Here is a 143,675-nt window from a genome sequence, read left to right on the forward strand (position 1 = left end):
CAACTTCATGGATTGTAGCCTGCCAGGCTCCTCTGTTCACACGATTCTCCAGGCAAGAACACTGGAGTGGGTAGCCATTCCCTTCTCCAGGGGGTCATCCCAAACCCAGGAATCAAACCCAGTTTCCTACACTGAGGCAGATTCTTTACCATCTGAGCCACCGGGGAAGACCCTTAAAAATCCAAGAAACAAACAGCATGATGACGTAACTATTTTAAAGTCCTTACTAAGTTCCTGCTACTGTGCAAAGCAGGTTAGGTGGATTATCTCACTCATCCCCAAATCATTATAAAAGGTGGGCACTGCTCTCTCCAGACGAGGAACCTGAGGTGCCAAGATCCTAATACCATGGTCCCAGTGGTCCCAGTGGTTCCATTGTCATTTCCCTCTCACACCAACCTCTGCTCAGCAGAGTGGATGCTTTCCGATTCTCTCTTCCTTTACTTTCACCTCTCTTTGAACCAAGGGAGGATAGACTGTTACAAAGTCACAAAGATTAGTTGCACCTTAAGGCAAAGTGAGTAAAGTCGCTCAGTTGCTCTTTGCGACCCCATGGACTGCAGCTTACCATGCTCCTCCATCCATGGGATTTTCCAGGCAAGAGTACTGGAGTGGGGTGCCACTATTCTCCAGAGGATCTTCCCAACCCAGGGATCGAACCCGGCTCTCCCGCATTGCAGGCAGACGCTTTACAGTCTGAGCCACCAGAGAAGTCTGCTGCTGCTGCTAAGTCACTTCAGTCGTGTCCAACTCTGTGCGACCCCATAGACGGCAGCCCGTCAGCCTCCCCGGGTCCCTGGGATTCTCCAGGCAAGAACACTGGAGTGGGTTGCCATTTCCTTCTCCAATGCATGAAAGTGAAAAGTGAAAGTGAAGTCGCTCAGTCGTGTCCGACCCTCAGCGACCCCATGGACTGCAGCCTACCAGGCTTCTCCATCCATGGGATTCTCCAGGCAAGAGTACTGGAGTGGGGTGCCATTGCCTTCTACCTTACAGCAAAGCCTCAAGCAAATGCAAGCCACCCCCAAGGCTGCATCACTGCCCTACCAGCTCCTTTTTCTCTATTCCTGCTCATCTCTTGGGTCCCTGAGACATGAGTGATGAGGGAGAGGGATGTGCCACTGCCAGCAAAACGTCTCCAACCCATACCATTGCAGAAAAAGAGCTAATAAACGAGTGAAAACCTTGATTTCAGCATACTTTTAAAATAATGCAATTGTACTATGCACGAAATAACTCGTAATATACTTGGTTTATTAGGATCAAGCAATATTTGATAGTGGAACTTAGACGATATTTGTTAAGAGTGGTTTTTTGTTCGGGGGTATTTTTTTTTGGCCACACCCTGTGGCTTGTGGGATCTTAGTTCCACAACCAGGGATCAAACTCATGCCACCTGCAGTGTAAGTGCAGAGTCTTCACCACTGGATCACTGGGAAAGTCCCCTGATAAGAGCATCTTGAATTCATGGCAGTTCTTTGTGAAACTGCACACAAGTAGTTAAGTCACGGAGAAGGCAATGGCACCCCACTGCAGTACTCCTGCCTGGAAAATCCCATGGACGGAGGAGCCTGGTAGGCTGCAGTCCATGGGGTCGCTAAGAGTCGGATATGACTGAGCGACTTCCCTTTCACTTTTCACTTTCATGCATTGGAGAAGGAAATGGCAACCCAATCCAGTGTTCTTGCCTGGAGAATCCCAGGGACGGGGGAACCTGGTAGGCTGCGTCTATGGGGTCGCACAGAGTCGGACACGACTGAAGCGACTTAGCAGCAGCAGCAGTTTAAGTCAATGATTTCCCTACTTCTGCACTTGCACTCCAACATAGGAATCAAGGGAATTCTTTTTAAATGATAAATCATGTCTTTCCTGTGCTCAGATCCATCCAATGACCCCCACCTCACTCAAATAAAAGTCAGAGAAGGAAATTTAAGTCTTTACCCATAGATGAATGGATAAAGAAAATGTATACATGCACACAGTTCAACTATAAGAAAGGAATTCTTGCCATTTATTAAAAAATGGATGGACCTTGAGACCATAATGCTAAGTGAAATAAGTCAGACAGGGAAAGACAAATACTGCATGATCTCATTCATAGGATCTGAAAAAAACTGAACTCAGAAACAGAACAGATGAGTGGTTGCCAGAGGCTGGGGTTGAGGGGAAATGGATGAAGGTGGTCAAAAAATAGAAACTTCCAATTACAAGTAAGTCTTAGAGATATAATGATTATTATAGTTAACAATACTGTATTGTCTACTTGAAAGTTGTTGAGAGAGTGATCTTAAAAGTTCTCATCACAAGAAAAACTGACTTATAACTATGTACTCTTGCCTGGAAAATCCCATGAACGGAGGAGCCTGGTAGGCTGTAGTCCATGGGGTCACAAAGACTCGGACACTTACTGAGCGACTTCACTTTCACTTTCATGCATTGGAGAAGGAAATGGCAACCCACTCCAGTGTTCTTGCCTGGAGAATCCCAGGGATGGCGGAGCATGGTGGGCTGCCATCTGTGGGGTCGCACAGAGTCGGACACTACTGAAGCGACTTAGCAGCAGCAGCAGCAGCAGCAAGGTGATGGATGTTAACTTGACTTACCGTGGTGATCATTTTACAAAATATACTTATATTGAATCATTAGGCTGTACACTGAAAACTAATATAGTGTTGTATGTCAATTACATCTCAATAAAACTGGAAAAATGTGAAAATAAAAGCAAAACCCCAAGTTCTCATCATGGCCTTCAGTGGATCAGCTGAGGAGCTTTGAAACCCATAGTTTCATATATACACTACTTTGTGTAAAGTAGATAGCTAGTGGGAAGCTCTGTGATGACCTAGAGGAGTGGGAAAGTTGCAGAGGCAGAGGAGGCCGGTGGTAGGGAAGCTCGAGCCGGGGGGTATGTGTGTATACATATAGCTGATTCACTTTGTTGCATAGCAGAAATTAACACAACATTGTAAGGCAATTATAAGTTGGACCATAACGACGGCTGAGCACCGAAGAAATGATGCTTTCAAACTGTGGTGCTGGAGGAGACTCTTGAGAGTCCCTTGAACTACAAAGAGATCCAACCAGTCAATCTTAAAGGAAATCAGCCCTGAATATTCTTTGGAAGGACTGATACTGAAGCTGAAGCTCCAATACTTTGGCCACCTGATGCGAAGAGCTGAGTCATTGGAAAAGACCCTGATGCTGGGAAAGATTGAGAGCAGGAGGAGAAGGGGACGACAGAGGATGAGATGGTTGGATAGCATCACCAACTCAATGGATGTGAATTTGAGTAAACTCTGGGAGATAATGGAGAACAGAGGAGCTTGGCGTGCTATAGTCCGTGGGGTCACAAGGAGACACAACTTAGCGACTGAACAACAAAATAAAAATTTCAGTTCAGTTCAGTCACTCAGTTGTGTCTGACTCTGCGACCCCATGGACCGCAGCATGCTAGGCCTCCCTGTCCATCACCAACTCCCGGAGTCCACCCAGAACCATGTCCATTGAGTTGGTGATGTCATACAACCATCTCATCTTCTGTCCCCTCCCCCCACCCCGTTCTGTGACGCGCCCGCCACCCTGGCCGCTTCCCCAGACTCGTGCCTCTGGAGCACCTGGGTTGCAGTACCTCTGCCTCCACGCACCTCTAGCTGCTGTGTTTGAGCTCTGGCCCCATGATGAAGGTCAGGGGCGGCAGCCAAGAGGCGCTACCCCACGTCCAAGGACAGGGGCGGTGGCTGCACTTTGCTGGAGCAGCCATGAAGAGATACCCCACGTCCAAGGTAACAGAAACCCAAGTAAGACAGTAGGCACTAAGAGAGGGCATCAGAGGGCAGACAGACGGAAACCACAATCACAGACAACTAGTCAATCTGATCACACAGACCACAGCCTTGTCTAACTCAGTGAAACCAAGCCATGCCGTGTGGGACGACCCAAGACGGACAGGTCATGGTGGAGAGGTCTGATAGAATGCAGTCCACTGGAGAAGGGAATGACAAACGACTTCAGTATTCTTGTCTTGAGAACCCCATGAACACCATGAAATAAAATTTTGAAATTAATATAAAAAATTTTTTAATGAAACCCATAGTGTCTGGTTTGGGGCCTGAATCCCAGCTCCACAGGTGATTCGCATATGCAGGCAGTGTGGAGAACCAGTTCTGCAGGATCCAACCTCATTTTTCACCACCCTCCCACTCTAGGCCACTGGGTTGCTCGCTGGTGCCTGTGCCTGGTTTTTGCAGGTTCACCCATGGCTCAGCCATCACTCTTTGTTCAAATAAAAGGTACTTACCTAACCACCCTGTGTCCTCTCCCCTCAGCCTCTCTCTTCTCTATCTTCCCTCCTTGCTTTTTTTGCCTCTATAGCAATTGTCAATATCCCATATATTTACTAGTTTTTCATTGCATTTCCTGCCCTAATGCTCTCCATTAGAATGTAAACTCCATCAAGGCAGGACTACTTGCCTGTTTTGCTTTCTTATATGTCCCATGAATCTATAAGCGCATATGACACTTAGTAGGTGCTAAATAAATAGCTGTTGAACGAAGGAATGATTTACAATTGCCTCATCTTCTTGATAATTTACTAGATAAACCCAGTTCTTGTAGCTAAAAACAAATATGCTTCAGCCTGAACCTTGTTTGACAATTTATCACAAAATCTAAAATAATAGGATTTGAATTAAAGGAGACCATTTCTACTTGTGCGGGGGGCAGGGGGGTGGGACAGAGCTGTTCCGTTTTGTTAAAATCAAACCTAGTCCCTGAACTCCTGCTGTATGCAGGACACCACAGAGTAAACTTCCTGTTTCTTCAGAATGAGTGGGGAATGGGTGTTTTGTGAACTGAAAGTGATGGTGTACGTTGACCATTCAGGGATTGTCAAATTTCAAAAAATTTAGAGTCCAGAATGAAGCTCGGTTTAAATTTCCTTTGATTATTCAGAAAACACTGCAGAATTTTACTGTGACTGGATGTCATCATTAAGAATATTATTAGAGTTTTCTAGGAATACATGAATACATGCTATCTCAGGGATGCTGCGGATCATACGAGCAATAGAATACAGTGCCTGCCTTAAGAGTTTACAGTCTAACTATAAAGACGCATCGTAAAAACTAAATCATTAGAAAACAAGTTATGAGGCAATATATCAATGAATGGTCATTTAAGTGACACAAATTAGGAACATAAATGAGGAACATAAACATAACCTTAGCAGCCTTCCAGGAGGAAATGATTGACAACTGGATTTTGCAGAATTTAAGAGCGAGAACAGCAAGCAGGTTAACTTACTCAACAGAAGTACGGTGCTTTGATTTTAGCACTTCACTCTGTAAAGAGTGAATGAGTAAATTTTTAACCACATGGACTGATGAAGCTCGTTTCCCTGTGCCTTGATTCACAGATTGAACTCCATCCACATTGGCATTAGAAAATGTGTTTCTTAATCAGGAGTCCATAAGTCCTGAACAAGTCCAGATAAAAAGCACAGTTTTAGACTGAGTGAGTGATGCAATTAAAGTTATTAGTAAGTATGGGCTTAGCTATAAATACAGAGCTGCAAGTTCAAACAATGAGACTATGCCTGGTAGCATTTCTAGAAGTTTTTGCTTACTTTAAAAAAGAGCATTAAAATGAACTAAATAGACTTCTTGAAGTAGAGGAAGAACTAATCGTTAACTTTATATCTGAAAGAACTAAAGTCTGTTATTAGCAATGTTCCCATAGGTAAATTAAGAAGCATAAAACGTATATATTAAGAAATCCAACATATTTCAAACTTGGAACAAAAGCACCCCTGCAGTTTCTATAAATCCATATACCTTAATTAAGCAACAATGAGCTTATTCAAAAGTTAAGGTTATTTCATAGTTAATCATATGACCTATTTCCTTGACAATCTTAATTAAATTCCTTTGTTTTTCTTTAATAAAAATATATAACTCAACCTAATTATGAAAGTTTTCATTGTTACTCAATATATGAGGATTGAATTAAAATTTTTTGACTAGATGAATAAATTAATTTTTCCAGGCACGTATCTTTACTAGTTTCCCTTATTGAAAGCTGACAAGTTGGAAGTTTTCAGCTGAGTTTTCCTTCCCAGTGAAAACAGCTCTGGGAACTCCAGAAACTGCTTTCTTGGGCCAGGCTTCGTGCCCACAAGCCTCCAGTTAGGGAACTTACTAATTACAATAAGACAGTAGAAAACTTTTGAACTGTCTCTCTTCTTCATTAGAATTAGGGACAGGGAATGCAGGCATGGAGAGAGGAAAAATTTTTAATGAAGTATAAATGGAATTATTTTATTTCAAAAATCATTGAATGTAAAATGTTCTGAAATATTTTCTAATATTAATGTAGAATCAATTTGTTTTATATAACCCACTATCTTGTTCACCTAACTCACCTTGTTTAATTCTAGAGAGAAATCTGAGAATGACTATTGAGACTTCTTTTGTTGTTATGTTCTCCAGTAAGCTGTCATTAATTCACTTCTTATGTGTGTTGCTATTGTTTATTTGCATGGGTTTTCTGGTTTCAAAACAAGACTGGTCTCAGATGCAGCTGTCCTGGCTTGTTGTTTGAATCTTTGCACATTCCAATAGCATCTTCCACTGGAATGTTGAATTTAATGAATGAAAGACCAGATGCTCCAGGTACATCAGCCTGGGTGAGAACGGCATATGTGACAGGGCCCCCATGCGTTTTAAAAAGCGTTAATAAATTACAATTCATTTCAACTCTTCAAAATTACCATACTCTAAATATAAGCATAACATGATCTGTTAAGGAGCAATTTATGATATCTTCCAAAACGCTAGTAAGACAACTTCACAGACAATACGACTTCATTTACATCACCTGATAATATTAGATGACTCATCATAGAAGTGCTTATTCTGCTGTGACAATTTAATTGATGAAAAACCTCAACAATTCAATACAATGTTTTAAAAGCAATCATTTCAGTGGTAAAAAGGCAGAGACTAGAGAAAATCAGACACTCAATAACAAAGTTTTTTTCCCTGAAAAAAAGCTTAACTAAGAGAAAGTTTTTAAAGCTATAGATAAATGAACAGATAAAATATCACTGTACAAATCCAGCATCACTTTCGCTCAAGAGTAATGGCATGTATGTCCCTAGCAGTGCTAGTTTGCTAGGGCTGTAACAGTTGACTACAACAGACTGGGGTAGCTAAAGCAGTAGAAATTATTTTTCCACAATTCTGGAGGCTGTCTGTAGGACTGATTCTTAAGGCCATGAGAGAAGGATGTATGCCACCTCTCTCACTGTGGCTTATAGACGATCATCTTCTCCTTATGTCTTCACTTAGTCTTCCCTCTGTACCCATATGTGCCCAAATTTCCTCTTCTCATAAGTCGTAGTTGATTAGGGCCCACCCTAATGGCCTCGTTTTAATTTGATCTCTTTAAAGGTCCTATCTCCAAATCCAGGTTTCCCAGGTAGCTCAGTGGTAAAGAATCTGCCTGCCAATGGAGCAGACACGGGTTCAATCCCTGGGTCAGGAAGATCCCTTGGAGAGGGAAATGGCAACCCACTCCAGTATTCTTGCCTGGGAAATCCCATGGAGAGAGAAGCCTGGCGGGGTTGCAAAAGACTAGAACACGACTAGCGACTAAACAACAACCTCCAAGTACAAACATATAAGTTAGTAGGCGGAGGGCTGGAGTGCACAACCAAACTATAACATTAGTTTTACCAATGGTTTCTAACATAATTTTTCCACCTGCAGGTTTGATAAGCCAAGACACTCAGCTAAAGCAGCTGCATTGATCGTATTATAGCCTCTTTCTCCTACCTAATGCCAAGGACACATATCCATTGGCATTGCTTTATAACAAATAGTACCACATATGATATAAATTATGTGATTTATATAGATTAATAGATAGATTGCTTTATGGAAAACTGTTATTGCAATGTATGCCATAGTAAAAATACTTGTTAACTAGAAAGACTCTTGAAGAGTCAGTAGACCTGGGTTCTAGTGCCTCTTCTAACTGACCAGCTCTGTGACCTGACCTCTCTGAACCTGAGCTTCCTCACAGAAGTGTGATGATCAAATACAACCATTAGGTAAAAGCACACTGAAAGCCATTAAGTGCTATGCAAATATAAGTAATTTTTTAAATGTTTTTAAAATGAAAAGTAATTCAGGTATAGAAAAGCATATAATCATACCATTTAAATTACTGCTTTGTTTCCTTTCCAGACATTATACTTTTGTTTTTCCTTCTCGTCTTACTATACCTCCAAAGCCCCCAGTACAGTGTTGACTAATTTTCATCATGAGTGGATGTTACAGTGGACTTTTAAGATAGACTCAAAATCCTCTGGAAGAATTTGTGGAAGATCTGATTTATTTCTTTTATAAATGGGTAGTAGAGCTGCCAGTGAAGCCATCGAAGCCTTTATTCAACCCAACCATCTCTCCTTTGAAGACAATATGTCTTTCTCTTCCCTGATTGCTTTTAAGACTTTGTGTTTGTCACTAGTTTCGTTCGGTTTCATTAAAATGAGTTTAAGTGAGGGTTTTGGTTTGTTTATTTTTTGTGTGACTTACCTCGCTTGAGAATTTATAATGTGTGGATTAGTATCTTTCATCAGTTCTGGAAAAGTCTCAAGCACATGTCTTCAAACATTACTCTGTCCCATTGTCTCTCTCCTCTCCTTCTGGAACTTCAATTAAACATGCTAGATTTTCTCTCAATAGCTCTGTGTTTTCTAACTCTCTTCTTATTTCTCTGCTCTCAGGATAATTTCTTCTGACCTATTACATAGTTCACAGATTCTATTTTTAGCTGCCTCTGATCTTGGGCTAAAACCATCTACTAAACTAAATTATTTCACATATATGTTCACCTACGTCTGGTTTTTATATCTGACGTTTTTATATCTGCTGGCTTCAAATCCAGCACAATCTCCCTTCTCGGTTATCTTTGTGCCTGGTTATCTTTAACCATGCACTGCATATTTGTAAAAGGAATAATTTCTAGGAATAATTTGAGGCTTACAGTATAGGCACTTTCCTCCAGAGATGATTGGTGTTTACTTCTGCCAAATCTGGCATTACCAACCCCAGACCACCTTATACCAAATTCAAGGTTTGACATTCCCAAAGATCTGAAGGAAATCAAACTGACTAGGAGATTTGAGTGGAGCTCAATATCTCTGAAAATATGTGTGATATTCCTTGAGAATGCAGTTTTGTTGGAGAAAGTTACATAGTTTTAAAGTCAAAAAACATCATTTTAAATCAAGACTGTGTCACTTTCTACATGAATAAACTTGAACCAGCCATTTAACCTCTTTGAAATTCAGTTTTGTCATCTATGAATTGGAGAGTGTAGTATTTACTCTTCAAGATATTCTAAGGAAGAATTCAAATATGGAAGACATTTTATAAAGCCTAGGACACACACAGAGAAACATTATTTGTCTTTATTTCAAGGCAAATCCCATAAAACAATGTTACATTCTCTCACTTGATAGAACCTGTTTGAGAATTTTGCAGATTATCTCAGCTAAAAGGATTAACTCCATAACTAGCCAAGTACATTCTTTCTACTCAAAATTGTTTTTGAATTAAAATGTACGCCTAGCCCCATTATTATTATTAATCATAGCTTTTCATTGGGGATTTACTTAAAGAATCTTTTCATGCTGAATAAATAGAGAGATTTAATTTTTTTCCTTGACTGGACAGCTAATTCTGAAATTTTTGTATATTTTGAATACAACAGAAAATGAAAAGTGTTACTGTGGAAGAGAAAAACTATGTTAAGAATCTGTCTAATTTTAGTGGAAATGTTCATCTGTGAATATAGCATCAGTTTGAAATATTTAATTCTGGTCAAGAGACTATAGGGAACTTCCCTCGTGGTTCAGAGGTTAAGACTTCATTTTCCAATGTAGGGGGTGTGGGTTCAATTCCTGATCAGGGAGCTAAGAAAAGCAAAACCGGAACAGACACAATATTGAAACAAATTCAATAATGATTTTAAAGCGGTCCACATCCAAAAAAAAAAAATCTTTTAAGGAAAAAGAGACTATGATAATTGCCTTAGTGTCTATTGTCAGCTGCTGTTGTAAATTGCAACAGAAAGTTAACAGTGCAATACAAGTAGGGGTAAACTTTGCTTTTCTTACATCCAGGATTTTGCTAGATATAAATGAAGCTAGATAAACTAGATGATATTTTTACTAGAAAAAGAGAGAGCTTCTGGATGAAGACAGAGGAATTTTTTCTTTTTATTGTTATCAAAGAATGTTGGTCTCAAAGTATTAACAATACAGGAACATTCACTTATATAGGACTAGAAAGATGGTAAACTGAGGATAGACCCAGCGATCCTGATCGTTTGTGAGTGAGGCCATGTAAAGGGATTCATAGGTATAAATATGGCTGATTCACTTTGCTATACAGCAGAAAATAATGCAATATTGTAAAGCAACTGTACTTTAATAAATAAAAAAAGCTTTTCTTTAAAGTCTATGCATTGTTAAGTTACTCTGATTAAATTTTAAGCCCCCATTGGTATATTTGGCTCTAGATCTCAACTATCTTATGTCCTTCATATAAAAGGAAAATCAGACAGAATGATTTTGACCAACAAGACATGTTTGCTGAATACTGGGTTTAAAATCAACTGGAGTCAAATGATCTTGATTCTAGAACTAATTCTACCAATAACTCTGATCTTGGGCAAACATTTCCTTCCTACACAGGTCAAGTGAAACTGCATGAAATGGTCTTTAAAATCCCTTCCAGTTGTAAAATTATGTAGTTCTGTGGGTTATTTTAAAATTCAGTGTAAGACTGAAAGTGACTCTTTAGAATCATTCTCTTTCCTTCAAACTTTTCCTGGTTGAACATTAGTCCTAGAGAATAGTGTAGTGTTATGCAACAGAACTTTATGTCATCATGTGTCTAAAACAATCTCTCCCACCCCTTACCTCACCCTATTCTACCTCCCCACCCTACCCCCCCCACTGCCCCCCACACACACATATACTCCACTGTGGTTAAAAGACAGACCCAATGTCAAACTGAGGAAAGGACCAGGGGTTTCAGCAAGAAATTAAAGAGTCAAAGATAGGGAGAGTTGGGCTGAAGGTTGAGAGAAGGTGCGGGAGTCTATCCCAGTGAGCCTTAGCTTTAAGGCCTAAGTCACTGGCATGGAATGTTCTGGACTCCGCATCTGGCTGCAACGAAAGGAAGGAGCCTGACTCAGTTACCCAAGTTCATAGGATACACCTCAGCTAAAATGAACCCATGTGTAGACTGAAACACTGTATCATGTACTCTACCACTCAGGACTTAGGGATTTTTGCTAAGAGATAACTGGGGTAGAGACTGAGTGATGACGGGAAGCTACCTTCCCTCTCAGCCTTGGAATCATCATGAACTGGGATAATTGGCAGAGGTCCATAGTGGGGTTGGTCAGATGTCCCCAGATACATCTCTGTGGGACAGCAGGGGCTCTTGACATGGTGGTCAGCAATCATAAAACATCAAGAGCAGATCTCTGGCATGTGAGGCAACCAGCACCAGATGGCATGGCAAGGAGCCAATAGCTACAGAATTTAGCCCCAACAGACACTTGAGTTCTCTCTCCTCTCCTGCTGCTGCTGCTGCCGCTAAGTCGCTTCAATCGTGTCCGACTCTGTGCAACCCCATAAACGGCAGCCCACCAGGCTCCCCCGTCCCTGGGATTCTCCAGGCAAGAACACTGGAGTGGGTTGCCATTTCCTTCTCCAATGCATGAAAGTGAAAAGTGAAAGTGAAGTCGCTCAGTCGTGTCGGACCCTCAGCGACCCCATGGACTGCAGCCTTCCAGGCTCCTCCGCCCATGGGATTTTCCAGGCAAGAGTACTGGAGTGGGGTGCCATTGTCTCTCCTCTAATGAATATTAAAAGAGGAATTACAATAACCCTGAAAAAAAAAATGGAAATCATGCTAATCAAATTATATAATCTCTGGGGCCGTTGTAATGTAGAGCAGTAAGGTAACAGTTGAGGTTGTTGAAGCCAGCAATACACAGATTATCTTTTCAACCATTAAAATTTCTTAAAATGAAGTCCAGTGGAGAGTTAATATGAGGATGGAATGGTGATTTCTGCATATTATATTTAGACATTCATCAAGAAAATATAATTAGGAGTAACAAGAAGCCATGTTTATAAATCTGGATTCTATGAATGTCAGTTCACTTTAAAATTTCTTTTTGTTTATTTATTTGATCCAAGTGACAGTCATTTTGTGTCACAGAGCTATAGTGCCTTCATCTATTGTTTCCATGTAATATTTTGTCTTCAGGCTTGTGCATTGTGACTGAGAAGAGTGCTATATATTCAAAAAATGCTTGTCAGAAAACACTATACTGAACATGTCAACATCCTTTAAAATCTTATTTTTATGATTCCAAAATAAATCACTTTTATAAAGCTATGAACTCAGTAGTCACTGAGCCACCATTTTGCAGGACAGAATGAAACTTACAGGATTAAGGTATATTTACTCATTACATTCTTATTTTATTTGATACAAACCTGTATATGCCATTTGTAAAACAGTTTTGACTAAAGTATAAAATTAAATCTACTTTCAAATCCAAGAAAGAAATCATTTTGGCATATATAAAGTCTTAAAGTCCTGCACGTTGAAATCAATCCACTTCTATGGACTTCCAGCCTGTTCTGTTTCATGTCGTCATTCAAAAATATGCCCAAGAAAGGCTCAGGAACAGATCCCACCACGCTCATAAATGCTAGAAAACGATGACAGTATATGCGTGTGCATATTTTTTGTGTGTATATTTGTACTTTATACACATAAATATGCATGTGTTTTATACATAAATAAATTAGAACTATTACTAAGTTTTGTGTTCTGTTTATTTTCCAGTTTTTCTAAAGTGGCCAACGTATTACTTGTGAAAAAGAAGCATTTATCAGAACACTATAGGTGAATATGATTTCGAAAGATGTTCAAAGTAAAATGTAGCTGAGTTCCAACTTCAAAGAATCTAACTGGCTTCTGAGACTGTGCCCTGAAATCCGTCCACAGCATTGATTACAAGGCCACACCTCCCACGGCAGCTCCCAACCAATGGTAGCCTGACAAGGTTAGTAAGGCGGGCCTCTTCCAGTGGGACTTGTGACCCCTCTGATGGTGGAGTCTTACTCCAGGACTCCCCCAGAGGCTTGCTGAACTTTCCCTAGAGGACGTGACAGTGCAGCCTGCCACCACTCAACCTGCTGTCTCTCTCTCCTTCATTTGGGGTCAGACCTAGGTCATAGGCCGATGCCCCTCCAGCTTCTCTGAGCTCCCTCCCTGTTTTCTCTCACAGGTGCTTTCCTAATGAAATTCATGTACATTTGGTCCTATCTTGGAATCTGCTTCTTAGAGAACCTGAAATAACACAGGCTACAAAGCATTATAGCATATTATTATACTTTGATTTTTAGCCATAAAGTCGTGTCCGATGCTTTATGACCCCATGGACTGTAGCCCTTCAGGCCCTTCTGTCCATGGGATTCCCCAGGCCAGAATACTGGAGTGGGTTGCCATTTCCTTCTCCAGGGGATCTTCCCAACCCAAGGATCAAACCCACATCGCCTGCACTAACAGGCAGATTCTTTACCACTGAGACACCATGTAAGCCCTAAGTATGTGTTACTGTGTAATAAATTAAAAGCAAATTTCTACGTTATTGATTTAATTTGATCTGTGACAGATATATTTATGCCTAATTTTACATTTTACCAGATTGGTGGAAGATACATCCATTCATTCATTTCTGCACAGAAACATGTATTATGCCTGTTATGGGCAAGCCCTGTGCTAAGAACCATGACAGAGGCAAAGGTAAAGGTGAATCAGGACATCAAGGAAGCTGGAATCTGAGTGGAGGTGAGTGGCCGTGGTAAGTGCTTTGAGAGGCACAAAGCAAGTGCTGTGAAAGCCCAGAAGTTGGAAAGAGACCAGGGTCTCACTTTTCAGCTAGACTCAGGAGGAATAGGTAATTTTTAAATTATTTTTGAATTTTATTGAAACCACCTCAGCAGTTTGTATCACAGTTTAAAAGGGCTTCAGGTTTGAGGAGGTGTGTTTATACTTTCTCATGCATCCCAGTGCAAGTAACGTTATTGATGGCACTTTGCACTTCCCGTGGCCGTTTTCCTATCCACCAGCTTTCTCCTTCTGGGGGTCTCCCAGCCAGCCCAGTCCTGAAGCTGAATCAAGGAGTCATTATCATTACTGTTAGTTTTCTAGCCGACTAATATGGTTTCCTCGAATTCTTCTCTCAAGCAGAAACAGAGACACAGACATAAAGTACAGATGTATGGACACCAAGCGGGAAGTAGGGGTGGGATGAACTGGGAGACTGGGATTGACGTATATACACTACTATGTATAAAATAGGTTACTAGTGAGAACCTACAAAAAAATTCTTCTCTCAGCTTAAAGGAGTTCTCATTAATTCAAAAGATGCTCTTGGTTTTCATACTGATCTCACCTTCATATGTACTGATGGGCACAGTGGGTTTTGCCAGACAGCTCAGTACCCTGCTGACTCCTCCTACTCCTTCAGTAACAGAAGTCTGGGAGTTCAGTCTTCAAGTGTCTGTTTTAGTCAGATAAACTCTCTTTTGGGAGCTTCAGAAAGCTGGGTTATGTCCCTCACCAGAGACAGACACGTTATAAAACAGTCACCCTTTGATGAGTAGAGATGGAAAAAATGACAGGTGCAACAGCAAGAGGTTAGGTCCCAATGCTGTACTTTCAGTTCACAAAGCAGTTGATTTTACAAATAACACGTACCTGGATTATCTATGGAATAATAATGGCACAGGTAAGCCCCGACTAGCATCTCCCGGGATCTCCCGTCATTTCACCTTTAGGACTAAACTCACTTGTTTAAAAGGGGCTTAATGCTGCAGTTTTTTCAAATGTGGGAGCCATTGCTTGAAAATTATCTTGTCATGATTAGAACATCTTTCTTCTTGTTCAAATATCTTACTGAAATGTCAAGTATTAATATAGGTGGGGTAGAGTTGGAGTGGGAGCGTGCATTATTAAGATAACCTAAAGTCAAATTTTGCCACATGAGCCTGTCTTGTTATTAATACTCGACTCACCACAAGCTTGAAATTCAAATGTTGCAATAGCTTGTCTCTCTGAACACGTTTCCTTTTTCCAAGAGCCCTATCCAAATCTCACAGGACTGTTCAGATTCAGGAACCATTAAACATATAAAAGCACCTCCAAGTCATTTTCTTATCTCCAAAGTCCTGCCTGTTCTTTGCCATTCATAGATGAGCTGTTAGAAATGAAAAATCCTGACATTATCTTGTGGAAAGAAAAGTGGTTTGAAGAAAAAAACAACAGAACACAAAGTTCTTCAGTGAAATGCTGACTTTGAGTGTAACATAGACAAAGCAGTTATTCATAAATCTGAGGTAACATTTTTTTGAATTTTATTTAACCAAATGCTATAGTAGCTGAAACTAGAGTCTAAGGTGTTTCCTTAACATGTCATTTTTTCCTCCAATTCAGATACATAGACTTATTATTATAAATTTCTTCAGAATTCATAAGGTTTTCCATTTTGCAATAGTAAGCATTTCAGCATTTATTTTGGAAAAAAATTGTTTAGAAAAATCTGTGAATTTTTCTAGTAAGTAGACCAATAATTAGATCTAGGATCATGAAGATTACTCAGTGTTCCTCCTCACCCCTGCCTCTGAACAATCGAAGTTAGTTTTCATTTTTTACTTTTTGTTCTTGTATTTGTATAGGAATTTTGCTCTAAGAGAAGTAAGAGGAAGAGTAAGAGAGGGTGCTGTTTGAAATGTCTACAGAATTTGGACTAAATCATCTTACTGAAGACTAACTTCATACTCCATGCTCCTGCTGGGTTCACCAGGGCAGGAAAGCAGAGTGGGGTGGGGGTGACCGCATATACGGAGATATGAGAGACCATACAAAGTTTATTATATCAATTTTGTAGTTTGTAAACTTCTTTGAGAATAAGAACTCTTTTTTAATCTAAGTATCCTAGTAAGGTGGCTCTCTCCATACAACAGCAGTTGTGCTTTGGTCAGTTCAGTGTTCAGACTGTGCTTGGGAATTATATGAAATTACTGACTCCTTACAATAGCCCCTCGATCTATGGAGTTGGGCTCCCTTCGCCATCTCCAAGGCCTGAGGTTGAGACACAGTTCTTTTCTGTTCAGAGATGGGCAGCAAGTGTTGTGAGTCACAGGATGATTCTGTTAAGCATGAGGCCCCTGAGTCCCACAACAATGTAGGTTGAACTAAGGATTTTCAACCTTTTTTTGTGCAATAATGGCCGAAGAGCCAAGAGGACTTAACATCCAGATAACAGTGCAAATAAGATCAGGTTCAGCAAGGATAAGAGAAGAGGGACAGGAACCAGGAAAAGAGTTCTCCTGTACCCTAAAGCCTTACATACATGGAAATTTACACAGATTGGGGAAGAGTAAGGCAGGATGAAAACCAAAATAGGATCAAACTACCTGTCTCTCCTCCAGTCCACCTTCCCCACACCCCCACTCCTGGTTCCGGCCAGAGAACGTGCTGCAAACTTCAGGCAGCCAGTGCTGCTGAGATTTCCTGTCCACTGCCCTGTCAAGGTTTCTTTCTCTTCGATTCTTTTAACCACCGTGGAAACGAGGTCAGTACTCTGTGATTGTCATTCAATCCAAATTCTTGAAATATTTTATTATTTACAAAAGATTTCCCTACTGACTTAGGACAAGAAGACTATGAATGTACAAAACCTGAGAGTCCTAATCATAAAAATTTCAATCTTCATGGCTTTAGTTAAGCAAAGATTATTCCTAAAGGAATTTTGAAAGAAAATATTTAAGAAACGGCTTTATTTTGTTTATTTTTATTAAAGAGTTTTATTTTGTCTGTGGATGTATAAGTAACACATTCATTGGTAAGAATTCAGAAAATACCACTCTCCCCCAAAAGTATAAAACATACAATAAAGATGATCTCTCTCTTTTTTAAATTAATTAATTTTTCTATTGAAGGATAATTGCTTTACAGAAGGATGATCTCTCTTGTCATCACTCGATGTCATGTTTTGGAGCATATCTTTCGAGAATTTTTTCTATACATATACATGCACTGTTTTCAATGTGACCAGCTTTTTATTTTTTTTTATTATCTGTCAGGCAATCTGCCTTCTTCACTTAATATAATATTGTGCCATCTTTTCCTGTCAATGTTTGTAGTATGCCACCCCTTTAAATCACTGCATCATGTTCTTTATCAATGCACCATAATTTAACCCTTTACTTATTAAGATATATTGCAGTTGTTTTCTATTTGTTTTACTGTCGAAAAGATGACTGAAGTAGAAATCCTTGAACACACGCCTTCAAATATATGCTTCTTCTTAGGAGTGTAATGGCTAGGTCAAACAGTTTGCACATTTAAAATACCAATACATGTTATTAAACAGCCTTTGTGGGAAGCTTACACTATTCTACTCACACTCCCAGGATATAAGAATGCCTCTGTCTCCACCACACCAATATTGGGCTTTCGTTTGTTTTAAATTTTCACCATTAATAAACAAAAAAGTCATGCTTTTGAGTGAAATTGACTAATGAGGATGACTTTACTTTTCTATGTTTATTGACCAGTAACAATTTTTAAAATAACCTCTTGATGGCCTTTGTCTTCTGTTGGCCTGTAGGTTTCCAACCTTATGATCTTTAGTAAGTTTTTGTGTAATATTACTCTATATAGACTATATAGTAATATTACTATAGGGATAGTAATATTACTCTATATAGACTATAAGCTCCATGAGGGTGAAGACCATTTTCATCACCACATAGCCTGCCTTTAGTATAATGCCACACTCAAGGGCAGAAACTCAAAAAATATCTGTGCAGTGACTGACCTTGTCCCTCTATACAGTATACAGTATAAGTATAAGTATACAGTTTTTTCAGTTTATGTTCTTAACCTCTTTTCCCCCATCCAAAAATTTTTAAACTTCAGGCAGTAAAAATTTATCAACACATTCCTTTACATATTTGAGTCTTATAGTTCCCATCTAAAGGTTATACAAAACAATATCAGCAAGCATTTGTGTGTACATCAAATGTGCCAAAACTGTTGCAACCACTTTACCTATGTTTCTTCATTTAATTCTTGTAACGAGCCTTTGTCTGATTATCACAATCCCATCCTACTCCCACCTCAATTATTTTTCTTTAAAAAAAATCATCCTAGCTCTTCCTCTCAATCAATTTCATTAATTTTAATATACAATACTTCCATATTTTCTAAATCAGGAGGAAAAGGAGTAAAGTGAGATGCCCATATATATCATATGATATCACTTACACGTGGAATCTTAAAAAGAATTGGTACAAATGAACTTGTCTACAGACAGGAACAGAGTCACAGACGTAGAAAACAAACTTCAGGTTAACAAGGGGGAAGCAGGAGGAGGGATAAATTGGGAGATTGGGATTGACATATATGCATTACTATAAATAAAACAGGTAACTAATAAAAACCTACTGCCTAGCACAGGGAACTCTACTCAATACTCTGTAATGGCCTATGTGGGAAAAAAGTACGTGCAACTAATTCCCTTTGCTGTACAGTTGAAATTAACATAACACTGTAAATTAACTATACTCTAATAAAAATTAATCTTTTAAAAGTGAGATGTCTCCCTCTCTCCCCCTCATCTCAGCTGCCCCTGTTTTCCTCCCCAGTGTGTGTATATGTATGTGTGTGTATTTCCCCCTTTTTTTTACACAAACTGCAGCATGCTATACACACTGTTCTGCAATTTTTATTTAATAAAATATCCAGATGTTCTCCAAAATCACTTTGTCAACATTTGATTGTGGTTGAGTTAAATTTATAATCTTGGAAAAAATTTTGCTCCTAAAATATTATCTTGCAACTCAAGAATATGTTATTTCTTTTTTTTTTTAGTTTTCTTTTGTTTTCTTCAGTAAAGCTTTTCATTTTCTTATAAATCCTAAGTATTTGTTAAGTTTTTTCCTGAGTAGTTAGTCTTTTCAATTTTTCTGTATCTGATAGACTGGAAGAAAAAAAATACCTCCTTTTTTAAGCAATGTCATTTGCCTTATTACCAATGAGGTAACACATTTTCATACATTTATTGGCCAATCATATTCTTTGTAAATTCAATCTCTCATTTTTAAACATCTGAATGACAGAGGCTTGAAAAGGTGCAGAGGTCAATTAAAACCATTGTTCAACACACTAAAAATCTAATTTACTATTCCCACCAAAAGCACTTCTGTTTCTGTTAATTAGGATAACAGTTCTCCATTCTTCAGTCTTTTCTGATATGTTTTTTTCTTCCTCACACATTACTTTCTTTCATTTGCCTAAAATGACTTTTCATAAAATCTGCTGTTGAAATCTTGCTCCTGACTCTTCCTTTTTACTGCCACAAGTTTGTTCAGGTTGTCCTTACCTTTGCCTAGAAATGATTGGCTTTGTGGTCTTCCCACTCACTCTTTCTTCTCCACCCAAAGAAAGAATAGATGAACTGCAGATTCTGGGCTTCCCTGGTGGTTCAGAGGGGAAAGAATCTGCCTGCAAAGCAGGAGAGATAGCTTCAATTCCTGAGTCAAGAAGATCCCCTGGAAAAGGCCATGGCAACCCACTCCAGTATTCTTGCCTAGAGAATCTCATGGACAGAGGAGGCTGGTGGGCTAGGATGGAATGAGAAACTAAACACACATGAAGCATGGATTCCAAGGTATACTGCATTGCTTATAAGACCTGAATGGTATGCCACTGCCCACTAAACTTAGTTTATAGTCCTACTTTTTCTGTCTTGTCTCCTACCATCATTTTGCATTTTTCCTACACTTCAACAAAACCAAACTACTTAATATTCCCCAAATGCACTGTATGCTTTTCTGACTCTATGGCTCTGCTCCTGCTATTACAGGGACCTGGAATGCCTTCCCTTTTTTGTTGTTTGCTTTTTTGTTTGGTTTTGGGTTTGTTTGGGTTTGTTTGTTTGTTTTTCCCTGATCTTTTGCAATTCTATCACTTCTTCAAGGCCCATCTGGAATATCACCCCCAGGAAACGTTTCCTGTGATCTCCTCCTCTTTTGAATTCCCAGAGTAACTTTGTTTCTCTTAAACTGCCCACCCTATTATTACCCTCATTATAAATTGTTTCAGCAAAGAGAAGATGTCTTGCAAGATGGTAGGGTGAAAAGGACCTGGGCTATGTGATCAGAGAATCTGTTCAAAGCCCCACTGTTCATTTAATAATTGTTTTAGACTACTCAATCTAAAGTAAGTCCTTTAACCTCTTGAACCTTCAAAATCTTTAGTTGTGAATTGGTGGTTGTAGTAAGGTATAAAACAAAAGAAATTGTGATGAACAGAGAAAATATATATTAAAAAAACCTTGTAAATTGTAAAGTACTGTATAGTAGTGGTTTATAACTAGTAAAGTTTGTATGGTTCCTGTCACATTTGTGTTTCACACTAGTGTATCAGCCTGTTATATTCTACATCAGACAGTAGCAACATTTTTCTGATAGGGTCTTGCATCATGATCTAGTCTCAGAAATGGAAAACAGTATGACTGGTTGGTTGGGAAGATAACAGACTTTTTAAATAATGGTTTAGTAGTTCTCCAAAGGTGAAGACAAGCCTTAAAAGTACTGAGCACCCAGGTCTAGTCTAAAGATAGATTATGGATTGTAAACACTTGCTAATTATGCTGACATAAGCTATAATGAATGAAACAGATTTTTATTAAAGAGTTTATGATCTAGGGTGAAAGGAAAGGGAGACACAAGGTGAGGAGACTAGCCATTCTAGTTCCTTTAGTTTTCAAGTCTAGTCCGGAGGCAAAGGGTAGTTGAGTCAGTGAAAAGGACTGTTGATTTCTCATGGATCCATCTATTATTGTTATTCTTGTGGAATAAGTTTTCAAATTATTCATTACAACTTCTGGTGCTTCCACCCACCGTGGCATCACACAACACACACATACCATATTTTGTATACGTGAGAGCCCATGACATAATCACATTACTGCATTTACCCTAAAGAGAAAGGCAGCAATGAGTGACCTCCATCCTTCGTATCTCTGTCTCCTTCCCGTAAGTTTTTAATCCCATTCCCCACACTCTAAGTAAAATTCTTGCTTTCTATGTGTATGAAAACTTAAAGGCCCCACCACCTCTTTCTTGTCTCTCTTTCTAAGATTAAATTTCTCTACAATGTTACCCATTGTCCTCCTCCTTCAATAAATGTTTTTATTGAAGTACAAAATATACTCAGTAAAGTACCTAAAGCATGTTTAACTTTAGTGTATATATAGCTCGATGGGTTTATGCATGTGTTTAAATCCAAACAACCACCACCCAGATCAAGATGTAGAATATTCTAGTACCTCGGTAGGCTCCTTCATGAATCCTAATCAAAACTCCTCATCCTATAGCCCCCATGGGCAACCTGCATGCTCAGTCGTGTCTGATTCTTTGCGACCCCAACATGGATGTTCCCAGACAAGAATACTGGAGGGGGTTGCCATTTCCTTCTCCAGGGGATCTTCCCAACCCAGGGATCAAACCTGCGTCTCCAGCATCTCCCGTATCTGCTGCAGTGGCAGGCAGATTCTTTACTGCTGTGCCACCTGGGAAGCCCATCAGCAATTGATTCTTTTTAAATATGCAACATTTTATTAAGATAAAATTCACATACCATGTAATAGTGCAAACTTCAGTGAATTTTAGTATACTCAGCATTATTAAACCATCACCAATATATAATTTTAGAACATTCTCATCACCCCCAAAAGAAAGTCTGTACCAATTAAAAATCACTCCACATTCCACCCTTTCCTCCAGCCCCTGGCAGCCATTAATCTACTCTCTCTCTCTCTCTAGAAAGATGAATTTACCTATTCTGGACAGTTCTATAAATGAAAATATACAATATGTGGTCCTTTGTGACTAGCTTCTTTCTGTCAGCATAAGGTATTCAAGGTTCATTGCTGTTGCAGCATATTTCAGTATTTCATTCCTTTTTATTGGTGAATAATATTCCACTGGTGGATATATCACACTTTGTTTATCCCTCTATCAGTTAATGAACATTTGGGTTGTTTTTACTTTTTGGCTATTATGAATAATGATGCTATAAATGTTCATCTACAAGTTTTTGTGTGAACACATGCTCTTACTTCTCTTGGTTATGTAAGTTTTTAATTCTGATGAAATCCAATTAATTTATTTTTTCTTGTCATTTATGCTTTTGATGTCATATCAAAGAAACCACTGCCCAACTCAAGGTCATGAAGGGTTATTCCTATATTTTCTTCTAAGACTTTTAAAGTTTTAGCTCTCATATTTAGGCTTATGATCTATTTTGAGTTCATTTTTAGGTAATGGTGTAAGGTATAATTTGAACTTCATACTTTTGCATATGGATATCCAGTTGTCCCAGTACCGTTTGTTGAAATAATTCTTTCCCCTCTTAAATTGTCTTGCAGAAAATCAATTGACTATAAATAAAAGGACTAGTTTATTCTTTTTACTGCTAAGTAATATTCCATTGTATGAAAATACTACAATCTATTCATCCTTCTCTTGACAGTCATTTGGGCTGTGGCCAGTTTGGAATTATTAAGAGTAAAGCTGCTATGAACATTCATTATTGGGCTATTATGAGTAAATATGCTATGTATACTCATGTATGTGTTTTCTGATGGACACATATATTTATTTCTTCTGAGTATATATACAGGAGTGAAATTGTTGGTGTATGAGAGTTCTCTGGAGTAAGAGAAACAATAGAATACTTAGAGAGAATGAGGGAGAAATTATAAGGAATTGGCTCATATGATTATGGATGCCAGCAAGTCCCAAATCTACAGGATGAACAGGCAGCCTGGGTACCCAGGGGTAGTCAGTGCTGTAGTTTCAGTTCAAAAGCCAGCAGGCTGGAGAACCAGAGCCTATGTTGCACTTCAAGTCAGAAAGCCATCCACTGGACAATTTCTCCTATTTGGGGAAAAGTTGTTCTTTTGTCCTATACAAGCCTTCAATGGTTGGATGAAGCTCATCCATATTGTACTCAGAGTCCACCAATTTAAATGTTTATCTCATACAAGAACACCTCATGGAAACACCCAGAAAAATGTTCCGTCAGCTGTTTGGCCACCAGACCCAGCCAAGTTGACTTATAAAATAAATCAACATACTGTATTTAGGTCAGAAAGTAGACAAATGTTTAGCTTCAGTAGACACTGTCTAAGAGTTTTCCAATGTGGCTGAATCATTTTACACTCCTGTCTGCAGTCTGGGTTTCCCTGATGGCTCAGACTGTAAAGAATCTGCCTGCAACACAGGAGATCCAGGTTGATCTCCTGGGTTGAGAAGATCCCCTGGAGAAGGTAATAGTTACTCACTCTAGTATTCTTACCTGGAGGATTCTATGGACAGAGGAGCCTGGCAGGCCATAGTCCATGGGGTTGCAAAGCATCAGATGTGACCGAGTGACTAACACTTTGTTTCTGCAGTGTATGAAAGTTCAGGTTGCTCTACGCTTTTCTTTGCTAATACTTGGTATTGTCAGACTTATTAATGTTAGCCATTCTGGTGAATATTACTAATATGTCATTGTGTTTTTAATTTGCATTTCCCTTATAGGAAATTACGTTGAACACTTTTCAGTGGACTTACTGGCCATTTAGAAATCGCCTTGCAGGGATACTTTTTCAAGAGTTTTCCCTTATTTTAAAATTGGGCTGATTAATTTTTCTTACTGATTTATGGAAATTTCTTTCATATATTTTGAATGTGAGTCCATTATCAGATATATGTATTGAAATATATTCTCTTCCATACTCACTTTTCTTATAGTGTTTTTTGATTAGCAGAAGCTTTTTTAAACTTCCCATTTATGTCTGTGATCCATCTTGAGTTTTTAATAATTGTTGTATATGGTGTGAGGTAGGAGTGAATTATCCTTTTTTTCCATATGAATATCCAGTTGTTCCAGCACCATTTGTTGAAAATATATCCATTCCTTGCTAAATTGCAACAGTGACTTTGTCGTAAATCAAGTTCTATTTCTGGATTCTCTATTATGTTCCTTTGGTATATGCATCTATCCCTGTGCCAATAGCACATTGTCTCAATTAATGAGCCTTTTAACAAGTCTTTAAACTTGGTAGTGTAAAATCTTAAGTTTGTTCTTCAAAACTCTCTTGGTTACTATAGACCCTGATATTGCCACATAAATTTTAGAATTGCCATTCAGTTTGCACACACACAAACACATAGAAATGTTTGAGGATATTTTGCCTTTCTTAATTATTTTTGTCTCATAATATGTCCCTTGTCTTAAAAAGCTAAACTCTTTTTGTGAATTCCTCCCTCCAGCCTATAAACACAGCTAAATGTCTTTTCTTTCCTGTCAAAGCAAAGCAAACAAACAAAAAAAAAGCAAACATTTGTCAACCTTATAGCTATCTCAAGTTACCATTCTCTGTCTTTGCCATTTAATATTTTAAAATACATGTACATGTGTTTTAATTACAAAATTTCTGTAACATATAAAGTTCAGAAAATACATATACCATTTTTAAAACTCCAAAATAATTATAATTATTTTATATATTTTAGTGGAGGACAGAGGAGCCTGGCATGCTACAATCCATAGGGTTGCAAAGAGTCAGACATGACTTAGCTGAACATGACTGAACAACAACAATATCTTACATATGCACAAGTATGTATACTTTTTGCTGTTATTATCCATGTCGCTAGTGCTTGTTTAGTTTTCTGTCTTCTTTTACTTATTAAGTATTTTTCCATATTGTTCCATAATCTTCAGTTCAGTTCAGTTCAGTTCAGTCGCTCAGTCATGTCCGACTCTTTGCAACCCCATGAATCGCAGCTCGCCAGCCTCCCTGTCCATCACCAACTCCTGGAGTTCACTCAGACTCACATCCATCAAGTCAGTGATGCCATCCAGCCACCTCATCCTCTGTCGTCCCCTTCTCCTCCTGCCCCAATCCCTCCCAGCATCAGAGTCTTTTCCTATGAGTCAACTCTTCGCATGAGATGGCCAAAGTACTGGAGTTTCAGCTTCAGCATCATTCCTTCCAAAGAAATCCCAGGGCTGATCTCCTTCAGAATGGACTGGTTGGATCTCCTTGCAGTCCAAGGGACTCTCAAGAGTCTTCTCCAACACCACAGTTCAAAAGCATCAATTCTTCAGCGCTCAGCCTTCTTCACAGTCCAACTCTCACATCCATACATGACCACTGGAAAAACCATAGCCTTGACTAGACGGACCTTTGTTGACAAAGTAATGTCTCTGCTTTTCAATATGCTATCTAGGTTGGTCATAACTTTCCTTCCAAGGAGTAAGCATCTTTTAATTTCATGGCTGCAGTTACCATCTGCAGTGATTTTGGAGCCCAAAAAAATAAAGTCTGACACTGTTTCCACTGTTTCCCCATCTATTTCCCATGAAGTGATGGGATCAGATGCCATGATCTTCATTTTCTGAATGTTGAGCTTTAAGCCAACTTTTTCACTCTCCACTTTCACTTTCATCAAGAGGCTTTTTAATTCCTCTTCACTTTCTGCCATAAGGGTAGTGTCATCTGCATATCTGAGGTGATTGATATTTCTCCCGGCAATCTTGATTCCAGCTTGTGCTTCTTCCAGCCCAGCGTTTCTCATGATGTACTCTGCATAGAAGTTAAATAAGCAGGGTGACAATATACAGCCTTGACGTACTCCTTTTCCTATTTGGAACCAGTCTGTTGTTTCACATCCAGTTCTAACTGTTGCTTCCTGGCCTGCATACAAGTTTCTCAAGAGGCAGGTCAGGTGGTCTGGTATTCCCATCTCTTTCAGAATTTTCCACAGTTTATTGTGATCCACACAGTCAAAGGCCTTGGCATAGTCAATAAAGCAGAAATAGATGTTTTTCTGGAACTCTCTTGCTTTTTCCATGATCCAGCGGATGTTGGCAATTTGATCTCTGGTTCCTCTGCCTTTTCTAAAACCAGCTTGAACATCAGGAAGTTCACGGTTCACATATTGCTGAAGCCTGGCTTGGAGAATTTTGAGCATTACTTTACTAGCATGTGAGATGAATGCAATTGTGTGGTAGTTTGAGCATTCTTTGGCATTGCCTTTCTTTGGGATTGGAATGAAAACTGACCTTTTCCAGTCCTGTGGCCACTGCTGAGTCTTCCAAATTTGCTGGCATATTGAGTGCAGCACTTTCACAGCATCATCTTTCAGGATTTGGAATAGCTCAACTGGAATTCCATCACCTCCACTAGCTTTGTTTGTAGTGATGCTTTCTAAGGCCCACTTGACTTCACATTCCAGGATGTCTGGCTCTAGGTCAGTGATCACACCATCGTGATTATCTGGGTCGTGAAAATCTTTTTTGTACAGTTCTTCTGTGTATTCTTGCCACCTCTTCTTAATATCTTCTGCTTGTGTTAGGTCCATACCATAATCTTAGTTATTTTAAATGACTGCATCACATACAATGGAGTACACAAATTCCAATTTTTAAAACAATAATGTATTCAGAAAGTTCAGTTGCTTCCAGCTTTTAGTCTTATAAATAAATATTGCTATAAACACATTCATTCATATAGCTTTCCCTTTTGTAACTACTAAACTTTCTGAAAGAATAGTCAGTATTTCATGCTTCTACTTATCTGCTTACCCCTAGTTCTTGAAATATATCTGCTTCTACCTTACTATGAAACGACTCTAAAAGATCACAATTGTCTAGTTAGCAACCCGATGTTTCTAAACCTGTATCATCCTGAATCTCTCCATAGCACTTAACACTGTCGGCTTTCTTGAAACTCCACCCATTACCCCTTGATTTATGTGTAATGTTGTTGTTATTCAGTTGTTGAGTCATGTCCAACTCTTTGCGACCCCATGGACTGCAACACATCAAGCTTCCCTGTCCTTCACTATCTCCTGGAGTTTGCTCAAACTCATGTCCATTGAGTCAAGGATGCCATCCAACCATCTCATCCTCTGTTACCTCCTTCTCTTCCTGCCCTCAATCTTTCCCAGTATCAGGGTCTTTTCTAATGAGTCAGCTCTTCGCATCAGGTAGCCAAAGTATTGGAGCTTCAGCTTCAGCATCAGTCCTTTCAATAAATATTCAGGACTGATTTCCTTTAGGGTTGTATTTTTAATCCTTTAGGGTGTGTAATGTACGGCCAAGGTGTGCCTACTTCTCTGACCACACTTTCCTTGCATCCACCTTATTTTCTGAAATTGTGCTGTAGACCCTCTCTACCCCTCTTCTCCTTGAGCAATCTCATGGCTTCATTGATTCTATCTCTGCAGAGGACATCCAATGCATATTCCCAGCTTTGATCTTCATTCTGAACTTCAATCCCATGTTTTCACTTGATGATCATTTCTACCTAGATACCTCACATTAGAAGGACTTTCACAAAAATCATCATCTTTCCTTCCATAATTTCTCTTCTTCTTATGGACCCTGGTCATTTAGGCTTTAATTTTGACTTTCACCTCTCCATCTCACCCCTCCATCTTTGACTGCTTGACACTTGTTCCATCATGTGAACCCGAAGCTGTTTCATGAATAAGCATGTGATTCAACTATGGCCTAGGAGATGGGAGGGAAGTGAGAGGGGAAGTGAAGGGTGGTCCTGGGGAACATTTTCCCTCTCCTTGTGCTGTGCTTAGTTCCTCAGTTGTGTCCAACTCTTTGCAATCCCATGGACTGTAGCCCTCCAGGCTCCTCTGTCCATGGGGGTTCTCTATGGGTTGCCATGGAGTTACCATGCCCTCCTCCAGGGGATCTTCCCAACCCAGGGATTGAACCCAGGTCTCCTGCATTGCAGTCAGATTCTTTATATTGTCTGAACCACCTGGGAAGCCCTTCCCTCTCTTCAGAAGAACTCCTTTTCTTCCTCTGGACATCATAACCTCAAGAAATGATGCCTGGGACTGCCATTACCATCTTGCTATTATCAGCTATAGAATGATGCCAACACCCAAGACATCAGAGCAGAGATGGCAAGAACCTGGTCTTTGATAATATTATCAAGTTTCTGAATCTTTCAAGTCTGAAGTTTACACTACTTTATAATTACCAAACTTGTGAAATATACATTTTCTTATTGCTTAAGATTGAGCAAGCTCCAGGGGTTGGTGATGGACAGGGAAACCTGGCATGCTGCAGTCTATGGGGTCACAAAGAGTCAGACACAACTGAGTAACTGAACTGAACTGAAGCCATTTTAAATTGGAATTTATTATATCCTTACTTATAGACCACTTTATATCAACTCACTATCTCTCATTTGGGCTATTGCAAAGGTATGTGGTCTTTATGCCCTCAAACCTAATCCATTTCATAATCTGCTGCTAGATTATCCTTCCTAGAGAACTATATGATCATATCTTTTGTCTTGTCCAAAGACCTTTAGTAACTTCCCATTGCCTAGAGATTAATCCAAACTTAGCAACTTACCATTTGTGGTTTTGTACACCCCTATGTTATTGTAGCTCAGTTGGTAAATAATCTGCCTGTAATGCAGGAGACCCAGGTTTGATTCCTGGGTCAGGAAGATCTCCTGGAGAAGGAAATGGCAACCCACTCCAGTATTCTTGTCTGGAGAATCCCATGGACAGAGGAGCCTGGCAGGCTACAGTCCATGGGTTCACAAGAGTCAGACACGACTTAGTGACTAAACCACCACCACCACACCCCTATAGATTCCACCTGCCAATGCAGGTTAGACCCAAGAGACATGGGCTCGATTCCTGGGTTGGGAAGATCCCCTGAAGGAGGACATGGCAACCCACTTCAGAATTCTTTCCTGGAGAATCACATGGACAGAGGAGCCTGGCAGGCTGTCGTCCATAGTGTCACACAGAGTTGGACAGGACTGAAACGACTTAGCACACACAGGCACAAGCACAGTCCCTTGAATATACCTCTCTTTTTCCCAATTTGTTCACATTTTCTCTGTCTGAAATATTCTTGCTCCATTTCCACTTGCTTATACACAATCTTCTGGAAACTGTCCCTGATGTTTCCCTTACTGCCAGTCTATGCAAGGTAGTCTCTCCTTCCTCTAAACTTCTGTGGTGTTTATTACTGTCTACTTTGTACTGACGTTATTGGTATTTATACAGTGTACTATTCTTGTCTACTACCAGTGCTGTACGATAGAGCTTTCTGTGATGATGGTTAATGAGCACTTGAGATGTGGCTAATGCAACTAAGGGCCTGAATTTTTCCTTTTAATTAATTTAAATGTAAATAGCTACCGGTAGCTAGTGGCTACACAGTACTAGACTAAAAGGCTCTTGAGTGTACTACAGGGATTGTATCTTGTTTTATCTCTGTAATCATTAGAGAGAGCATCTGAAAGGCACAGTATGTTTTGTTCCCTCTTGTTTTCTCCACAGAGCCTTGTGGATAATAGACACTGCATATTTATTGGATCACTAATTATGGATATCACATTTACTAAATAAATAAGGGTTCCTAACTATTTTTGTTCCAAATTTAAGTAATTTAAATAAGAGAGAAGAAGGAAAAGTTGAATGACCAAAACTCCCATCTGTTACTGAGAAAGATGGCTGGTACCATTGTGAAAGGATATCTCTCTTTCTCTTTCATTGTGCAAGAGTATCTCTATTTCTCTATCTCACAATATTCCTTCTTTTGGTTAAGTAAGGAACTCTGCAGTTTAAAGCTCAAATGTTTTATTTTGCAGTAATTCCATATAGTGAAAAATTTCAAGGATAGTACAGAAATTCCCATATTCACCAAGTTTTTAAAAAATATTTAAACATATTTTAAAATTTAAAAATAACCATGTAGTGGCCAAGGGCTGTGGGAAGGGAGTGAGGGAATTAGTGTTTAGTGGGTGGAGTTTCAATATTGCAAGATGAAAAAGTTCTAGATATTCACAATAACTGAATATATTTAACACTACTAAACTGTACACTTAAAAGTGGTTAAGATGGTAAATTTAAGGTTATGATTTTTACTACCAAAAAAAAAAAAAACCAGACTCCCACTTTCCAGCATGACAACAGTTAAACCATCCTTGAAAAATAAGCTATAATGTTGTCATGAACTCCAAAAAAGAAAGTATCTTCTCTTTTATCCTGTGAATGATCCTTCTTGGAATCCATCTGTTCCTGTATTTTGGAAATCTCACTTTTTATTAGTCCTTTGTTATGGCTTATTTTCTTTGTTTTAGAAGATAACCACTTTTCCATCATATTTGAACTGCAACAGAAATAAAACTGATTCTTCGGTGGAAAAAAAAAGTACCTAGATTCATCGGTTTTTATCAATCTTTCTGTATATGTGAATGGGATATGTGAGAAATGTGTATATGAGAAATATGTATAAGGGTTACAATTTCTTTTTTCTGATCCATTAGAGGAAAAATTGCATACGTAAGTTTCCTTTATCCCTTACTATTTCAGTGTGTTTTCTTATGAACAAGGATAATCTCATACATAATATATTCAGGAAACTTAAATGGATACCATACTTTAATCTATAGTTCATATTCCACCCACACTGATATCCCAATAATGTCCTTTATAGCACTTTCCTCCCCCAATAAAAGATCCAGTTCAAGGTCACAAATTGCACTTAGTTGTCAGGTCTTTAGTTTCCTTTAATCTGCAGTTTTGCTTTGCTTTCAGAACACTGACAGTGTTTTAAGAATACAGGACAGTTATTTTGTAGAATTTTCCTCTATCTGGGTTTGATACTTCTCATCATTAGATCCAGGTTAAAGCTTTTCGGCATTTGCTTCAAGGATGTATTGTTATACATACCTTCTCTGCCACCCACTGGTTCTTAGACTTGAGCTATTCATACTTATTTGTATTCCTAAGATTATAAAACATTATAGTTCTATTAAAATGTGTATATTTATTTCATTAAATTTCTAACAATAGTTTGGATAAAATACGTAATTCTACCATATCAAAAGCAATCGTTGGCTCTATATTTTATAGTGGTTTTGCTTAAACTTATTAAATAATGGATTCAATTGCTCTAAACTCATTTCATCAATTAATTTAACATTTAGTATGGAAATAGTTCCTCGGAGAGAACTAATGTAAAGTATTAAGGTTCAGTGATCTTTTTCATTATCCAACATTGAACACATTAAAACTATAGTCTTCCCATTTTTTTAATCCTAATTTACTCCTCTTAATGATATCGACAATAGAAAAATATTCTGATATAGTACGTAACAATGAGTACTTTCGGCTTTTGATGTGAGGAAAGTTTTGAACTGGTGTCCTATCCCAATATTTCAAGGATTTTTAAATGATACTGGCGAAAGTACCTTAACCACAGAGAATGTGTGTGTGTGTGTATGTGTTTCTACACATGCTTAAAGACTCTGGCTGTAACCGTAGAGAAGCCTGTACTTCTTAAAGGGTGTGTGTGTGTGTGTGTGTGTATGTGTATGTGTAGAGAAGCCTGTACTTCTTAAAGGGGGGTGTGTGTGTGTGTGTGTGTGTGTGTGTACGCGCGCTTAAAGGCTCTGGCTGTAACCACAGCGCTCATTCTGGAGGATTTTTCTGGGGAGTAAGAATCGTTTCAAGAAACTGGCAGGGAGATGGACATTTTGGACAGGGACCAAAAAAAAAAAATGCTGTAGTGTTTTGGACACCATTAAAACGCCGAATGTTTAAATAAATATCTTACATTGTGAGAAATGTGTGAGTGTTGAACACGTTTTATTTCAGGGGGAAATTAAACAAATATTTCTTTAAGAAGATAGAAACAAGTTTTTCCTTCTCCTCCCGCCCTCACCCCCCAAGTAAAAGTGTCTTTGGCTCAACTTCTAGGACTTCTAGGAACGTGCAATTAAAATAAAATCGAAACAACAAAACCCTCGCAGCATTTACACTGGGTTTTCTTTCCAGCGCTCAAGAAAACTCAAGAGCCCAACATTCTTTTCCAGACTCGAAGCTGCGAGCTCCGAGCCTTTTAGGACGTTTCCCGCACGTCCTCGGGACTACGCCGATCTCCCGCTCGGGTCACCCGCCTCAGCCTGAGGCCTCCTAGCCGCCGGCCTCCGAGGGGGTGTGTCTCCGCCCCGCAGTCGCCGCACACCCTCCTCCGCCGCAGGCCCACCTGCCGCCCTCGGCGGCCCGGCCGGGAGCAAGCGCGGGGCGGCCGCGGCGTCCGGCCCGCCCCCGGCCGGGACCTCGGGGCCCCCTTCCCGCGCAGCGAGGCCGGCTGCCCTGCAGGTCTCGCCGCCCGCTTCCGGACGGGCCGAGCCGCGGGGAGCGGAGGTCTTTTCTCCTTTCAACCCAAACTGCGACCGGCCCCCGTTGGGGGCGGGAGGGGAGTGGAAACCTGCTCCTTCCCTCCAGACACACACACACACCCCTCCAAGTAACGGCGGCCGGGATAAAACTTCAAAAGTAGGATCCCGGGCCCTCCCGGAGCCGTTTGCCTAGGCGCCCGTTCCCGCACAGCCCCGGCGGCCGCCCGCGCCTATCCGGGCGGCCAAGCAACCTCCTCGCTCCAGCCTTCGCAGGGCGGGCGTGGAGGCTGCGAGTGTCGGGGGAGGGGTACAGGGCGGAGAAAGAGCATCCCCTCGCCGCTGCTGCTGCTGCCGCCGCCGCCGGCCGCTCCCCCGCCACCCGACTGGGGGAAGGCCTCGTCACAGCCGCCGCCTCAGCGGCGGCTGCAGATCTCGCGGTGTTTGCCGGCGGCCGCGCCGCCATATTGTGTGACAGTATTTTGATTTGCACTGGGCTGGCGGAGCCGCGGCGAGAGCAAGCGAGAGCTGGGGGGGTGGGGGGAGGGCAGGCGAGCGCGCGGGGGGTGGGGGCCGAGGGAGGTAGGGAGGCCGAGCGAGCTGGAGCGGAGAAACGGGGAGCGGCGACGCCACCCAGCCATCGTTTTTGATCTGCAGCGGCCGCCGGCGGGGCGACCCAGCCCGACCCCCCTCCCCTCCCCCTCAGCCACGAGCGGCGGCGGCGGCGGCGGCGGCGGCCGGAGGGAGTTGGCGGCGGCGGCGGCCGATCGGAGGGGCTGAGCGGGGAGGGAGGGAGGGCTGAGGTGTCCCCCCTGCCGGGTGGAATCGGAGGCGGCGGCGGCGCTGGCGGCGGCTGTGGTGGAGGCGGCGGCGGCGGCGACGGTGGAGACGGCTGCCCTAGTGGGAGAGGCGGCGGCGGCGGCGGCCGAGGAGGAGGAGGGGGAAGCGGCGGCGGCGGCGGCGAAGGGTAAGCGGACAGCGCTGCCGGGCCTCGGCGGGACCCCCCAGTCCCGGCTCTCCCCTCATTTCCCCGCACCAGCCCCCCCCTTCATCTGGAAGGGACTCTGCCGACTCGCGAGGCCCTTGCGGGGCGTCCGCTTCTTCCCCTCACTCTTCCTCTCCTCCGCCTCCTTCCTTCCCCAGTGGCGAGGTAGAGAGGGAGGCCCCCCCAAGTCCTCCTGAGCGGCCGAGGGTGGGGAGCATCGGGTCGGGCCTGGGCTCGGGGGAGTAAATGTGTAGGGGGAGGGGGAGATTCATTGGAGTCGGGCGCCAGGAGAGCCCCGGGTGGGGGAGGGTGCCAGGGGGGTGGGGAGGGCCCCTGCCTGCACGGGTGCCCCCCGGTCCGCCCCTTTGGCATGTGTGAGATGGGGGTTGGGGGAAGGAGAACGCTTTTGGGGGAGAGTCGTGGCCCGAATCAAGATGACTTCGGGGCGAAGGGAAAGACCGAGGGAATCTGGTGGTGCTAGTGGAGGGGAGATCGTCGTTTCCCTTTCCAATATTGGTTTTCTGCAGCCTTTTTTCAAGTGGGGAGCCAGCCCTTCTGGGAACTTGTGGCCCCTAGATTTCAGTGGATAGATAATTCTAGCTTTCTGTCCGATCAGTCTCAAACCCTAAGACTGTGGTTGTGGCAGGAAGGCTGGAAGGGTCTGGGTATCGCCGAACAGGTGACAGGTGTATCTTTCTGTGGCTGATGCTGTGGGATGGCCCGAGCAGGGTAGTGTACCACAGTGTCAGAGACCGTGTGCGTTCGTATTTATGTGTTTGGCCATGTTTCATTCCATATATAGTATATTTGAGATGTTAGGTTTCCATTCTTCAAGTCAGCTTAATTGTTGTGGAGAAATTCTTCAAATGTTTCTGATAAGAGGGGTTTCCAGGAGGGTGGAGGGAATTTGCAGCTTCCCGGGGGTTTCTCAGGAGTCCGTGAATTTCGAGTCGCCAGTACGAGGCTGTTTTGAGTGCTCTATTTCATTGGAAAGTTCTTGAACACTAAGGTCGTATTTGAGGCAACAGTGAGGCAGTATAATTTTGCATCCATTTTGTCTGTTTTAGGTAGGTTTGTAAAAGTGTCAGACTATTAAGGTCAGGTTGATTCACATTTTTATGAAAGGAATCACTTTGTGCTTTAGCTCACTCTAAAGAGTATGTTGCTCATTATGCAATTTCGGATTTGGCCGGGAATTTTGGTGGGCATGGAACAGAATTTTGCTTTCAGTTTTTACACTACTACTGCTTACCACACTCCTCGTACAGTGGCAGAGTATTGACACCTTTTTAAAAATAACTGAATTCCTTGTAACAGTGAAATCGTGCTTGATTTTAATCCCAGTTTGAAACTTTAGATTTTGAAACCATTACATTTTCTAATAAAGACAGACATGCTTTTCATCTTGTTGTGCTCTTTGGCTGAGCACTTAAATTAGAAACAATGGGAGGAATTGTTAGATAAATGAGTTACAAATTTTAAAAGGGTCAAGTTTAAAAAGGATCTATAGCTTTTTTAAAAAAGTGTATGGAACAAATATATTGAATGATGGCACTATCAGCGTGTTAACAGGAAATAGAATAAAAATTCCAGTGATTCAGAACTTCTGTTGGTTTTTTTTTCCCCCTTAAATCTTACTAGTTTCTAATAGAGGGTGCTTAATATTTAAGTCTTTAAAGGATCAACTGAAAGTTGAATGTGTTAATTGGATGAGTAAGTCATCTACTGCATATACTATGTTACTTCATTTTTCTTTTGGGCAAGTGGAATATCTTTTTTTGAGTTCAACACTATTCTCAGGGAACACTGATGAAATACATGCCTTTCACTTCTCTTTAGTGAACTGTCACACAGTGCGACCTGTGCTTTTGTAACTTGTTAAGTGTGTAAACAGCCTCTCTCATCTGATAGAAATTTTCTGAAAAATGTTTTAACTTAATCTGGTCTGATTGAATTAACACCTATATTTGGTCCTCTCTTTACTGAAAAGAAGCACTTGCCTTCAACTAATGATATTATTTAAAACTTGCATATAATTATTGCATCTAATGAAATCAGGAGGTTTTTAAACTGCAAAGTAAAAATTACTCAGATCCCCAATTACATTATTACTGAGTATTGCTCATTTAGTATTAGTAACACATTACACTTGGGTAACTGTCTTAAAATGATTAGTCTTATGTCTTGACAGAAATAAAAATTTATTATACTTCTGTACATTTCTCTGTAAGGAAAATTCTTTTCTCAAAATACTATTTAGGATAAAATCGACATATGTATCTATGAACATATGGCACTGTGCAAAATAGGTGTAATGTACACCATTTACATGAAACTTTGTGGGTTTCCGTGCCAAAAAAGTCCCATGAGGAATGTGTGAATTTTCTGAAACAGTGTTTTTTTTTAATTGTATACACTCAAGACTAAAATTTTATTTTTTTAACAATTATCAACATACGTTAAAAGGCAATGTTTTACATTGTTGTAGATGTTTTGGGGAAAAAGTTCCTGATGATCTTTATAACATATAAAATTTGTGAATTAAACTATAATTCAGGAAAGCTTCAGTTCCTTTGTATCTCTACCTGGCCAGGCTCCCATGACCCAAAGGAGAACAATAGTAGCACTTTTCCATTATGTCACTTATGTCATCTTGATTTGATCCATCTAAGACGGGGACTCTGTAAAATAGAAGGATTATGAGATAATAACAGAGGCAAATGTGAAAATGGGGCAAAATAGTAATGAGGAAGAGGATAGGGGCGAAGATGCTAGTAGAGGATTAGATGAACAATTTTAGGCAACTAGGAAAATGGAGATGTGAATGGTGCTGGGTGCCAAGCACAGGAAAGTGATCATGCTGAACTGCTCTAAGGAGATTTGGTCTGAATCTTTTGACAGACTCTCACAATCTATGTGTCATATTTTTTTAAATGAGCCAATAAAAATCAAAGTGAAAGTCTAAATGAAATGCATAACTTTAATGCTGGAATGCTAGTAGTAAGTAATTTTTAATCCTCTGTATTAAGATGATAAGGATTTGGTGACTGAAATCATATGAAATCTAAACATATGTATTCATATGTTCTTACTTCTTTGCCTCTGGCTTGTATTTCCAGAATACTTATATAGTATTTTAAGATTTCATTTTTTATGGTGAATGACAGAGTGTTGTTTACTCCCTAAGTCGTGTCCAATTCTTTTGTGACCCCATGGACTGTAGTCTGCCAGACCCCACTGTCCATGGAATTCTCCAGGCAAGAATACTGGCGTGGGTTCCCATTTCCTTCTCCAGGGGGTCTTCCTGACCCAGGGATTGAACCTGCATCTCCTGTGTTGGCAGGCAGATTCTTTACCACTGAACCAAGGACGCTGACTTAATCAGAAAGCTAAAATCCCTGAGTAAGTACTCAGGGGTATCCAGTACTGTGCTTTATGTTCCCTTTGTGATATGCTTAGTCACTCAGTCATGTCGGACTGTTTGCGACCCCATGGACTGTATAGCCCACCAGGCTCCTCTGTCCATGGGATTCTCCAAGCAAGAATAATGGAATAGGTTGCCATGCCCTCCTGCAGGTGATTTTCCCAACCCAGGGATCAAACTCAGGTCTCCTGCATTGTAGGCGGATTCTTTACCATCTGAGCCACCAGGGAAGCCCATGTTCCCTCTAGTTAACTAACTACTAAACTTGCCTGTGATCTTGATAGAGTCAGAGATTAAGAATGGCTCTCTTTTTCTTAGTTTTTCTAAGTATTCCATTCCTTAAAACACATTGTTTGGTATTAAGTAGTACTTAATACTAGCCTTCAGCATTAAAGTTGCTCATTTCATTTAGACTGATTTTTATTGACTCATTTTACAAAATATGCTTAGTTTCTAATTTCTGAATCTTTTAAAGGAATGGGCTCCTGTTAAAAAGCCCAGTAAAATGTGTCAGCTGAGAAGTTGATGTTTTGGAAGGAGATAGACGTCAGAATTGCCACAAATCAAAATTGTGAATATTAATTTCAACAAAGGATTTCTATGAAAATTGATTTAAGTTTTGGCACTTTAAAAAGTGCTTTGTTTGAAGTATAATTTATGTAGACCCCAATAGAGGGTGCTTCTAAATCAAACTTTGCTGAATGTGTCTTTTGTCAATTTGCCTTAACATTTTACTTTAACAAGAAATTCTCTTGGATTTCTAATCTGTTTCAGCTCAAAATTTGATATCAAGGAAGTGGTAAATTTCTTTTGGCCTTTAATATCTTAACATTAGCCTTTTTAGTATTTCCTACATAGTAAAAGAAAAGAGAAACTAATATTTGTTGAATACCTACTGGGTGTCAAGTTTTCTGTTGGTTCACAAATATTTATTGAGCACTTACTATGTGCCAGGGCTTTTGGAGATGTTGGAGATGACAGCAGTGAATAACACAGACAGGATTTCTGTCCTCATGTAGTTTACATTTTAGTAGTGGAAGACATAATAAATGAGGAAAATCAAGTGTGTCTGGGAAAGAAAAGTACTGTGGAGAAACCTAAGACAGAAAAGGGAGTTGGGGAACAGACATTGCCTATCTGCTCTTTTAAAAACTGCATAATGGATATTATATTTGATTTCAGAAACAAAAACTCCCATACATAAATTTTTTCTTTTAAGAATATATTTCATAACTTGGGAACGACATTATGTTTATACTTCAGAGTTTTAATTAATAGCAGTTTGGTGTTGGTAGTGCTTCAGAAAGCTGCTTTTTGGCTCAATAGAAAACTTGGAGTCTGCTATACTGGTTTGAATCCTGATTTTGCTGCTTAATAGCTTTGTGATTTGAGATCAACTACAGTTTCTCAGCCTCTTTGAGCTTATTTTCATCTCTGTAGAATGAGTGTATCTATAAGGTTATGATAAATTATACATTTTATGTAAATTATCTAATTTATAGAAGGGGCTTGATAAATTGGAACTTTTTTGTCTGTTGCTTATCTGGAGTTCTGTTATAAAACAGACATAGTTGAAGTTGGTAACCCTTCCAAGAAGCTTTCACAGCACTGTGGGGGACATCGTTTAATACACGTTGTATCTGAACAGTTACCACTCTTCTCTGGTAGAAAGGTTAATTAAAACTCAGCTGTAATTTGTAGTCAAACTTTCTGGAGAGTTTGTACATGTTGTTGAATCAGTATGCTGTCAGGAGTAAACCTAGTCTTTATGATGAAGAAACATGGTGACAGATCTTATTAATGAGCTGGATATCAGCATTTTGAGAAGTAGATAAAAATATTTTATAGGCTCCGTGGAAACACCGTGAAACGTTTAGCGCAGTCTAAGTATTCAATAAATGTTCACTTTTTCTTTAATGATTATGCCTTTATTGTGTGATAGGGGTAATCCAAAGTATTCACAAAATATTAAGGAAAACTTTACAAAGAGAAAATAATGCTAATTGTGGATAAGTTTTTTGAAGAAAGAGTGGAATGGTCGATCACATTGCAGTTATTTGTTTCTCATTTTTAGCCTGGGAAATCACTCAACTGAGTTTGTCAAGGACAGACCATGTCTCATTTTCCTTTCAGGCTTGAATTCACCATATCTTCAGTGCCTGGCCTGTGCTTTGGAGCTCAAGAAATGCTTTGTGTTCAGTGCTGAACGACTCTTAGTGATAGTGTTCCTTTGTTATCACAGCTCTTTTTGGTAGTAATCACCTTCTGATTTCGAAAAGTGCTTGCGCTGGACTTAAGCCTTTAAATCTCTTGTTTTAAGCACAGACTGAGGTATCACACAGAGTCTTCCGAATGCCTTTTTTTTTTTTTCTTTCAGTTTAGCCAAAAGTTTGAAAAAAGATCCTAGAGATTAGAAGGAAGAAAAGAAATCAGTTATTTACAACTAGATTAGTATTTGTGAACCTATTCATATAAAGTTATTGACATTAAAGTAAAAAAGTGAATAGCAATTTTTAAAGCAGAGTAGAAAAAATAATTCAGGCATAATTTTACACTCTTAACCAACCTTTAAAAGACAAGTTTATCTCTTGTTTGTCTCTCTAAGGCAATTTCAATGAAACTGTAGATTTATACTGACATTATAAATTAAATGGCTCAGTCAATTTCTTACATTCTTATGATGTGGAGAATATTGGTGTTTTCACAGAAAAGGGAAAAAAATCCCACCCCACCCCACCCTTACCAGTAACCGTATTTCAAATGTTTAAATCTTAGCATCAGTCAACTTTTTCCTGTTCTGTGACAAGTTATTCTCTGCCTAATGAATACAGTAATAATTTTAGCTTTCCTAAAACTGAAAACTTCCCTAAGGTCTAAGATCTTTAGTCATTTATATAAATTATTTATATAAATTATTTCTTGGCTTAAAAAAAAGCCAAAATTTTTTTGAAGATTTATAGAAACAAATTGCTTGATATTCAAATTTGTTTTAGAAATGATCTAGAAATACCTGCAATTGAATATTTTTATACTCTTGTGGGATTTTGCTTGTTTTGAACTGTAACAAAGCCTACCACTGGAAAGGGATACTACTACAAGGTGTCAGCTTGAGTGGCTTCAGAAAGAAAGTCTTGATTATCCACAAACAGGTACAACATAGATAAGGGCATTTTAAGAATTTGTAATATTTTAATTGCCTTATTAAAGACAATGGCATTCTTGTTTCACTTAAGAAAAAAAATAAAACATAGTCCTTGTACAAGCCTCAGAAGCCAAATAATAAAGTAGAGGTTGGAACGTCCCACAGAGAGAAACAAGAGTAACAAAGTGTAGGATTTAAAAGGTTTTGGTGGAAGTACATGAATGCTGATTGTTTTTAATAAAATGATTCGAAAGAATCCATCTGTTAAAGAAAATTTGTGTCCCCTGCAACCAGCCGGTGCCCATACTTGCCACAATGTTAATAGTAAGTCAAAAGCAATATATCACATACTCTGAGGTATATTCTAGAGATTAGTGCTGTTATCAGAAACTTCAGAGTTTCTGGGGGGTTGATCTGATCATTTAACTTGTCTATTTGGCTAGTGCAGAAGACAGATTCTGGGAGAATAACAGTGGATTATTGAGGTGAAAAAGTGCAAAAAAGTAAATTTTCACTTAGTTAACTATACTTAAATAATGGGAAGCAATTTTACTCTTGGAATTTAGTTTTGTTAGGTTTTTCTTTCAGGATACTTGTTCAGTTCATTTTTCTCAACAAGTAAAATAAAAGGGAAGTAACTTCTTTATTATTTAATTTACAGTAACTCTTCAGACCAAGGATGAAATAAAACATCACCAATATTTTTTTAAATTCAATATTATTTTCTATGTCCATATTTCACATTCAGAAAACATTGTGCTAAATTTCCTGATGTTTATTACTAAATTGACTGATTTTTTTGCTTTGATTTTTTCTAAAAGTTTTTTATGTTAATTCATCAAACTGGTGGTTGTTGTAGAATATTTTGCTCTACTAATGAGTATTAATTGCTATTTGTATAAATAACATTTAACAGATTAGTAGTATACTTGTATTACACAGTTATGCTTATACTAACATTTTCCTTTCATTAGCTTTTATTGGTGGTGAGTTATCACTAGAAAATAGTTATAGAGAAGATAGTAATATAGGCAAGAAAATCTACTTTTTAGAAAGAATTCAGAACAGGGTATGTGTTGCATTTTAATTCATTGAGCACACTGTGGTAAAATTGCTTGGGTTACTTTTTAAAAGACTATTGATGACCAGATAAAATAAGCATCTGCTTTTTGGGACGCAAGCTGATGTATGAAGGGGTCACAGTTAAGTAGTCACTAGAATTGAAGAGAAAAGGTTCTCAAGGTATCTTAAGGGATCACTGTCATCAAAAGTTGGACATCAGGCACTGTGTATTTGCATTGAGAGTGATTTGGTGTTTGCCTTGTGACAAGTGGGAACCTGGACTGTACTTCCTAGGTGCTGTTTGCTGCTTTATGATGATTTTCAAAGGAAATGGAAAAAGAAACATGTGGAAATGAGGTTTCAAAACAACTTTCCATTTGCACAAAGCCAATTCTTCTTTTTTACAGATGAAAATTATTGACACCTGTTGGTTGAGCTTGATTTTTCTTTTTCTTGAGATTTTTCTAGCTGAGGTAAGGGTTGCCCTGAGTGAGACATCCTCCTTCTCTTCGTGAACACAGGTGTGAATTTATAGGATGACGGTTCAGAGCCCTTGCAGTAGCTTTGTGAATGAAATAAATCCATTGTATTCTTTTGAGGAAGGAAACTGGTTCACGGGAAAATGGAACTGGTGATCTTAGCCTAACCAAGCTGCGGAATCAGTACTTCAACTTCTGTAGGGTAGTACATGACCAAAAGAATAGAAACTCCATAGAGTTTGTTTCATATGCCTTCCATGATACACCTGTGCACAACAGCTGACTAACCCAAGAAGTCTTGCCTGATTCATCCTTTCACCCTGAGTCAACCTAATTCACCTATCCAGTAGTTTTGAATTAGTTTTGAGTCCTGCTTGTGTGCCAGGTACTTTGCTAGGTGGTGAGATTGGAAAGACGGGTAAGATATGTCCTTGCCCTCAAGGGACAGGTATACAGACTAGTATAGTACTTTAGCAAATGCAGTGACCAGGTTAGATGTAAAACACGTCAGGGATCTATAGGAGGGAGTGTCCGACCCTGTGAGGGAAGGAAAGATATGAGAGGGAGTTCTTCCTAGGAAAAGTGACACAATCTGTGTGCCAGATAGGCAAGGAAGAGGAGAATTTGGGAGAAGCAAGGCCATTTCAGTCAGAACAACATGTGTAAAGGATGGAGGTAGGAGAGGACACGCCTACTCAGTACAGTGTATTAGGTACCAGTGGTGGGTTAATCGGAAGTGAGGTGGAAAGTGAGAGGAGCATGAAAATACTTGTATAAATCTCTATAAAGTAGATTTGACTTCATCCCATAAATGATGGAATGCTTAAATTAACATTCTAGAAAGATTTCTCTGGCCCTAGAGTAGAGAATATTTAGGAGCTGGGGGTGGGGTGGAAGAGGTAGCTTTATAACCATTATTTGAGAATTGATGAAGAGATGAGTTAAGGCTGTAATTAAGGAGAAGAGTGGGTGATGAATTTGAGCATACTGAGTGTGAAGTAAGGTAAGAATCTTACACGCCCTGGCTTGAGTACCTGGGTGCAAAGTGTAATGCCTGCCAATCATCAATACAAGAACATGCCAGGGGCACAGGTGAGGAGGATATTTGAGTTCTGTTTATGGTTTTATGGTCCTATAGAGAGAGAAGAAGAAGACATCACTTTATGTGTGGGGGGAGTGGTCACAGCTGGGAAGTCTTCTCTGACTAGATGACATTTGAGCAGGTATCTGAGTGAAGTAATAAAGAGAAAACTTTCTAAATAGAGAGGTGGGAGCATGCCTGCCATGTTCTAAGAGCAAGAAGACCAGTGTGGTTGGAGTTGACAGTGGGAGAAGTGTAGATGAGATCCTAGTGAGGATGTGCTTTTCATGTAGTGCCTTTAGATTGTCGTAGGGATTTTAGTATTTAGGATGAGCTTAGAAGCCACTGAAGGATTTTAAAACATGAGCTATTTGCCTTTTCCCCTCCTCTCACTTGTTAGAATATGATTTGAGTGTGGCTATGTGTGTGTAATTCTATATTATTTTCATCTATGTAAATTCATATAATCCTCACAGTCAGGATACAGAACTAGATCTGTTCCACCAGCACAAAGAAACTCCTCTGTACTACCCAGCCTTAACCACTGATCTCTTCTCCATCACTGTAATTTTGTCACTTGGAGAGTGTTATAAAAATGGAATCATACATTGTGTGACCTTTTGAGATTGGCTTTTCTCCCTCAGCATTATACCCTTGAGATCCATTCTAGTTGTTTCTTGTATCAGTGGTTCCTTCCATTTTAATTCTAAGAAGTGTACTTTTGTGAGTGTGTGTTTTAGTTGCTCAGTCATGTCCGACTCTTTGAGACCCCATGGACTGTAGCCCACCAGGCTCCTCTGTCCATGGTGTTCTTCAGGCAAGAATAATGGAGTGGGTTGTCATTCCCTTCTCCAGGGAGGAAGTTGGAAGGGTACCATTGTATGATATACCACAATTAGTTCAGTCATTGGCTGAAGGACTTTTGTGTTTCTAGTTTGCGGCTATAAACACAAAGCTGCTATGAACAGTTTTGCAGGTAAAATACGTTTTCGTCTCTCTAGGATAAGTCCCCCTGGAGTACAGTTGCTGGGTTGTATGATAAATATATATTTAACTCTATGAGAAACTGCCACTTTTCCAGAATGGCTGAACCATTTTACACTCCCACCATCAGTGTGTAAGAGATACAATTTCTCTGCATCCTTGTCAGCATTTGATACTGTCAGGATATTTTTTATTTCAGCCATTCTAATAGATATGTAGTGATAACTCATTGTAACATTAGTTTCTAGTTCCCTAATGGTGTTGAATGTATTTGCACGTGCTTGTTTGATGTCTGTATATCCTCTGTGAAGTGTCTGTTCAGGTCTTTTGCTTATGTTCTAATGTGATTGTTTTCTTGTTGAGTTTAATGAGTTCTTTATATATTCTGGATAGAAACAGTTTGTCAAATATGTGATTTGCAAATATTTTCTCTTGGTCTGTAGCTTATCTTTTCATCTTCTTAATGGAGGCTTTTGCGAAGAAAAAGCAATTATGAAGTCTAATTTATCTTTTTTCTTTTATGAATTGTTCTTTTGTTATCAAGTCTAATATCTCCTTAACTTTAGGTTCCAAAGATATTCTCCTGTTTTCTTCTAAAAATTTTCTGAAAAGCTTTACATCTTGCATATGTAGATCTGTGATCCATTTTTACATAATTTTCACTTAAAGCTATAAAGTTTAGATTGAATTTCATTTTTTGTCTGTGAAATGATCAGCTGTTGCAAGACCACTTGTTGAAAAAAAATTACCCTTCCTCCATTGAATTAATTTTGCAACTTTGTCAAAAATCAGATGGCTGTGCTATGATGGTCTACTTCTGGATTCTCTATTCTGATCCATTGATGTTTGTGTTTATCCCTGTACTAGTATCTCATTTTCTTGATAACCATAGCTGTATGGTAAGTCCTAAAACAATTTCCCTAATTCTTCTTTTTCAGAATTGTTTTTAACTATTCCATTTCCTTTCCATGTAAAATCTAGGATCTATTTAAAAAAATGCTGGAATTTTGGTAGGAATTTCATTAAATCCTTAGATCTATTTAGGGGATATTGATATTTTAATTTTGTTAAGTCTTTCAATCCATAAACAGAGTTTATCTCTCCTTATATTTAGATTGTCTAATTTCTTTGATCAGCATTTTATAGCTTCTAACGGACACACATTTTATATATGTTTTGCTAGATTAGTACCTAGGCACTTTTTTTTTTTGAGCAGTCATAAATGATACTGTGTTTTAAATTTTGGTTTCTAGTTGTTTATCATAGTTTATAACAATGTGGTTGATTTCTGTGAGTAGATTCAGTATCCTGAGACTTAGCTAAACTAATAAATTCTAGTAATTTTTTGTGTGAGTTTTCTAATATATCTGTGAATACAGTTACATTTCTTCTTTTCCAATGAATTTTATTCCCTTTTCTGACCTTACTGCTCTGATAAATACTTACAGTACTATGTTTAGTAGGCATGGGGAGATTAGACAAGCTAGTCTTATTCCTGATCTTAGGGGAAGGCATTAAGTCTGTCACCATTAAGTACATGTTAGCTGTAGGTTTTTTGTAGGTGCCTGTCTTTTCCTCATTTGAGTTTTTATCATGACTGGGTATTGAAATTTTTCAAGTGGTTTTTCTGTGTCAATTGATACGGTCATATGGTTTTTCTTATTTAAACTGTTAACTGATGGTAACTTCCCTTTTTAAAGATTTACTGTGGCAGCTCTTTGTGGAATAAACTCTAAGGGCAGGGCAAAGATGTCAGCAGGGAAGCCATATTGGAAATTACTGCAGTTATCTAAATGAGAGCTGATAGTGGCTTGGACCACAGTAACAAGAGGAAATGGCATGAAGAGGGCAGGTTTTGGATATGTTACAAACCCTGAGTGGCAGGCAGGATATGTTGATGAATTGGATCTGAGGCATAAAAGAGCAGTCAAGGAGTACTCAGAGATTTTTGGCCTAAGCGTTTGAAAGTACAGAGTCACTGTTGACTGAGTTGGGGAAGACAGTGAAGTAACAAGTTGGGCTGGACAATCAAGAGGGTTTTTGTTTGGACATGTTAACTTTGAAAGGCCTACTAGACATTTAACTGGACCTGTCAAGTAGGTAATTTGAAATACAAAATGGAATGCAAGCAAGAAATTCAGGCTGGAAATAGAAATTAGAATCATCAGTTGAGTTGATGTATGAGAAATTACAGTGATATTTATTAAAAATTTTACCTATAACCTTTTTCTTTTTACTATATTGTTATTTAAGGTTTATTAGCAAAAAACATGATTATCCCAGCACATGAAAAACTTTGTGAAAATTCGGATTGTTTTGTTTATTAACACTGTTGCCTTATCTCACATTGAATGCACCAGAAATTATGTGATTGGGAGACAATTTGGGAGATATATGTTTATTGTAATGTGTATTTAATCATGTTTATTTGATAAGTAGATGGCTATAATAGTAGTATAGACACATGTGCCTTATTAATTTTGAGAGCTTTGTCCTAAATCTTTGTAAACAAAGTAAAAAGTTTATGCATATTGTAGACAAGTTTTGATACTATTATTAAGTGGCTGAGAGCCTCTCTGAGGCAACATTTCTTTTGTAGAGAAAACAGATAGCCAGAGAGACAGATCAAAAACAAAAATTAAAAACGAGAATGCAAAATAGATAGCAGAGACTTTTTTTTTAAGACCTTTGACTTAGAGCCAGAATTAAATTGGTAAAGGGAAAGGGTGAGCCTCAGTTTACAAACTTGATAAAAAGATATCCTCTGAGTTCCATTCAGATATGTTTTCTTCCTATTAAGGTATTCAGGAAAATGCTTTTTAAGTAGCATGACATTTTCTGTTGTAGCTAATTAATGATCTTTTCTTATTTATAATATAAATATCTCTAGCACATTATTTCCCCTATTGGAGGGTTTGCCATATTACATTATGATATTCTGTTTATTTTTCAGTTTCTCCCACTGAATAAGGTTTTACAGCATTAGTACAATGCCTTAGTACAGTAAGCTGTCTGTAAATATTTATGAATGAATGAGTGAACACACACATTACTAAAGTTTAAAGCTATTAGATTTACTTGCTTTTGAAAGTGTGTTTTTGAGATTCCACAGTGTCAATTATGGTCAAGTCTTTTCTGAGTAGTGCCCCGACTCTCTCAAGCAAACACTATACCCCCGGAAAGTACACCAAACATAGCGACACTACTAGCCCAAGGGCAGTGACAACGTGCGTTTTGCCCCTTGTTATTCGTTCTTTTTTCATAGTAATAGCGGTTTTAAAGAATCCCCCTGCCAGTGCAGGAAACACAAGAGATGCAATTTCTATCCCTGGATCGTGAAGATCCCCTGGAGGAGGAAATGAAATGGCGAAGTGAAGTGAAGTCACTCAGTCATGTCCAACTCTTTGTGACCCTGTGGACTGTAGCCCACCAGGCTGCTCTGTCCATGGGATTCTCCAGGCAAGAATACTGGAGTGGGTTGCCATTTCCTTCTGCAGGGGATCTTCCCAACCCAGGGATAGAAGCAGGCAGGTCTCCCACATTGCAGGCAGATGCTTTACCCTCTGAGCCACCAGGGAACCAACTCCAATATTCTTGCCTGGAGAATTCCATGGACATATGGAGCCTGGTGTGCTGCAGTCCATGGGGTTGCAAAGAGTTGGTCACAACTGAGTGCACAGACACACACATTGCAAAATCTAAACCTGGCCTAGACTTCTTGTATGCAGAGCATACATTGTAAATAGTAGGTTGGGCTTAGAGTTTAATTAGTCTATAGTAGTATCTCATTGGAAATTTCCTATACACATTTTAGAAGAAAGTAACTTTGATCTTCCTTTTACCTAGTCCCCCCTCACTTCCAGGTTGATGGTAGAGGTATAAGCCATGTTTCTTTTCAGTGATGATTATATATATTTTAAAAAACATTTTCCTATACCTTTTCTCCTTTGAGCTTTATAAGACAAAAATACCCTGAGCTTTTTCTGTTCCAATTCATATTTAAGCCCCAGGAGAACAGTTATTTTTGAAAGCCATAGTATTTTATTTCCAAATCTCTAGTGTGTGTTTTTTGTGTGTGTATGTTTATGTACATGTATGTATATATCTGTACATGCATGCTCAGTTGCTAAGTCATGTCTGACTCTTTGCAACCCATGGACTGCAACATGCAGGCTCCCCTGTCCATGAGATTGCCCAGGCAAGAGTACTGGAGTGGGTAGCCATTTCCTCCTCCAAGGGATCTTCCCAACTCAGTGATCAAACTCACATCTCCTGCATTGGCAGGCTGAGTCTTTACCTTTGACCCACCTGAGAAAAGAAGAAAGAAAGTGAAGTCGTTCAGTTATGTCCGATTCTGCAACCCTACGGACTGCAGACCACCAGGCTTCTCTGTCCATGGGATTCTCCAGGCAAGAATACTGGAGTGGGTTGCCATTTCCTTCTCTAGGGAATCTTCCCGAACCAGGGATCAAACCCAGGTCTCCCACATTGCAGCCAGACTCTACCGTCTGAGCCACGAGGGCCTGTCCAGCTACCTGAAAAACCATGTATATATCTGTATATACATGTATATATTGTGCTAGTCCAGGAAACATTAATGAAGTTTATAGGAAAAACGGCTTTCTTCTGATATTGTTGACACCAACATAGTCAGAATATAAATTGTTTAGTGCTCTGTTTTAGGCATTGTTGTGGAAAGACAGGGGGGCTATATAAAATAATCCTTATTTTCTCTGGGAGAGACCAGTGTGTCATCAGCTGAGGATTCTTGAGAACATTAAATGAGCAAATGTGTTATAAATCATTTGACCTAGTGCTTAGCGCATAAATAAATGATCTTACTCATTGTTACAAAATTGTAAACTATTTGTTATAAAAATAATAAACTAAAACTTTATTGTTATACCTCTTATTCATTTGACTTTCTTGGACCCGTTCCTTCTTGCATTTTATCTAACTTTTCTAACTCCTTTGTTGTAAGTTCTTGGTCTTTACGTCTCCTTTCTTCCTGTCCAGTCTCTTTTCTGTTATTCCCTAGGTCAATGTCATCGCCTTCTACTGAAATTCATTGCAGTTGAATTCTGCAAAATCTCTTACCTCTCTTAGGAAGGAAAATGACATGATCCAGCAGTGATTCAGGAACTAGAAATCTCGTTGCCACTCTGAAATATAGCTTAGAAGACCTAAGAGTGGAGTAAGCTATCAGATAAGAGATTACTGCTACTTCAGTTGTCCAGATAGCAGGGACCTGAACAAGGATGTTGTGGGAATAGAAGGGGGATTAATGCGAGATACACTTGTGGGAGTAATCAGTAGAGCTTTGCCACTGATTGTATATGGTGAGGAAAAGAATTGAAAGCCTTGAGATTTCTAGCTTCAGAATCAGTCCTGTACTATTAGTAATTAACATATAGATATATTAGTGTGTGGGAGGCAGAGGGTTGAGTTTTGGGCAAGATACTTTAGTAGCATGGCACTGTCAGACTATTCCTTTATTTGTGCCAGTCCCACCCACTCATCCTCCCCCCTCACTCACTCACTGAATTCCATTGCTATTAGTCTGAGAACTTCCCTTTAAGAAAGGTAATTTCTATCTGGTCATAATCAGCACTAGAGACTGAAATGCGTGGAGAGCAGTCTCTTGTTTCCCACCTGCATTCCCGTTGCCCTCTTTTGGAACCTTCCAAGAAGATTACTTAGAGTAATATTAACCACCATTACTACTATCACCCATCCACTTCTGGGATATTCACAGATACATTTTTTATTTTTATATAAAGTAAATGGGGCAACTTGGCTGGGCTCTCTGAAGAAAAATAAAACTTTATGAAGTGTTTGTGATTAAAACATTAATCAATGAGTAGAGTAATACCTCATTCATCTAGTATTACTGGGCAACAAATATTCTAAATAAGACAATTGAAACTTATCCCCAAATCTGTTTCCATGTAGACTTTATGTATATAGAGCTTTTAATGCTATTTTTATATATACTATGTAGATTATATATATATAAATAGCTCCAAATCTATTTCTTTATAATGTTTTATATGACTTACTGCCTTCTGAGAACATTTCTCCACCCTAACTTTACCTCCTGTTCTGTTTTTGTTCCAGAGTTTCAGAATGAGAATCAGGGGTCCCTGATTCTAGTCTATGGTCTAAAAGTAAATTCTTGTTTGAGGATCTTTTTTTTTTTTTTTTTACCATTGAATTTGTGAAATCTGAATTTGTGCCTAGCATAGAGTAGATGCTTAGTATTTTTTGAATGAATCATTGTTTAATGTCTGCTTTAGCACTCTTTCCCTGATTTATTACTTGGAATTCATCACTGCCTAGTAAATAAGTTTCTGAGTTTTTAATATAATGACTATCTAAGTTCTAATTGAGTTGAATTATTAATATTAAACTTCCTTTATGAGTCTGTTTTTGCTGCTTAGTAGAATTTTCAGTCCTCTTGATGCATTTTCTGGTCCTTAAACTTTTGAAAGAAATGATCTTCTACTACTTGGTTTATTGAGAATGAGTAAGTTAGTCACTCAGTCCTGTCAGACTCTTTGGGACCCCATGGACTGTAGTCCACCAGGCTCCTTTATCCATGGGATTCTCCAGGCAAGAGTATGGGAGTGGGTTGCCATTCCCTTCTCCAGGGGATCTTCCCAACCCAGGGATTGATCCTGGGTTTCCCACATTACAGGCAGATTCTTTAACATCTGATCCACCAGGGAAGCCCTTATGGAGAATAGTTTCTTTACTGAATACATTCTGTGGGCCTGTATTACATATAGGCAGTGCTGCTATATACAAGTATGTCACCCATGTCCCCGGGGATCTTACACTTTAGATGAAGAGACACAGAAGTGGAGCTCTAAGAGAATAATTACATTTTGGGTCATGAAGCATTGATCCACAGGTGCATTAGGAGTTCTAGGAAAAGGAGGGATCCATGTGGGCTGAAGCAGTAGAAAAAGAATGCAGAAAGGAGATGCAAACGTGAATTGCTTTTGAAAAGGTAGTTAAGATTTTGACAAGCATCCAGTGGAGAAATGACATCCTAAGATAGAGCAGTAGCGTAGTCAGGAATGAAAACAGGGTTGAACATGTTTAGACAAAGGCTAGATTTCTCTGAGTGTGGGGATTAGTGGGAAGTTAAAGTAACTAGATTTAATAGGGTTTTACTCTAGACTCTAAAACCCTGAAGAGGATCTGAGGACAGAATTTAGAGGAGTCCCTGCATTTAGATGGGAAAAAAAAGCTCTTTATATTTTTACTAACAATAACCTGTAACTGAAATTTAACCTTTCCTTCTATTATGATTTTAATCAGTAAAGCACAGTAGTATTACCAGTGCTGTGATTTTATTAGTCATAGAAAAAGCACAAATATTATGTTTACTGTTTTGACTATCTCTGAATATAGTTTAGGAGAAGGAAATGGCAACCCACTCCAGTGTTCCCTCCCTGGAGAATCCCAGGGAGCGGGAAGCCTGGTGGGCTGCTGTCTATGGGGTCGCACAGAGTCTGACACGACTGAAGCGACACAGGAGCAGCAGCAGCAGAATATAGTGTATGCAAATTACTACTTTAAAACTAGTTGTTATTAGACCCCACTGGAGTTTACATGTTGGGTGTTAGTAAAGAAGCTGATACATAAATATATCAAAAATATGGGTTCTGAAAAACACTTGGTGATTTTCAGTATAATTGATTTTCTTTGTGATCACTGATTTTATTTTACTCATTTAAAATAAAGCTGGCCTTCTTTGTAATCCTGTGTACTGTGTTTTATGTATTTCAGGTCATTCTGAGAGGCAATATGTAGCTTTTTCCCTGCCAAGTGGGAGTCCAAGGTACCAGTTCTAGTGGAACCAAACTGGAGAAGGCCTTGAAAACCACACTGAGAAGTTTTAGTTGAAGTGATAAACGGGGAGGAACCTAGTATATTTTTCATTTGTTTTTGTTGTTTTAACAAAATTGTGTATTTACTCTGTACTGTGTATTTACTCTGTGTACAGAGTAAATAGACAATTTTTAAAATTTCATCAAGTTGGAGAAAAGAGAGCCTCTTCTTAGCTTACAGTTATAGATAAACTAAACTTTAAAAGTGCACAGAAGTTCGAATATAATACCACAGACACTGTCTTTACCCTCTTATTATGTATCTGTTCCAGTATCTTAAGTTCTTGTGCAAAGCAGTGAAATACTTAGGGTGGTTATATAGGAACCTCTCTTAATCTGCTCTACTATATGTGATTGGTCAAATGTGAAGGACTTAATGGCTGGGATATAAGCTGTGGGTCTGGTCATTTTGAAGTCGGACGATTGGAATAATGTGGTAGCAGTTGGGGTGGAGCAGAATTGGCAGTTGTGGTATTTGGAAAGAACCTATAGGACTTGGTGGCAGATATGAAGGCTGAAATGCATGGAGTGGTGTTAGAGAAAGTATCAAAAGGAAAGTTAAGAACAGGACCCCTGAATTGGGCTGAATATATTGTATATTATGTAACACCCCCAGCAAAGTTTGAGGCATCACCCAGTATTTAAACACTAGTATTTCTGCAGTGGAAAATGGAAATGTTTGCAGTAAGTAAGCTAAATAAAGCCTGTAAGTAGCTTCACATCAGTTCAAAGCAGATTTTTGCCACTATCAGATGAGCTTTGACATGAAACTTAATAAAAAATCTTTTCAGAACTTTTTAGATTTTGGAACTACAGAAGTAATTGTGAGCTGTGTTGACTGTAATATCCAATAAAGAGAGTCTTAGGAGTGGTGTTTTGAGGAATGTTAGTTATTGGATGGATGAAATTTGAAGCAGTTGAGAAAAGTAAAAGAAAGCAAGAGAAAAGGTAATTTCAGTTTTCAGGTTAAAAAGAAAATTGCTATTTCTAATGAAAACGGGAAGTTGAAGAGGGGAAGCCAGTTTGGGGAAGAGTTTAAGTTTAAACTTCAGCACAATTCAGATGGAAAAAAAAATCTTGCTTTACATGAGATACCCTTTTATTTTTCATGTATTCTGTATCATGGGTAAACAAGCTTAGTAGTTTAGAAGTGTTGCAGTGGAAAATTCCCTTTTAAAATAAGCTCTTAATTTTCAGAGCCTGTAGACTCTGATGTTGAGATATGAAACTGCTTCTAGCTTGGGAGTGGTTGGAAGGGTATTCCTATATAACTAGGATTGTGGCTCTGCTTGCTAAAAAAAGAACCTGGCCAATAGACTGGAAGGAGTGGAGTAAGGTAGGGGGTCCTCTAACAGGATGCTTGTGTATGTGGCTGAATCATTAGTATGGCTGTTTTTATAATCATACGAATATATTCAGAAGTAGTAATTGCTGGAGAAGCGGTGGTAACTGACATGTTTTCAGTGCTCACCACATACCAGGCCGTATTTTAGGCCGTGTTCAGCAGACAGTCTAGTGGCATCTGTTCCTGCCTTGTAGACAAGGTTGTGGTTATCAACCTAGGTGGGAAGCATTAGGGTAGAGAGTGGTATGATTTTGATTCCCAAGTCCCCTTTAAAAATCTGGAAGATAGATAACTAATGCATGAGTTTGTGAAATTGAATGGGTTTTATCTTTATTGCCATTCTGTGACTTAAAAAAAAAAACCTTTGGTGAATGGACTCATACATTAGTATTGTCATACTAGAATATGGACAAGTATCTTTAACAAAAATGAAACAGGATCCAATAATTACTCTTGAAATTTGTTTAGTTGCTTTCTGTTTACTATATATAAATATGCTGTATAAGTGTATATTTTATGATTCATAAGTTTAAAAAGGCAAATATTGTCTTAAACTTTTATTCAAATCCTGCTAGTGACTTGTGTAAGTTGAACTTTATGTTTTTTTTCTATTAAATAAGGATGTTGGACTAAATCTCTAAGGCCCTTTCAACATTGAATTCTATGATTCTGATTGTTTAATTTTCATCAGAACAGAAAGCAGCTACTTAAAGAAGCCTCCCCTAGATTAGTACTACAAGTGTAGATAAGATACCAGAGGAAGAAGTGAAAGGAGAAATGTCATAGTTTGTACTTAAATCCTTTTGACAAACAAGAAGCACTGAAACAAGGAACCTTGGAAACTAGAAGAATGTACAGTGTTGACCAGAAAAGTTTTCAAGAAGAGCATGATCAGAAAGCATTCAAGTTAGTACTTAATTAATGAGTCAAGTTAATAAACTATAGAGGAAGGAGCCCTAGACCTGAAGTTAGAAAGCCACAACTACATTTCTGGCTCTAACTCTGCTGCTATTTGGAGTTTTGATGATCAGAAAATTACTTAATTTTTCTGAACCTTGCAAAGGAGAGTAATAAGTACCTGACCTTACTTAATGGTTTTTCATAAAAATGAAATGATATGGTAAATTAGGTGGCACTAGTGGTAAAGAACCCGCCTGACAATGCAGAAGACGCAAGAGATGCAGGTTTGATCCCTGGGTCAGGAAGATCACTTGGAAGAGGGCATGGCAACCCACTCCAGTATTGCCTGGAGAATCCCTTGGACAGAGAAAGCTGGCGGGCTACAGATCACAGAGTCAGACACAACTGAAGCGACTTAGCACACACATATGCAATAAAACTTAAAATATTTTGTGAACTTTCTTTTAAAAAGCAAAATTTAACTGAATATGTTTGAAGATGTGATTGTATTTATTTTTAAAAATATATGAATCAAGCAGCAAAGTTATTACAAAATGATAGGTAAGGATCCTGAAGAGGTTATTGAATTTGGTGATTTGAATGAAACCATTACCAAGGGAGGAAACTTGAGGGCAGATTAAAGTAAAGTTGAGGCCAGAGCATTACTGCTCAGAGAAGTTTGGAAAGGCACAGATGTTAGAGAGAGATGGCCTGGCATGGCTTGTTTATTCCTTGCATTGTTGTTGCAGACTTTTGTTTGCCTGTTTGTGTTCCTTACTGGATTAGTGATAGGCAGAAAGCAGGAACTGCAGTTCATTCTCATGCCTTGAATAGAGTAGCAATTTTAATAAATAGCTTTGTAAATAAATACTTGCTGAACAAGACTTAACTAGTAAAGAAAATTTTTGTGTATGAGTTTGTGCATAATGTATGTTTAAGATGGTTAAGACTTAAACATATTCTTAGATTGAAGTGAGAGACTGAAAAGAAAAGGTGTTGGTTTTCTCAAAGAAACAGGAAAAAAAGGGATAGGATCTGGAGCCACAAATGAAAATTCTGATCTTAACTGGTAGAAAGACTCTTCCTTACGAAAAGCACCAGATAATTATGTATTTCAGAACATGGAGGGGAAAAAGTAAGCTTCCATATGCTTTTTACAAAACCAAGATAACATAAAATATGAGCATAAAAGAAGATTGCACACCAGTCTCACATAATTTGATGCAAAAAATGCATAATAAAATCAAATGGAATCTAGCATTACATTAACAATACTACAAATGAGTGGTATTCCTGTTAGGAATAAATCAGATTAAGTCATATTACGTGATGGGACATGTGAATATCCTGAGGGATATCAAAAGAAGGGAAATCAACATTTGTTTCTAATAAGAATCCTTAGTGAAACAAAGAAATGAACATAGATATATAAGATTTTATATATCTCAGACCAGAAGCCAGCATTTTGTTACTAGAAATGGTGAAATACTGGAATTTCTATTTTAGTATTTAGTGAAATACTAAATTCCTTTTAAAAACTCATGAATCAAAAAAGGTCTGGCTGGCATTACTGTTACATAACATTGTCTTGAGAATGCTGGCCAGTATAATTAGACCAAAAACAAAATAAGAGGTGTAATTATTGAAAGGGAGGAGGCACATTTATTTGTAAATGACAGTTTATATCTGGAAAATCCAAAAGAATCAACTGAAACATTATGTGAGTAATGAGATTTCAATGTGATAATCTGGTTATAAAATAAAAACACCAAAAATTAATGGTTTATCTAGAAAAGTGTTTCTTTCGATGGTCTGTAAACTGAAAGCCTATCCATATGGGTTAATGAATGGGAATCCTCATTCTTAAATACTCTTTATTATGCCTTCTGGCAAAACTTAACTTATTTTATCATCTCTAAGTAAATCATCTATTTTGAGTAAGATTCTTTCCATGTTAACTTTTACAACCTCTGAAATAAAGTTGTAGTAGTGAACACATTTAAAGTAAACTTTAAGAAAAGAAGGTTTTTTTCTTTTCTTTTTAGAATTCTTTGTGGCTTGTGATACTTGCTCTATTACTTGGTAATGCCAGGGAAGGTGTAATCTGAGCTCTGAACCATATTTGGTAAATAATAATTTTATGTGGAACCCACTGTTCTATCAGTAAGAGGAAAATTATTGCTCAAATGTAAGGCTTTTCTACGCCCTTAAAGCATTTCCTGACTTAAAGACCAAGTTAGATCATATATTGATTCCTTTTGTTTTTTAAAAGACACTGTATCCCAGTTCTATAATGTTTTGACTAGAGATGTGTTGACAAAAGTATTTTCTGCTTAATTTGAAAGAGGAAGAATTACCTGTCTCCTTACTTGTTTACCATTAATTCTCTTTATCCTAAATGTAAATTGTTTTGTTTTTGTTTATCATCAGTTCTCAGAATTGAGCTCTCTCACATTTGCCTTGTTCTGGGATCAATGTTGATAAATCAGGTTATCTCTCTTAGGATGTGATGCAGTTGAGTTATTTAAAGCTAAAGCTTGCCACACAGCTGTCGTTTCAGCATTTTATGAAAATGAAAGCTTAAGTATACTCATGTTTAGAGCAAAGCTTTCCAGGTGGCATAGTGGTAAAGAACCCGCCTGGCATTGCAGGAGATGATAGAGTGTGGGTTCGATCCCTGGGTCAGGGCAATCCCCTGGAGTAGAAGATGACAACTCACTCCAGTGTTCTTGCCTGGAGAATCCCATGGACCGAGGGCCCTATCAGGCCCTAGCCCGTGGGGTCACAAAGAGACTGACACAACTGAGCATATAGAAAGCTATATTGAATACCTACTGTCTGCCAGGTTGTTAGGTGCTAATTCTCATGACAATCCAGTGAGGTAGGGAATGCTATCCCGTTTAATAGAACAGAAACTCCTGCAGAGTTTTAGTTTGTACAGGAACCAGATTTGGAACCTAGATCTTGCTCTACCAGAATATTTTCATCTACAGCATGCCATTACAAAAGGTGGAAAATTGACCCTGTCCTTAAAAACTACTTTCATTCTGTTTTGCTTTGCTGTGTCCTAGTTACTAGAAATGCAGGGAGTTAAGTTCTTTGCATCCTTGTCTTCACTACTTTTTTGTCCTGTTACAATCCTCACCATCTGCCATCATTGGACAACAGCAGAAGATTCAGTTTATTTTGACTACTGTGGGATTGTGTCTCTTCTTTCTTAGACACTCCTAAAATTATCAGCTTGCCAAGCATAAGAACATCATTTCTAGGCCCTAGTAATCGAATTAGTACAACAGTCTAACATTTTTAATAGCCTACCATTTCTGTAACCTTTGTACTTGCAAGTTTTCTTGTGTGTGTTTTAATAATGTGGACCTAACCAAAAAAAAAAAAAATCATTGACTCTATTTTGGTAATGGAAAAAAGAATTTCTAGTGTGGTTAAGAACCACATCTTATGAGCTGTTCTTTGCGTCCCTCTTTAAGAATTACCAAGTGTTTTTAAAAATTGGAACTTTATTTCACTGCTTAGATGTATCTAAAGCATTTCTTAAGAAAAGTCTGAGAACTGATTGTAGGAATTTAGGGAAACAGAAGGTAATTGGAAATAAAATAGCAAAAGAGAAGAGTAAAGTGACCTAAAAATGAGAACTTTACAATTCCAGTCTTACTAATGAAAATGAACTTACTGTTGGTTTTCTCGTTCTATATACTCTGGTCCCATACTGGACAGTCTGTTGCTGAAAGCCAGTAGAGATTTCACAAAGGCTACTGGTATAGTTTCTAGAATTGGGAGTTTAGAGCAGAGTTGGGTAGATGAAGACAATGAATTAAGTAATGCAAATATCATCTTTTGGTAACTTGTATTTAAGAGAGTCTTTTCCATTTAAGAATATTTCCTATGTGAGACACTGGGGACTACCTCACTGCTATTAGCTCACAATGTTATCTGGTCACGTTTCTTGTTCTGCCTACCTCTAGTTTACTCTAGTTTCTCTTCTGCTTTCAAGGCTCCAGACCCAGTTCCTGGACCTGCCCTGGAAAAGAAGTATCCAGTAGAGATGAGCTCACTGCAGTTACTTAATTAAAAATTTGTAAGCTGCAAAAATGGCAATGGGCCAATCAAGAACAGCTACCATTTGAATTTTTCTATTTCCAGGTATGCTAAAGTCCATGGCACCAGTCAAGCTTAGCCATGTAACTGCCTTACTATGAAATCTATAATAAGCAAAACTTTACTTTCAAAACTTTGGTCATCTTGCTTACAGTGTAGTAACATCCCTAACTACTGGGTGACATGCAACTAGTATTGACTTTAACATACCATTTGCCTGACTATTTCTAATTTAACTTGTTTGTAACAGCAAACTAATGGAAAAACAATTAAAGAAAAATTAATTGGAAATGCTATTGAGTTAAGCCCTGTAAAAATGTACAAAAAGTACTCTGGTCTTCATTGAGAAGTACAGAAACAACCAAACTGTCTTCCTTTAAGAGGTTCACATATGGTACAAGTAATTTAGAGAATTAAATAAATGAAACAGTTCTCTGTCTTGAGGTCCTCAACTAATCTACACTGTGAGTACCTTCATATAAAGAGTTAATATGGTCTTCAAAAATGTGGGTGGGGTGGGAGTGGGGAAATTGAAAGAAAATTCCTGGATAGAATCAGGTAATGTATTATGTAATAGTTTTACCTGAAGAATTTAATTCTGTTTTAAATGTAAGTATATAACTAGTATTTGCTATATTTTTACTTGATTGCCCAAAAGAAACCAGGCGAGAAAGTCATCAGTAGCTGGAGTTGTTGTGGAAGGTAGCCGCAAAACTAAAAATTAAGGTAGATTTTAACTGAGAAAGAACTACTTGTGAATGTTTAGAGGGCTAAGTTAGCTTTTAAGGATATTTATCACTTTTACTAATTCGTATAGATTTAGAAACAGTTAATCCATAAAAGATGACTTTATTTGCTAAAGGATAGATGACCATACATATCTTTTGATTTTAAAGTTCAGTTCAGATAGGTTAGAGATTACCCAAAGTTGAACAAAGGAATTTTATATCCCACTTGTGATTTTAAAAGATGATTCTGATATCCTAGCTTATGCTTTGTATGCCTTCCTCCAGTGTTCATGCATATAATGAATTTAATGTCAGCCAGTCTTGTCAACGTTAGGTCACTGATTCTGTGCCACTTTATTTGTTTAGCTTTGAAATAATTATATCTCACTGAGTGCTGAATTAGGGCATGAAAGAGAGCTACTACCAGAGTTACTAGGGTCGTTACCACTGGTAGATGAATTGAAGGGGAGATAAGAGAGAATTGCTTCTGAATTTGAAGTCTTACTAGTTATCACTGGGGCTATGAGTAATGGTGAAAGTTTTCTACATCATTGAATGTAAATTGTATATAAAACACTTTATTAGGTGCACTAGGGATGTAAAAATAAATTAACCTTATTTTCAGTGGGCTTATGGACAAGTAATACCATAAAAAAGTATTATAATAGAGGTGGAAAAAACTGTAGAGAAAGTAATATTTCTACTGAGCCTTGAAGAGTAGATAGAAATCCTTAGCAAGAAAGACAAGAGTATTCCTAAGTTGTAGAAGTCAAAGTATATAATGTGTTCTAAAAATTGTAAATAGCCCAGTATGCCTGCAGAATAGTAGGGTATAGAAGGATATGGTGGATGATGGAGCTATGCCACACGTGCTTTCAAATGTGTGATGAAGGAGTTTGGATTTAGTTCAGTAGGTCATGAGAATCCATTGCAGATTCATTTCTTAGCATTCTCGCACTTAAGTCAGTGAGTCTTTTGAAAAGCTGACTGCAAGAGTGAGGGTTGAAACTTAAAAAAGTTAGAGATTAGGCAGTAGCAATACCTATGAAGGCCAGCACTTACTCTTATTTGATCAAGCATCATGTGTGAAGAATTTTACCTGTAATTTCTCACTTTTCCTTACAGGAATATTGTGAGAACTGAAATAATATAGGTTAACATTGTTCAGCACAGAACCCGATCCTTACATGATCACTTACACAATCACTTTGACTCACCAAAGTGATCATGCTGTAAGCTCAGAGGAAAGTGCCCTTGTCCACCTTTATGTGTGAATTTTTAAATCCCATCTGTCAAGACTCCTAATGATTGAGCATTGTTGCAGTTATTAAGTATATTAGTAACAATTTCAGCATTGATAGCATAGGCATAGGGTTATTTGAAAATACATTGAATTGGCTCAGTTCTGGTACTTTGAAATAATTCTATGCTGCACCTACTCTCTGACCCCCCATATCAGAATACAAGTAGTGTTATGGGGAAATACATAGAAAATATACAGGAAATACTTTTATAGGGAAAATATTCTGCTCTAATCTCCATTGTTTATGCATAATTATACAAAAATACATGAATATATATTCTTATAAAAAATTATAACAGAGATGACTATATCTCCTTGGACCACTTTCTGTCTATGTGTTCCTTTCCCAGCCAGGTCTCCAAAATAATTAGTGTGTATCCTTTCAGAGCATTACCTGTGCATTCATATAAAAATACCTGTTTCAAACTTTTTTTGGTGTCTTTTTTTTTTTTTTAACACAAGGGCATCATTATACATGAGTTTTGCATCTTTTTTAATCCAGTAATGTCTTAATAGGCCTTTGCATATAATTATTTGGCTATATCTTACTCGACTTAAAAACAAAATTGCTGTACATTGATTTACTCATTCATTCCTAAACGGTTATTCAGATTGTTCTTTTAGTGATATACACTGAAGTGACATTCTACGTCCATGGAGTCGCAAAGAGTCGGACACGATGGACTGACTGAACTAAACTGACATTCTTATACGCTCCTCTTTAAACACATATGCTTGTCCGTAGGATGGATACTTTATATTGTTATAGATGGAGCTCTGGTACTTCATGATCAGCAACAAATTTTCATTCGCAGCTGATGGTGCTAGCACTGGATAGTGACACCACAGTTGGGAACTGGCCTGGAAAACAGCTCTGCTACTGACTTAGTTGGAATTGTAAATACGCTTCTTAATACATCTTTCCATTATTCTCTTCAGTTAAAAAGAAAAAAAAGTGGAGTAACATTTGTCTTCTCTGCTTCACGTGTGGGGATGATGAAGTGAGATAAATGCTATAAGAAGTCTCATATAAATCTGAATTCTACTAGTTTATGATTTTCTCAAAAGCAGGAACTATATTTTATTCATCTTTGCATATTTAGAGCATGTTACCTGGCTTACAGTGGGCAGTGTTTGTGGAATGAATCACAGACATTAAGGTGAACCAAAAAGTAGATTGTATTTATGAAAATTCCAGGCCAGTAGAATTTTCTTGATCTTGTACATAATCTGGAATCTGTGCATTTTTCATTGAAAACTTTCCACCTTTTTAGCCTTAAACTCACTTCCCTTCTGCAGTACAGCTATAATTCTTCAAATTTATCCTGTTCTTTCATGGTCTTTTCCCTAACACAAACAGTTGTCAGTGATATCCTGCAAGACTCTTTATGATTTATCTGTAATGGTGAAGTCCAAGTACTGCGTTTTTTGTGAAATTTCTCCTGCCTCTCCTCAGTTCCTGAGTTCTAGGCACTACTGCGTCCTGATCTCCACTGCTGCTTATATACCTCTCAGTGCCGCACAGTGAGTGTTACTGAATGACTGCGTGCCCGCCTCTGGGACTGTGTGGAATGTCACAGAACCAGGCAGGGCTTGGAACTTCAGAGATAAATTAGGTGGATCTGGAAAGTGAGAGGCGTGTTGTTCTTGCTGACTTGTGGGATTCAGCACATATGGGGCAGAGGAAAGCAATTAAGATCATCTATGATATGCCCATGCCTACCCTACTTCTTCAGCTTCATCCTGTATCACACTTTCTCCCTGTTCCTCTCACTCCCTGCCCTTCAACATGAACCAGCTACTTGTGGTTACCCAAACTTGCCATGCTGTCTGATTCAAGTCTTTTCCCAGGCAGCTACTTATGTTTGAAATTTTCTTCCCCTCTTGCCTGCCCACCTGGTAAACATATTTTTATCTTTTAAGACCGAGCTTAGGTGTTGCCCTCTCTAATTAATCCTACCCTTAAACTCTCCACTTCCCTCAGAATTGATTGGCCCCTCCTATGTTTCCGCTGTGCACTGCAACACAGCTCAGTTACAGTTCAGTTATTATGTTTACTTATTGATGTATTTGTCTTCCTCTACTAAAAGGTAAATTTCTTGAGTGTTGAAAAGTGTGCTTTTATTAATTTTAATATTTTCAGCACCCACTATAGTAGAGAGTGAGTAGTAGACTTGCAACAAATGTTTGCATAAGCAATGTGTATAGTATATATGAAAATATATAACAATAATGCATTAGAAAATGTGTCATAAATCAAAATGTTGAGTAGATGATCACTTTCATATATGTTCATAGTTTATATTGTTATGAAAGTCATTCTAGATTTATGGATAAGTATTACATAATGAGATTTTTGGTTCTTTATTCAATTATATGATATTAAATTTTCTCTAAGTGTATCTATAATTGGAGAATTGTGAAATAGCTTTATATATAATAAATATGTTGAGATAGAAGTTTCTGTACAGTTTTGAAATTATTCTTGACCATCTAATATAAAATTCATCCCCCATAACTATAACAAGATTAACAACTGACTTTTTAACAGTTCCATAGTGTTAGATTTGAAACACTGGCACATACTTAACAAGATTATGTTAAATTCGATGAGATAAACAGAAGAAACAGGTCAAGTAAGGGGCTGAAACTGCATGGGAATCAGTTGGTGAAATTTCTTCTAACTTTCTCTAAATCTTCATCTTAAAATGTCAATTTAGATTAATATTATAGCCAAGTTATTGTAATTTTCACATGTCATTGAGTCTTACTTAGTCCATTCCAAATGTTTATGGTGGATGTAAGATGAAAACTGGTTCTTTCAAGTGCTTTCATTTTCTTTTCTGCTCTTTTTTCCTCTTTACCTATAAATAGGAGTTCATTATCATATCATTTATTTATATTGTGCTTTCTTTTAAAGATATTTATACAGGAGATGGATTATCCAAAAATTACATTAAAAGGGGCACACTCAGAAGTAACTTTGTTTCCATCTTAAAGCCCTAATGTATTGGAAAATAATAATGAAGTATGAATTGGAAAATACACACAAGGTAGTTATATAATATGTTTTGATGAATTATAACCATTCTGCCTTAGATTTATTGCACTTTTCTTGATCCTTAGAAAATGGTAGCACTCACCACAAAACCACAGTACATAAATTGCCAAGTGTGGCTGACTTGCACATTCCTTTTAGAGGAACTTATAACTGCTAAACCTTTTAACCATAAGAAATGGTCAGTATTCATGCACTTGAGGCAGTGTATTAATGAGTAAATTGGGAATTTTTTTTTTAAGAGGAGATAGAATGGGCCATTATGTTACATCTTAGCCATTTGACATGTATAAAATTACACTATTAATATTGTTTTTCTATAGAAAATAAATTACTATAGGCTTATAAAGTTGAGAAATACATTTTCTGGTAACATAATCCTTTGTTCCCTTTAAGCTTTTAAGTAACACTAAATCTGAACATGATAAGTAATTCAAGTCAGTAGCATTTAGGTGACTTAATTTGATGTGTTTCTATTATTTTATTTTTGCAAATATGTAAAGTGATTCAAGACTACAGCTGTTCTATGCTAAAGTTTATGCTAAAGATGGATTATATTTATTCTTTTTTATCGTAAATGATGATAGTATTTGAATTTTAGATTTTTAAATGCCATAGCTGTAATTCTTACATTTTAACTCTTAGGAAAATAATTTGATATTACAGACTTTGGAGAGCAGCAGGTTTGCTTTAATAAAGATGTAACATCATGTTCCAAGAAATACAATTCTAATAATTTGCTGTTAAAAGTAATTTTGAAATTTTCATTCAATTACATTTGTAGATTATTTTAAAATTAATTAAATGTGAAGTATCAACTATTATATCCCTGGTGGCTCAGAGGTTAAAGCGTCTTCCTGGAATGCAGGAGACCCGGGTTCGATCCCTGGGTCAGGAAGATCCCCTGGAGAAGGAAATGGCAACCCACTCCAGTACTCTTGCCTGGAGAATCCCAAGGACGGGAGAGCCTGGTGGGCTACAGTCCATGGGGTCGCGAAGAGTCGGACACGACTGAGCGACTTCTCTTTCACTGACATTTGATGAAATACTTACGTCATCAGTAATGAAAGAGGTACTTAAAATAGTGTATATAATTAGAAAGATAATACTTTTTTTTTTCAGTTTACTTCTAAAATCCTTATTAAGGCCAAAAAGTTTCAAAACTTGCTTTAACTTCAAAAAAAATTAACAGCTAACTCACTGCACAGTCATCAGCCAGTCCACAGAAGAGACACAAGTTAAACTTAGTAATAAAAAACTGTTAACATCATACTGACAACCAAGTACATAAGTTGAAACACTCCCCCTTCCCATTAGACATCCTGGGAAATTTAGTAATGGTTGTTGAGGTTATGTGTCCCTAAAAAGCACCACTATAGTCAAAAACTAAAATATAGAACCCCACAGGACTTAACAAGAAAAATGGAATTGGGGTACAACACTCAGAATGTCATCAGTGAACATTTTAAAAAGTAGAAACCTTAAAAAGCATGATACTGTAATTTTACACATGTCACATGGCTAAGAAATATGTGTAAGTACTTATATAATATTTATACAAATAAATACTGTACTTTGCTTTTAAACAGTCCTAAAGTTTGCCTTATAGAAGGAACTTTCACATAGTTGTGGAAGCTTGTTATTGCGAAGTGAAGAATGATTTTTTGAAATCGGAAAGAAAGTTGAACACAAGTTGTGGATGGGTGTGACTGATTCCTCGAAGCTGCAGTAAGCTGAGGTTGCTGGCAGATGTTTGAGGTGTGTTCATGTTTACATTTTGAGTGTTCATAGGCAGCTTGTTTCAGCTGAGTGTGGTTTTTTGCATTCACCTAGTGTTTCTGACAGATGAATTCACAGCAGAATTCATTTAGTGCTCAAATTGTTGCCTAATATATCAATTGCATTGATGCACTTTCAAAACACCTATTATAGCAGCACTCACATATAGCCAAGGGTAAGACAAACACTGTAGTTTGGAGGGATAGCTACCACTTTTTATAGTAGTCTTTAATCTAGATGTATTCTGATCTTTATTTAGAGATTTATTACAACAGATACTTACTGAGCATCCACTACTTGCCTTCCACTTTCTAAATATTTAAGATACAGCAGTGAACAAGATAGTCTCTCCACTTTGAAACTAATATTACTTGTGTAAAAGTTTCTGTTTGTTGTCACAGTTTGGTTTTAAGAGGTAAAATTGGATAGATGAATGGACCTCTGGTTTAAAAAAAAAAGAGTCTACTGGGCATCAAGACTTTTCTCTAACTCCCTAAATTATATACGTTTATAACATAATTTTCTAGGGGTCTGTCCAAGCTGAGATTCCATTGTTTATAGAAAAAAATTAGTATCTCTGGAGGTCACTATGGAAATCGGAGTTAAATTTTAGGATAGTATATATGTTAAAACGGAACAACCTCTTACCTTATTGTCTATTAAGCTAAAGGAGAATCCCAGTGCAGTTGAGAAGTGAATTTTAGTTTTATGTATTTTGTCCTGTTCTTCCATGATATTCAACATAAGCTATATTTTTCTTTGTTATAGTAGTAAATTTGTCCCGGTAAAACTCAACCATGTACAAACAGGGCAAAGATTGAAATACATATATTGATTTACATAATGATAGGCTAAACCATTCGTGTGTCTCAAGACTGTCTATAATAAAAGCCACTGTACACTTACAGCCTTCATCAACCTTTCTCATCTTCTCTTGTAGATACTCCCCACCCGAAACTCTTTCTTCTTAATCCTCTTTCCTCCTGTCCCTCCTCCTTCTAGCCAAACAGGTGACTGACTCATTGTCTCCGGAACCTGCCTAGTATTTATTGGATTGCCTTGCTTCATACTTCAACCTTGTGATGATTTAAGGCCCTTCCACCTCCTCCCTCAGGCCTGAGAGCACTGTGAACACCTATAGCACAGTTTATACCACTTACCTGGCACTTATTTTGAACCTAATATTTGGTTTTCAAGTAGCTTTGTCTGAGTTATCCAATTAAGACAAATGATTGTCCCATATACGTGGGAAAGGAAGGCCTCAAAGGCTTTGTTAGCAAAGTAATGTCTTTACTTTTTAATATGCTGTCTAGGTTGGTCATAAATTTTCTTCCAAGGAGCAAGCGTCTTTTAATTTCATGGCTACAGTCACCATCTACAGTTATTTTGGAACCAAAAAAAAATAAAGTCTGTCACTGTTTCCATGTTTCCCCATATATTTGCCATGAAGTTATGGAACCAGAGTTTATACTTAACCAACCATTTAATTGTCTCATCTTACTAAATGAGACAACCCCTACTGATACAGAATTGTGGGCGAAATATTTAGCAGTGTTATTTATGTTTTTAGCTATTAATGTGTTCTTTCACCAGAAAATTTTAGAAACAAATAGTTAAAACAATATTATTTCTTGAAATTCTACTGCTTAGGAAAGTTTTAAGCTTACCTGAGAGTAACCCTCTTCCAACAATACAAGAGAAGACTCTACACAGGGACATCACCAGATGGTTGACACCAAAATCAGATTGATTATTTTCTTTGCAGCCAAAAATGGAGAAGCTCTATACAGTCAGCAAAAACTAGACCGGGAGCTGACTGTGGCTCAGATCATGAACTCCTTATTGCCAAATACAGACTGAAATTGAAGAAAGTAGAGAAAACCACTAGACCATTCAGGTATGACCTAAATCAAATCCCTTACGACTATACAGTGGAAGTGAGAAATAGATTTAAGGGACTAGATCTGATAGAGTGCCTGATGAACTATGTTCATCAGGTTCTTGACATTGTACAGGAGACAGGAATCAAGACCATTCCCAAGAAAAAGAAATGCAAAAAAGCAAAATGGCTGTCTGGGGAGGCCTTACAAATAGCTGTGAAAAGAAGGGAAGTGAAAAGCAAAGGAGAAAAGGAAAGATATACCCATTTGAATGCTGAGTTCCAAAAAATAGCAAGGAGAGATAAGAAAGCCTTCCTCAGCGATCAGTGCAAAGAAATAGAGGAAAATAATAGAATGGGAAAGACTAGAGATCACTTCAAGAAAATTAGAGATACCAAGGGAACACTTCATGCAAAGATGGGCTCAATAAATGACAGAAATTATATAGACCTAACAGAAGCAGAAGATATTAAGAAGAGGTGGCAAGAATACACAGAAGAACTACACAAAAAATATCTTCACGACCCAGATAATCACTATCGTGTGATCTCCAACTTAGAGCCAGACATCCTGGAATGTGAAGTCAAGTGGGCCTTAGGAAGCATCACTATGAACAAAGCTAGTGGAGGAGATGGAATTCCAGTTGAACTATTTCAAACCCTGAAAGATGATGCTGTGAAAGTGCTACACTCAATATGCCAACAAATTTGGGAAACTCAGCAGTGGCCACAGGACTGGAAAAGGTCAGTTTTCATTCCAATCCCAAAGAAAGGCAATGCCAAAGAATGCTCAAACTACCACACAATTGCACTCATCTCACACGCTAGTAAATTCTCCAAGCCAGGCTTCAACAGTATGTGAACCGTGAAATTCCAGATGTTCAAGCTGGTTTTAGAAAAGGCAGAGGAACCAGAGATCAAATTGCCAACATCCACTGGATCATCAAAAAAGCAAGAGAGTTCCAGAAAAATATCTATTTCTGCTTTATTGACTATGCCAAAGCCTTTGACTGTGTGGATCACAGTAAACTGTGGAAAATTCTGAAAGAGATGGGAACACCAGACCACCTGACCTGCTTTTTGAGAAACCTATATGCAGGTCAGGAAGCAACAGTTAGAACTAAACATGGAACAACAGACTGGTTCCATACCGGGAAAGGAGTACGTCAAGGCTGTATATTGTCATCCTGCTTATTTAACTTATATGCAGAGTACATCATGAGAAACACTGGGCTGGAGGAAGCACAAGCTGGAATCAAGATTGCCGGGAGATGTATCAATAACCTCAGATACGCAGATGACACCACCCTTATGGCAAGGAGTGAAGAAGAACTAAAGAGCCTCTTGATGAAAGAGGAGAGTGAAAAAGTTGGCTTAGAGCTCAACATTCAGAAAACTAAGATGGCATCTGGTCCCATCACTTCATGGCAAATAGATGGGGAAACAGTGTCAGACTTTATTTTGGGGAGCTCCAAAACAATTGCAGATGGTGATTGCGGCCATGAAATTAAAAGACGCTTACTCCTTGGAAGGAAAGGTATGACCAACCTAGACAGCATATTAAAAAGCAGAGACATTACTTTGCCAACAAAGGTCCGTCTGGTCAAGGCTATGGTTTTTCCAGTAGTCATGTATGGATATGAGAGTTGGACTATGAAGGATTCTTAGAAGAAGGATTCTTCTGCTGAGCGCAGAAGAATTGATGCTTTTGAACTATGGTGTTGGAGAAGACTCTTGAGAGTCCCTTGGACTCTCAGGAGATCCAACCAGTCCCTCCTAAAGGAAATCAGTCCTGGGTATTCATTGGAAGGACTGATGTTGAAGCTGAAACTCCCTTACTTGGGCCACCTGATGTGAAGAGCTGACTCATTAGAAGACCCTGATGCTGGGAAAGATTGAGGGCAGGAGAAGGAGATGACAGAGGATGAGATGGTTGGATGGCATCACTGACTCAATGGACATGGGTTTGAGTAGACTCCAGGAGTTGGTGATGGACAGGGAGGCCTGGCCTGCTGCGGTTCATGGTGTCACAAAGAGTCGGACACGACTGAGCGACTGAACTGAACTGAGAGTAACATTTAATTTATTCATTAATAAGACTTTGACACTAAAGGGCAACACTTTGTCAGTTTTAAATTATGTAAATCTAAGTAGTTTATATAAGGTATATTACCAGTTACTCCTTTTTTAAAAGTTGGATCTCTGGGATTTTAGCTTTGCTCTGTCATTTACTTTGTATGGTACCTCCTGGTCAGGAGCAGGTGACTAGAATCTTTTACATATCTGTATAGTCATCATTTGGGAGTTTTGTTTATTTTTTAATCTTTTATAGTCATCATTTAGGAGTTTTGTTTATTTTTTAATCTTTTATCAAGGTTTGCTAAAAAGTAACATATCTCATCTAAATCTGTAACTTAAATGGTAGAATAGTAATGTTTACCCCAGCCCCTCCACTCTCACATCTCCCCATTTCCCCTAGGGTTAGAATTGCAAGAGCTTTACTGCTTTATTGGACTTGATGTAAAGCCAGCTTTTAGTCATACGTGATTAATATTCTATAGCTCTTTCATTAGCAACACACACACTTTTCTTCCCAAAAGACCAGTTTGGAAAGGACCTTGGTATATAGTCCACCCCTCATAATCTATTAACTGGCTAGGCTGATAGTATTTATAGGGAAAAGTAATATAAATATTGAATACGGATTTAAGCAAAAACTGTGAAATAAGTAATTGGGCAGATGGACATAGGAGTAGAGAAGGATGGTTATATTATGGTATGAGAACTAAGTTACAAAGCTAACTCTTCATTTTCCATGGTAGGAAATCCATAGAAAATGCGTAAAATTGAAAAAAATCAAGAAATAGTCCTATAAATCATCTTGTATAGGAATGTGAAGAAAAAGCTTAGTGTTGACACTGGAATATGGAATAGGATAAAAGTGGAGAGGCATGAGGCAAGGAAACTGCTGGTTTCCCCAATAAACTTTGTAATACTGTTTGGCTTTTAAAAACCATGTATGTATGTTCTTCTTTAAATTTTTATTTAAATTTTTCATTATAGGGTAGGTCAAAAAATTAAGATATCTTAAAATCAATTTTTGTGTTTAGTATTTGGGCTGGAAGGAACGTTGGCCTTTTAGGGAAAAATTAATAATGACTATGTAATTTTCATATAAAGTATAACCAAGAATATTTTTCTTTGTGTATTCTTAAATTATATGGTAGGATTGTCTCCTCTACACTGGTTAATTAATGCCAGCACCAAGGATGCCTCTCAGATGTTTATCTGCAGCCCAGAACTCTGAGCTCCAGGTCCATATATCCCAGCTCCCTCTGTGATATCACTGTTTTGAGGTTGTAAAGGTACCCTAGACTCAGTATGTTCAAAACTAAACTTTGTTTTGTTTTCTTGGACCTTTTCTAGCTTGTTCCTTAGTTTATAGATGGGACCAACCATCTGAACAAATACGAAAGCAACCTTTACAACCTCCTTCTTTACCCCAATATCTAACCCAAGTTCTATTAAATTTTACTTTCTAATTATCCCTTCAGTTTTTCCTTCTACTCAGTGTCCATTGTTGTCTCTACAATTACAAAGTATTAACTATTTCTTAGCTAGTTCAGTTCAGTTCAGTCACTCAGTCATGTCCAACTTTGTGACCTATGGACTGCAGCATGCCAGGACTCCCTCCCTGTCCATCACCAGCTCCCGGAGCTTACTCAAACTCATGTCCATTGAGTTAGTGATGCCATCCAACCATTTCATCCTCTGTTGTCCCCTTCTCCTCCTGCCTTCTTAGCTAGACTAAAGCATTTTTCTAACTGGTCTTCTCATCTTTTGCCATTTTCTCCATACTGTAGCCATTCTTCACACATACATGATTTCTTGATCATGTCACCTTTCCTGCCTCTGAGCTTAAATCTTTCAGTTTCTTCTCATTACCCTGAGAATAAAACCTCCAGATTTTAATGGCCTATACAGGCACTGCATGATTTGGCTCCTGCCTTTTTCTTGCTGCTGCTGTCTATAGTTTTTCCTAATATACTCCCTTGTAGTCTGTTTTTGAATGATGTGAAAGGGATGAAAAACGTTACTGTGTCAGCAATGAGATGGACTGAGATAGCAGTCAGCAGATCTGGTAGCAGAAGGCAGACAAAAGAGGAAATAGTGGGCAAGTTAAAATAGTTATCTAAATTATTAGCTTCTTTTGATGTGTCTTTAATCCAGGAATTTCTGTGACTTGGAGAGCAAGGGTATGGACTCTAATACTTGTATCTCCAGCATGGTTCTGCTGCGTACTAAACACTCCTTAAATTCATGGATTGTGAATGGATGATGATAGTCCAATTTTAAATATCCAGGTACCTTATAAATGCTCAAATTTTGTTCAGACCTGTAAGTCCTGTTGCTTTTCTTGTTGTTGTTTTTTGATCTGGAGGCTATGGTCCCTTCTTGGGAGTACAGTTAACAGTTACATGTGTTATACTACTCTTACAGTCCTGGAAAAATTCACCATAGTAAATGGTAGTGAAAGTGAAGACTTGATAATTATCATAACATGCAGTCTGAGCCATTAACTGATACTTAGTACTCTGCACTGTCATAATATTGAGAGGTTAGAAATAAGTTGCTTACATACTCTTAAGAAAGGAGATAACATGGCGCATTTTTTAAATCTTTCCAGTATACTTACGGTTGGGTTTGTAGTGCTGTATATACTCTGCTGGGCTTCCCAGGTGCCTCAGTGGTAAAGAATCCTCCTGCCAATGCAGGAGACACGGGTTCAATCCCTGGGTCAGGAAGATAGGAGGAAATGGTAATCCTCTCCAGTATTCTTGCCTGGGTTCAATCCCTGGGTCAGGAAGATAGGAGGAAATGGTAATCCTCTCCAGCATTCTTGCCTGGAAAATTCCATGGACAAGGGAGCCTGGTAGGCTACAGTCCATGCGGTTGCAGAGTCAGACACAATTTAGCAACTGAGCACAGCACACAGCAGCACATATACTCTGCTACTATTTAAAATCATTAAGAACTTATTCCTCCCAGATTATTTGAGCTGGCAGCAGGTTAGGTGCTAAAAGTTTGCCCCATTGTTAGAAGCATTCCTATAAAGCATGATTTCTTTATTCTTTTCTCAGAAGAGCAGTCATTTTGCATCTTAACCATAGAAAATGCATTTCTGTTTATTATTAAAAATAATTTTCCAGATTAAATTGTAAGGTATTTCTTGGTTTTCCTTTCAAAATTAAATAAATACCTGTTTGTTTCAATAGTGTGTTTAGTTGTAAAGCTTATTCACTCACCCACAAGGCTACATTTAAAAACAGTTATCTTGCTTTGTTCTTAAAGTTTACTTTTGGTGGATGCAGAATATGGGTTAATTGTTTCTTTTGCCTTTCAGCACTTGAATTTTGTCTTTTCAGTATCTTCTGGCCTTCACTGTTTTGATGAGAAGTCAGCCTTCATTTAAATTGTTGTTGCCCTTTATTTTATTTCTTGGACTGCTTTCAGGATTTTCTTTTTCTTTGGTCTCATATCACTGACTCTTATGCTTATGTGTGATTTCTCTGGCTTTGTCTGTTTAAGACTTGCTGATCTTCTTGATCAAGATCTTTTTGCTTGTTTGTTGTGTTTAAAGCAGACTCTGACCAGTTTTATTATAGAAAATTTTTCCATGATTGGCTTTTCACTAATCTGTTTTGGCATGCTTCTAAAGATACCAAATCAGCTGGATCAGTGATAGCCATGGTTCTTATTCTGGTATTTCCCATACCCTGTGCCCAAGTCAACATTATTGCCACTGCAAATGGATACCAGTTTTGGCTGACATGGCGTAATTCTCTGTTTCAGGTTTCTTCAACCTGGGCAGTTGTTGATGAGGATGACCAGTTTCACATTGCCTCATCTTACCATTTTCAGGGCCTGCATGTACCCCAACATGTGCTTGCCACTTTTCATAAGGAGTTGGAATCTTGGGTTGATACGGAGTCTAGAGTTGAGTGATTTAGGCAACTTTATTGTCTTCCTTGTGACCACCATCTTCCTGCTTTAGGTGTGAGATGGCTCCCAACCAAGAACAACCTCCAAGATGGGCAGGGAGCCAGTCAAGTTCTTGATGTGTAAATTTAGATCTTTTATTAACTTGGGAAAATTTTTAGACACTGTTTCATTAAATACTTTTTTCTATCCCATTCTCTGTCCCCTTTCCTTCTGGAATTCCAGTTACAGGTATGTTAAGAGTTACTGATTCTTTCTCACAGGTCCCTGAGGTAGGTTCATTTCCCTATCTCGGTCATTTTTTTTTCTCTATCCTTCAGGTTCTAATGATTTCTATTGCTGTGTCTTCAAGTTCATTGACTCTTGTCATTTCCAATTTGTGATTAAACCTAGCCAGTGAATTTTATTTCAGACGTTTTATTTTTCACTTCTTGAATTTGCATTTCTTTTATAGTTTTGTTTTGTTTTTTTCCTTGACTGAGAAATCCAAGCATATTGGCCCTTGCATTCTTGAACATAGTTAAAATAGCTGCTTTAAAATCCTTATGTGCTAATTCTAGCATCTGGGTCATCTTGGGCTTGGTCTCCCTCAGTTGCCTTTCTCTTGACAATGGGTCAGTTTTTCCTGTTTCTTATGTGTAATAATTTTAGATTATAACTTGGATGTTATGAATGACACATTTTAGAGACTGAAGTCTATTGTGTTCCTTTAGAATATGTTGATGTTTGGTTAGTGGTTTGCATGCTTGCTTGTTAGTTTTAGTAGGCAGTTAACTTGACTGAACTTAAACTACAAACTGAAACCTCACTTTTGTTACTTTAACTTTAGCCTGATTGCTTGGAATCTCAAGTCTGTATAGTTTGGGAACCAGAGATATATGTAGATATTATACACAAAATTTGGTGTTTCTCTCCTTTTGGTGATTTACTTGCTAAGTTTTCAGCTGTTGTGGTCATGCCAAAATCTGTCCTTTGGTTCATTAAGTGAATTAGACTGAAGATTTACTTGTTTGGGCTTTTGCTGTGCAAAAACAACTGGGATGTGCTCTCTGGCTAAAAACCATTTAAAAAATGGAAAGTCACCCCATGTTGTCTACTTCTTCCAACTACTGACTCTCCTCTCCTCCTCCCAACCCCCAGCACCACCACTCCCACGTTGCTTTTTCTGTTTTCAAGCTCTTTATGTTTTGTCTAGTTACAGAAGTTACTCATGAGAGCATCAGTCGAGTAGGAGCTACTTTGCCATTTCAGGAAGTGGAATCCCTAAAATACAATTGTGCGTTTGAACAATTTTCTTGTTAGTATACTTGATAGTCATATAAGAGTTTTTTCAAAGAACTTCAGAGATTTCTGTGTATGTGTTAATAATAGAATGAGTTGAAATTTATTTTCATCCTCTTTTAAATACGAAAGGTTGTCCTGAATTTAGACTGAGGATTTATTTATTTGCCTTTCCTTCAAATGATAATTTCCAAATCTAGATTACTTGAAATGCATTTTAGAAGCAAAATACATGAAGAAACCATACAGTAAAACCTTTATTTCATCTAACAAATGTTACATCTTGGACCTAGGCCCTGGGAATACAGCTGTAAACTCTGAAGTTCTTGATCCTGTGGAGCTAATGCTTTAAGGATAGGCAGGTAGGTAGATAGGTAGATATGTCAGTGTTGATAAAATGCTATGAAGTAAAAGCAAGGTATGAAGATGTGATAGGGAGAGAGAGGAGAGAAGTGTGGCAATATTTTAGGTAGAGAGATTGGTCAAGGAAGCAGTCTGATCAGAGATCTTAGTTAAGTGTGAGAGAGCCATGCAAATATCTGAGTGGAAAGGGTTCCAAGCAAAAGGGGCCACAAGTCTAAAAGCCCCAAGGGAGAAATGAGGTTAGCTTCTCTTTGAGAGAGAACCAGTGTGAGGGAACTCAGTGTGCAACTGAGGGAACAAAGACAGTGGTAGGAGATGAAGTCCCAGGTGGTAGTTAGCCAGGGGTCTTGTGTTACAGGATTTTGCGCTGGGGAAATGATTGATTGATCTGATTTACTTTTCACAAGGATCACTCTGTTCCGTAGAGTAAGAGGTAGGGCTGGAGCAAAGAGTTAAGCAGGGAGGAGACCTTGGCAGTGGCAGTCTAGGTGAGCTGTGATCATGGCTTGAATAAGAGCAGTAATAGAGGTGGGAAAATGTGATCAGATTCAGAATAATTCTTTTGCAGATAACAGCCAGCAAAACTTGATGATAGATTAGATATGGCATGTGAGAAGGACCAGCTGAGTGATTGATGGTACCATATATGGAGGTGAAAGAGATTGGGAAAGATTTGGTCTGGGTAGGGGAAATTAAGAGTTCAATTTTGGACATACTAAGTTTGAAGTGAATTTTAGATATCCAGACATAGATGTGAAGAAAGCAGCTGGTCATGTAGCCTGGAACTCAAGGGAGAAAGAGCTCCCTTGGAGTTGGACATATAGATTTGCAAAGCCTTTGTTTAAAGTAGTGTGTTTGGTTGAGATTACCTTGACAAGGAACATAGGTGTAATCGAAAAGAAACCCTAGGTCTGAACTGCATAACTCACCGGTGTCCAGAGGAGGATCTGACAAAGAAAACTGACAAGGAACTGCCAGTGGGTGGGTAGAAATCCAGAAGAGTATAAATCTCAGAAGCCAAGTGAAGAAATTGTTTGAAGAATGGGGAGTGGTTGACTGGTTTATGAACTGAAGAGAGATCTAGTGAGATGAGGCCTGAGGAGTGACATTAAGTTTAACAATCTAAAGATCCTGGGCAACTTTGATAAGTAGTTTCAGTGGAGAAAAACTATGAAGACCTGACTTGGTAGATTTTAAAGTGATAAGAGGGAGGAAATGAAGACAAAGTATAAACCATCCTTTCAAGGAGTTTAGCCTGAAAAAGGGAATGGGCAGATAAATGAGTTGATAGCTGGAGTGAAGTCCAGAGAGACTTTCTCAAGATCAGCAATGCTATAGCATGTTTATTGTCCCTTATATTATGTTTAAATATCATTTACTAATTTCCAGTAATCTTCTTTTCTCTTGCAACCCATTTGTAGAAATATTACATTGGGTGCTAAAATATTATGTGTGTGTGTTTTGGAAATAGATTTGGGAAATCTGTAATGCAAATAATTTGGTTTGGCAGTGCTTTTACCTAGGAGATGTAACTAAGCTGAAGTCACACAGACAAAAGAAGTAGGGAAAAATTAACCAAATGATGGTAAAAAGTTTGAAAGTCTTTACCAAACATGATATCTAAATGAGCTTTTATTCTATTGAGGATTCAGGAGTTCTGTCATAACTAACTTTACTCAAAAGTGTTTTAATATCTACTGTTACGCTGAACACTGTCTACAGAGTGCTAGGTGTGCAATAAGGGACATGAAAGACCAATTTCTGTATTCATGGAGTTTATAGACTTGTATTTAAGCTTATGGAAAAGAGAAATATTACAGATAAGAAATTTGTTTTAAAGAGATCGTCTTATTGTTAAATTTATTCTAAAATTAATTGTATTTTAATTATTGTACAAATAGTATGATTTTAAATATTTTAATATGTTATATAGGTTTAATATATTTATATGCTATTTATATCCCAAAGAGGCTTTAAGATTAAACATAGTTTATGTTAAGTGTTAGGGATATAAATAAATTTGGTATTTCTCAACTTGGACCATACATTAGACTCTCTTGGGGGGCTTTTAAAAATCCATATGCTCGAGGTAGGCAGGCAGGTTAGGCAGGCAGGTCAGGAGTTCGAATCCCAGGTAGGGTGTAGGACTTAGGTGGGTATGTAGGTAGGTAGGCAGGGCCCTAGAGCTAGGAGTAAGATAGGAACACCCTCTCTTTTTGCGGGGCGGGGCGGGCGCCGGAAGGGGCGGGACAGAGACCGGAAGCGCCCGCGACTTTTTTCGGGCAGGGGTTTTGATTTTTGAATTATTTATTTATTTATCGCTGATTAAATCACGGGTTTAGGGTTAGTGTTAGGGTTAGGGTTCGCGTACCCCGTCCCCCCGACACCCCGCACCCCCAGCCCCGAGGCCGGGTTAGGGTTTAGGGTTAGGGTTAGGGTTAGGGTTCGCGTCCCCCTTCCCCCCGACACCCCGCACCCCCACCCCCGAGGCCGGGTTAGGGTTAGGGTTAGGGTTCGCGTCCCCCTTCCCCCCGACACCCCACACCCCCACCCCCGAGGCCGGGTTAGGGTTAGAGTTCGCGTACCCCTTCCCCCCGACACCCCGCACCCCCACCCCCGAGGCCGGGTTAGGGTTAGGGTTAGGGTTCGCGTACCCCGTCCCCCCGAAAAAAAAAAAAAATCCATATGCTCATGTTGCTCCCAACCAATCAAACCAGAAGCTCTGGGGTTGGGGCTCAAGCATTAGTGTTTTAAAATACTGATTTAATAAAGACAGAGGGAATAAAATGCTACCAAGCCCCTGAAGATGAATTGATTACACATTTAAGGATTAAGTACATCTGAAAATTAAGATAAAATATCAGTGATATCAATGTAAGTCAATGATTTTGATTTACAGATCATTTTTAGATAGAGCATGCAAAGCTATTTGTAGAACCAAAGTTTTTTAGGATCCAAAGTTTAAAAAATTTTAGTAGAATAAATAAGATTACTCCCTTAGGCTGTCCTCTGATAATTAAGAAAAAAATCAGTGACATTACTCATATTTTCCCTTTTAAAACAACCTTGACAGTAATTTCTTATTTGAATGCCTTTAGGCACATCCATTATAAAACATACACAAATACATAGGAATTAGAAAATTTTAAAGTTTGCCATCAGTAGTTATAAACTGAAAAGATAGTGTAACTATCCTGGAAGCATTATAAGACTAAATATTTTTATAATTTATACTAAATGTTAGATACTAAAGCACATACCCTATTGCATTGAAATTTTAAATCCATGATAATATTAATTCTATAACAGTTCTCATTAAAATTTTTTTTTTCTTTCTTTCACAGAAAATGCTTGGACAGAAGAGATGAGTACTATTTCCACTAAGGCCTAGAATTGCCTATTGTACAAATAGTCCTGATCAGGCAATATACGAATGGCCCAAGGAAGCCACCAAATTGATTTTCAGGTTTTGCATGACCTGCGACAAAAATTCCCTGAAGTACCTGAAGTTGTTGTATCCAGGTGCATGTTACAGGTCAGTGTTTAATGATTTCTGAATTTATTAATACAACTTGGAATTTTTTTAAACATTGGAGGAAAACACTTTTATCTTCTTTGGCATTAGTGCAGTATGATGGAGAGATGAGCTTTGATGTCTGATAGTCATTTAGCCTTTAGCAAGTTCTAGGCTCTCTGTTTCCCATCTGTCATATGGATAAAACCTGCCTTGTAAAGTAGATGTGAGGATTAAGTGAGATCTTATATAAAGCATTAATATATGGTCCACATATATGATGAGCTTGCTTGACTCCTTTACCCAGTTTTGCCAGGAGAACTTTTAAAAATTCCAGGTCTTCCACTTCATATGAAAATGAGAAAATCATTAAATAAGGAATCAGGAAACTTGGGATCTAATCCTAAATGGCACCCTAAGCATATTTGACAAGTAATATGCCTTCTTTTGTCCTTTAGTTTTCTTACCTGTAAAATGGAGGGATTTGACTAGACAGTGCCTGAAGTCCCAATTCTAAAGAAAAAACTTTATTTTTATATTTTTTTAATTTACTCTGTAAGTTTTCCATTTAATATCACTCTCTAATACATTTTTAGATTTTTCTTAGTACATACAATTTTAGAAATACATAATTCTAAATATTTCGTGATAGTGTACTTTCTCATTTGATTAAACTGGAAATCTTTCTGTCAAGAAAAGTTTCAGCTTGTTCAAATGGAGATAAAGGTGATTGGGGCTCAGACATATTTACTCTTGTTGAATAATTTTTAAAGTTTTAAATTCTATGAAACTTGAAAAGGCTCAATATCTGTATTGATATCAAGCATCTCCATTTTGTTCACACTCTGTCACCTACTCCTGTACACTCAATTAGTCTCCCACCTTTAGTCTAACCCATTTTGGTCTTTCCAGTCTGTCTGTCTCACTTCGGATAGAAATGTCCTTTTAAATAATTCAGATTTTATCGTATATGTATTTACCTGCTTAAAAGTCCCATGGTTGTTACCCATACCCTTCAGAGTAAAGCTGATAAATCTTGATGAGAGCATACTAGATCTGTGATCTAAAATCTTGCCGCCTTCTGCAGCATGACCTCTTGCCTAGTCCTTCCTTCCTCATATCCTTTGCCATAATCATCCTCAGCTAGTTGGAATTCTACAAATATGTCTGGCTCTTTCTGTGGTACATTATTTAAAAGCATATGTTTTGAGTTAATAGTACTGTATTGTATATTTGAAATTTGCTAAAAGAGTAGATCTTGAGTATTCTTACTGCAAAAAAAAAAAAAAGGAAGAAAGAAAAAATTGACTGTGTGGAGTAGTGAATGTGTTACTTGTGGTAATCATTTCACAACATATAAGTATATTAAATCCTCCCACTGTAACCTTTAAAAAGAATCATGTTGTCCAACCTAATTATATACAGTTTTTTATTTATCCATCATACCTCAGGTAAAGCTAAAGGGAAATAAATTAATTTAAAATTTTTAATAATAACAAGTAGCATATGTTTTGTGAGTAAAAGAGACTTGAATTCAATATTTGACAGTTAATCGCAGCAATTGAATTAACTTCTCTGACCTTCATTTTCCTCAAGTGTACAATGGAAACTTTAAAAAAAACTTCACAGAGAATTAAATGTGATAATGCAGGAAAGCAGCTAATAGGATAACTGATTCATAATGAGTGCTCAAGTAATGTTAGCAACCAATATGAATAACAGTAATAATAGTGGAAGGCCCATAATGAATATTTGGTGAGTGAATCAGTAGTCCATATTTGTTGATATCAGATGTGTAATGAAAATGAAAGAGGAAGGAAGGGTAATAAAAATGGAGTCAAAAACTAAAGAAAATCTGAAAAGGAGCAGCAACAGTGAGGGGACAGTATCTTCTCCTACAACTCAGGTTCAGTTCAGTTCAATTCAGTCACTCAGTCATGTTCAACTCTTTGCAGCCCCATGGACTGCAGCACACCAGGCCTCCCTGTCCATCACCAACTCCCAGAGTTTACTCAAACTCTTGTCCATTGAGTCGGTGATGCCATCCAGCCATCTCATCCTCTATCATCCCCTTCTCCTCCTGCCTTCAATCTTTCCCAGCATCAGGGTCTTTTCCAAGGAGTCAGCTCTTTGCATCAGATGGCCAAAGTATTGGAATTTCAGCTTCAGCATCAGTCCTTCCAATGAATATTCAGGACTGATCTCCTTTAGGATGGACTGGTTGGATCTCCTTTTAGTCTACGGGACTCTCGAGTCTTCTCCAAAACCACGGTTCAAAAGCATCAATTCTTCAGCGCTCAGCTTTCTTTATGGTCCAACTCTCACATCCATACATCACTACTGGAAAAACCACAGCCTTGACTAGGTGGATCTTTGTTGGCAAAGTAGTGTCTCTGCTTTTTAATATGCTGTCTAGGTTGGTCATAGCTTTTCTTCCAAGGAGCAAGCATCTTTTAATTTCATGGCTACAGCCACTACCTGCAGTGATTTTGGAACCCCTCAAAATAAAGTCTGCCACTGTTTCCACTGTTTCCCCACCTATTTGCCATGAAGTGATGGAACCTGATGCCATGAGCTTAATTTTCTGAATGTTGAGCTTTAAGCCAACTTTTTCACTTTCCTCTTTCATTTTCATCAAGAGGCTCTTTAGTTCTTCTTTGCTTTCTGCCATAAGGGTGGTGTCATCTGCATATCTGAGGTTATTGATATTTCTCCCAGCAATCTTGATTCCAGCTTGTGCTTCATCCAGCCCAGCGTTTCTTATGATGTACTCTGCATATATAAGTTAAATAACCAGGGTGACAATTTACAGCCCTGACGTACTCCTTTTCCTATTTGGAACCAGTCTGCTGTTCCATGTCCAGTTCTAACTGTTGCTTCCTGACCTACGTACAAGTTTGTCAATATTTGTGCCTTGAGAACCCCATGAACAGTATGAAAAAGCAAAAATATAGGACACTCAAAGATGAACTCCCCAGATCAGTAGTGCCCAACATGCTACTGGAGATCATTGGAGAAATAACTCCAGAAAGAATGAAGAGACGGAGCCAAAGCAAAAACAACACCCAGTTGTAGATGTGACTGGCAATGGAAGTGAAGTCCGATGCTTTAAAGAGTAGTAGGAACCTGGAATGTTAGGTCCATGAATCAAGGCAAATTGGAAGTGGTCAGACAGGAGATGGCAAGAGTGAACATCAACATTTTAGGAATCAGCAAACTAAAATGGACGGGAATGGATGGATTTAACTCAGATGACCATTCCATCTACTTCTGTGGGCAAGAATCCGGGGTCTTAGAAGAAATGTAGTAGCCATCATAGTCAACAAGAGTCTGAAATGCAGTACTTGGATGCAGTCTCGAAAAGGACAGAATGATCTCTGTTCGTTTCCAAAGCAAACCATTCAATATCACAGTAATCCAAGTCTATGCCCCAACCAATAACGCTGACGAAGCTGAAGTTAAACGGTTCTATGAAGACCTACAAGACCTTCTAGAACTAACACCCCAAAAAGATGTCCTTTTCATTAAGGGGACTGGAATGCAAAAGTAGTAAGTCAAGAAATACCTGGAATAACAGGCAAATTTGGCCTCGGAGTGCAGATTGAAGCAGGGCAAAGGCTAATAGAGTTTTGCCAAGAGAATGTGCTGGTCATAGCAAACACCCTCTTCCAACAACACAAAAGAAGACTCTATACATATGGACATCACCAGACGGTCAGCACCGAAATGAGATTGATTATATTCTTTGCAGCCAAAGATGGAGAAGCTCTATACAGTCAGCGAAAACAAGACCGGGAGCTGGAAGTGAGAAATAGATTCAAGGGATTAGATCTGATGGACAGAGTACCTGAAGAACTATGGATGGAAGTTCATGACATTGTACAGGAGGCAGTGATCAAGACTGTCCCCAAGAAAAAGAAGTGCAAAAAGGCAAATGGTTGTCTGAGGAGGCCTTATAAATAGCTGTGAAAGGAAGAGAAGTGAAAGGCAACAGAGAAAACGAAAGATATAAGCATCTGAATGCAGAGTTCCAAAGTATAGCAAGGAGAAATAAGATAGCCTTCCTCAATGATCAATGCAAAGAAATAGAGGAAAACAATGGAATGGGAAAGACTAGAGATCTCTTCAAAAAAGTCAAGATACCAAGGGAACATTTCATGCAAAGCTGGGCACAATAAAGGACAGAAATGGTATGGACCTAACAAGATATTAAGAAGAGGTGGCAAGAATACACAGAGCTATACAACTCAGGTACCTCTTCCTAATTTTTTAAATCACATTCTCTGATAAGAATATACTGAGAATGTTCACTGAATCATTGAAAAATAGAAAAATACTATATTCTTCAATAAGATTGTGTAAGATTTGCTACTGAGAGAACTGTCCAGAATGTGGAGGGAGGGAGGAGAGAGAAGCTCTTAAAGTATAATCTTCAGGGTGTATTAAGTTAAATAAAATGTAGAGTATATATAGATGTATATAAATACATCTATAAATAAATATACATATGTATATATATTTGCCCCTGTTTGTATGAGGATATACTGGAAGGATTAAAAATGAAATAAAAGATGGGTTATCCATGGTGGGCGAGAAGGAACAGGCCAGATGAGAGGAGACTTCTCAATGTGTATCTTTTAGTGTTGTTTTGATCTTTGTAAATAAATTACCTATTTTTTAAAAAGATGAAATAAGTTAACAGGTTTAACTACAAAAAAAAAACAACAAATAATTTAGAATTTCTTTTGGGCATTCAGTAGTGTCAACTTTAATACATTAATCTGGTTTTATGAAAACAAAACTCTGTATGACATGCTTCCCAATACCCAGCTCTTTTAAATTGAGTTGATAATCTTTCTGGGCATTCAAGCAATATGTCTTCTAGCTGATATAACAAAAATGTGACAAGTGAGGGATGGGGAGGACTCCTCTAGGGAAACAACTAGGGTGTGAATCTTCCCAAATTTAGAAAGTTACTTTTAAACTGTCACAGCAAATAAACTACCTCTAAACGTAGTGTAAATAGCTCTTATTTAGTGACAGCCTTCCTTTGGGTTGGGAAGATCCCCTGGAGAAGGAAATGGCAACCCACTCCAGTATCCTTGCCTGGAAAATCTCATGGACAGAGGAGCCTGGTGGGCTGCAGTCCACGGGGTCGCAAAGAGTCAGACACGACTGAGCGACTAACACTTACTTTCTTTGGGGAGCTGCTCTCCCTTACTTGGGCTTCCCAGGTGGCGCTAGTGGTATAAAGAACCTGCCTGCCAGTGAAGGAGACCTAAGAGACCTGGGTTCGATCCCTGTGTTGGGAAGATCCCCTGGAGGAGGAAATGGCAATCCACTCCAGTATTTTTGCCTGGAGAATCTCATGGACAGAGAAGCTTGGCGGTCTGCAGTCTATGGTGTAACAAAGAGTTGGACATCACTGAAGACGCTTGCTCCTTGGAAGAAAAGCTATGACAAACCTAGACAGTGTATTAAAAAGCAGAGATACTACTTTACCAACAAAGATCCTTATAATCACAGCTATGATTTTTCCAGTAGTCATGTATGGATGTGAGAGTTGAACCATAGTGAAGGCTGAGCACTAAAGAATTGATGCTTTTGAACTGTGGTGTTGGAGAAGACTCTTGAGAGTCCCTTGGACTGTAAGGAGATCCAACCAGTCCATCCTAAAGGAAATCAGCCCTGAATATTCATTGGAAGGACTGATGCTAAAGCTGAAGCTCCAATACGTTGGCCACCTGATGCAAAGAACTGACTCATTGGAAAAGACCCTGGTACTGGGAATGATTGAAGTCAGGAGGAGACAAGGACGAGATGGTTGGATGGCATGACTGGACTCTATGGACATGAGTTTGAACAAGCTCCGGGAGATGGGGAAGGACAGGGAAACCTGGTGTGCTGCAGTCCATGGGGTCACAAAAAGTCAGACGTGACTGATTGAACAGCAACTCCCTGTCTCAGTTGGGTAGGCTTCTTTGTCTTTTCTCTGAAGACAAGTATATTATCCTCCCTATAATATACTGGTTCAGAACTTTTCTAGATAAAATAGTGTACAGAATATTAAAAATCAGTAGTTAAAGGATCATATCACACTGCCACTTTGTATACATGTTCTTAAACATCTTACTTCTTAGGAGAACAGAAGTATCAGTATTATTTCTGTTCTTTTCTGACTTTGTTTACTGGTCAGCTCCCTCTTTTTGGAACTGCTCACATCATTTCCTTGTGCTGTGGATTCTCTAAGATAGCTGTGTTTTCAGCAGGTGTAATTCATATCTTTAACATTTATATTTGGTAACTAAATCATAACTTAGAATAGTATACAGATGTTGTGTAGCTGGCACTTTCAGTTTTTCAACTGAAATTTTCATTATTTTTTAATTCTCTTAATATGACAGTTAAATCTGTTAAGTTTAAAATTGCTTTTCTTTTCAAAATAATGCATTAAGTATTACTTGTAAGCCTTAGTAGTTAACTACTATAGCCTTAATTGAAGTCTTTTCAGATGACCTCCACCCATAAACCTTATCCATATTTCTATTAAAACACCTACCATTGTGCATTATATTTATTTATGTACATATTAAATTCCTCCACTGGACCATGAGGTCCTTAACACAGCAATTATATTCCTTTCTACTTGGCTAATGGGATGCTCAGTAAATATTGGTTGAAAGAGTGAATGAATCAAAGTATGAGAAGGATGATTATAGTGTATACTTTGATTTTGTCTATGCAAGAAGCTTGGGGGAAAACGAAAGATGAACTGGAAATAACAATTCAGATTCTCCTGTAATTTTGAAGAGAATGCAGATTTGTATATATACAAAAAAGCAGTGACTTTCAACGTTTTAAAAACTCACCCCGCCTCTTTTGATACACTTAATGGGAGTCCTGTATCATTTCCCACTAATGTAACCAGGGCTTCTTTGAGAAACAGCTGATCATAGTTCTGGGATAAGAGCTATACAAGGTGATCTTGAACATCTTGTCATATTAGAAAGCAAGGAAGCTATGAAAGACTACTGGGCTCATGTCCTATGTACACTGGAGCCAATGTGGAATCATTCCCACTAGCCTAAAGATAGGATATATTGACCATAAATGACAAGCATTTGACACGTATCAAAATGTTAAAGATACAGGAGTTTATCATGATACTGAAAATGTGTCACCTTTGGAAGTTGCTAGGGCACCAATTCATTATTCTAAAAACCAGTAAAGAGAATTTATTTATCCTGCCTGTTCTATGCAAAAAGTAAGAGTTGAAAAGGTCAAATTCTTTGAGGAAGAATTGCAGCTCAATACATGAAGAGGGAATCTTTTAATTGGAATACTACCCTTTTGCATCCCCTAATAAAGTTTCTCAACAGTGACCATCCCTGACTGCTAAAAGTCACTAGCTGGATCAAGCTGTGACAACATCAGAACCTACCAATCAGCCTTAAGGTCACAAAAAGACAGGCAGATATATTATTGTGCCTCCTGTGTGATACAATAAGAAATGAAGCCTACAAAGGGACTTGCCAAAAACTTGTGTGCATGAACCTGCGCACACCTGTAGTGAAGTAGTTTGCAGTGAAATACAGAAAATAGTCCTACCGCAAGGGTGCAATCAGCCAATCCAGATGGGAAATTCTACTGGACAAATGACCCATTTTTCAAAAACAAATGGCTTGGAAAATTATAGAAAGAGGAGAGGGTTAATTATTATTATAAGACATCTAAGAGGCATATCAACCAAATTAAATATGTGAACCTTGCTCAGATCCTGATTTAAACTAACTAAAAAAACACCTGCAAGACAAGGGACTTTAACACTTATTTGGATATTATGTGATATTACGAGACGGGACTTTAATACTACTTGCGTATTATGTGATATTAAGTACTGATTATTTTAGGATATGATAATGCCATTTGCGGTTATGTTTTAAGATACATATTGATGTATTTACAGATGGAAACAAAATAATGTCAGGCTTGATCTAGCTTAATGGGAGCAGCTGGGACAGATAAATTGGTGAAGAAAGATTTGCCATATAAAGATTGATAATGAATATAGGAGAGTTTGTGATATTTGGACTTCCCTGATAACTCAGTTGGTAAAGAATACACCTGCAATGCAGGAGACCCCAGTTTGATTCCTGGGTCAGGAAGATCCACTGGAGAAGGCATAGGCTACCCACTCCAGTATTCTTGGGCTTCTCTTGTGGTTCAGCTGGTAAAGAATCTGCCTGCAATGCAGGAAACCTGGGTCTGACCCCTGAGTTGGGAAGATCCCCTGGAGAAGGGAAAGACTAGCCATTCCATTATTCTGGCCTGGAGAATTCCATGGACTGTATAGTCCATGGGGTCACACAGAGTCAGACACGACTGAGCAACTTTAACTTCACTTTACTTCACTTGTGATATTTACTGTGCTTTTATATGTGTTTAAACTTTTCTGAAATAAAATGTTTAAAAAGTATATTTCCTTTTATCCTATTGTAGCCTTATAAAAGTCCCTGTGAATTCTTTTATGGTTTTGCTAATAAGAAAGTAATGTCTGTAGAGAGTAAAAAAAAACCTAAGGACATGTGAGTTATGGTGTAGCTGGGACTAGTATTAATACTAATGAGAGATTATAAAGAATTAGGGATTTTTGGGAGCTTGAGAGAATTAAAACATTTTGTAAATATGGATGTCAGCTTTTGAAAAGTGTGGGATTGGATTTAGTAGGGAATATGCATTTTAATTTGGGAATGTTAGCAAAAAGGAGATAAGAAGATGAGGTCTTTTATGACTTAGAATAGGGAGAAGAATTTACTAGGAATAGCAATAAACTTGGCTTGAAGCAAAAGCACCAGTTAGGTCTGGCAAAAGATAAGGTCTTACTATAATAAGGAGTAATCAGTTGATAAAGATTGTGATGAATTTTTAAATTTTCTTTGAAAAACTAGTATATATTAATTCAGAGCTCTGTGTAGGATAAAAGGATTTTTATGGCATAAAGATTTGAACTGTTGGTTTAAGAGGGAAAAAAGTCCAGCCTTACTCACTAATCTTTTCTTTTGTGTTACCTGTTCAAATTGTGAACTACCATTTCTTAACAAGACTTGGAGATGCCTTTTAGTACCATTTTCTCTACTAAGATTTTATCTCATATCAAATCACCTATAGACATTTTAACCTGACTGTTCATCCTTTTTATCTCTAAAACTGCCCTTTCTGTCAGGCTCTTAGTCTTCCAGTTCTCCTTGAATTCTCTTTCTCCCTTATAGCCAAATTGTGTTGACTGTGAAGTGAAAGTGAAAGTCACTCAGTCGTGTCCAACTCTTTGTGACTCCATGGACTCTACGGTTCATGGAATTCTCCAGGCCAGAATACTGGAGTGGGTAGCCTTTCCCTTCTCCAGGGAAATCTTCCCTACCCAGGGTCCGATTGCAGGCGGATTCTTTACCAGCTGAGCCACAAGGGAAGCCCAAGAATACTGGAGTAGGTAGCCTATCCCTTCTCCAGCAGATCTTCCCGACCCAGGAATCAAACCAGGGTCTCCTGCATTGCAGGCAGATTCTTTTCCAAGTAAGCTATCAGGGAAGCTTATCAGGGAAAGACTGTTCGTAGTCTTTCATAATTTGTTTTCACAATCAGTCATTATTTCATGTCTTCTAACTGATCTTCTTGTCAAAAAGTTTCCCCTCTCTTCTTTATCTTAAGTATCAGTGGAGTTCTTTATCTTCACCAGAGACCCTTTGTGTCTTCACTTCTACTGGCTCTTCCCATTTCCTATATTAAAGCCCAGACTCCGTAGTGTGACTCATTTTTCAAAATTGTAAATTATTTAATCCCAATTTGATTTTCTAACAGTTTGTTCCACAGAATTTCCAGTAGAAACCTTTAACTCCAGCCAGATCTATTCCAATCACTTTGTTTAGAACATACTTTTACTTACTGTCACATTTATGTCTGTATTTACTCATGGCCATTCCCTTCACCAGGAATGCTTTTTTTCCTATTTAGGTCCTCCATATACTAAGGAAATCAATGAGATTGTACCTCCTTCATTAACACAGTCCTTTTTACAGTAGCCTACAATATTAACTCTCTGTTGAACTTCAGTACCACTTATTATTTGGCACATGTTCATATTTTTAAAATGTTACTTTTTCACAAATCCATATTTTGTTTCCCTAATTGAGTTCCAAGCTCTTCTAAGGAAAAGTCTGGGTTTATACATCATTTGAGTCCTCCACAGTCCCAAACAGAATATTGTACACATTGTGGGTGTTCAGCAAATATTTTTATGGATAATTTGTGAGTAGTGGTTAGTCAGTCTCTTCTTAAGAAACAATCCAGTCATTTTTTGGTTTGTTTTTATTTTTTTCATTTCTCTGGAGTAGAATTATTGATGCTCTCTAAAGGCAAAGATGTGAACTCAGTTACTCTGGGGGCTGCTGCCGCTGCTGCTAAGTCACTTCAGTCATGTCCGACTCTTTGTGACCCCATAGACGGCAGCCCACCAGGCTCCCCCGTCCCTGGAATTCTCCAGGCAAGAACACTGGAGTGGGTTGCCATTTCCTTCTCCAGTGCATGCAAGTGAAAAGTGAAAGTGAAGTTGCTCAGTCGTATCCGACTCGTAGCGACCCCATGGACTGCAGACTACCAGGCTCCTCTGTCCATGGGATTTTCCAGGCAGGAGTACTGGAGTGGGGTGCCATTGCCTTCTGCGGGGCTACCTTGAGCTTATATTACATACATATACGTATGTGGTTTGTTTGTTTTTAACACTAAAGAGGAAGCACCTAAGGAATTGTGACACCTTTGTTATGAATTTTAGAAGCTTTTAACTTAAATACCACAAAAAATAGTTATTAAAAGGTCATTGGTTTGAAAGAATTATACATAACACATGAACATGCAAAGTATTCATTATACAGCAAGCTCCAATGCTTTGGCCAGCTGATTCATTAGGAAAGACCCTGTTGCTGGGAAAGATTGGAGGCAGGAGGAGAAGGGGACGACAGAGGATGAAATGGTTGGATGGCATCACCGACTTGATGGACATGTGTTTGAGCAAGCTCCAGGAGTTGGTGATGGACAGGAAAGCCTGGCGTGCTGTAGCCCATGGGATCACAAAGTGTCGGACATGACTGAGCTACTGAACTAACTAATATGCTTAAGTTGAGTCTTTATATTTTGTTCAACATTCAAACTGCATTTTTAATTAAGTTGCAGTGTTACTATATTTGTGTGAATCTGTTCTATAAATCGATCAGTTCAGTTCAGTTCAGTTGCTCAATCATGTCAACTCTTTGCAACCCCATGGACTGCAGCACGCTAGGCTTCCCTGTCATTCACTATCTCCTGGAGCTTTCTCAGACTCGTGTCCATTGCATCAACAATGCCATCCAACCATCTTGTCCTCTGTTGTCTCCTTTCTTTATTTCTACTATAATAATAACTCCTATTATAGCTGTTGTTTGTTAGAGAACTTACCATTACTTTAGTAATGAGGATTTTTTTTTATCTTTATTGAATTGTTAAAATATTGTTTCTGTTTTGTGTTTTGGTTTTTTGGCCGAGTCACATGTGGGGTCTTAGCTCCCTGACCAGGGACTGAACGCACAGCCAATGCATTGAAAGATGAAGTCTTAACCCCCTGGACCACCAGGGACATCCCAGTAATGAGGATTTTTAATTCAACTGTTTGCATTACTATTAGTTTCTCAAGAAAAAAGGCTCAAATGTATCTCTTATAATTGTACTAACTAATCTCTGATTAATCTTGTAATATTTTAATAGCAATGAGAGTATATGCATTGGCTTCTGGTTAACACAAGCTGTTTTTATTTTGTCTTACAGAATAATAATAACCTGGATGCCTGCTGTGCAGTTCTCTCTCAGGAGAGTACAAGGTATCTTTATGGTGAAGGAGACTTGAATTTTTCGGATGATTCTGGAATTTCTGGTCTACGCAATCACATGACTTCTCTCAACTTGGACTTGCAGTCACAGAATGTTTACCACCATGGAAGAGAGGGAAATAGAATGAATGGAAGCAGGACTCTAACGCACAGCATTAGTGACGGACAGCTTCAAGGTGGTCAGTCCAATAATGAACTGTTTCAGCAGGAGCCACAGACAGCACCAGCTCAAGTTCCTCAAGGCTTTAATGTTTTTGGAATGTCCAGTGCATCCGGTGCTTCTAATTCAGCACCACACCTTGGATTTCACTTAGGCAGCAAAGGAACATCTAACCTTTCTCCACAAACTCCAAGATTTAATCCCATTATGGTAACGTTAGCCCCAAATATCCAGACTGGTCGTAATACTCCTACTTCTTTGCACATACATGGTGTACCTCCACCTGTACTTAACAGTCCACAGGGAAATTCTATCTATATTAGGCCCTACATTACAACTCCTAGTGGTACAACTCGACAGACACAACAGCATTCTGGCTGGGTATCTCAGTTTAATCCCATGAACCCTCAACAAGTTTATCAACCTTCACAACCTGGTCCCTGGACTACATATCCTGCATCCAGTCCCCTGCCACATACCTCAGCCCAGCAGCCGAATCAGCAAGGCCACCAGACCTCTCATGTCTATATGCCCATCAGTTCACCTACGACTCCACAACCACCCACAATTCATTCGTCTGGTAGCTCACAGTCTTCTGCCCATAGCCAATATAACATTCAGAATATTTCAACAGGACCTCGAAAAAACCAGATTGAAATCAAACTTGAACCCCCACAAAGAAACAATTCTTCGAAATTGCGTTCTTCTGGACCTCGAACCTCCAGCAGTTCCTCTTCGGTCAACAGCCAGACCTTAAACAGAAACCAGCCCACTGTTTACATAGCTGCCAGTCCCCCAAATACTGATGAGGTGATGTCCCGTAGTCAACCTAAGGTCTATATATCAGCAAATGCTGCCGCAGGAGATGAGCAGGTCATACGAAATCAGCCCACTCTCTTCATATCCACCAACTCTGGAGCATCCGCTGCCTCCAGGAATATGTCCGGGCAAGTGAGCATGGGTCCTGCCTTTATTCATCACCACCCTCCCAAAAGTCGAGCAATAGGCAATAACTCTGCAACTTCTCCTCGAGTAGTGGTCACTCAACCCAATACAAAATATACTTTTAAAATTACAGTTTCTCCCAATAAACCCCCTGCAGTTTCACCAGGGGTGGTGTCCCCCACCTTTGAACTTACAAACCTTTTAAACCATCCTGATCATTATGTAGAAACAGAGAATATTCAGCACCTCACGGACCCTGCTTTAGCACATGTGGATAGAATAAGTGACGCACGGAAGTTGAGTATGGGATCTGATGATGCTGCCTACACACAAGGTAATGAAAATATTGCAATGGGATCATTTTCCGTTCTGGGTTTAATTGGTGTACATTTGACTTCACTGCAGAAATGGGTATCGGTATTATTATTTTATGTTGTAAATGTTGTCCAAAATAATACTATCTTAAGAACTTTTGAGAGTATTCATATAAATTTTAAATATATCAGTTTTATTATGTTATAACTTGAAGCTTGAATGATAGCCTTATCAGATGTTCCAAATAATCACCTCTTGATTTGTTTGTTTTCTTAATATTCATAAAAGTTTGTTTTCACCTGTAGTGATGCTGACTTTCCCTTTAAATTTTCTGCAAATAAAAATTCATAAAAACATGCATTTTAATAAGAGATTAGTGAACTAGTATAGCAAACTGCTGTCTTTGACCAGAAGAATCCTCTGTTCTTCATTGTTCTAATACGGTTTTGCCTTATTTTGTATCAAAGTCTAAATTGCTATGCATTCTTGAATAACTCAAAAGTATCAGTAACAGGATTCAAATTTCTCTTTTTCTTCTTTTCAGTCTCCCTTAAACATCAGTTAATGCAATCTTTTTGTTTGGAATTGTGAATAAGAATTTCAAATCTATCTCACTTGATTATGCTTTTCAGAAATAGACTAGTTAATATTGGCATAATACTAAATTATATCTATATTAATTCAATTAGAGATCATTTATATTATATCTGACCTCTTAAGTTATTTAATCTTCAATAGGAAGCTATTAAATTCAGTCATATAAAAAAGAAGATAAGTGTTTGTTTCTTCAGTATTGACAAAGGTTTCATAAATTAGCCAGAGTCCTTTAAAGTAAGGATTTATCATAATCATCCATCCCCTGGTAAACTGTTCTCAGTATTATAGGTTGGGAAATACTACATAGTCACCCCCAGGCAGTAAATAGCCTCCTACTACTGGTAGTACCACTTGTCCTTTTTAAAATTTCTAAAAATAGTGATTTTACTGCTGAATTTCATAGAGGAGCCTGATTGGTTTGGTTTGTTTTAAACAATTATATTCTAGTGATTCTCAACCCATGCTAGGCTGTGGTGCTTTCAAATTCTTAATCACCTTTGAAGCTTTCAAAACATAAAATTGCCCAGGTTCAGCCCCAGACTTGCTCAATTAGAGCTTCTGAATGGTAAAGCCTAGGTGCATGTGAGCATACATGTTCATGCGTGCACATGTGTTTTAAAGCTCTGTGGGTTTTTCTAATTTTCTAGAAATTGTGCTGAAACTTTATGTTCCATGTATCTGTGACTAAACTGGAGCCATTTCTGTTTAGTTTTGGCAATAAGTAATTTTTAATATAACATCATGTTTTTCCACTGATATTTAATTCCTATTCTTACCCCAAAGTCCTTTCTTCTACTGTCTCCATCAAAGTAGATTTCCTATGTTTGGATAGTTGCTAATCTTTAAATGGAGAGTATTTTTTTCTAACAATTTTATTAATATATAATTGACATACAGCACTGTATAAGCTTAAATTGTACAACATAATCTGACTTACACACATCATGAAATGATACCACAGTAGGTTTAGTGAACATCCATCATCTCATATAGATACATTAAAGACATAGATTTTTAAAATATTTTTTCCTTCTGATGAGAATTCTTCATTTACAATATGTAACAGTGTTTTTTTATTTTTACTGTATTGTATATTACATCCCTAGTATTTATCTTATAACTAGAAATTTGTACCTTTTGACTGTTTACATCTAACTCCTCTCTCTCTCCTCCCCTCTGATAGCCGTATATCTGATGTCTCTCAAGTTATTTGTTTGCTTTTGAAGTATAATTGACTTACAGCACTGTTTTAATTCCTGGCACTCACATCATAGTGATTCGTTATTACTGTACATTTCAAAATGATCATGATTAGTCTAGTTGTCACTTGTCACCTTACAAAAATATTACATAACTGTTGACTGTTCCCCCAGAGTACATTTCATACGTGTGACTGAGAATTTCATAACTGAAAGTTTGTACCTCTTAATCTTCCTCACCTGTATTTCTCCCCTCCCACTCTCCCAGGGTATAATTGTTTTTATGAAGATAACTTGAAAAGGGGAATATTTTACTAAAGTAGACATACTCATATATTGACTGGCATATGAAAATAAAGCGTTGCTTAAACTTGCTGTCTCCCATTTCTCTCCCCTTCTTCCTTAAGCCTACTCTCTAGCCGGGGTTTTTCCCACTGCAGCACTCCTGCTCCTGGCAAGGCCGTCATTGACAGCATCGTTGTAAACCCGGTGGTCTTTCAGTCCTTGTCTTTCTTGATCTGAGTGGGTAGCGCTTGCTGCAGTTGAGCACCCTCTTCTCTGTGAAACACTTTGTCCACCTGACTTGCTACAGTATGCCACCCTGGGATCGCACCTCTCCTTGTGTTCTTTGGTGGTTCTCCCTCGTCTCTCTGACCTTTCACTTCTTTGTACAAAGAAGTGAGAGCAAAGCCTCAAAGTTCAGTCCTTGGGCTTTCTCTCTTTTCTGTCTTTACTATTCCCTGGATGATCTCCATCAGCCTCATAAGTTTAAATTTTATGCCAAATGCTCCCAAATTTGTAACTCTAACCTGGATTTATTTCCTGAATTTCAAGCAGTTTATTTAACTATCTCCTTAACATCTCCATTTAATGCATCCCAAGTTTACTGTGTCTGAAAAAACGTCTTACATTGCCCCCAGCTTACTCTTCCTGTCTCCATTAATGACATCTTAATCAGGCCAGAAACTTCAGAAACACCACTGACTCCTTCCTTCTTTTACATTTCACATCTAATTTGACTAAATCCTGTCAACTTTAACTTTCAAAGTATATCAAGAATTCTCTTTTCTTACTACCCCCATCCATTGTCACCACTCTGGTCTGAGTCACCGTCTTCTCTCAAGTGGATTATTACAGTAGCCTACCTGCTTTCACCCTTGTCTACTTAGGGTCTTTTAACTCAGCATCCAAAGGAATACGGTTTGAAAAACATAAGTCAGATTGTATGACTCATCTGCACATGATCACCACCTTTTCATTTCAGAGATCCACTGGCTCTCCCTCATCTCTTACTTTTACTCACCACCTCACTCACTCTGTCCCAGCCCTGCTGGCCTTCATGCTTCTGCCCCTTAAACCTTAGAAGGCATACATTAAGCCCTTGTGCTTGGTGGTCTCTCTGTCTAAAATTCTCTTCTCCCTGAATACACGGTTCTCAGTCCCTTCAGGTCTTTACTCAGTCACCTTTTCAGTGAGACTATTTCTTAGATCCCTATCTGAATCCACCCCTCAGCATTTCCTCTCTCCATCTTTGCTTACATTTGCTCAAGGGGGAAATGAATAATGTTAAGATCAGATCAGTTCAGTTCAGTTGCTCAGTTGTGTCCAACTCTTTGCAACCCCATGAACCACAGCATGCCAGGCCTCGCTGTCCATCACCAACTCCTGGAGTTTACCATGTCCATTGAGTCTGCGATGCCATCCAACCATCTCATCCTCTGTCGTCCCCCTCTCCTCCTGCCCTCAATCTTTCCCAGCATCAGGATCTTTTCAAATGAGTCAGCTCTTCTCATCAGGTGACCCAAGTAAGGGAGTTTCAGCATCAACATCAGTCCTTCCAAAGAACACCCAGGACTGATTTCCTTTAGGATGGACTGGTTGGATCTCCTTGCAGTCCAAGGGACTCTCAAGAGTCTTCTCCAACACCACAGTTCAAAAGCATCAATTCTTCTGCACTCAGCTTTCTTTATAGTCCAACTCTCACATCCATACATGACCACTGGAAAAACTATAGCCTTGACTAGACGGACCTTTGTTGACAAAGTAATGTCTCTGCTTTTTAATATGCTGTCTAGGTTGCTTTCCTTCCAAGGAGTAAGCATCTTTTAATTTCATGGCTGCAGTCACCATCTGCAGTGGTTTTGGAGCCCAGAAAAATAAAGTCAGCCCCTGTTTCCACTGTTTCCCCATCTATTTCCCATGAAGTGATGGGACCAGATGCCATGATCTTAGTTTTCTGAATGTTGAGCTTTAAGCTTTTAAGCTTTTTCACTCTCCTCTTTCACTTTTATCAAGAGGCTCTTCAGTTCTTCTTCACTTTCTGCCATAAGGGTGGTGTCATCTGCATATCTGAGGTTATTGAGATTTCTCCCAGCAATCTTGATTCCAGCTTGTGCTTCTTCCAGCCCAGTGTTTCTCATGATGTACTCTGCATATAAGTTAAGTAAGCAGGGTGACAATATACAGCCTTGACGTACTCCTTTTCCTATTTGGAACCAGTCTGTTGTTCCATGTCCAGTTCTAACTGTTGCTTCCTGACCTGCATATAGGTTTCTCAAGAGGCAGGTCAGGTGGTCTGGTATTCCCATCTCTTTCAGAATTTTCCACAGTTTATTGTGATCCACACAGTTAAAGGCTTTGGCATAGTCAATAAAGCAGAAAGAGATGTTTTTCTGGAACATTCTTGCTTTTTCCATGATCCAGCAGATGTTGTCAATTTGATCTCTGGTTCCTCTGCCTTTTCTAAATCCAGCTTGAACATCTGGAGGTTCATGGTTCATGTGTTGCTGAAGCCTGGCTTAGAGAATTTTGAGCATTACTTTACTAGTGTGTAAGATGAGTGCAACATGTTAAGATACATAACAACTAATAACCTGCTGAAAGCTTACTGTGTGTTAGGCATTGTTCTGAAAGCCCATTTATTTCTCGTAACCAAATATAAAGTAGACACTAGTAATATTCCTATTTTCAGCTTAAAATGCTTAAGAACAGGTTGATACCTGTACAAAGGACAGGTAGCAGCATCCAGATTCTCACCTAGGCAGTTAACAGAGCCCACAACACTATAATGTCTTTTCAGATTTTCAAAATGAACCCTCTGAAAAAATGGTTCAAGTTTCTCTTGTACCTTTATATAACCCCTGCTATACCATGTGTGAGGGGCCATGTATGGCTCAGTTTGAGAAGCATGGAGCTAAAAGATCACTTAATAAAAATAAATAAAGGCAGCTATTAGGAAAGAAGTCACAAATAGATGATATGTAGATATAATTAGAAATAACTTGGAACAATAAAGGAATACCCTGAGTAGGGATAGGAAGCACCTTATAAAGACACTTGAAGGTAGAAAAAAAAATTGCTAATGAATAAGGGATCTGGTTTGAGAACTCAAATCCTACCCAAAAAAGCAGGGTTTCCCAGAATAGGCCACTGATTATTTCTCTTTACTAATCACCTTCAGACAGCTGGAACAACCATGATCACTTTCCTTAAGCATACCTACATACATATGGAATTTCCGAACACTTGTATGGCTGTGTACCCTTGTGTTATCTGCGTGTGTGCACTGTAGTGGGGTGGCTGTTGTTCTCCCACCTCTTATCTCGTTTTTCTAGTTACCATGGAACGAGTGTTGACCTAGACTTATATATCATCCAATCAAATCAAAGGACTGTTCCTTCCTACACAATGCATCTCTTGCATTGTTAATTTATGCATGTGTAATGCTTTGCCATTTGCACAGCACTAAATGAGGTGACCCAAATAACACTGGTGTTTAAGTTAGGATCTTTTCTGAAGTCTTAATTTGTGTGGTGTGGGTAATAAAGAGAAAAGAAATGTGGCTGCTTCCTGCAGTGAAATTGATCTTTCTAAAGCTCCTGAAACACTGTTTCAGAGTAGAAAAAAGAAGTTGAGCCAAGTACTAGAATCATAGGAAAATATTTTTCTCAAATTGAGAGAACATGCATCAATAAGTTTGTAACCAAAATGCATTATTTTTAACTTACCATTTAACATTTGAAATATGTACTACAATAAAATTTAAAAATGAGAATTTCTTTATAATTTCTTATATGCCCTCTGTTGTAGAATGAGAGGGAAGGAGGAAGTTAGTGAAACTCGGCCTCTGTTCACCAGTGCCTAATAGAAACCTTGAGACAGAGTTTTGAGTGCAGCTTTTATCGCTTTGCCAGGCAAAGGAGGCCACAGTGGACCAGTTCCATGACAACCATGTGACCCGCCCTGGAAGGTTAGTGAGTTTTATAGTGTTCAAGGAGCAGGGCTGATGAGCTCATGGACAGTTCTTCGATTGGTTGGCATCAGGGTGAGGTTTCAAGTATCATTAGCCTTCTGATTTCAGCTAGTCTAGGATCTGTGTTCTTGTGGTCAGCAGTTTTCATCTGAAGTGTGGTCCTTCCTGTATAAACAACTACAACTTAGCATTGTTTCTCAGGCCTTTATCTCTGTCTTTCAGAAAACTGAGAGTTGGTGACTGTGTTATATGGCCAGATTATAGTCTAACTTGTTAGCAGTTCCCTAGCCCAACAGTTAGTCTGTTTCTACATCTTCACATTTTCCAGTCATTAACTCTTGAGTCAGCATTTTACTTCAAAAGACAAGGACACAGAGACTTTAATCGGGACCCTGCTCATCTCGGCACCAAGTCTATCGCTACCCCCTGCAAAGGAAATAAATTATACCTGAGTCCTTAAACCACTATAAGAATCAGAGACAAAAATGAGTCCCAAATAGAAAAAACAAATTCAGGTTAGAAATTTCAGTTCAGAGTCTGTCAGCGTGAAGTAGATTCTTACTTTACTTGCTAAGAACAAATATTAAAGTAAAAATTGCTTACCAGTAGTAAGGTTACTGGCCAGATAGCCACATTTCCTTCCTTGAGTCATACCACCTGACTTTACCTAACTTCTGTAAAGAGCCAATAAGCACTTTTATCATTCACTGTATTCTGAGACTTTATGGTGTCCTCTCCCATTCATAAATGTATGCTTTTTGTAACACTGGCAACTTGTGTAAGTGTGGAGAACAAATGCTCCACTCATTCAAACCAGTTTTCACTGGGGATTAGGGGAGGAAAGGGTTGGCCTGTGTTCTGTATTTTGTTATAGTTACCAGAAGCTCTTACCAAACTAACATTGCTGCCAAAAATGACTTCTCCTTCTCCATTATCGATAACAAAAAACGCCTATGGTATTGACCTTTTCTTATAATCATTTTTATGATACTTTAATACTTTCCAGTTATATTTATGGTCCTATTATATTGAAAAGAAGTAGCTTTGACTTTGAACCTAAAATAGAAATACAAATAAAAAAACTTATGAGATGAAAATTAGCTTCTTGGAACTTCTCATTCCTTCGTCATTTTTTCAGCAGTACTTCCCTCCAAACCACAGCACCTTTCTACTTAACAAGATTTAATAAAACTGCTAATCATAACAAAAATTGAGGGTGTTAGATACTCTTTTCAAAAAGAACTAAAAATTAATTTAAATTTTAAAATTTGCGCTTTAACTTTTATTCATCTGCTAATTGGAAATGCCTTTTTTTTTTTTAATGTTGACTTGCTTTGTTGACATTGAGATCATGTTAAATTAACTCAGTAATTACTTGACATCAGACCATTTAAAGAATTTTTTTTTCTTTTGGAGAAAAGAATGGCCTACTCCTCATAGATTCTTCCCATTCTTAAGACTAACCACCTTTTTAAGTTGGAATAAATCTCAAGATTGGAAGAGACTCTGCTGCTGCTGCTGCTAAGTCGCTTCAGTCGTATCCGACTCTGTGCAACCTCATAGACGGCAGCCCACCAGGCTCCCCCTTCCCTTGGATTCCCCAGACAAGAACACTGGAGTGGGTTACCATTTCCTCCTCCAATGCATGAAAGTGAGAAGTGAAAGTGGAGTTGCTCAGTCGTGTCCGACTCTTCTCGACCCCATGCACTGCAGCCCACCAGGCTCCTCCGTCCATGGGATTTTCCAGGCAAGAGTGCTGGAGTGGGTTGCCATTGCCTTCTCCGGAAGAGACTCTGAACATCGTCTAGAACTCTGCAGCAGACGTTATCCTGTCCACTTACCCATCCATCGATTGGACCCTATCAAATGTGAATCCATCCTATTGGGTACCTTCTGAGAAACAAGCTACCTCCTGAGGTAGTACATTCCATTTGTGAAGAGTTTTGCCTACTAGCAAGTTATTTCCTACATTAAGCTGAACTTTTTTACAAGTATTAATGAAAATAACATATCCATATGGTAAAAGAAATTTAACACCAAAAAGGGAAGGTACAATAAAAATGTCTCTTTTTGACCCCTGACCTCTCACTTTGCCCAGCCATCCCACCATTTAATTATCTGAGGAAATCTCCATTATCAGTTCTTTATCCTCCTTCTGTTTATAATTATAGTCTTTGTCTCACACTCACTTTTTTTATGAAAGTTTTTTATGAAACTTTCATAAGTTCTTTTATGAAAGAAAATATATGTATTTATATATATATATACACACAGACACACATATATGAGTATATATAAATACATAACATGAGGAATTGTATATATCCTCTGCTGCTGCTGCTAAGTTGCATCAGTCGTGTCCAATTCTGTGCGACCCCATAGACAGCAGCCCACCAGGCTCCCCCGTCCCTGGGATTCTCCAGGCAAGAACACTGGAGTGGGTTGCCATTTCCTTCTCCAGTGCATGAAAGTGAAAAGTGAAAGTGAAGTTGCTCAGTCGTGTTCAACTCTTCGGGACCCCATGGACTGTAGTCTCCCAGGCTCCTGTGTCCATGGGATTTTCCAGGCAAGAGTACTGGAGTCGGTTGCCATTGCCTTCTCCGATATATCCTCTACAGTGTGTATAACATAAACATACTGTGTGGGGCTATATGATACACAATTTTGGTTAACATTTCTAAAGACCATTTTATTTCCGCATGTACAAATATTTTATTCTTTTGCTTTAAAAAATTTTAGTCATTATTTTAACATTTATTGAGATAAAGTTTGTCATTTACAGGGTACAAATCAGTGATTTTTAGTATAGTCACATGTGTGCAACCATCACCACAACCAATATTAGAACATTTTCATCACTTCAGAAAGAAACTCAGTACCCTTTATCTGTCACCTCTTATCCCATCACCCCCACCCTCAGCCATAAGTAGTCACTAATCTGCTTCCTGTCTGTAGATTTACATATTCTGGACACTTCATATGAGTGGAATTCCATAATATGTAGTCTTTTGTGACTAGGTTTTTTCACTTAGGATAATGTTTTAAAAGCTCATCCAAGTTGTAACATGTGTTAGTACTTCATTCCTTTTTATGGTGCATTCTGCCATTGTATAGATACACTGCATTTTATTTATTCATTCATCAGTTGATGGACATTTAGATTGTTTCTAACTTTTGCCTATTGTAAATAATGCTGTGATGAACATTTGTGTACAAGTTTATGTGGACATATGTATACACATAAGTGTAAGTATACACACATAAGTAGAATTGCTGGGTGCTACGGTGGATCTGCGTTTAGCCATTCGAGTAAGGAGCTGCCGCACTGTTTTCCAACGTGGCTGCATCATTTTGTATTCCCCCCAGCAGTCTTTGAGGGTTTTGATTTCTCCACATCTTCCACCACAGTTGCTATGTTCTTTGATTCTTACCATCCCAGTAGCTGTAAAGTGGTATCTTATTTTGATTTACATTTTTCTGATGACCAATGATGTCGAGCCATTTGTGTATTTTCTTTGGAGAAATGCCAGTTTATATCCTTTGCCGATTTTTTAATTAGGTCATTTGTTTTTATTACTGAGTTGTATGAGTTCTTTGTATATTCTGGTTATAAGTCCCTTGTGTGATTTGCAACTGTTTTCTCCCATTCTGTGAGTTATCCTTTCACTTTCTTGGTAAGTGTCCTTGAAGCACAAGTTTTTAATTTTGCTGAAGTCTGACATCGCTTTCCTTTCATTATTCCTATCTTTGGTGTCATATCTAAGAATAAGAATCAGTGGATAAATCCATGGTGATCAGGATTTACTCCTGAGAGTTTTAGCGTTTAAATTTTTGTCTCATCTATTTTGAGTTAACTTCTATATAAGGCTATGAGATAAGTGTCCAAATTTCATTCTTTTTCATGTGGCAATCCAAATGTCCCAGCACCATTTAGGTTTGTTGTTATTGTTGAAAATTTTCTCTTATGCCATCAGTTTCCTTTTTTTTTCTTTTTTATGTTGGAGTGGAGTGAACAATGTTGTCAATTTCAGGTGTACAGCAAAGTGATTCAGCTATTCATATACTTGTATCTATTCTTTTTCAAACTCTTTTCCCGTTTAGGTTATTACAGAACGCTGAAGCAGGGTTCCCTGTGCTATACAGTAGGTGCTTGTCGGTTATCTGCTCCCGGCACCATTTGTTGAAAAGACCTTTCTCACTGAATGGCCTTGGGACCTTTGTAGAAAATCAGTTGACCATAAGCAGATGGGTTTATTTCTGTGCTTTTTGTTTTTTTGTTTGTGTGCTTGTCTGTATGTTTGTCCTTAGGCCATTACTACGCTGCCTTGATTGTTGTTCCTTTATAGTAAGTTTTGAAGTTGCGGTGTGTACGTTCTACTTTGTTCTTTTTTTAGGTTGGTTATTTGAGGTCTCCTGCTATTCCATATATATTTTATTATTTATTTATTTATTTTTATTTTTTTAAATTTTACTTTATTTTTAAACTTTACAAAATTGTATTAGTTTTGCCAAATATCAAAATGAATCCGCCACAGGTATACATGTGTTCCCCATCTTGAACCCTCCACCCTCCATATATATTTTAGAATCAACTTGTCAGTTTCTACAAGCTGGGATTCTATAGGGATTACACCAAAATATTTTTCTAAATATACTTGTTTTTTTTTTTTTTTTAAAGAAGCAAACCAAAAGGATTTATAATGAAAAGTTCTCCACACCAGAGACAACCAGTAACTATTCACAGTTCATTTTGTATTCTTCTAGAAATTGAAATTGTATATGAAGCATACATATATTTATACATTTTCAATACAAGTGAAACATAGTTTACTTTCTCTTTTTATAAGAGCTTTTGTTTTTGTCTCTTTGAGAGTATTCCAAGTCAGGAATTGCAGATCTGCTTCTTTTAAAAATGACTACATCATATTTTGTACCATAATCTCTAATCACTCCTTTTTTGATAAATCTTAGGGTCTTGTTTTTACAAACTGCTTCAATAAAAATGTTATGCATGAAAATTTTAACCACACCCAGGTATGTTGGCAGAAGAGATTACCAGGAGCAGGAAACTGCTGTGTCAAAGGATATTGTATTTTTAAAATTTTGATACATGTATCATTTAGGCTTGGTTATGCTGCTATTAACAAACTGTCTTTAAACAACAAAGGTTTATTTCTAGCTCACTTGACAAATAGATTAGCTGGTGGGCTCTGTTCTACATCACCCTCACTCAGGTACCCAGGTTAAGGGAAGCTCCATCTCTGTGCTTCCATGATTGTTCAGGCAAGACAGAGGGCATACAGCAAATTAACTCTGACTCCTTGATTTTCTGCCCCGACACGTGTTACTGTTTAGAAAGAACAAGTCCACATACCACCCCTAATTCAGAGAGGATGAGGAGGCGCATATCTGCTATATACCTGGAAAGCAGAGAGCCAGAAGTATTTGATGAAGAACACGGATGACTGCCTCAGTACATGCTGCTGCTGCTGCTGCTGCTAAGTCGCTTCAGTCGTGTCTGACTCTGTGCGACCCCATAGACGGCAGCCCACCAGGCTCCCCCGTCCCTGGGATTCTCCAGGCAAGAACGCTGGAGTGGGTTGCCATTTCCTTCTCCAGTGCATGAAAGTGAAAAGTGAAAGTGAAGTCGCTCAGTCGTGTCCAACTCTTAGCAACCCCATGGACTGCAGCCTACCAGGCTCCTCCATCCATGGGATTTTCCAGGCAAAAGTACTGGAGTGGGGTGCCATTGCCTTCTCCAGTACATGCTACCAATTTTAATTTTGAGTCTCTCTCTCTAAAGAGATTCTACTAGTTTATAGAGATTCTACATGTTTATTTATCAACCACCAGAGGGAGTTGTAAGCTTAAAACTTTACTAAAACTTAACTTTGACTGAAAGAAGATTTTAAAAGTACTGAGTATATTTTTCTGTTATTCCTCCTCCTTTTTTGTCTATTTAAAAAGGCAGGTTAGATAGTTTGGAAAAAAAGAAATCACTATATGGAGCATTAAGTATATCCCTTATTTCCTTGGTAGAATTAACATATCAAAGAGCCACCTTTCTGTAGTGTCAGCAACCTAAAAAGTCTTTAGGTCTTTAGGTTGCTTATGCTTAGGCATGCTGTGCTTAAGATTCCATGGGATGGGGAGAGGTTGCCTATTCTATTCAGAGACTTGTAATTAAGCCCCCTTTTCTGGTCCATCCCTCACTTCTGCCTTCTGTTATTTACTTGCATTCTCCAGGAGCCTCTTTTAGGTTTCTGCATGGCAAATTATCTGCCTCTTTGCAGTACCCTCCTTGTCCATGAGACTGTAGTTTTCTCCGTCCTCCATTAGTCTATTCCATTTCATCTACATTCAGTCTTCCAGGAACTTGTTGAAATCTCTTGCCACTAATTACCTTCTTCCTATTGTTTACCTTTGTTGGATTCTATCCATTTTATTCCTCTGTTATTTTCATGAGGTTTCAAAAGGCAGAATATTGTGGCTCAGCTGGTGAAGAATCCACACCTGCAATGTGGAAGACCTGGGTTTGATCCCTGGGTTGGGGAGATCCCCTGGAGAAGGGAAGGGCTACCTACTCCAGTATTCTGGCCTGGAGAATTCCATGGACTGTATAGTCCATGGGGTCACAAAGAGTCAGACACAACAAGTTTCATTTTCACTTTCCTTTCAGTCACCTTTAACTGGAAATCCTCTCTAATATAATTGATTCTTTGTATTTGACTTTTAAAGTCCATATTAGTCTAAATGTAAATAATTGACAGGAAAGGATTTTTTCCTTAGCTTACCCACTGGAGTCTGTTTAACAGATCACCCCTCTTTCTTTACAAGTACATATCACAACATTGTGCATGAACCCCATTCATCTGTAGGTGTGGTTGATATTATTTTGTTTATAGCAGTTTCGTTGTATGCCAAAACAAAGGGGAGAAAAAAACCAAAAAGCCAATCTAAGGGATTTCCTCAGATTCCTGTTCACAGTCTTTTCTGTAACAGAGGTGAAATGTTCTAGTCTTAGCCCATAACTGCAGCCGTCACTTTGTCACCCTTTCTGTTTCCAAGCTGTCTGTTTCTTTTGGATGCTGGAAGTATAATTGTCATATTTTTTCTCCCCAAACAGTCAATACCCAACTCCTTCATTTAGGAGAGACTGATCAAAGCAAAAGTGTCTTTATAAGTAAGCGTTATAATCATTCTTCTTTATTATGGATATTATTAATAATGTTTCTTAATGAATCTGTATTGTGTAATATTTTGTACAGTGAAGATGAAAATTGTAGACAAAACCACAACTGGAGAAAAAGTTTAGCTTTAGATGAATTTTCAGTGATTTTTAGAAATTCACCTTGACACTACTTTGTAATTCATCTTTCTCAGACTCCTATCTAAAACTCCCAAGCCACAATTGAAAAGTGAACTAGACACATAAAAATCCAGGCACCTACTAGAGAAATTGAGATCATGTCTCTCTTATACTATTTCCAGAGCATTTTTTAGTTTGTTTGTAATTAACAGACATACTTAAAAGATCCTGAATAGTCTGCAGATTGTTATTTCTAATATAGTCATAACTCTGCTCCACAACTTTGTTTTCATTGAAAAGAAATATCTCTTAGATAAGTTCTAAGACAGTGGGTTTACTTTACAGTTTCAGCCTGTCATAGGTGATATCTCACCTTTATTCTCAAAGGTAAGCCATATCTTCAGCCATTGCAAAAACTCCTTTGTGAATTCCCAAAGATGTAGTATTTTTTCTGTTTAAGAAACATTCTGAAGTATTTACTCTGTAACTTTAAAACATCCCCATAATAATACCTTCAGTAACTATGACTCCTTCATCTCTCTTACTATATCTTTTTCTTAATCAGTTTTTTATCTCCTACTAATACTGACCTTCCAATACCAAAAAAAGCCAGTGCCAAAGAATGTTCAACCTACTGTACAATTGCATTCATCTCACACACTAGCAAAGTAATGCTCAAAATTCTCTAAGCCAGGCTTCAGCAGTACATGAACCGTTAACTTTCAGATGTTCAAGCTGGATTTAGAAAAGGCAGAGGAACCAGAGATCAAATTGCCAACATCCACTGGATCATAGACAAAACAAGAGAGTTCCAGAAGAACACCTACTTTTGCTTTATTGACTATGCCAAAGCCTTTGTATGGATCACAGTAAACTGTGGAAAATTCTGAAAGAGATGGGAATACCAGACCACCTGACCTCCCTTCTGAGACTGCAGGTCAAGAATAAGTAGTTAAAACTGGACATGGAGCAACAGACTGATTCCAAATAGGAAAAGGAGTATGTCAAGGCTGTATGTTGTCACCCTGCTTATTTAACTTATATGCAGAGTACATCATGAGAAATGCTGGACTGGATGAAACATAGCTGGAATCAAGACTGCTCGAAGAAATATCAGTAACCTCAGATACACAGATAACACCACACTTAAGGCAGAAAGCAAAGAACTAAAGAGCCTCTTAGTGAAAGTGAAAGAGGAGAGTGAAAAAGCTTAAAAGCTTAAAGCTCAACATTCAGAAAACTAAGATCATGGCATCTGGTCCCATCACTTCATGGTAAGTAGATGGAGAAACAGTGGAAACAGTGACAGACTTTATTTTGGGGGGCTCCAAAATCACTGCAGAAGGTGACTGCAGCCATGAAATTAACGACGCTTGCTCTTTGGAAGAACAGTTATGACCAACCTAGACAGCATATTAAAAAGCAGAGACATTACTTTGCCAACAAATGTCCGTCTAGTCAAAGCTAGATGGTAGTCATGTATGGATGTGAGAGCTGGACTGTAAAGAAAGCTGAGCGCCGAAAAATTGATGCTTGTGAATTGTAGTGCTGGAGAAGACTCTTGAGAGTGCCTTGTACTGCAAGGAGATCCAACCAGTCCATCCTAAAGGAAATCAGTCCTGAATATTCATTGGAAGGACTGATGCTGAAGAGGAAACTCCAGTTCTTTGGCCCCCTGATGCGAAGAACTGACTCATTTGAAAAGACCCTGATGCTGGGAAAGATTGAAGGCAGTAGAAGGGGACAACAGAGGATGAGATGGTTGGATGGCATCACCAACTCAATGGACAAGAGTTGAGTAAACTCCGGGAGTCGGTGATGGACAGGGAGGCCCGGCATGCTGCGGTCCATGGGGTCGCAGAATCGGACACAACTGAGCAACTGAACTGAACTGAATATTGACCTTCTCTAGCTCAGCTTTTTTCCTGAAATGAGTATTATTACACTGGCTTTATTTCAGTGTTGTATTTGCCTAGTATATCAGTTTTAAAGTGTCTCTATCCGCCTTCAAGATTTCCTCTGTGTCTTTGTTTTTTAAGCAGTCTTATTATATGTCTAGGTTTGGTTTTGTTTTGATATTACTTGGAGATCCCGGGGCTTCTTGGATCTGTGATTTATTGTCTTTCATTAATTTTGGAAACCATTTAGCCATTATCCTCAAATACGCCTTACTGTTTTTCCATTTGTTTCACCAGTTACATGTATATTATAGACACATATTGCCTGTCACCTCTTGGATGCTTTGTTCTTCTTCCCTCTTTTTCTTTGTGTTCAATTGAAGTAATCTCTGTCTTCAGGTTCACTGATTCTTCTGTATCCAGCGTGCTGGTAAGCATGTTGAAAGAATTCTTTATCTCTGATACCATATTTTATTTCCAATATTTGACTCTTCTTTAATAATTTCCATCTCTCCTCTCAGATTGTCCATCAATTCCTACATGTTCATCTTTTTACCTGACTCTTTCAACACGTTGTGTGTATGTTCTGTCACTCGGTCGTGTCCATTTCTTTGGAACCTGCCAGGCTCCTCTGTCCAGGGGATTTTCCTCAGGCAAGAATACTGGAGTGGGTTGCCATTTCCTTCTCCAGGAGATCTTCCTGACCCAGGAATCAAACCCAAGTCTCTGGCGTCTCCTGTTAGCAGACGGATTCTTTACCACTGTACCACCTAGGAAGCTTCAATCATAGTTATTTTGCAATTTCCTGCCTGCTACTTCCAGCATCTGGGTCATCTTTGAATATGGTTCCATTGACTGCTTTCCCTCTTGGTGATTCGTTGAATTTTTCTCTCACTTTTCTGTGTGTTGTTACTTTTTTCTTTTATTATTATTGAATGCCAAAAAGTATATGTAAAAAAACAGAAGAGACTGAGACCTTTACATCCAGAAACCAGAATACCTTTTTTCCTGTCAGGATATTGTGTGAAGGGTTAAGTCAGTTTAGGCAGGAGTGGAGCTAGGTCTGGGTTTTGTTGTTGGCCTTTTTAGTTCCTTACAGTCTTCAAATATCTCTAGCAGTTGGCTGCTCTTACTTTGTATCTTTTAGAGTGCTGCCTAGAGTACTAAGTATTACTTTACTTTAGTCCTTTGATTTTCAACCTTTCTGAGCTGTGATGGGTCCCCATTTATTCATTCTTCACATGATCTGATAAACAGCCAAGTACTAAATTATGTGGAATTTTACAAGCCACGTGGTTTCAGTTGTAACAAAAACAGACATAGACAATAGGTAAACAAGTGAGCGTGGCTATATTCTAGTAAAACTTTGTTCACAAAACAGGCAATGGCCAGATTGGGCCCTTTAGCCATAATTTGCTGACCCCTTTTTTAGAGCTTTGTTCTTGGGACACACACACCCGTATCTCCAAGCTCCAGCAGGGTAGGGATTTTTACCTTTCTTGTTCGTTGATTTCCTGAGTGGCTACAACAATCCTGACATAGGCTGTCAATATATTAAAAGAATGGATTAGCAAATTACATTTTAAATGTTTTTAGAAAACAGCAATGCAGCTGTAGATCTTTTATATCTAAACAGATTCATTTAATTAGATTACAGTTATGATTACTGATATATTTGGAATTATTTGTGTTCTAGTTCTTTCCACTTTCCTCCTTTCCTGCTAAGTTTAATCAATTCTATCCTTTTGTTCTTTTAGAAACTATATTTAGCTTGTATACTCTTCATCTTTATCCCTAGATATTAACATGTATATTTGGTTTAGCAACACTTGAGAATATTCTTTTCATTACTGTTCATGGGGTTCTCCATGGGGTTTTTCCAGTAGTCATATATGGATGTGAGAGTATAAAGCAAGCTGAGTGCCAAAGAATTGATGCTTTTTAACTGTGGTGTTGGAGACTCTTGAGAGTCCCTTGGACTGCAAGGAGATCCAACCAGTCCATCCTAAAGGAGACCAGTCCTGGGTGTTCATTGGAAGGACTGATGCTGAAGCTGAAACTCCAATACTTTGGCCACCTGACGTGAAGAACTGACTCATTGGAAAAGACCCTTATACTGGGAAAAATTGAGGGCAGGAAGAGAAGGGGATGACAGAGGATGAGATGGTTGGATGGCATCACTGACTCAATGGACATGAGTTTGAGCAAGCTGCGGGAGTTGGTGATGGACAAGGAAGCCTGGCATGCTGCAGTCCATGGAGTTGCAAAGAGTCAGACACGACTGAGCAACTGAACTAAACTGAACTAAGAATATTCTTTATAAACACTTTTAAAGCCTTAGAATGCTTTTCATCTAATTTTCGTATTTCCAATTTCTTGTTATTCTTCTCTAATATTTTAGTTTTACTCTCTTTTGAACAGTCTTTGCCTCCCCACCCACTACCATGGTCTTTTTCCTTTAAGAGTTAGAACTTTTTTTTTCACGTTCATTATCTTGTTCCTTCCTCTTATATTAATGTCCTCCGTATCAAAAAAAACATCTTTAGTAGTTCTTTCTTTAGGAGCAGTCCATGGTTTGTAAAATCCTCCAACTTTATCTATTCATCCCTACTCCAGTAATTTGATTAAGTGAATTAGTTATTCCATTAGCTTCTGAAATATTATTTCATTTCTTCAGGTTTCTCTTCAAATTTTGCCATATCCTCTATTGTCTCCTTCTAGAACTCCTTTTTATATTTATTTAAGATCTTTTAACCCCTCTTTTTATGTGTCCCATCACTTTATCTGTGTGCATTTTGAGAATACTCTTAGATTTATCTCTTGGGTCACTAAATATGTCTTTGACTATGTGTAATCTACAGTTTAATGTACTTGGTTGACTGTTTCAATGGCTATTTTCCATTTCTAGAGGTTGTTTATGGTACTTCTCCAAAACTTATTCATGGTGTCTTATTTGTTATATTCTTCTATAATCATTATAATCATCTTAAACAGGTATTTCCATAGCTTCTTTGAAGTTGTTATATAACCAGGTTTTAGGGGGCTCCTCTCGGGCTGTTGATTCTCATGGTAGATGGTTTTCTTGTTCGGTCATACTTTTCTGCTGAGAGCTTCTCTTCATTGAGGATTTTTCCGTTTTGGATTCCATAGTAGGTGTCCCTCCATACTGGAAGTAGGTTGCCAGAGCAGTTTGCATTTGCTTCTGCTGGTTACTTCAAGGAAATCACCAGCCTAGAGCTAATTGTTAACAGTAATTCCTCACTCAGAGGTTCTCTCTTTGCCCTTACCGTATAAATCAGTTTCTCAGAAAATCTATTCTTATCCCTTCTTCTCATGTAATATTGAATAATATCACAAATGCATGTCTTATTTTCTAACTCAGTACAAATATAAATTATCACTTAATCGTTAGAACCACTAAATAAATGCGTTTTTTAAAGTTTTTTTTGTTTTGCATATTTAGGGAAAAGCTTTTAGGGAGATGATCTCCATTAATTTTTAAGAAATACTGCTTTTAAATAATCATTAATTTGAACAAATGTCTTACTGATGGCATTTGAGACTCATTGGTAGATCATCAGAGTTTAGAAATGAAGGAAAGTATGTTATATTCTTATAGTTTTCCTTTGCCTTGCTCTTCATTCTCACTTCATGCCTCTGTCTTTCTCCTCTTACTGTCCCACTCAGAAATTAACAATCCACTCCTCATCTTCTTTTAAGAGAATAAAATAAACCTTAATGCACAATTCTTATGTTTTGGAAATAGAGGCATAAAACTTTGCAATTCAAGTAAAATAAACCAAATTAATAAAAGGTCTGACAAAGCAAGCCTGGGGTGGTTATGGATATACAAAGAGACAGTGAGTTTTCTATCAGGAACACGTGTACCTCCAAAACACCTCCCTGCGTTTTTAGAATATATATTAAAATGAGAGATAAGATACCAAGAATCAGTCATGATTTTTAAAACTTTTAAATATGAGACATATTCCCCTAAAGGAGAATTACAGAGGGAGATACCTGTGAATTGTATTATACAACAATATATAATACAACAATTGTATTGTTGGGAAAAATTATCTACCATTTAAAGTTAATTTTAAAGCACTTGAGCCTAACTAGCTTCCCCACACCCCACACCCTAATTCAGATTCTATAATACACGGCTGGACTGAATGGCCTGAATATATATAGCCTTTTCCTTCTTTTTTAGCTTCTTGGAAATTTTAGTTTGATTGATGGTGACTATTTAGCATTAATCTAATCTGTTTAATCGACTTGACTTTTTTAATTGCTATTTTTCATTTTTAGAAATGAAAAATACACTTTCTCAAATCAGCTTGTTTTCTCGTGGTAGAGTCATCCCAAGCCTCCATTTAATAGTAAATTCAGTTATCTTCATCACCAGTACAATATCCTAAAAAGTCAAACTCGTTTTGTCCAGAAGTGGCAAAATCATATATACCAATTTTTATGGTTTACTAAGGTTTCCCAAGCAGTTCATCATTCATGTGACAAGATTGATTGCTTATTTTCTTTTTTAAAAAAATCTTAGGAAAATGTTTTCACAAAATATAATTGGAATATAAGAAAATGTATTTGGTTTATCTGAATGATTTTGTTTTTGATTTGCAGTTTGAGCAGTTTAATGTTAACATTCATGTGGATCGAAATCAATCACTTTTATTTATTGCATACATCCAAATGGATTTAACCTAACCCACATTCCCATTAAGTTGTTTATATGCTTAAATGATTCTCAAGTCAAAAATAAAATGATTCTCTAAAGTTAAAAATTCTGAAATTTTAAATATTTAGCACACAATACTTTGTTTTAGTGTTATCTTTGAGATTCTTCGGAGCCTCTTGTTTGTCACAGAAATAGTTATCTTTTTTGTTTTCCCAAGGTTGTTTAAAGGTTAATTGACTAAACTGGGTGGATCTTCATATATACTAATATGTATTGCAGCTCTTTTGGTACACCAGAAGGCCAGAATGGAACGGCTTCAAAGAGAACTTGAGATTCAAAAGAAAAAGCTGGATAAACTAAAATCTGAGGTCAATGAAATGGAAAATAATCTAACTCGAAGGCGTCTGAAAAGATCAAATTCCATATCCCAAATACCTTCAGTAAGTCTTTCTTTCTGTAACTGTTGTAACTGCTATGCTTGAACATGAGAATAGGCAACCTGTCATCAGTATAAAAGCTTGACCTACTTTTCTAGAAATGCTCTTAATTCACACTTGTTTTTCTGTCCTTACCTCCCCCTGCAAAACTTGACTCCTTCTTAACTAATAACACAAGAGTTCGATGTAGATCCTCACCTGGAATTATTTTTCAGCTCGAAGAAATGCAGCAGTTGAGAAGTTGTAATAGACAGCTCCAGATTGACATTGACTGCTTAACCAAAGAAATTGATCTTTTTCAAGCCCGAGGTAAAGTTCAATGCATATTCAGCTGAAATTCTTTGTGTTAATTTATCAGCTCTTCCTGTGGCTGAAAACAGACTTTCAATTGTAATCTTGTTTCAGATTTGATTTGGAGCCATATAGTGCTGCTGAGATTCTTACTTTCTCTTACTTGCCACTCTTCCCTCCAAAGCTGTACATTTGGTTGAGGAGTAATTTGATACGTTTAATAGCCTTCAAATCCCCTTTAGTCATACGTTAAGGGAAGACAGTGATTAGTATGTCTGGCTATATTGTCAAAAGTATTGCTGTTATGTATTAATATAATCTGTTACAGTGTTTATTAAGATTGTAATATATATACTCATATTCCTTTTTCCTGTTTCCCTTTTTTCCTTCTACCTTTGAAGAATTATGCTTTTAAGAACATGATGAAAAGGCATCCCCACTCTAATGGCACTTACTTAATTGATGACATAGAGAAGAAAATTAAAATACGACATACAATATTTTTAGGAAAATGATAGTTTATGGTATTTAAACTGTTATTGACCAGCAATAATTGCTTATCGTGGAGTAAAATAAGATTGGGGCATTTGGCACAGTACGTGAGTGAGTAAAAAGTGTTCCATAGACAACTAAAAAGAATATTTATAACTTAAACCTAATTCTAAAGTTTGGAAATAATAGAAATATATAAAATGAAAAAGACAGGAAAGGGAAGAAGCCAAAAAATAAGCCCATAGTCACACTTCTCAGTGTGTGCCAAAATCCATTAAACTGGAAGATGATTCATTTTATTTTCTTTTAGTAAGTAAGCTGTTTCTCTTGAAACAGTCATAGAAAATGCCATAATTTAACTTGGAGAGAAAAAATTGGTGCTAGTCTAGAAAATGTAATCTTTGAACTTGTTCCTTTTGTTTAAAATCTGAAGCATCACATTATATTAGTTCAGGTTTTTATACTTACTTGAGGCCAAGCTATTTAGTTGCTTAAGACCATGTTAAAATTATATTTTACATTGTCAAATTTTAAGTTATCTTAACTTGTCACATGCAACAGGGATCTGTTCTAATTCTTTTACTGTCTTGCATTAATCTAACTTCTTCCTCAGTTTACAGGTTGGACTTCTGTTATGGGTACTATCAATATATTACACCTATTTCAGCTGTCTTTGAAATCCTTTCATGTAATTGGAGATTAGAGGTGTGAAATAAAAGAAAAGTGTTTTTTCTATTTAACTGATTTTTTTTAAGAAAGAAAATATTTGCTTTTTAAAAATCTTTTTAATTTTTTTGAGCTATAAACATTGATATACTTCTTTTTATATATTTCAGGACCACATTTCAATCCCAGTGCTATTCATAACTTTTATGACAATATTGGATTTGTAGGCCCTGTGCCACCAAAACCCAAAGGTTAGTGTATCCAGTAGGTGTGAAAACTGTTGTGTTTTGAAAAACAAGATTTTAGAAAATTTTATTCTTAGCAGCCTTCCACTCTAGAAGTACTTCCAACTTTGGCATTCTTGGATGGATTCACTAGGAAGATACTTATTTTCACTTAACATGCTGGGAATTGGGAGAGTTCAAAAATGTAATGTACTTAGCCCTTTAAAAGTAATATGCATGTCCTTAGGATTCATTGTATACTCCCAGAATAGCAAATCTTGGCAAAAAAAAAAAAATCACCAGGTATAAAAACTTGTATTCTTTGAAATTTTAGACAAACATTAAGGAAGACACCTTAGGAAAGTTTATTTTTCATTAAGTATTCTGTCCTATATAGTTTATGCATAGTTCTCTATAATCAGAATTCTCTGAATTTCAGATAAATGTTTTTTTAAATTATTACCTGGCATTTTTATGTCATTGATACAAATTATGTACACACCAAACTAAGAAATGTTGAAACATTTGTGTGGGTTTTTTACTCCAGGCATTAAAAAATATGTAGAAATGGGAACAATCTTTGGTTTGTTACAAGAATTTTCATATTCTCACTCAGTATCCTGTTCTCTCCACTCCTTAGTTTTTATTCAGTTATAATTCAATTAGGCCTAGCTGTAGCTTCATATTTTTTGCTGGAATGTAATGAAGTCTTAGTACAGAGGAGCAAAAGTGAGATTGGGCATTTGACACAGTACCTAAGTAAGCAAGTGTTCAGACATTGGATGTTAATTGAATAAAGGAATAAGGAAAGCAGTGGTATAGCCTAGCTCCTTAAAATAAGCAAAATGGATATTTTAGACTCTGAATGAGTTGCCTTAATCTTTTTATTCTCTTTCAAAAACTAAAAATTCTCATATAAAAAGATCCTGTTTTGTTTCCATGTAATTCAGTACTTATGTGTTATGGGTAAGAGGGAGATGGGGTATAAATGAAATAACGTTTGTCTTGACAGTTGTTGAGGCAGCATAAGGGCTGAGAGTTTATTTCACTGTTTTCACTACTTTTGTGTGTATTTGAAATTTTTCATGATAAAAAGTAAGGGAAAAAAAAACTTAAAAAGCTTTTCACAAAAGATAAGTGCTCGTGTACTGGATATTTTTAGAGAAATAAAGAATTAGTCATTTTTGCCTTAAGGCTAAAATAGGGAGTTACTTCTTTCACTTAGAGAGGTTTTACTTAGTTCTTAAAATCAGTTCTGCTTTGCAATGTGGATTTTTTAACAGCTAAAATAAAGTGTGGCCATCACAAGTCATCTCATACTGTGCACCCTAAATAACTTCCTCTTTTCTCGATTCTGGTGGTTACTTAGTTTCCAAATACCACTAATAATAAAGAGTCATAATTTGAAGGACCAGAAGATTTTGTGCAGTTGCAAGAAAACCATTGGAGATTTTTTTCATTTTGAAAAAAATTAGGTCCTCTATTTGATTACCTTAGATATTTAAATATTGAAGATAATCCTGGCACTTAGTAATAGAATGACGTGTAATACAGATTGATTAGCCCTCCTAAAAAACCTTTGTAGTTAACAAAAAGGATAGACAAGGTTTTACTAAAAATGTGCCAGATTGGAATGTTTTCTAACCTTAGTAAGACCAAAATTCTAATAAGTAGACTGGATTATCCCCAGATTAAAACAGTTGTTCTAGAAAATTGTGGAATAATTGTAGATGGTAAAAAGTCGAACTTTTTTAAACTGTTCATTTTTGAGTTTTAGGTGGATGCTAATTCGTATTGTCAGACCCTTGATTTTTAAAATATTTTTACCTAGATAAACCTTAAATAGATAATTTTTTAATATGTATTTATTTGTTTGGCTGTGCTAGGTCTTAGCTGTGGCATGTGGGATCTAGTTCCCTGACCAGGGAGTGAACCTGGGCCCCCTGCATTGAGAGTGCAGAGTCTTAGCCACTGGATCACCAGCAAAGTTCCCTAGATATTTGTTTTAAAGCTATTCAACTTAAAGAAAATTACTATATAAATAATACTTTCATGGTGCTCATGCATGTGCCAAAATCATGGTGATGCCTAAAAATTCCCATGCCTAAAGTGGGAATTTTGCAATAAAATGTTAACCTTAAGACCAAACACTAAATAAAGTGCCACTAAACAAAGTACCATCACTTAATTATTTTGAATTTGTTACAGAAACTTGACTTCCTATATTTTTATCCACTGTATATCAGTTTGTCTTTTAAAATAGCAGAAAAGATATCATTTACTTACCAGCTCGGTGGAATAGGTAGAATTTGCAAATTAATATACATTTTTAATATAATTTGTAAACTACAAATCATAAACTGTGACTGGAAAGACCCAATAGTGCATGCTCAAACCTCCCCAAAATAATTTATAGGAATCCTACTTTATGCTTGATCCTATTTAAATCCTATTTTAAATTACAAAGATACCTCCCTCCCCCAAAAAAGTAGTTTTATAAATGTAGTTTCATCTTTGACACAACCATGGAGGAATATATTTCTTATATTTAAGATACCTCTGTACAATCAAACATTTAGAACATTGACCTCATAAAACTGCAGTGATTGTTTTATAAGAAAGAAAGACTAGATGTAGAGGAAACATGATTATCTAAGATCACAGAGCAAAGAAATTAGGAGTTAATAGCAGAACCACGAATAGAACTCCATTCTCATGACTCTGGAGCTGGTAGTCTTTCTAGTGTTCCATAACAAATGCGTTTTCAAATAACATGAGAAATGAAGTCTGATAAAATTTTATACTAATTTGCTTCTCCAAGTCTGTTGTTGACATTTAGTTAAGTAAGATTTTAGAAATTAGTACGTATTGTTCAATTTTAGATTTTTAGCAGATGGAGAACATTTAATAAACACTTCCATTCATGATAGAAATCAGAAACATAACTACTACATCAGTGAGAAATGAAACTCAAACTTGAATGAGACGGAAATGCACTAGCGTACTGCATTGTAGTTAGATACCTTTTCACATTCTTAGGTGACGTTATGGTAATCTTGGCTATTAGTGACCATATGAGTTGATTTCCCTTTTCTTCTGCTATAAACTGGGGGAAATGATGCTCTTTTCCCATCTGAGGAGACATTGAGGTGATTGAGTCATGTCCATGTTGCTATTCCCCAGCAGAGATGTGCTGGCCTGATAGATGCAGGTTGTGAGGATCAAGCACGTGGGTCAGTTTCAGCCAGATGCTTCATTTGATTAACAGGCTGTTTCATGCTGTGTGGTGCTAGTGCTTAACTGAGGGAGCTATGAGGAAAGCCCCATAGTGTTTATAGTTGCTAGTAATTTGTGACTGAATTTGCTTCTAAAGTAATTCTTTTGCTTCCTTGCAGATCAAAGGTCCACCATCAAAACACCAAAGACTCAAGACACAGAAGATGATGAAGGGGCTCAGTGGAGTTGTGCTGCCTGTACTTTTTTGAACCATCCAGCCTTAATCCGTTGCGAACAGTGTGAGATGCCAAGGCATTTGTGAGCCAGGAGGCCCTATATCTTCTCTAAATCCACATCTGAAATTCAAGAAACCAGTCTGTCATCAGGGGAAAAGTTTCACTGCTACATAGGATTTTGTAAAATTGAAGGTGTGACAAGATGGTGTTGTGCTAATGTTAAATGTCAACCCACAGAGCTAATAATACCTCAGTCTAATGTCATGGGCAGTTGAAATTCATCACATGAAAGGTAATCTGCTGAAAGACTTGGTTGCCCACTGCCTAACCATGTACAGTGTTACCAGTAGCCCATCATGGATAATTCTCAACATATTAATACCTAGGTGTTCCCAGTACTTTTTTCCCTCATGTCACTACTGAATTTTGACAGGAGGAAGGAATAGAATGATGGCTTTTTTTTTTTTTTTTTAAGCTTTCGGTGAAACACTACAAACATGAAGAAAAGCAACAAGGTTTAACTATTTAAAAACTGTTTGCTGCTGTGTAGTGCCAGTGGAAAGGGGAAGAACTTCACGTATCTGTGGTACTCTTGGCCTTGTCTTTGTCTTCCCTGAAAACGTCTCCACTCTGTGAAGCCAGCATATAGGGTCTAAAGATGAAAGGAGAGCAGCAGCATTGTCTGTACAAACATGGAGTGAAATACCCCAAAGCTTTTCCTACTGTACAGAGCTCTCAAGTTTGCTTTAAGTGATTTCTTTTCTTCCTTATTATTTTCTTATATTTCTATATGTATAGTGTAATAGTCTTTTGTTAACTAATTTTCTTTTTTCCTTTTAGTGATTAAGTACTATCATGTCCCTTTTTAAGCCTTACATGAGAGAAGCATTGCCTTCAAAATAAAAAAGCATTAATGAAATGAAACTATGCACAAAATAACTTTCCTCTACTTATTCTGTACTTGCCCTCATGAGTACCAATGTTCTGTGAAGACATACAGATGCTGCACAGTGAATTGCAGAAAATATTACAAGACTTATGTCTATAGGTCACACTATATACTGCCTTTAGTGGTGGGTAACACAACATGGTGTTTTATCTTCCACAGGGAAGCTTAAAACAAAAGGTATTTTTAACCCACTGACAGCAACAAGGTTAAGCTTGCTTTATCTGCCTTGTGTCCCACAGAACTTCCACAGGAGATTACTATTGGGAAAGTACAGTTTCAAAACCAAGAGCCTTTTTTTGGAGAGAAATTTAAACGCTTTACTGTTGGGGCAGTCCATTTCTAAACCTGACTTGGTGGCAGTATCGTGTATATTTATAAAACAAGGCTAGTTGCATTTAGGACAACTGAAGAAAAGCTGGAAAAAAGAAAAACAAGCAAACTTGAACACTGAAGCAACCTCAAGCATCTCTTTATTTTGATGATATATTTTTATAAGGAAAATAAATATTCAGATGATCAGGAATGTATATAACGAAATGAAATCAAGGAAAAAATAACTATGCATTTAAAAAAAACAATTATGAAATTATATATCAGTGCTTAGAATGGGATTAAGGGAAGTGCTGAAATGTAGCAAAAGATGGGAGATAATGTAGACTGGCACCCACTGTAAATGTTTGCAAATGAATATTTTTTAAATAAGCAAGATAATTACACGTGATTCTATATGAATGTCAGAGCCTTAACTTCCAGGCTTTGCATCTTGTATATGAGAAGAACTATGACAATCCTAGTTAATTAGATGAGAAACCCAAAGCCCTTACATTTGATGCATTTTGTTTTAAAATAGGCCTTGTTTTTCAGCTTCATCTGCAGTTCTATGTGAAGATTGATAAATCAGTTTTTACTTGTTTTATTAATAAAACGTAATTTGGATATCTTGAGTTGATGGTTTTGTGATTTAGCTGGGTAAACTATCTTTGTAACAGATAAGTTATTTATAAAAATTAAAAAACTTATATTCTAACATGGATTTTGTGACTTGTTCTTAAAGTTTTGTGGGACAGGAGGTAAATTATACCCCAGCAGAACGTTTGATAGTTAATAGAAATCAGAGGAAACTCAACCTCCAGAGTCTCCTCCTGACATCATGGCATTCCGCGGCAGTTCTCAGATTATTCGTATCAATTTCCCCAGGCTTCTTTTTAACTAATGAAAGCAACCATGTTTCAGCTAAGCCAGAGAAATGAATATCCCTCTTTTCAAAGTTTATTATAGCTTTATTCTTTGATTTCTTGTGGAGTTCTGGTTTTTAAGTTTGCCCCATTGTTGAAGTGTGATTTCTTGGGCCGTTTAGCCTGAGTAAGCCGCTTAATTCATATTTGCTCTTTCACACTGTGTGTATGTGCTGAAGATGGCAGTACTTCTCTGAAAGAGAACCTTTAAGAATTTTCAAAAACTTATGACTCAGTTTTTCTGAGCTTGAAAAAGAGCCAAGTAGCGCTTGCTGATCTCATTATGACATAACTAAGCCCTGCCATGGCTTCCCTGGTGGCTCAGACGGTAAAGAATTTACCTGCAACGCAGGAGGCCCAGGTTCGATCCTTGGGTCAGGAAGATCCCCTGGAGAAGGGAATGGCTACCCACTCCGGTATTCTTGCCTGGAGAATCCCATGGACAGAGGAACCTGGCAGGCTACAGTCCATGGGGGTCTCAAAAGAGTTGCACAGGACTGAGCAGCTAACTTTGTCTGCCGTTGTTGGTCTTTTAAACCTAGTAGGACATATATATTCTTTGCCAGGGAACATGAGGTCTAGAGACCACCTTCAAGAATTATTGCAGTGAAATAGAATTACAGGTCCTATGAGCCTCAGATGGAAAAATGGACTTCACTTCTCATTGCTGATCATATGTGGGTGCTGATATTCTTTATTTTTAAAAGGTAGGTGGGCAGTTAGCAGCTCATGTAAACTGGCCCTCTCAGGAAAGCTTTTATTTTTAACAAAATATTGGCCAGTATCTACTATCATAGCTAGTACATTACACAAAGCAGATGCATATTGAGAATTTTTGTAGAAAAAAATATGAAAATTCATTTTTCTTTCAAATTTTCCATTTTTTTAAATGATCAAGAAGGATCAAGTTACAGCATAATGTTAATTGACTTTATACTGGAGAACTGAAATTGTGCATAAAGTCATATCTATGATAGCCCAAAACTGTATTAGCTCTTAGCTTTAAATTTGTAATTTAATCAAAGCATGTATAAATAGCAAAGTTAACTGACATTTCATCAGTTTCCTGTATCCCAATTTAATGTTGATAGGCAATTATAGTGAACAATGATAGTTTAAGAAATAAATGGTAAAAGATACAATAACCTGTGAGTAATTGAAGATGGCCATGCTGCCTTAGAAAATAAGTCTGCAGTGGCACCAAAGGCCATTCCAGATTTAATATATGCTTGCTAGGTATTAGTATAGTTTTACACATAATATTACAAAATACTTCCATTTCTCCATGACAAGTGAGCATGTTTTATTGTGGCTCTAGTTTTTAGAAGCTATAATTATATCCATTTTACTTGAAGATAAAGTGATTCAGGGTTGCGATTTCATTTTTGTTGTTTCCATCTGAAAATATAACTAGGCAAATGAGAGAAAAGACTTCCTCTAAAGAAAGCATAATTTTGTAGCTTTGAATTTGTTAAATTGGATTTCCCCCCTCAATATGTACTAGGCTGTTTGGTGTTTTTTGTTTTTCTTGTCTTTTTTTTTCCCAGGGAGTGTAGTTAATCATTAAAAATGCTTGGTTATACATTGTCTTCGCAACTATTAAGTTTTTTCTATGTTATAGATTCAAAAATAGCATTGCTGTGTTAACAGTATAATAGTTCGTTTATTTACTTAGTTATTTAAGAAGGGAAAGCAATTGCTTTCTTAATACTGCCACCTTGTTCCACAGCTAGACCTCCTCAAGTCTTAAAGATTTGGGACAGCTGCGATCCAACTGGGCATCTCCCTGGATTTACTCTGTGATCCTGGGATAGTTACTTGCTTTTCACTCCTTATCTTGTTAAAGGAAGATTATATTAATGTTAAACGCTCCTCACAGGGGTGTTGAGGGGCTTAATGTGAGTCCACCAGAGCCAACCTCTTCTCTCACTAGGAACCGGATTATCCTAAAGCAGTGGGTTACGTTTCTGTATGAATGGGTTTTGAAACATTTTTCTCAACAGTATTAACGAACAGAATGGTAATTTGACTTATTTATTTCTTTGAGTTGGCCTCAGAACATCTCAATCTTTCAGAGTTTGGTATTTCAGTCACTGTGATTGAATTCTGTCCCTCTTTTAATGTCAAAAGATTTATTGGTTTGCAGACGTTTCAAGGCTGACCTGAAGATCAAGTCTGTTTATACATGTCCAGCTCTCTAAAGAATGTACTTTTTATGATGGAGAATAACAAATTATTTCTCCGGGAAAATAAATACTTTCTTCAAAGGACTTAGTCCAGTGTTTGCACATCTGCATATTTGTTTTAACCCTAGAATTGACCCAAAGTCCACTTCATTCTAGCTACACTAAACAGATCCCCTTCTTTACCCCCTTTCCCACCCCTTTTCTGAGGGTAGGAATACATCCTTCCTTTGATCGCAACTGCACTCAGCACTCCATACCTACAGGTTCTACATCTTCAGATTTAAGCAACCATAGATCAAAAATACTCAGGACAAAAGTTCCAGAAATCAGAACTTGAATTTATTGTGTGTCAGCAACTATTTATATTGTATGAGGTATTGTAAGAATCAGAGATGACTTCAGACATACCAAATACTATGCCTTTTTAAATAAGGGTCTTGAACATCCACAGATTTTGGTATTGGGTCAGGAGGATACCAAGAGACGACTTAAATAATAGAACCATTACAACTTACTGATCCACATTCCAAAAATGTTTATTGATCCTCATAGCACACTAAATAAATACTGCAGTATCTTCACTGGGGAAGTGTTTTCCAGAGATTCTAAAAAGGAAAAAACAACACTCCCACCTGAGAAACCACCAACTAGTTCCTAGTAGGCTCACGCCTTTCACACTGATCTAAGTGGTTCCGCGTCCAGCTTCCTCTTACCTTGCACACTGCAGCTAGAATAAAGAGAAAACGTCCTATCCATGTTCTCTTCAGAAATATCAACTATTTCCCATTGCTAACTGGGCTGACTTGAAAGATTGTGTAGTCTTATCAGGATGATTTTACTTTCCAATTGAATACGCTTTACAACTCAGCCGGCCTAACCACTTACTGTAATAGATCTTGCATTTCCCCCCGCCCCACTATGTAGTTTTGTCCATCCCATTTCCCCAGTCTTACTTAAGTTCAACCATTCAAGCATCAGGTCAAGAGTCAAGGCTAAGAGAACTTTCCAAACTACACCTTCTCGTAACACTTGTACAATTTTCTGCCCACATGGCGTTCTTTGCTGCTTTGACCTCTCCATTTACATACTGACAGTAGGTATTGTGACATACCCCCTTTGGGTCCACACAGTCAATGCTGCTCTGCATGAGAAGTCAGTAATTGATGGTGATAATGATCCTTGAGGACCAAGTGAAGTGAGAACGTTTCAACTCTCAACATGCATTTCTGGAAGACAATGGAGAAGTCGAGACCTCTGGATATTCTGGAACCTTCAGAAATTTGGCATTTGAAATTGAGTCTCCTGGTTCTGTTACCTCTGATTTCACTTTGGAGCTTTAATTTTGTCTTTTCTTAGATAAAGATGTTTGCGTGACTTAAACATAACAAGGATCAATTTTTTTTGAACTAACTATTGAAGCAGAGAGGAACAAGGGAGAATGTTTTTCTGGGAAAATTGGTCTAGAAAAGACAAAAGTTGAATGTAAAATGTGTGATGTCTTCCCCTTTCCCAAGAGAGGGATGGAAAGGCAGACTTTTAACTAAAGGAACAATACCAGAGAGCAGGGACTAGGTGTGGATTTGTGACTAGTGCGTGTATAACCAAGACACTACCTGTGTGATGGATGCCGTGAAATGTGTGCATTTTATGACGTGAATCAACTTCAAGTCAAAATTACTACCATTTTGAGTTTTTGTTTTCTGATTTTTTTAATTTATTTTTTTATTGAAGGATAATTGCTTTACAGAATTTTGTTGTTTCTGTCAAACCTCAAACATGAATCAGCCATAGGTATACATATATCCACCCCCTTTTGAACCTTTCTCCCATCTCCCACCCCATCCCACCCCTCTAGATTGATAGAGAGCCCCTGTTTGAGTTTCCTGAGCCATATAGCATATTCCCATTGGCTATCTATTTTACATATGGTAATGTAAGTTTCCATGTTACTCTCCATACATCTCACCCTCTCCTCCCCTCTCCCCATGTCCATAAGTCTATTCTCTATGTCTGTTTCTCCATTGCTGCCCTGTAAATAAATTCTTCAGCAACATTTTTCTAGATTCTGTATATATGCATTAAAATATGATATTTATCTTTCTCTTTCTGACTTACTTCACTCTGTATGATAGGTTCTAGATTCATCCACCTCATTAGAACAGATTCAAATGTGTTCCTTTTTATGGCTGAGTATGAAATTAAAAGACGCTTACTCCTTGGAAGGAAAGTTATGACCAACCTAGATAGCATATTAAAAAACAGAGATATTACTTTGCCAACAAAGGTCCATCTAGTCAAGGCTATGGTTTTTCCAGTGGTCATGTATGGATGTGAGAGTTGGACTGTGAAGAAAGCTGAGCGCCGAAGAATTGATGCTTTTGAACTGTAGAAATTTGGAAAAGACTCTGAGAGTCCCTTGGACTGCAAGGAAATCCAACCAGTCCATCCTAAAGGAGATCAGTCCTGGGTGTTCATTGGAAGGATTGAGGCTGAGTCTGAAACTCCAATACTTTGGCCACCTCATGCGAAGAGTTGACTCATTAGAAAAGACCCTGATGCTGGGAGGGATTGGGGGCAGGAGGAGAAGGGGACGACAGAGGGTGAGATGGCTGGATGGCATCACCAACTTGATGCATATGAGTTTGGGTGAACTCCAGGAGTTGGTGATGGACAGGGAGGCCTGGCATGCTGCGATTCATGGGGTCGCAAAGAGTAGGACATGACTGAGTGACTGAACTGAACTGAATATTCCATTGTGTATACATACCACAACTTCTTTATCCATTCATCTGTCAGTGGACATCTAGGTTGCTTCCATGTTCTAACTATCGTAAATAGTGCTGCAATGAATGATGGGATACATGTGTCTTTTTCAGTATGGGTTTCCTCGGGGTATATGCCTAGGAGTAGGATTGCTGGGTCATATAGTGGTTTTATTCCTAGATTTTAAGGAATCTCCAAACTGTCTTCCATAGTGGCTATATCGATTTACATTCCCACCAAGAGTGCAAGAGCATTTCCTTTTCTCCACACCCTCTCCAGCTTTTATTGTTTGTAGACTTATTGATGATGCCCATTCTGACCGGTGTAAGGTGATATCTCATTGCAGTTTTGATGGGCATTTCTCTAATAATGAGCAATGTTGAGCATCTTTTCATGTGTTTGTTAGCCATCTGTATGTCTTCTTTGGAGAAATCTCTATTTAGGTCTTATTCCACTTTTTGATTGGGTTGTTTGTTTTTCTGGTATTGAGTTGTATGAGCTACTTGTGTATTTTGGAAATTAATTCTTTGTCAGTTGTTTCATTTGCTATTATTTTCTCCCATTCTGAGCATTGTCTTTTCACCTTGTTTCTAGTTTCCTTTGCTGTGCAAAAGCTTTTAAGTTTAATCAGGTCCCACTTGTTTACTTTTGTTTTTATTGCCATTACTCTAGGAGGTGGGTCATAGAGCATCTTGCTTTGATTTATGTCATTGACTGTTCTGCCTATGTTTTCCTCTAAGAGATTTATAGTTTCTGGTCTTGCATTTAGGTCTTTAATCCATTTTGAGTTTATCTTTGTGTATAGTTAGGAAGTGCTCTAATTTCATTCTTTTACATGTAGCTGTCCAGTTTTGCCAGCACCATTTATTGAAGAGGCTGTCTTTACCCCATTGTATATTCTTGCCCCCTGTGTCAAAAATGAAGTAACTATATGTGCGTGGGTTTATTTCTGGGCTTTGTATCTTGTTCCATTTGTCTATTTCTGTTTTTGTGTCAGAACCATACTGTCTTGATGACTTTTTGTAGTACAATCTGAAGTCAGGAAGGTTGATTCCTCCAGCTCTATTCTTCTTTCTTAAGATGGCTTTGGCTATTCCAGGATCTTTTATGTTTCCACATGCATTGTGAAATGTTTTGTTCTAGTTCCGTGAAAAATGCCATTGGTAATTTGATAGGGATCACATTGACTTTTTGAGTTTTAATAGAATTATTCCACAGACTGTTCCACTGAAGCTCCAGATTCAATATCCCAAAGCATAGTTATATTACTATTGAATAGCAGAAACATACAGCAAAGTTTTTTAAACTTGTCACTTGTATTTCTTCATTAACCACAATTTATTCTCTTCTACTGTTCACAACCATTAACATACCATAGTTAAAAGCACTGATTTCATATTACTGAAACAATTGGCCCCCACGTTCTAAGACAAGTGAAATAATTAGCAGGACTCAAGCCACAGTTGTAATATATAGTGGAACTATATGTAACTTTTTCTGTATTTTCCAGGTCTCCTATAAATGTGTTATCATACTTTCATAATGTAAAAAATAAAAGAAGAGAAAAAATTTTTTAAAAAATCAGCAGGACTCACTGAAAATCTTTAGCCAATATCATTTTTTCCCTCTGAGCATGTGTGCTCTGGCATCTATGTTTGCTACAGGGCAGAAATCTTAAGACCCTTAGCATTGTATAAACCTTTCATTTTTCATGGCATTTTTACGTAATCATGAGTCCACAGGTAAAAATATTTTACTACTGTACTGAGTCATTGGTTCTATTTTCTCAGATTTCTACAAGCAAATAGAGGAAAAAATACCCTTCCATTCTCAAAAAATGCAATTTAGTAACACCAGCTCTCTCCTGTAAACACAAGAGTGACCTTCAGTTATTCCTCATACAATCTGTTTTCATTTCCTTAGGTCCCAGGTTGCTCTACTATGCTTTAAAAATTATAATTGGACATAGAATCTTTGGCATCTTCATTCATTCAGAAAATGGGCTTAATATGTGTTTCCTGGTGCTTGCATGTCCGATACGTTGCCTACATGCTGGGGGCATGTTGGAGATCTCCTTCCACCGTGTTTGTTACACAGCTCTCTCTCTCTCTCTGCCTGTGCTCTTCAGGACCATTTCATGGACCTAGTTAACCTCAGAATTGTGCTATCCAGTTACACACTCTGGTTTTTGTTACATCTTTCTTTTTAATGCGTCCTTGCTTTGGTCACACTAAGGGACGTGCAGAACTTCCCCAACCAGGGATCGAACCTGCACCCAGAGCAGTGAAAGTGCAGAGTCCTAACCACTGGACCACCAGGGAATTCCCTCTGCTGTTTTTATAGACTCTTTGTTTTCTAACATTTTAGATTATTTAACTGTTAACCATCCATCCTGAATTCATCCTCCTCTACGTCCTAAGCATTTTCTCTGTAGGTCTGTACATGACCCACGAGGAGACGAGCAGCATGGGGTGGCGATTCGTAGCCTCAAGATCAACCATGACTCTCCTTGGAATCATCTCTGAACACCTATAACTCGGCACATCCTTGAACTACACTGCTCACATTTACTGGCTTGATAACGAAATGCCAAGCAGACGTACGTACCTCACATTGCACTTCCCTGTTTCTCTTAAAAAAGAGAATCACATTGATCTGATAAGGTTCGCTTCTTCGGCAAATAGTCTGGGCACTGTGTAGTTTTTATTTTTTTCTAAACCAAATTTTTAATGTATCATGCAAAAATTATTCTGAAAGTTAGAGAAGTTAACAGGAACTTAGTCAATGAAATTTATTATTATTATTATTATTTACTTTACAATATTGTATTGGTTTTGCCGTACATCAACATGAATCCACCATGGGTGTACACGTGTTCCCAATCCTGAAACCCCCTTCCACCTCCCTCCCCATACCATCCCTCTGGGTCATCCCAGTGCACCAGCCCCAAGCTTCCTGTATCCTGCATTGAACCTGGACTGGCGATTCGTTTCTTATATTATACATGTTTCAATGCCACTATCGAAAATCATCCCCCACCTCCCTCTCCCACAGAGTCCAAAAGACTGTTCTATACATCTGTGTCTCTTTTACTGTCTTGCATACAGGGTTATCGTTACCATCTTTCTAAATTCCATATATATGTGTTAGTATGCTGTATTGGTGTTTTTCTTTCTGGCTTACTTCACTCTGTATAATAGGCTCCAGTTTCATCCACCTCATTAGAACTGATTCAAATGTATTCTTTTTAATGGCTGAGTAATACTCCATTGTGTATAGGTACCACAGCTTTCTTATCCATTCATCTGCTGATGGACATCTAGGTTGCTTCCATGTCCTGGCTATTATAAACAGTGCTGCAATGAACACTGGGGTACACGTGTCTCTTTCCCTTCTGGTTTCCTCAGTGTGTATGCCCAGCAGTGGGATTGCTGGGTCGTATGGTAGTTCTATTTCCAGTTTTTTAAGGAATCTCCACACTGTTCTCCATAGTGGCTGTACTAGTTTGCATTCCCACCAACAGTGTAAGAGGGTTCCCTTTTCTCCACGTCCTCTCCAGCATTTATTGCTTGTAGATTTTAGATCACAGCCATTCTGACTGGCGTGAAATGGTACCTCATTGTGGTTCTGATTTGCATTTCTCTGATAATGAGTGATGTTGAGCATCTTTTCATTTGTTTCTTGGCCATCTGTATGTCTTCTTTGGAGAAATGTATATTTAGTTCTTTGGCCCATTTTTTGATTGGGTCATTTATTTTTCTGGAATTGGGCTGCAGGAGTTGCTTGTATATTTTTGAGATTAGATGTTTGTTGCTTCATTTGCTATTATTTTCTCCTATTCTGAAGGCTGTCTTTTGACCTTGCTTATAGTTTCTTTTGTTGTGCAGAAGCTTTTAATTTTAATTAGATTCCATTTGTTTATTTTTGCTTTTATTTCCAATATTCTGGGAGGTGGGTCATAGAGGATCCTGCTATGATTTATGTCGGAAAGTGTTTTGCCTATGTTCTCCTCTAAGAGTTTTATAGTTTCTGGTCTTATGTTTAGATATTTAATCCATTTTAAGTTTATTTTTGTGTATGGTGTTAGAAAGTGTTCTAGTTTCATTCTTTTACAAGTGGTTGACCAGTTTTCCCAGCACCACTTGTTAAAGAGATTGTCTTTTCTCCATTGTATATTCTTGCCTCCTTTGTCAAAGATAAGGTGTGCATATGTGCGTGGATTTATCTCTGGGCTTTCTATTTTGTTCCATTGATCTATATTTCTGTCTTTGTGCCAGTACCATACTGTCTTGATGACTGTGGCTTTGTAGTAGAGCTTGAAGTCAGGCAGGTTGATTCCTCCAGTTCCATTCTTCTTTCTCAAGATTGCTTTGGCTATTCGAGGTTTTTTGTATTTCCATACAAATGGTGAAATTATTTGTTCTAGCTCTGTGAAAAATACCGTTGGTAGCCTGATAAGGATTGCATTGAATCTATAGATTGCTTTGGGTAGTATACTCATTTTCACTATATTGATTCTTCCGATTCATGAACATGGTATATTTCTCCATCTATTAGTGTCCTCTTTGATTTCTTTCACCAGTGTTTTATAGTTTTATATATATAGGTCTTTAGTTTCTTTAGGTAGATACATTCCTAAGTGTTTTATTCTTTTCGTTGCAATGGTGAATGGAATTGTTTCCTTAATTTCTCTTTCTATTTTCTCATTATTAGTGTATAGGAATGCAAGGGATTTCTGTGTGTTGATTTTATATCCTGCAACTTTACTATATTCATTGACTAGCTCTAGTAATTTTCTGGTGGAGTCTTTAGGGTTTTCTATGTAGAGGATCATGTCATCTGCAAACAGTGAGAGTTTTACTTCTTCTTTTCCAATTTGGATTCCTTTTATTTCTTTTTCTGCTCTGATTGCTGTGGCCAAAACTTCCAAAACTATGTTGAATAGTAGTGGTGAAAGTGGGCACCCTTGTCTTGTTCCTGACTTTAGGGGAAATGCTTTGAATTTTTCACCATTGAGGATAATGTTTGCTGTGGGTTTGTCATATATAGCTTTTATTATGTTGAGGTATGTTCCTTCTATTCCTGCTTTCTGGAGAGTTTTTATCATAAATGGATGTTGAATTTTGTCAAAGCCTTTTTCTGCATCTATTGAGATAATTGGCTTTTATTTTTCAATTTGTTGATGTGGTGTAATACATTGATTGATTTGCAGATATTGAAGAATCCTTGCATCCTTGGGATAAAGCCCACTTGGTCATGGTGTATGATCTTTTTAATGTGTTGTTGGATTCTGATTGCTAGAATTTTGTTAAGGATTTTTGCATCTATGTTCATCAGTGATATTGGCCTGTAGTTTTCTTTTTTTGTGCTATCTTTGTCAGGTTTTGGTATTAGGGTGATGGTGGCCTCATAGAATGAGTTTGAAAGTTTACCTTCCTCTGCAATTTTCTGGAAGAGTTTGAGTAGGATAGGTGTTAGCTCTTCTCTAAATTTTTGGTAGAATTCAGCTGCGAAGCCGTCTGAACCTGGGCTTTTGTTTGCTGGAAGATTTCTGATTACAGTTTCAATTTCTGTGCTTGTGATGGGTCTGTTAAGATTTTCTATTTCTTCCTAGTTCAGTTTTGGAAAGTTGCACTTTTCTAAGAATTTGTCCATTTCTTCCACATTGTCCATTTTATTGGCATATAATTGCTCATAGTAGTCTCTTATGATCCTTTGCATTTGTGTGTTGTCTGTTGTGATCTCTCCATTTTCATTTCTAATTTTATTGATTTGGTTTTTCTCCCTTTGTTTCTTGATGAGTCTGGCTAATGGTTTGTCAATTTTATTTATCCTTTCAAAGATAAAGCTTTTGGCTTTGTTGATTTTTGCTATGGTCTCCTTTGTTTCTTTTGCATTTATTTCTGCCCTAGTTTTTAAGATTTCTTTCCTTCTACTAACCCTGGGGTTCTTCATTTCTTCCTTTTCTAGTTGCTTTAAGTGTAGAGTTAGGTTATTTATTTGACGTTTTTCTTGTTTCTTGAGGTATGCCTGTATTGCTATGAACTTTCCCCTTAGCACTGCTTTTACAGTGTTCCACAGGTTTGGGGTTGTGTGTTTTCATTTTCATTCGTTTCTATGCATATTTTGATTTCTTTTTTGACTTCTTCTGTGATTTGTTGGTTATTCAGAAGCGTGTTGTTCAGCCTCCATATGTTGGAATTTTTAATAGTTTTTCTCCTGTAATTGAGATCTAATCTTACTGCATTGTGGTCAGAAAAGATGCTTGGAATTATTTCAGTTTTTTTGAATTTACCAAGGCTAGATTTATGGCCCAGGATGTGATCTATCCTGGAGAAGGTTCTGTGTGTGCTTGAGAAAAATGTGAAATTCATTGTTTTGGGGTGAAATGTCCTATAGATATCAATTAGGTCTAACTGGTCTATTGTATCATTTAAAGTTTGTGTTTCTTTGTTAATTTTCTGTTTAGTTGATCTATCCATAGGTGTGAGTGGGGTATTAAAGTCTCCCACTATGATTGTGTTATTGTTAATTTCCCCTTTCATGCTGCTGCTACATCACTTCAGTGGTGTCCAACTCTGTGCAACCGCATAGAAGGCAGCCCACCAGGCTCCCCCATCCCTGGGATTCTCCAGGCAAGAACACTGGAGTGGGTTGCCATTGCCTTCTCCTCCCCTTTCATACTTGTTAGCATTTGTCTTACATATTGTGGTGCTCCTATGTTGGGTGCATATATATTTATAATTATTATATCTTCTTCTTGGATTGATCCTTTGATCATTATGTAGTGTCCTTTGTCTCTTCACAGCCTTTGTTTTAAAGTCTATTTTATCTTATATGAGTATTGCTACTCCTGCTTTCTTTTGATCTCTATTTGCATGGAATATCTTTTTCCAGCCCTTCACTTTCAGTCTGTATGTGTCCCCTGTTTTGAGGTGGGTCTCTTGTAGACAACATATATAGGGGTCTTGTTTTTGTATCCATTCAGCCAGTCTTTGTCTTTTGGTTGGGGCATTCAACCCATTTATGTTTAAGGTAATTATTGATAAGTATGATCCCGTTGCCATTTACTTTACTGTTTTGGGTTCGAGTTTATACACCATTTTTGTGTCTCCTGTCTAGAGAATATCCTTTAGCATTTGTTTGAGAGCTGGTTTGGTAGTGCTGAATTCTCTCAGCTTTTGCTTGTCTGTAAAGCTTTTGATTTCTCCTTCATATTTGAATGAGATCCTTGCTGGGTACAGTAATCTGGGCTGTAGGTTATTTTCTTTCATCACTTCAAGTATGTCTTGCCATTCCCTCCTGGCCTGAAGAGTTTCTATTGAAAGATCAGCTGTTATCCTTATGGAAATCCTCTTGTGTGTTATTTGTTGTTTTTCCCTTGCTGCTTTTAATATTTCTTCTTTGTGTTTGATCTTTGTTAATTTGATTAATATGCATCTTGGGGTGTTTTGCCTTGGGTTTATCCTGTTTGGGACTCTCTGGGTTTCTTGAACTTGGGTGATTATTTCCTTCCCCATTTTAGGGAAGTTTTCAACTATTATCTCCTCAACTATTTTCTCATGGTCTTTCTATTTGTCTTCTTCTTCTGGGACTCCTATGATTCGAATGTTGGAGCATTTAATATTGTCCTGGAGGTCTCTGAGATTGTCCTCATTTCTTTTAATTCGTTTTTCTTTTTTCCTCTCTGATTCATTTATTTCTACCATTCTATCTTCTAATTCACTAATCCTATCTTCTGCCTCCATTATTCTACTCTTTGTTGCCTCCAGAGTGTTTTTGATCTCATTTATTGCATTATTCATTATATATTGACTCTTTTTTATTTCTTCTAAGTCCTTGTTAAACCTTTCTTGCATTTTTCTCAATCCTTGTCTCCAGGCTATTTATCTGTGATTCCATTTTTATTTCAAGATTTTGGATCATTTTCACTATCATTATTTGGAATTCTTTATCAGGTAGATTCCCTATCTCTTCCTCTTTTGTTTGGTTTGGTGGGCATTTATCCTGTTCCTTTACCTGCGGGGTATTCCTCTGTCTCTGCATCTTGTTTATATTGCTGAGTTTGGGGTGGCCTTTCTGTATTCTGACAGTTTGTGGAATTCTCTTTATTATGGAGTTCCTCGCTGTGGGTGGGGTTGTATTGGTGGCTTTTCAAGGTTTCTTGGTTAGGGAAGCTTGTGTTGGTGTTCTGGTGGGTAGAGCTGGATTTCTTCTTTCTGGAGTGCAATGAAGTGTCTAGTAACAAGTTATGAGATATCAATGGTTTTGGAGTAACTTTGGGCAGCCTATATATTGAAGCTCAGGGCTGTGTTCCTGTGTTGCTGGAGAATTTGCGTGGTATGTCTTGCTCTGAACTTGTTGGCCCTTGGGTGGTGCTTGGTTTCAGTGTAGGTATGGAGGCGTTTGATGAGCTCCTATCAATTAATGTTCCCTGGAGTCAGGTGTTCTCTGATGTTCTCAGGATTTGGACTTAAGCCTCCTGCTTCTGGTTTTCAGTCTTTTTACAGTAGTCTCAAGACTTCTCCTTCTATACAGCACTGTTGATCAAACATCTAGGTTAAAGATGAAAAGTTTCTCCACAGTGAGGGACACCCAGAGAGGTTCACAGAGTTACATGGAGAAGAGAAGAGGGAGGAGGGAGTTATAGGTGACCCGAATGAGATGAGGTGGAATCAAAAGAGGAGTGAGCAAGGTAGCCAGTAGTCACTTCCTTGTGTGTGCTCCACAATCTGGACTGCTCAGAGATGTTCATGGAGTTATACAGAGAAGAGAAGAGGGAGGAAGGAGACAGAGGTGGCCAGGAGGATAAAAGGGGGGAATGAAAAGGAGAGAGACAGATCCAGCCAGTAATCAGTTCCCTAAGTGTTCTCTACCATCCGGAACACACAGAGATTCACAGAGTTGGGTAGAGAAGAGAGGGGGGAGGAAGGAGACAGAGGCAACCTGGTGGAGAAAAAGGAGAGTCCAAAGGCAGAGAGAGCAGTCAAGCCAGTAATCTCACTCCCAAGTAAAAATGGGTACTGAAGATTGGGTTCTTAAAGGTACAAAATTGATAACAAATACCAAAAAGCAAAGATTAAAATTCTAGAGTAGAGGTTGGATTTTCAAAAATACAATATTAAAGAAAAGAAGAAGAAGAAGGAAAAAAAAAGTCACAAAAGTTGTTAAAATATATATATGAAGTTTGCTTTAAAAAATAGTCTTTTTTAAAAAAAGCAATAGTAGGTTATAAAAATGAAAATTAAAGGAGTAATACAGCTAAGTTGCTTCAGTCGTGTCCAACTCTGTGCAACCCCATAGATGGCAGCCCACCAGGCTCCCCTGTCCCTGGGATTCTCCAGGCAAGAACACTGGAGTGGGTTGCCATTTCCTTCTCCAATGCAGGAAAGTGAAAAGTGAAAGTGAAGTTGCTCAGTCATGTCCGACTTTTAGCGACCCCATGGACTGCAGCCTACCAGGCTCTTCCATCCATGTGATTTTCCAGGCAAGAGTACTGGAGTGAGGTGCCATTGCCTTCTCCAAAAGGAGTACTAGAGGACTTAAATTTTTTTTTAAAGTTAAAAAAAAAAAAGAAAAGGATGATCGTAAAAATAGTGAAAATATATCTAGGACTCTCTCTGGTGTTGTTGTGTGCAGTATGGGGTCAGTTCATTTTTGGATAGTTCCTTGGTCGGGCTTATATTTCTCAAGATCTATAGGCCCCTTCCTATGTAGTCAGTACTAACTACAGGGTTTTAATCTACTGCACCTGTCACTTCCAAGGCAGTTCCTTCAGTTTTAGTTTCTTCTGTTTGCTGTTCTCTTCAGTGTCTGATTTCTGCCCCGACACAAGGTGGGTGGTGGTGGACACTTTTTTGGGGGCGGGGAGGGGGCTCACTTGTTCAGTCGCACTGTGGGGGTGGGGAGGGATGCTGCAGACAACACTGCCATGTGTTCATAGTGTCTCAGCCACACTGGGCCTGCCTCTGCTCACAGCGCATGCACCCTCCCTGCCCACACAGCTTAGGCTCTAGGTTGCTCCACCGGGAACCATCCGAGGCTGACCCTGGGCCGCATGCACCTCCCAGGTCTAAGCCGCTCAGGTTCAGGCACTTGGGTAGTCCTCAGAGGCGCAGACTCCGTTGGGCCTGCGTTTTGTGCCCTTCCCAGCTCTGAGCAGCTAGGGTGATGGGGTGTTTGGCGAGTGCGGTCACTGCGATTTATTGCCTCTCCCATCCCTGCCACTTGGTTTTCTGGGTGTACAACCGGCGCACCTTCTCAGGTGGATGATGACTGTCCAGAACCCCAAGAAGTCTTAGTTAGCAAAGAAGCCTGCTTGCAGTTAGGTAGATAATGTCTCTCTGGGGCTGCTATTGCCCCCTTCTGGCTCTGGCTGCCTGTCACCGGAGGGGGATGGTCTGTAGCCGGCTAGTTCTGTTCAGCCCTTTGTTCTTTGCGTGGGCCTGGCGGTGTCTTAGGGCTTTTCGTGTGGTAGCTATCCCACAGTCTGGTTTGCTAGCCAAATTAGTTCGCTCTGATTACCCTCGGGGCATTCAGGCCCGATCCTTACTCTAAGCAATGCAGCCCGCGCCTCCCTGCCCAGCCCCCACTCGCTAGTGGCGGGTGCCAGCATCTGCGCTGCTTCTCTGCTGGGGGAGTAACCATTGGGCTCATAATCTGTGGGTTTTAATTATTTACTTATTTTCCCTCCCTATTATGTTGCCCTCTGTGCTTCCAAGGCTCGCCACAGACTTGGCAGTGAGAGTGTTTAATGGTGTTTGGAAACTTCTCTCTTTTTAAGACTCCCTTCCCGGGACGGAGCTCCATCCCTACCTCTTTTGTCTCTTTTTTTGTCTTTTATATTTTTCCTACCTCCTTTCGAAGACAATGGGCTACTTTTCTGGGTGCCTGATGTCCTCTCCCGGCATTCAGAAGTTGTTTTGGGAATTTACTCAGCGTTTAAATGTTCTTTTGATGAATTTTTGGGGGAGAAAGTGGTCTCCCTGTCCTATTCCTCCGCCATCTTAGGACCGCCTCCTGTGGCCAGCAGAGGACTACACGCGACGCAGTGGACAGCGCATGGGTGAGTTGCAGAATCCGAGGGGGTCACCACTGTGTAGTTTTTAAAAGAACAATTAACATCTGCTTTTTACTACATTATTAGGCACTGTTCTAAATGCATTTCAGGGCTTCCCTGATAGTTCAGTTGGTAAAGAATCTGCCTGCAATTCAGGAGACCCCAGTTCAATTCCTGGGTTGGGAAGATCTGCTGGAGAAGGGATGGGCTACCCACTCCAGTATTCTTGGGCTTCCCTGGTGGCTCAGCTGGTAAAGAATCCACCTGCAATGTAGGAGACCTAGGTTTGATCCCTGGGTTGGGAAGATCCCCTGGAGAAGGGAATGGCTACCCACTCCAGTGTTCTGGCCTGGAGAATTCCATGGACTGTATAGTCCCAGGGGTCACAAAGAGTCAGACACGACTAAGCAACTTTCACTTTCTTTCACTTTCTAGATGCTTCTCAAATATTAACTCATGTGATCTTCATAACAACACAAAGAGGCAGATGACATGATATTTCCACTTACAAAAGAAGAATTGAGGCAAAGAAAGGTTAAGTAACTCTCCCACAGCTAATAGGCTTCATGAAAGTGAAAGTTAAGTCGCCCAGTCGTGTCTGACTCTTTGCGACCCCATGGACTGTAGCCTGCCAGACTCCTCTGTCCATGGGATTTTCCAGGCAAGAATACTGGAGTGGGTTGCCATTTCCTTCTCCAGGAGATCTTCCTGACCCAGGGATTGAAGCTGGGTCTTCCGCACTGTAGGCAGACACTTTACCATCTGAGCCACCAGGGAAGTCCTGGCCAATATTAAAAACCAAGCAGTCTCCGTGCTTTTAACCACTGCAGTGTGCTGCCTTAGGCTCTCCAGGGAGCTGCAGAGCAATTTGTATTCCTGTTTATTCCAAGTCAGCTATTTATTCTGGCTCTCAATCTTTGGAAATCTTCTTTCCATCTGAGGAGGAATTTCACATTTGAACTTCTGCTACTCCGTCTTTTGCTCGTCTTCCTAATTTGACTCCTACGAGTGAAGACAGGATCTCTTGTTTTGTTCATCACTATGTACCTGCTCCCCACGTGAGCCTGGCACACAGAAGTGTGCAATGAATTTTAAGTGACCTGATAAATTTGGTAACCTCATGTAACTTTATTTTTCTATCATGTCCCCACCAAGTGCATCTCAATATCACATTCCTCCCATAGGCGAGGCATTGTGTTAGACAGCATGGCAGATAAAGTCACCATCTTAGAGCTTATAGGAAGGAAATAAGTACAGTCAATCCTTGTTATTCTCAGAATTCCATAAAATTTGTGAATTGGGGAACTCCCTGGTTGTACAGTGGATGGGGTCTTCCTGCCAACACGGGGACAACAGCTTCGATCCCTGGTCCGAAGAAGATTCCACCTGCGGCAGAGCAGCTGAGCCTGCGAGCCACGACTACTGACACCCACGCACCCTAGAGACCATGCGCAGCAGCAAAGACCCAGTGCAACCACAACCAAAATGAATTCACTGGTTTTCACTTGTGGATTTGCCTCCTCACTATAGTCATTCACCGGCATGAACAGAACGGTGACGGTGCTGGGTCTCGTGATGCTCAGGCTCAGGTCAGACAGACAACGTGAGGACCCTGCCTTCTTGTTTCAGCTCTCCTACTACAAACACCTGTCCTTTTTTTGCGGACTATTTAGTGCCACAGGTTTTGCATTTTTGTGCTTTTTATTGTTTACAGTGACCCCTCAAACACAATGCTGTCTAGTGTTCCTGAGTTCAAGACCAGCGTGTGCCTGTGAAGAAGACGGTGTATCAGGCAAGTTTCATCCGGGCATGAGCGAGTCAAACAGTGCTGCTACCGGGGGCGTCAACGTCAACAAGTTAACCATATATATGAAAAACACGCAGTAAAAGTAAGGTCACACATTGATTGGTTGATGAAAACACCGTGACCAGAGCCTCATGGGAACCTAACCCTGTATTCCCCTAGGAGCAGCAATTACGTATTGACAATTTCAGTGTTTGTGGAGACTTCAAAGAATACAACTACCATAAATAACGAGAATTGACTATAATTATAAGGCAAGTGCTGTACAGAGAGGCACAAGGTTCAGTGATGGGAGAGATGACTTCAACTGGTCAATTCAAAGACGACTTATGAAAGGGAGGCATTTGAAATGGGATTCATGGCAGGTGAGAATCTGACAGAGGTGAGAAGACATTCCAAATACACATTTCTGTAGGAATCTAGAAGCTACAGAGACTGCAATGATCCACAGGGAACCTCGCTTGCCTGAAAGGTAAGTACAGGTTGGGAAGATAAGACAAGAAAGATAATTTGAACCATTCTGTTGATGATGATTGAGAGTGTACTTAATTTGACAGACAATAATGAGCCATGGAAGCTTTGGGGGTAACTTGCCCAAGGAAATAAAAACGGAAGTCCATGTACAGACTTGAACGTAAATGTTGACAGCAGAATTATTCATTATAGCCCCAAACTGGGAACAACGCACACACCCATCAGTAGGTGAAGGGACAAACAGATGTCATCTGTCTACACATTGGAATGATTAAAAAGGAACAAATACTGACACCACAATGTAGATGAATCATACATGTGTTACACTGAGTGAAAGAAGCCAGACAGTCAATTCAGCCGCTCAGTTGTGTCCAACTCTTTGCAACCCCATGGACTGCAGCATGCCAGGCTCCCCTGTCCATCACCAACTCCTGGACCTTGCTCAAACTCACATCCATCAAGTCGGTGATACCATCCAACCATCTCATACTATATCATCCATCCCCTTCTCCTCCAGCCTTCAATCTTTCCCAGCATCAGGGTCTTTCCCAATGAGTCAGTTCAAATGTATCCATTTGTCAAAACTCATTTAAAAATTGGGAACTTGCTATATAAAAATCACACAATTAATGTGAGTGCATTTCATTGTATTAAAACAATACATATTAAATTAAAATAATGAATGTGTCTTAAAAGAAACTTTAGGGGAGGAAACCTCTAATACTTTGAGATGAAAAGTAATGAACAAACACTCATGAGAAAGACAAATAAGGGGAAAAGCAGAAACACAAGTACCAACTAGGTGCCCTCTTGCAATGATCAGGTATAAGGTGGTACCTTGTCACATCTGAAGCTAAGGACTCACAAACATCATCTTATGTGAGAATTTCCATTATTGATACTGTCGCTAACTTGTGTTTTATTTACAAGTTCATAGTAGTATATATATCAGTTTCTCTGAAAGCTGTCACCATCTATCAGGTGACCAAGATACCTGGTTGGTGTTCTTCTCAATCCACTGACACCATTGAATTAATGCTGAGAAAGATGAGAACAACCTGTGCTGAGTAGCGTCATGTCCTCATTCATTCTAGGGAGCTCAGCATGAGATCAGCACCTGTGAACACACTGTGGAAGCGGCTGGTGAACTGTACCCCCAAGATCAGCGCTGTCTTAGGACCTCGGCTCCCGTGGTCCCTGCTAAGGGCCATTCTTTGTGAGGGAGGGAAGAGCTGACCTGTCCTGGTGGTGCTCAATCCCATGCAGCCAGCAGCCGGTGTCCCACAAAGGGATGCAGCATTGGGGCGGGCATCCCCAGGGTACAGCCTCTGGCAGCTCAAATTCTGCAGAACAAACAGACGTCCTCCCAGGGTGACTGCCTTTTCATTAAACTATTTAATTCTAGTAATTTTCTTGTATATAAAATTAATACCTCTGGTTATACTCACTATGTAACATTTTATGATGACACTTCCTCAACAACCATCAGATGCTTCTACTGAGTTAAACCTTATTTTAGAAAATTTTGTATTCATTCAAAACACGCAGTCCTACGTGCCAAGGCTTATTCTGGTTCTAGAGACACAGGCCCGGCGTTATGGTCTCCCCTGAGCCCACCTGGCCCTGGGGATCTCTCACGTTCCTGCACTGCCTGTCACGTGCCTGCTTTGAGAGTGGTCTTGTCATATCTTAGCTTCATGTTCTCCCCTTGGTAGCCTGTGCTCAAACTCAAGAGAATATGGTTCTAGTAGTTTTTTGGGTTGTTTTTTTTTTTTTGGCTGCACTATGGGTCATGTGGAATTTTAGTTCCCCAACCAGGGATTGTACCGGTGCCCCCTCCATGGGAAGCATGGAATCTTAACCACTGGACTGCCAGGGAAGTCCCGAAAATACACTTCTAAATGTCAGCAACCATTTCCTTCACTGAAGAACTGTGAACTGGCTTTTTTGGCTTCTACTTCTGTGAAACAGTGGAGAACCTCACCAGTCAAGACGTGCTCCAGAGTGCTCCAAAAATCAGCTGTCAGTCTCTTTAGAGCGGGTTTCGGTTGTGAGATTGAGGAGGGTGGAAAGGGAAACTGGCAAGGGAAACACTTTGGGGTCACTGCACCCGAAAGGCTGGAGGGGGGCTCTCCAATCCCGTACTCCTTGCTTCTTGATTTGCTCAGCGCCCACTGATACTAAGTTGGATGGATTCCTAAATCTGACACGGTGTTGCTTCTTTCTCGCTGTCTTTCAATGTTCTCTTTAATAAGGAGGGGAGAGCGAGGCTATCTCAGAAGGATGCCTCCCTCCTTGACCGCTGAGCTGGGGTGTGAGGGACTCAGCACACGTGTGGCTTCTCCCCTTGGACCCCCCCTTCTTGCTTTCTAAGCACATCATGAGAACATCTTCCATCCGCCCAGCCCCAGGCGGCACGGCTCCTGACTGCTGAATAAACAGAATGGAAGTCAAGCAGCAGAAAAGCACGAATGCACACAGAGGCATAATTATAAGGGAACGTTTTTGACTTGAAAACATCGCTCACCCGGAAAAAACTTCAGAGAGAGGAGTTTAAGCTGTTTTCAGTTTTCCCTTCAGAAATAGTTTCTGACAGGGCTGATATTTCCAGAGTTCAAAGGCAACTCTTCGAGCAGAGGATTAAAGTTGTGATTGATTCCACAAGACAGCATAGATGTGGTCCAACAGGCTTCAAAAGCACCTAGGATGCCGATCACAGGAAACGGACGTGGAGTGGAGGAAGCGACGGCTCCACGGAGGGGTCTGGGCTCCTCCACACCTCGGAAGGCGCTGCTTGCAAGTCCACGTGAAGCCATCACCTCCAGGGCCTGAGAACGAAGTCCCCCCAGCCTTTGCCGACCACCTACATTGGCTGGGCTAAGGCATTTAACCTTGTGTGAGTCCCATCCCTACCCCTCTTCACAAAGCACTAATGGAAAAACAAAGAAAAAAGAAAAAACTCACAACTCCACACAGTGTGAGCACACACACTGAGTTTACAGGCTCATCGGGAGGAACAGCAACAAGCCAGGGAAACAGAAGAGCCCCGAAGAGGGATGTTTATTCCGGTGGCTCCCTTACCCCAGACTTCAAGCCACTCCCAGCCCACACCGATTCCTTCAGCGATCTGTGGCAAATAAGACAAAATGAGAACAATATGCTGCATTTCCATAGCTGATTTTTTTTTAAGGCTGCCTTTTGTTCTAAACATTTTTAAACTTCTCTGTAGACCCTAAACCCCTTGAGACATGACCCAGCAGTGAAGGCTTTAAATCCGAAGGGCCTCTCTGATAGTTCCCAGCCTCCAGGAAGCAGACACGGTGAGGCGAGATTAGAGAGGCGAGATGGGGTTGGGGGGAGCCTGTAGAGCTGGAGGTGGGCCTGAGCCCCAGGGTTGCAGGGGGAGAGGCGAAGGACTGGGCAGACAGACCGGGACCCCAGCACACATCTAAGGCAGTTCCTTCCAGCCGGGGTGGTGGGGAGTCATCAGCTCTAGCGACCTATCCGAGGAAAGCAGAGGAGCCCATGTCTGCACAGGAGGGGCCTCACCCGGCACTCCTGGGCTCCATCAGTGGCTGGAAGCCTCAGCAGAGATGCCATGATGGATCTGCAGAGGGCAGCAGCTAGGGCCTGGTGGCAGCGGGACGTCTGGACGGTCAGTATTCGTGGCCGTCACGGTCCAGCCACATGCCTCATGGATCTACCTCATCTCTCCACGTGGGTCTAGGGGCCAACACCTCCAGGGGTCTGTGGGCCTCTTCCTGTGGAGGGCGGGAGGTGGTCCAACTCCAGCTCCCGTCACTGCAGCTGGTCTCGGGGCCACAACCCATACTCACTGCCTCCCTTGTCCTCTGCCCATTCCAGTATCCCCTCACCCTCCGCTGGTCTTTGGGGCATCCTGGATATAACCCAAGCCTTGTTCCCTGAGGGTTCTGAGTTCGGCCAACCACTACCCACGCAGCCCAGGACAGCATTGTCTACTATGAGCCACAGGGAGGCAGGTAGCCAGAGGCCAAGCCAATCACCTGGGCTCCTCACATATGCCTCCCTGTCCCCATTTTTTAAGAAGCAGCCCAGCCTCCTTCCAATGACCATGACCATGACCCTCATGCACTGGTTGCTGGACACAAGGGTTGTGGGTGCCACCACAGTATCTATAGTTCAGTGGGCCTGGCCGTGCACTCTGGCAAGAAGGCTCCCCATTTCTGGCCCTGCAGAGCCCAAAGTTAGGGGAAAGAGAAGCACATAACCCCTGGTGTCATTAGTGGTCTTGGGAAGTGCAGCCACTTCTTCACCCCTCATTTCCCAGCCCTGTGGGCATCTGATCCTGGTTGGGCTTGATTCTGGGCGGACCATCTCCAACCTAAAATGAACTGAGGGTGGTTCATTCAATCCCATGACTTGAGGGGTCTGGTGGAGCCCATTATGGAAGTTCTGCATGGTCACTTGTCTTCCTGTCATCAAAGCCCAGTAATATGCATGTGTGCTAAGTCTTTTCAGTCATGTCCAACTCTCTGTGACCCTATGGGCTGTAGCCCACCAGGCTCCACCGTCCATGGGATTCTCCAGGCAAGGATACTGGAGTGGGTTGCTGTGCCCTCTTCCAGGGGCTCTTCCCAATCCAGGGATGGAAATGGCTATTAATGAGCCCTGCTCTGTGCCACCCTTTGACCACCAACCCTGGGCAGCTGCAGAAAGCACACACGAATCTCCTGGAGGTGCTGACTCCCTCTCCCCACACATTCCTGATGGCCCCTCCTGGAGTATCTCCTCCATAAGTCTTCAGCCTCACCTAGGACACCCTGTCCAGCATGGCGATTCCCCCCCATCTCCATTCCTTCCTTCACCATCTGTTAGGGCAACTCAGGCCTATTCACCTCACTCAGTGCTGGCTGCTTCAGCTTCAAACAGCCACCTCAGCAGTTTTCCCCACCTCTGGAGGCCTTACCAGGGTGTTAAACCCCATGTCCAGTAACGCACCCCAAATCGATGAATTCCTTTTTATCCAATCTTATATTCCATCCTGCTTTGATCAAGGCCCTCAAAATCCAATTCCAGAGAGATGCCCCTGGCTCCTGTCTGTAGTGCTTTCTGACTCTCCCAGCTCCTCGGGAATATAATCATTTTCCTACTTGATCAGATTCAGTCTGTGTGCTGGAATTGAACTGGCAGCCAGGAGAGGAGATGAGGTCGGCTCCGAGGGGGCCCTCCTGCCGCCCTGCAGCGTCTTCCTGCACAGGGCAGGGCCACCTCTTCCTGGCAACGGGCCACTTCCGCCAGCTCCGAGGCTCAGGGAATCTGTGGAGCCAACATCCTTAGAGGCGTCTGTCCAGATGTCCCCATCACATGCTCACGGGTCATGCGTTCCCAGCCAGGGCGACGTCCTTAGCAGCCTGACCGACCTGCCTTGGCTGAGGAGTCCGTATCTATCAGGTCCTCAATCAGCTCTTCAGCTGTGTCAGTTTTTCCACTGCAGAAGATAAAGGCTTTTAGCAAGAGGCCTCCCACCCAGCCTTTAATTGCTCATTAAAGCCTAATAACAACAATAGTAATAGTAATATTTATTATCCCTCTGCAGGGCCTCAAGGCAGCTTTGCTTAGTCACTCAGTCGTGTCCGACTCTTTGCAACCCCATGGACTGTAGCCCGTCAGGCTCCTTTGTCCATGGGATTTCCATGATATGTTGGAGTGGGTTGCCATTTCCTTCTCCAGGAACTGGACAATAGGCCTCAGCATATCTATTTCTTAGCTTGCACCTAGTAATTCAACTGTATATAAAAGTTTTATGCCAAAGATATGTATATTGATAGCAAAAGACAAATAAATAATGTGCAATAAAGAAAATTATAGTCTGTCTAACAAATGATGTTTACAAAACATGTAATAAGATGAGCAATTGCTCGTTATAATATTATAGGAAAGAATACAATTTTTAGTTGTATCTGGAGGATGATCTCAACTATATATCTGCAAACCAACAGTAGCAACAAAAAGTATTGAGAGCATATCAGAAGGAAATACACCAAAATGTTATGTAGTTGATTTGATTTTTTTCCTGGTCGTTTTTCTGTATCTCTTTGTTGTCTAGTGAATATGTATCTCCTTGTTGTCTGTAGTGAATATGTACCTCCTTGTTGTCTATAGCGAATATGGATGTCCTTGTTGTCTATAGTGAATATGCATCCCCTTAACAGTGGAATACACCTGTGCAGTATTTTCCCAAGAACACTTAGCATTAAGGCATTGCACTCAGAATATGGATATCTGCATTGTCCATCTGGTAATGTGCGGTGGGGCACCATTCCCCTGCTTGTGAGAAGAAGCTTGCTTCTGCTTCCTGAAGCAGAAAAGTCTGGGGTGGAGGCTGCTCTGGCCGTCATGTGACTTTTCACTGCATCATGATTTGGGTTCAGCTGCTTCTTTATATTTCCCCACAGAAAGCCCAACTCCTTGGAAAAGATCCCTGATGCTGGGAAAGATTGAGAGCAGGAGGAGAAGAGGATGAGATGGTTAGATGGCATCACTGACTCAATGGACATGAATTTGAGCAAGCTCCAGGAGTTAGTGAAGGACAGGGAAGCCTGGTGTGTTGCAGTCTGTGGGGTCGCAAAGAGTCAGACACAACTGAGTGACTGAACAAGG

The 143,675-nt window shown here is 38.7% G+C and overlaps 1 protein-coding gene and 1 pseudogene across 7 annotated transcripts; one reads left to right on the forward strand and one right to left on the reverse strand.

Annotated features, from left to right (window-relative positions):
* The first annotated feature begins 32,919 nt into the window (after positions 1–32,919).
* On the forward strand, positions 32,920–118,539 carry TAB2 (TGF-beta activated kinase 1 (MAP3K7) binding protein 2). 7 transcript variants are annotated; one of them, XM_086318229.1, is made up of 9 exons: positions 33,235–33,373; positions 57,716–57,864; positions 62,771–62,903; positions 77,555–77,745; positions 89,575–91,075; positions 111,281–111,441; positions 111,654–111,747; positions 113,058–113,138; positions 116,507–118,539. In XM_086318229.1, exons 4-9 carry the CDS (start codon positions 77,644–77,646, stop codon positions 116,647–116,649), a joined length of 2,082 nt encoding a protein of 693 aa, XP_086174355.1. In that variant the 5' UTR covers positions 33,235–33,373; positions 57,716–57,864; positions 62,771–62,903; positions 77,555–77,643; the 3' UTR covers positions 116,650–118,539. The 7 variants fall into 7 exon arrangements, with proteins under 7 accessions (XP_086174354.1, XP_086174353.1, XP_086174359.1 ...); XM_086318227.1 differs by lacking the exon at positions 62,771–62,903 and having other exon boundaries at positions 32,982–33,373; XM_086318230.1 differs by lacking the exons at positions 33,235–33,373; positions 62,771–62,903 and adding an exon at positions 74,141–74,209.
* On the reverse strand, positions 72,174–72,666 carry LOC147366290 (large ribosomal subunit protein eL30 pseudogene; annotated as a pseudogene).
* Positions 118,540–143,675: the final 25,136 nt, after the last annotated feature.

The sequence above is a fragment of the Bos grunniens genome, chromosome 9, assembly GCF_055505025.1.
Source record: "Bos grunniens cultivar Pamir isolate PY7600 chromosome 9, Bosgru_T2T1.0, whole genome shotgun sequence".
Taxonomy (NCBI): Eukaryota; Metazoa; Chordata; class Mammalia; order Artiodactyla; family Bovidae; genus Bos; species Bos grunniens.

What these genes read in the sequence shown, in the direction of transcription:
- TAB2 (XM_086318228.1), top strand. Translation starts at nt 77,644, where the DNA reads ATGGCCCAAGGAAGCCACCAAATTGATTTTCAGGTTTTGCATGACCTG. An exon ending in TATCCAGGTGCATGTTACAG is followed by an intron (nt 77,746 to 89,574) that starts GTCAGTGTTTAA and finishes TTTGTCTTACAG; the next exon opens with AATAATAATAACCTGGATGC. An exon ending in CCATATCCCAAATACCTTCA is followed by an intron (nt 111,442 to 111,653) that starts GTAAGTCTTTCT and finishes ATTATTTTTCAG; the next exon opens with CTCGAAGAAATGCAGCAGTT.